This window comes from Cucumis sativus, chromosome 5 (genome assembly GCF_000004075.3).
Source record: "Cucumis sativus cultivar 9930 chromosome 5, Cucumber_9930_V3, whole genome shotgun sequence".
NCBI classification, from domain to species: domain Eukaryota; kingdom Viridiplantae; phylum Streptophyta; class Magnoliopsida; order Cucurbitales; family Cucurbitaceae; genus Cucumis; species Cucumis sativus.
The window spans coordinates 7,932,212-8,076,390 of record NC_026659.2 but is presented as its reverse complement, the minus strand read 5'-3'; the positions used below and the strand labels follow the sequence as shown (position 1 = coordinate 8,076,390).

General features: G+C 33.1%; 10 protein-coding genes across 14 annotated transcripts; 5 read left to right on the top strand and 5 right to left on the bottom strand.

Annotated features, from left to right (window-relative positions):
* The first annotated feature begins 11,079 nt into the window (after positions 1-11,079).
* On the top strand, positions 11,080-15,226 carry LOC101212711 (zinc finger CCCH domain-containing protein 17). Its single transcript, XM_004140399.3, has 3 exons — positions 11,080-11,628; positions 12,647-12,757; positions 12,898-15,226. The coding sequence occupies exons 1-3, from the start codon at positions 11,491-11,493 to the stop codon at positions 14,812-14,814; spliced, it is 2,166 nt and encodes a 721-aa protein (XP_004140447.1). The 5' UTR covers positions 11,080-11,490; the 3' UTR covers positions 14,815-15,226.
* Positions 15,227-30,165: 14,939 nt separating this feature from the next.
* On the bottom strand, positions 30,166-32,741 carry LOC101220905 (SEC1 family transport protein SLY1). Its single transcript, XM_004140356.3, has 2 exons — positions 32,538-32,741; positions 30,166-32,422 (listed from the first exon to the last, which is right to left on the bottom strand). Exons 1-2 carry the CDS (start codon positions 32,566-32,568, stop codon positions 30,579-30,581), a joined length of 1,875 nt encoding a protein of 624 aa, XP_004140404.1. The 5' UTR covers positions 32,569-32,741; the 3' UTR covers positions 30,166-30,578.
* Positions 32,742-32,869: 128 nt separating this feature from the next.
* On the top strand, positions 32,870-35,995 carry LOC101220672. Of its 3 annotated transcripts, none has more exons than XM_011656786.2 (7): positions 33,028-33,044; positions 33,520-33,600; positions 34,440-34,508; positions 34,651-34,779; positions 35,150-35,212; positions 35,393-35,517; positions 35,604-35,995. In XM_011656786.2, the coding sequence occupies exons 3-7, from the start codon at positions 34,458-34,460 to the stop codon at positions 35,797-35,799; spliced, it is 564 nt and encodes a 187-aa protein (XP_011655088.1). In that variant the 5' UTR covers positions 33,028-33,044; positions 33,520-33,600; positions 34,440-34,457; the 3' UTR covers positions 35,800-35,995. The 3 variants fall into 3 exon arrangements, with proteins under 3 accessions (XP_004140403.1, XP_011655088.1, XP_031741635.1); XM_031885775.1 differs by lacking the exon at positions 33,028-33,044 and adding an exon at positions 33,125-33,416; XM_004140355.3 differs by lacking the exon at positions 34,440-34,508 and having other exon boundaries at positions 32,870-33,044.
* Positions 35,996-44,661: 8,666 nt separating this feature from the next.
* On the bottom strand, positions 44,662-61,085 carry LOC105435477. Its single transcript, XM_031885425.1, has 16 exons — positions 60,932-61,085; positions 60,606-60,730; positions 59,335-59,862; positions 57,749-58,966; positions 57,334-57,661; positions 56,785-57,040; positions 56,482-56,698; positions 56,046-56,398; positions 55,379-55,915; positions 51,463-51,547; positions 50,151-51,398; positions 49,633-49,986; positions 48,631-48,868; positions 45,542-48,180; positions 45,308-45,438; positions 44,662-45,197 (listed from the first exon to the last, which is right to left on the bottom strand). Exons 2-16 carry the CDS (start codon positions 60,711-60,713, stop codon positions 44,888-44,890), a joined length of 8,550 nt encoding a protein of 2,849 aa, XP_031741285.1. The 5' UTR covers positions 60,714-60,730; positions 60,932-61,085; the 3' UTR covers positions 44,662-44,887.
* An 8,057-nt stretch (positions 61,086-69,142) lies between these two features.
* Positions 69,143-74,499, top strand: LOC116403970 (eukaryotic translation initiation factor 2 subunit gamma-like). Its single transcript, XM_031885984.1, has 9 exons — positions 69,143-69,466; positions 70,328-70,514; positions 70,657-70,718; positions 71,233-71,345; positions 71,454-71,556; positions 71,784-72,011; positions 72,155-72,373; positions 73,123-73,383; positions 73,920-74,499. Exons 2-9 carry the CDS (start codon positions 70,409-70,411, stop codon positions 74,220-74,222), a joined length of 1,395 nt encoding a protein of 464 aa, XP_031741844.1. The 5' UTR covers positions 69,143-69,466; positions 70,328-70,408; the 3' UTR covers positions 74,223-74,499.
* Positions 74,500-81,149: 6,650 nt separating this feature from the next.
* LOC116404123 (sm-like protein LSM36B) lies at positions 81,150-85,827 on the bottom strand. 3 transcript variants are annotated; one of them, XM_031886361.1, is made up of 5 exons: positions 85,598-85,823; positions 85,443-85,520; positions 83,559-83,712; positions 81,550-81,663; positions 81,150-81,459 (listed from the first exon to the last, which is right to left on the bottom strand). In XM_031886361.1, exons 3-5 carry the CDS (start codon positions 83,671-83,673, stop codon positions 81,410-81,412), a joined length of 279 nt encoding a protein of 92 aa, XP_031742221.1. In that variant the 5' UTR covers positions 83,674-83,712; positions 85,443-85,520; positions 85,598-85,823; the 3' UTR covers positions 81,150-81,409. The 3 variants fall into 3 exon arrangements, with proteins under 3 accessions (XP_031742221.1, XP_031742220.1, XP_031742219.1); XM_031886360.1 differs by having other exon boundaries at positions 85,443-85,507; positions 85,598-85,822; XM_031886359.1 differs by lacking the exon at positions 85,443-85,520 and having other exon boundaries at positions 85,598-85,827.
* Positions 85,828-92,220: 6,393 nt separating this feature from the next.
* On the bottom strand, positions 92,221-105,495 carry LOC101212224. Its single transcript, XM_031885424.1, has 13 exons — positions 105,376-105,495; positions 103,725-104,261; positions 102,485-103,609; positions 102,003-102,381; positions 101,190-101,197; positions 100,628-100,965; positions 100,331-100,547; positions 99,843-100,189; positions 99,201-99,728; positions 97,253-98,468; positions 96,475-96,825; positions 94,510-94,729; positions 92,221-94,270 (listed from the first exon to the last, which is right to left on the bottom strand). The coding sequence occupies exons 1-13, from the start codon at positions 105,493-105,495 to the stop codon at positions 92,487-92,489; spliced, it is 7,170 nt and encodes a 2,389-aa protein (XP_031741284.1). The 3' UTR covers positions 92,221-92,486.
* Positions 105,496-117,276: 11,781 nt separating this feature from the next.
* Positions 117,277-119,127, top strand: LOC116404033 (exopolygalacturonase-like). The gene is made up of 4 exons (XM_031886188.1): positions 117,277-117,426; positions 117,508-117,807; positions 117,915-118,433; positions 118,551-119,127. The coding sequence occupies exons 1-4, from the start codon at positions 117,301-117,303 to the stop codon at positions 118,809-118,811; spliced, it is 1,206 nt and encodes a 401-aa protein (XP_031742048.1). The 5' UTR covers positions 117,277-117,300; the 3' UTR covers positions 118,812-119,127.
* Positions 119,128-121,320: 2,193 nt separating this feature from the next.
* On the bottom strand, positions 121,321-122,318 carry LOC116403751 (MLP-like protein 43). The gene is made up of 2 exons (XM_031885291.1): positions 122,028-122,318; positions 121,321-121,809 (listed from the first exon to the last, which is right to left on the bottom strand). The coding sequence occupies exons 1-2, from the start codon at positions 122,212-122,214 to the stop codon at positions 121,538-121,540; spliced, it is 459 nt and encodes a 152-aa protein (XP_031741151.1). The 5' UTR covers positions 122,215-122,318; the 3' UTR covers positions 121,321-121,537.
* An 8,939-nt stretch (positions 122,319-131,257) lies between these two features.
* On the top strand, positions 131,258-134,259 carry LOC116403814 (disease resistance protein RGA2-like). Its single transcript, XM_031885423.1, has one exon. The coding sequence runs from the start codon at positions 131,467-131,469 to the stop codon at positions 134,257-134,259; it is 2,793 nt and encodes a 930-aa protein (XP_031741283.1). The 5' UTR covers positions 131,258-131,466.
* Positions 134,260-144,179: the final 9,920 nt, after the last annotated feature.

The following is a 144,179-nucleotide window of genomic DNA, read 5'->3' as shown; positions in this document are numbered from 1 at the left end:
CGTTTATAAAAATCAAGAAATAATAGTCATCAAAGTCATGAAACACAGTCCAGTCCAAATACTAATGAAAACAAAACATTTAGTGGAAGCAATTTGAAGGACATTTTCATTATGGCAATTACGTCTCCTTCTTGTCCCTCGTCGGTCTGTCTCTCGTGTTACCTTTGCCTAAAAAGTTAAACATAAAAGGGTGAGTATAAACATACTCAGTAAGAGACCCACTACTGGTCCCGTTAAGGAAAAATAAAACTGTTAGCTTCCTATTGAGGGGTACCCTACACTTTAACAGTCTTGTGATCTCGTAGGATACACGTAATCAGTCTAATGCCTCGAATGATGCATATATCAGTCTAGTGCTCTACAGGAAGCACATGTCAGTCTAGTGCTCCCAAAAGATGCACAAAAAGTGGGACACCTGCAAGGCACACTACCCAATAGACAAAGCTAACAATTTCCCTTCGGTTCGTTCTAAACATTTAATCAGTCCATTCGTAATATAGTCCAACTATCCCAACATATAATCATTCCAGTCCAACACACTTACGGAAAATCTATTGAATTTTATCACAATCTCAGTCGATAGTAACAACACGTCAGACAATCAAGCTATATATACGTAACACCCTTCTCAATTCACAAGTACATTGTTCATACTTTAATATACCAATCGCTCATTCTAGGCGTTAATCATCAAGTTCACATCCACATATTAGACAACCATACTCTACATTATTTGTCATCATATCTACATCTATATATATGTATCACTCAACTATAGTATACCTTTATCATCATGTCTACTTCTATATATATCAGTCAACCATACTCAGTTCAGAGATATCCATACAGTCAACACATTTCAAATCTAATAAAGAGTCCAATAGTAGAAACCCCTTACCTTGATTTTATGCAAGATCCTTGGTCGAACTAATTCCAACAACTAAATCCTAAACATAAATAAATAGAAAGTCAACATCTTTCCAAATAGTTTCATCTATCTAACTCACCTAAAAGTGATTTTGACACTTACCACCTCAATGGAGAGGAATCCAACCCAACCTATTGAAAATCAAGGATTTGCTCACTGACCTCAATTTGTACCTTCAAGATTTAAGTGTTTCTCCAAGTAATTAAATCCAACAGTAGTATTTATTAATAGCCATGAAAACAACCAAACCCTCAATTCATCCTTACCAAACGTAAAACTAGTAGCTCACAGCAAGGTATAAGCAACATCGGCGTACGAACAGAGTCAAAACAACATGCATGACAGATTCAATAGCTAGCTTGGAGAACAAGATCGACGCGCGAATCACAAAGACAACTTACATGGAGGCCAAACAGCGCAGATCTGGTGGGCAGCTCGGTCGGATGGGTAGACGTGACAAAGAAGCTGACGACGGTAGAGGAATGTGGTGTGACAGAGGTGCTTCGTGAATAAACATCGACCTAAGCGAATGCACGTTCAACAACGCACGACTGTCGAAAGCTTGAGGAGTCGGAGATGCTTCGACTTTGACGATGAGTTAAGACAGAACGATCGACGACGTGTAGCTACTGGAGTTGTGATAGCGTGGCTTAACGACAGACATCGAACAAGGTTTGATTATGAGAGGCAGGCGACGATAATAGGGTACAGGGAGAAGAAAAGTGAAGGAGAAAGGAGAGGGGCTGCACGCAAACCAATGGAGATGAAAAGAAATTTTCAATTAAAAAATAATTAATAATAATTATAATATATTATTATAATTATTATTAATTATTATTACGCTCCATTTATCGTTATCTTTCCACCTTCCCTTTTCCAATTTCCTTTTTTTTTTATTCCCTCCAATAAATAAACTCTCTCCCCCATACCAAACTATAACCACAAAACACCCAAGATTATTTTAGATAAGAAAATCGATCGATAAACTGTGAGAAATACCTCAAATTTTGAGTGTTACAAAACAACCCCCTCACTTACTTCTCTTTCCTTCTTTCTACTCAAGGGAAATCCTTTTCTAGTTAACCTTATTTTCTTTGGAGTCTTGGTAGCCTTAGCTTGCTCAAAACCACTTATACAAAACTTTTCATAGTTTGAACGAGCTTTTATCCAAATTTTGAGTCTAAATCAAACAACCTCATCTAGCAACTTGCTCTACATCTTCTTAAACAAAGAAGGAAAAGTTTGCACTTACTTGAATCAAACCTCCAAGCTTTAACTCTGTTCACACGAGATTTCGAATAAATGTAATTCGTGGAATTGAACTTTGATATATTGATTAATATTGTGAATACAATCTCTAGTATTTACTCCTTGGATGCTTTCTCTCGAATACAAGTTAAAAACTTAGAATTTCTTAATCTTTGGTCTTTAGGATGTTGAAGTTGCAAGTCTATTTGAGCTTCAGTCTTTTGGAATTCAAGGAAAGTTTGAAGTCTTCAATCTTTCAGAAGATGATGATCTCGAAGTTGATAAGAACTTGCACGTCTTGAGAGCTTTGTAGAAGTTTGAATCATCAATTTTTCAGAGATTCAGTACTTTAGAGCTTCAATTCTTCCTTCAACCAAAAGACCCTTCAAAATGAATGACAATGATCTCTATTTATAGAGAAATTTCATGGGCTTTAGGTGGGCTTAGGCTCATTTGTTTGTTGGGCTTGGACTTGGGCCAATTTGCTTGTTGGACTTGGATTTGGACTTGAGCCCATTTGCGAGCTGAACTTGGACTTGAGTCCATTTGCTTTTTGAACTTGGACTTGAGTCCATTTGCTTTTTGAACTTGGGCTTGAGCCGAGTTGTTGGTTGGACCCAGATTGAGTTGGGTTGAGTAAACTTAATTATCCAAACTCAAACAAAAGCATAATCATTAACATATTTATTATGATGATGTAGTGTAATTTAATTGGTCAAAATTTCGTGTTCAACAAATGCCCCTTTTCGATATTTGTGCACATGTATGAATGAATGAATCTCGAAAACAATAAACTAAAAAAATACCAGTGAATTTGTTCTTGGATTTGGCTCGAGTTAATATGTCAATTTAATCATACTATGCATTTGGGCAAAAATGTGATTAAAATGTTCTTTGAAATTTGGTAAATTTTAAATTTAATTTACAATTTTTTTTATAAAAAATGATTTAAAATATATCTTTCTTTTTTTAATGAATCTAAGGGAAGAACTAAGACTTAACATTGAGAATGTAAGAGAATATGCTAGAGAATATTCCTTTTGTATTTTATTGATAAATGTTCTGTAATTTACAAGAGTATGAAATGATGCATAAATAGCTAATTTACCCAAATTAAATAAGGAATGTAGTATAATTAGCCTAATGTAATGTAATTAGCCTAATTTACAGAATTTACATTAATACCCTCCCTCAAACTCAATGTGGTAGAGTGGCGATCAACTTGAGTTTGGTAAGTAATTGACAGAATCGATTAGATGGCAAGGCTTTGGTGAAGATATCCGCAGGTTGTTCAATAGTAGAAACAGAACGTAAGAGGAGGGTGTTGCTTAGGAGGTGGTGACGAACAAAGTGACAGTCATTTTCAATGTGTTTTGTACGTTCATGAAACACATCATTGTGAGCAATCTGAATGGCACTACGATTGTCATAATGGAGGAGGGTAGGGCCCTGTTGAGGGACACCCATATCAGCAAGGAGCCACCGAAGCCATATAAGTTCAGCTGTAGCATCAGCCAGAGCACGATATTCAGATTCCGTACTGGAACGGGATATAACACTTTGTTTCTTACTACGCCATGAGATGAGAGAATCACCTAAGTAAAAACAGTATCCTGTGGTGGATCGTCGATCAGTAGGATCCCCCGCCCAATCAGCATCAGAATATCCCGACAACACAAGGGAAGACTGAGATGAGAATTGAAGACCATGTCCCAAGGTGCCTTTGACATAGCGAAGTATGCGTAGAACAGCAGTGAAATGAATTGTTCGAGGAGCAGCCATAAATTGACTGACAATATGAACAGCATATGCAATATCTGGGCGAGTTACTGTTAGGTATATAAGACTGCCAACAAGTTGCCGATACAAGCTTGCATCGTCAAGAGGAACACCATCAAACGGAGTTAGATGGACATGAGGATCTAACGGTGTTGAAGATGTGGTGGAGTCTGTAATTCCTGAGCGCGCTATTAGATCAGATGCATATTTCGCTTGAGATAACAGATAACCATCTGAACGGTGAGAGACTTCAAGACCGAGAAAGTAATTGAGAGATCCAAGGTCTTTCATCTCAAAATGTTGACCAAGATATTGTTGTAGGTCGGATATGGCCTGTTGATCATTACCAGTAATAATCATATCATCAACATAAAGAAGGAGAAGAACAATACCATGAGTTGTCTGTCGTGTAAAAAGGGCATTGTCGTGAGAGCTGGAGGTAAATCCAAGTTGAGTAATGGTGGAGCTAAACGTGGCAAACCAAGCTCGTGGAGCCTGTTTTAGACCGTATAGAGCGCGACGAAGGAGACACACCTTGTTGGGAGGAGGAGAAGTTCCCTGAGGTGGCTTCATATACACTTCTTCAGATAGGTTGCCGTTAAGAAATGCATTTTTGACATCCATCTGAAGAAGAGGCCACTGTTTGGCAGCAGCAACAGCTAACAAGCTGCGAACAGATGTCATCCGGGCAACAGGGGCAAATGTTTCTTCATAGTCAATCCCATATTCTTGTGAGTATCCTTTTGCAACAAGCCGAGCTTTATAACGTTCAATAGTTCCATCAGAGTGAGTTTTGATTTTGTAAATCCATTTGCAACCAATGGGTCTTTTACCGGGAGGTAAATCAACATAGTCCCAAGTGTGCGTCTTTTCAAGAGCCTGTAATTCTTCATCCATTGCTTTCTGCCATACTGGGTTAGTACTGGCCTCTTGATAAGAGGTGGGTTCAACAAGGGAAACAATGGTAGAAAAACAATGGTAATCAGTGAGATGAGTGGGAGGTTCTCTTACCCGGGTAGAGCGACGAAGAGGAGTAGCAGGTGGCGATTCAGGAACATCATCGGAGACAGACGGTGGATCCAGATTTGCAGTAGCAGGTGAAGATTGTGCAAGCTCAGTATCCAAGGTGGGTTCAGAGAGAGGAAAAAGGTCAACAGATGTATTTGTAAAGAAAGATTGAGGACTAGAGAAAGAGGTGTGGAAGGAGGACAAACGAGAGAACATAGTGTGTTCCCAAAAAGTGACATGCCGAGATATCCGGAGTCGGTTGGAAAGAGGGTCCCAACAACGAAATCCTTTGTGTTCGGTGCCATAGCCAAGGAAGCAACAGAGACGGGCACGTGGTTCAAGTTTATTGTGTTCATGAGGATGTAACAGAACGAAGCAGGCACTACCAAAAACTTTGAGTTTAGAATAGTCGGGAGAAATACCATATAGTTTTTCGAACGGAGAGGTGTTTTGAAGGACAGAGGAAGGGAGACGATTGATTGTATATACTGATGTAAGGGCAGCTTCACCCCAGAATTTTTCTGGACAAGAGGCAGAAAGAAGGAGGGCACGTACTGAGTCAAGAATGTGACGATGTTTGCGCTCAGCACGTCCATTTTGTTGAGAGGTATGAGGGCAAGAGCGCTGAACAATAGTGCCCTGTTGGGAAAGAAAAGAAAGAAGGATGGAATCTTTATATTCCAAAGCATTATCAGTGCGAAGAATTTTGATGGGAGAGGAAAATTGAGTGCGAATCATGTTAGCAAACTCAATATATGTGCGAGATAATTCAGAACGATGTTTTAGAAAGTAAATCCATGTAAATCGAGAGTAGTCATCAATGAATAAAACATAGTAGCGATAACCATGAACAGTAGTAATTGGGGCAGGACCCCAAATATCAGAATGCACTAAATCAAAAGGTTTATCACAATTAGAGATGGATTGAGAAAAAGATAAGGCAGGTTGTTTAGCAAGTTTGCAATTCAAACAATTAAAAGGAACAAATTTAGTAAGATTAGTCAAATTGTTAACAGAAATTAAATGACGAAGTTTTTCAGAGGAAGCATGACCAAGACGAAGATGCCACTGATATGTGTCAGAATCAGTGACTGAAGCAGAGATGGAAGAAGGAGATGAAACCCGAAGTGATGTGAGCTCAAACAATCTTCCCACTTTGCGACCCGTTCCAATCGTCCGTCCCGTCTGCGGATCCTGAACCTGACAACCATTGGGAGAAAATGAAACATTTAAGCCAAGATCACATAATTGACCAACAGACACTAGATTAAAGGTCAGGTTAGGAACACAGTAAGTATGGGGAAGATGTACACTGGGAGTATCAATGGTACCAGTATGAGAGATGTTCATACAATTACCATCAGCAGCATAAATAGGAGGTAAAGATTTTGTAGGGCTAGAAGTAGACATAAGAGAAGAGTCAGAGGTCATATGATTACAACAGGCAGAATCAAGAAGCCATCGATTACCTGATGAAACAACAAGAGTAGATGATGATGAAATTAGTTGATTCAATAAGCTCTGAAGATCACTTATCTGAATGAGGGATGAATCATCCGAGGTCGCAGCAACAACAGATGAGGAACCATGTTTGGTAAAAATTTTCTCTTTTGTGGAAGTGCCAGGAGGTCGGGGTGGTCTGGTAGGGCAGTTATCCAGAATGTGGCCATGTTTATGGCAGTACCTGCACTCTATTTTAGGACAGTTACTAAATTTGTGACCAGAGAGCTTACAATTCTTACAAAACATATTTGCTGTTGGAGTGTATGTGCTGGCAAGGACAACATCAGATTGTTTAGTAGAGTTTATGCCAAGACGCTTTTCTTCAAACAAAATTTCTTGAATAGCTGCATCTAATGAGGGTAAGGGATTCCGGTGTAGTAAAGCAGCTCTAACAGATTCATATTCTGGACGTAATCCCATAAGGACTTTAATAAGGTGAAGATGATCTTTGCTGATGTTCGCTTGGTCAAGTTGAGTCCAAATGGGTTGAAGAACTGCCAAATATTCATTAACAGACTGACCAATATCTTGATTTAGATTTACAAGTGTACTGTGCAGTTGGTAATAATGGGCTAAACCAATAGACTTGAAGCGTGTAGACAAAAAATCCCATAATATTTTAGCATCATCAAAGGCATCAAACTGTGCATGTATAGCGGGAATAGAGGTGTTACCAAGCCAGGTGATAATTTGATGATTTTTACTGTCCCAGTCTTCGAGACGTTCAATGAATTTGTTATCCCCTTCCTTTGCAGTTGGTTTGGTGATGTCGCCAGTTACAATGCGCCATAGTTTTCTTCCAATAAGAAAACTTTTCATTTGATTTGCCCATGTGATATAATCTGTACCATCAAGTATTGTAGAAATGGGTCTAAAGATATGGTCTCTCTCCATTTTGATTTGAGGTTAACAATGAGGATTTTCGGCCGAGTTTTGACTGATTCGTGACTGGATTCGTCAGATCTGGGTTTTACTGTATTTTGCGACTGAGATTTGCAAGACTGGGATTCGTGACAGGTGAGCGTCTTCACGGCTGGGTCGCGGCGACTGGATTCAGGGGTTCACGGCTGGGTCGCGGCGACTGGATTACAGAATACGGATAGAGGGTCACGACTGTGAACGGAGACAAACAATTGAAGACAAACGACTGAAAGATTCGTCAGATCTGGTGGGCGGCGTCGGACGGTAGACGTCATCTTGCACTCACGACTGGAAGAGAAGTCGCATGCGGCTTGGAACGACAGAGGAACGTATCTCAGCGGCGTAGACTGGAGACAGATCAGAGCGGCGTAGATTGGCGCTTCGCGGATGGAGACAGATCGGAGCGGAAATGAACAGATCGAAGCGGATGGAATGTATCTCAGCGGCGTAGACTGGAGACAGATCGGAGCGACATAGATTGGCGCTTCGCGGATGGAGACAGATCAGAGCGGAAATGAACAGATCGAAGCGGATGGACACCTGCGATGCCGAGGCTGCGAATAATCGGCGCGACACCGATGCTGTGGTGGAATGGGTGCGAGGCGCGATGAAGATGCGGGATGGAGACGATTCGGGACGCAGCTCTTCCTGGAGTTAACAGAGACTCGACGGTTCACGGGTGGTTGGCGGTGGCGGCGACGGCGACGATTGAGATAGATCTAGGGTTTTCAGTCTCTGATACAATGTAAGAGAATATGCTGGAGAATATTCCTTTTGTATTTTATTGATAAATGTTCTGTAATTTACAAGAGTATGAAATGATGCATAAATAGCTAATTTACCCAAATTAAATAAGGAATGTAGTATAATTAGCCTAATGTAATGTAATTAGCCTAATTTATAGAATTTACATTAATAGAGAAAATTGGCAAATTGACATTTTTTTAATGGATTTATGATTTGGAATAAAATTTAAAAATTTTATAATGTTTTTTTAATCAGGATGATAATTTTTTTATTTTGTGTTTTTCTTTGAGAAAATGAAATATAGTTTCTCATTTATTTATTTGTTTTGGAATGAAGAAAGGGAATACCAAACTCCTCAACCAACTCTTAATTCATTTATTTGTTTGATAAATATGTTGTCTACCATCTTTCAACTAAACTCTCTCTCCTCCAATTTTTTCTTCTTTAAGTAGATCTTGTATTTGTTATACTTTGTCGTTCATTTCTGTCATGTTTTCTAGTGAAATATATTATCTACGATATTTTAACTAAACTATATTTTCATCCGTTTTTTCTTCTTCCCTCAAATCTTTTCGAGTGAGTTCATATTTTTTTCATCTTTTATATTATGTCCAATTATCATCTTATATAACGTTGTTTTTTCTTTTTTTTTTTGTATCAAACACACATTAGAATGTATTTTTAAAATGATTATTAGAATGAATTTTTAGGTATTTCAATTGATTTTTCTTACCTTAGTAAAGATTAATTTTGTTCATTTTGAGAGGAATATGGTTTTAATTTATAACGATTATATTACATCCAAATTTGCAATGTTTTTATCATATATTTAAAGACCATTTTAGATTTTTTTTAAGTATATGAAGTTGGTTTCAGTTTCCATGTTTATTCCTTATATACCGAGGAATATTGTGTATAATACGTTACAAGGACATAATAATATTGTATATAATACGTTACAAAATGTCGTTTCAAGAGTTACACAATAGTTCATAAAAATTCTATTTTCTAAACCAACCATGTATATTGTTCATAATTTTCTTTGAATTGCAGCTGAATATATTACATTCATCGGACAATATTATTTTTATATTTAAAATTTTGTTTCTAAATTGACACATTAGATTTTTCATATTATTCATTTAAGTCAATTTAAAACTACACATTCAATATACTTAGCATACGAAAAACTCGATATATACAATATGTGAAACAAATATATTACAATCATTACAACTAATTTTATTATATAGTATATTATTGGATCAAATTAATTGGAAATTCATAATATATCATGCGTTATATAGAACATTATTACACTTTTATTATATAATAATATAAGTTATACATATACGAAATAATTAAATATACATGAGAAATTACGTAAAATATATATCTTACGATCATGTAACTTACTAAAAATCTATAATTGTTATAATTATATTTGAAGTAAACATGATATACATTTGAAATTAATAACTAAACCAAATAAGTTGACGGATACAACAATTTTACAATATATAATCTTATATATCAAACAATATATGAGATATATTTTTACTTTTCAATATGTTTATCAACACAAAATATAAATCATCGTATATTTTCGAAAAACTAAAGAATTTGTAGAATAAAAAAAATGTACCTAACTCGAGCAACAATAAAAACATATGAATTGAAAAAATGTAAAAATCCATATAACAATGACAAATAAATGAAAATAAATAGAAATTATATGAAAAAGAAAAAAATAAACCAAATACTTATAATAAAAAATAAATATGTAATATCCCACATCAAATCTCATACAACTAAATATTTATATATAGATATATTATCTCACGTTAAATACTCCAAACTAAAATGAATAATAAATATCGAAAGTCAAATTTTAAATTTTGTTTAGGAAATAATTTATTTTATTATTATTATATTAGTTTTTTTTAGTTATAATAACTGTTTGATTATTTATTATCGATTCATTTATATATTATTTTAAAAACAGTTGTTTCTAAAAATAATTCTTGTAATTGTTTTTAATTAGTTTGCTAAATGACTCCATAATCAACTATGCTCATTTTATATCCAAAATAAGGGAAGAGATTAATTATAAAAATATTATGACTATCAAATTGTTAAAAATATACCAAAATTCTAGACTTTTATCAATTTTTATAATTATAAATAATAGTGAATCAGTTTGATATTTTTATTCATTTTACTCTATTTAATAAACTCACTCGACAAGATTATAATATAATAATATTTAATATTAATTTCATTACAAAGTAGAAAATTAATGGCCATAGTTTAGTAGTTTATTAAATCAATTAATTCATACCAAAATAAACTTAAGTGAAGCAACATTTTTTTAATACCTAAAAATAAAAAAGTTGATCTCCATCTCCGTAATGTGTAAATAAAAAATTAATTTATCCTATATATTTTGTAATGGTCATAATTGATTATTTAGTTTATTTAAAAATGTCATGTTACATGAAATATTTATATTAATCTCATTAGAAGAAAATAAAAATATAATTTACAAACGCAAAAATCTAATAACTTCATGCTACAATCTCATTCACAAATATCTGTAACTTTGAATAGGTAATGTTTAGCTTTTAAAAAACTAAAGTGTAGTTTTTAAAGAATGTTTTAGTTTAAATAAAAGTTATTTTATTGTTATATTTTTTGATAATTTTTATTAAATTTAAACCCAAAATTCTAAGCATATGTTAAAATATGATCAAAATTGAAGTGAAAGCTTAAATAAAATGATGTGAAGTGAAGACATAATTAAAACATATTTAAAGAAGAAAGACATTAGGATGATAATTAATTAATTTAGGTTATTAAAAGTGTATTTTTAGAATATAAAAGGAAAGAAAAAAGAATTATTAATAATTTTAAAACGTATAAAAACGGCAGAAACACACACACACACACAGCCCCTTAAATTGCATCTCAACCATTCTCTTTGCCTCTTTGGCCTTTCCTTTCTCAATTAGGGATTTTTCCCCCAAATCCTCTCATCATACTCACTCTTCTCCTTCTCCTTCTCCTTCTCCTTCTCCTTCTCCTTCTCATGAATTTCACCTTCACACCACTCTTTTACACTCTCCTTCCCTTTAATCTTCCATAACAACACTTTCCTCCACTTCCACCTTCGTTTCTTTTTTTTGTCAATCGCCATCGCGGTTGCCTCTATTATTTTCTTAATTTTGTTTTCTGGTCCTTTTTAGATCAGAATCGCTACTGCGATTATTTGATTTTTTGGGATTCTTCGGGTGTTGTTGGATCTGTGAACAAAGCGATCTTCTGGGTTCTTTTTTTTTTTTTTTTTTTGGATCGCTATGGTAGGAGGCGGGCCTCAAGTTCTTGAACAACCACCGCAGTCTTTGCCTCAATCCACATCTGCTGCTGAAGAGGAGGCTATTAAGAGGAATACAGACTGTGTTTACTTTCTTGCTTCTCCTTTGACTTGTAAAAAGGTTTTGTTTTTACTCTAATTTTCCTTGATTCCACCCCCTTTCCCCCCTTAAATTTCGAATTATTTTGATCCCTCTTCTGAATTTTTTCTTATTGAATAAGATCTGTGTACGTTAAGATCCTAGGATTTAGCTACTGGTGAAAAATTAGGATTTAGAAATTTTGCTTTTTTCAATGCACTTGTTGTTTGTTTTTCCCCAAATCACTAGGGATTTAATTAAATTCATCCGTTTTCTTCTCAAGTGTTTTTGTTGTCAATTTCACACTTTCTAGGGTCAAATTGTGCATTGTATGACTTGGGGAAGGATGTTTGTTTTTGATTGATGGTCATGTGTGTGTGAGTGTGTAGATGTGTGAAAATCTGTGGCTGGAGTTCTACTGCTGGTACTCATTTACGATAATAATTGAATGCGTTGCAATGGCATTTAAATGTAAGGTGTGATTGTTGTAGAATATTTCCTCAACGTTTTTCATGTGTTCCTACTTACAAGTTTCCTTATACTCGGGATTTAGTACTGGAACATGATGCGTTAATTGATTTTCTTAATTCTTGTCAGATGTGTTTAGCATGTTTTAAAACCCTTGTAGATGCATATTCCTATACTTCTATCAAACTCATTGGATTTTCTTTCTCTTTTGTCCTCTAAGTATTATTCTGGTAACCCTAAATTGGAAACATCTGATTTATGTAATAGTAATATAGCTATGTTTATGAATAAAGAATTTACAACGGTCTTTGCTTCTCATCCCGATTTAGAGTTTACCTATTATACTTGTTGGCCCTTTTAGTATAAGTTGGCCGTTTCATTAATTCACTTTTCTTTGCATTTAGATAATCGATGTAAGTGTTAGCTAGTTTGATTCCCAAATCCTAAAAATCAAGACAGTTATTTTTCAATTACGATGTTTTATGAGAACATCGGGGAGCCATATGCTTGTTGAAAATACGCCATGGACACAATTAGATGTATCATTGATGTTGAATTTGTAAGTAATATCTTTTTATGTAATTTCCAACAGGGGAGTGAATGTGAGTATCGTCACAGTGAATATGCCCGGGTCAATCCTAGGGATTGCTGGTTCTGGTTAAATGGTAACTGCTTGAATCCAAAATGTTCATTCAGACATCCAGTAAGTTCTGTTCTCTTGCTTTGTAGCAACTGTTTATTTTCTTTAGTATATATATTTTGTATTTAAGCATTTTTGTTTCAAGCGTAAGTTGATTGATTTTCATCTCTCCCTCGTATTCTCTTGTTATTATTCTCTTTTAGCCTTTGGATGGCTTGGTAGGAACTCCTCATTCAACAACTCCGAGTTCTCAGATTCCTTCTCAAACTGCAGCAATTCCCTCTACTCCTGTCAACTCGAGTAAACAAGCAGTCCCCTGCATTTTTTTCCAGAAGGGTCTATGTCTGAAAGGAGATCGATGTGCATTCTTGCATGGACCTCCTTCAGTTCAAACAAACAAAGTGCCTCAGATGGGAGCAAATGCCCAAGCTGGCGAGCCACCAAGTGTCAAGAAAGTTTCTGGTGGTACCCAAAGGAGCAGCCAAGAACAGAAGATTCCTCAAGCTAATTTTTTGAAGTCAATTAGTGGTTCATCTGTTAAAATTGCAACGAAAGATGAAACTGTGCCGTCAAAGATTGGAAAACTCAATGAGAAGAGCATACCACCTGCAGAAATGGCTGATGGTGGTTCAAGGTACAAGACTACAAATGCTCTTCCAACTATAAATGAGTGTTCACTAAGTAGAGCCAATCGACTGCAACAGAGTCATGTAATAGATGATCATGGATTACAGAATGGTAAGGATGCTGATGAGTTTTTGAAGGAGTCGTCTCCAGGTTTTGATGTTCTTGTCGATGATGAGCTTAGAGGCTCTGGTTATTATGGCAGTGAAGAACAGTATGGGAGGTCAAGAGGTCACGAGGGAGGAAATATGACTTCTATGAATGATTATGACATCAATCATTCTGCTGATTATAAAATGATGGGTGATGTTGATCATGATGTTTATAATGATGTAACAGACTATGACTACGAAAGTAGGCAAGGGGGGCAGTATGGTTGGGACCATCGTAGGACCTCGTCTGATAAGCTGTCTTTGAGCTCTGCCCAGATGGAAAGAAGGATCTTCCCGAAATCTAACAGTCCAGAACATGTTCAGAATGTGGATTTACGTCACCGTTTAAACAAGCAGAGAAGGGGAAATGGTTTGAGATCTGTGATCAATAATGAAAATGCTGCTAGTCGCCCTGAAGAAAGGAATTATCGCTCTTCTAGGAGAGATTCTCACTCCTCTCAAGAAAGCACTGTGAGTAACCGTCTCCGAGGTAGGATAAAGCTTCCAAGGATACCATCACCAGTTAGGAGTAGTGATATACGGCCAGAAAGAGATTTGAACCGGGGAAGACCCTGGGGAAGATCGTCACCAGGGAGGTCACAGTCCTTGTCTAATCAGGGAAGCAATAGAGATGAAATAAAAGGCAGACTGGAAGAAGATTATAACAATGAGCGTAGAACCTTTAATGGTTTTAATTCTAGAAGAGAGAGAACGGATGGAACATCTGACTTTGCTGCTCCAAAAAGTCTGGCTGAGCTGAAAGGCGACAAGCACATTGTTAGCAAGGAGCAGCAAACCCTTGGCAAAAGAAAAGGCTTCGATATTGATCAATCAGGAGGCGAACTGTCGTTTGAAGGACCAAAGTCTCTCAGTGAGATTCTAAAAAGGAAGAGACAAGTTAAAGCCGCTGTTGATCTTCCTATAAATAATGCTGAAAGAGACAACAGTGAAAGATCAATGGAACGCTCCACTACTCACCAGTTGAAGCAAAGTGTTCTATCATCAACAGGCAAGGACGAAACAAATAGCCTTGACGGAGTCAAATCTGCTCCAGCTGAAACTTTTGTGCAAGAGGAAGAAAATATTGACGTACCTCATCGCCGTTCTTCTCAGCCTATGCATTCGGCCGATGACCACGGGATTGAAGCTTATGATGAAGGATTGGTGGAAGAGGACCAAGAGTATGAAGGAGATGATCAAAGAGATGATGGCGAATATGAATACGAGCAAGTGGATGACGGGGAATACACATACGAGGAGGGCGATAACATAGATCCTGAAGAAGAGTACATGGATGACGAAGATGGTGATGATTTTGCCAAGAAGATTGGCGTCATGTCATGATCATGATCACGATCACAATGGCAGCACAGATCAGACATGCTCTTGCTATGAACATTTTGTTTCTGAGGACTTGCATGTGGTCAGTTCAAAGATATTGAGCATTGTATGTGGCTGCGATGGATAAAACCTTCTAGACCATCAGCAATTCAGCTTATTGGAAATTCCTCTTGTATTACTTAGAAGAACCCTCCTTTATTTTTAATTTTTAATTATTATTATTATTATTATTATTTTTTTTTTTTATGTTTTGAATTATATTTTAATCCTGATTTGAATGGGGAGATGATGTTGGGTTTGGCTGAGGCATTTTAGTTGTGCTCTCCAAGTTGAAACAAAGTAAAAAGTATGGTTGTAACAGTAGGAAGTTAAAATAAGAAAATTGATGATATTCTCAAGCATCTTTCAACATCAACATCCCATTATCTAACCTCTCTCTCTCTGTTTTTTTTTTGGTGTGTATTTGTATATTTTGCTCATTTCTGTCTTTTCATTATTTACTCTTTCCTTTTTCTTTTCTCTTTTTGTGGGGTTGAGACTTGATAATACAACCCACACTCTTTCTTTTGACCTTTTACTTCTAGTACTAAACCTTTTCTCTTCACTGTTTTTTCTACACTCAATTTGGAAACAGTGATGATAAGAATTTTCCACTTTTCATTGTGTTGGATTCTGTTTTGATCAAATTATTGAATTTGACTATTACAACTGAATTATTTTCAATTGGAATATTTCGTCTTTATTTCAAATTTTTATTGTCATTTTAATGCATAACTATTTTCAATGTATATATATATCTATTAATGGAAATTTTCTGTTTCCTTCAAATCACTTTCCTTTGTTTTTGTTGAGCTACTCTTAATTCTTTTTTACTATTTTCTTGGGGTTTTCTTGAATTTATGCCTACAAAGGTACACTCGAATCTTTTTTACTTCCTTACTCGAATCTACTTCTTTAAGAGTAACCGTTGAAGAATATTTTTGTTCTTGTGTGTTAAATTGTAAATCCTTCCCATATATATACAACGGAAGTTATCTATATATATATATATATATATATATTTTAATCTATTCACATGGACAACTTTTAATTTTTCAAAATTACCCCAAACTATCGTTTTCATTTGAACTCTTTTGAATGGTCATTTCCTTGTCTTTTGCCATTAACCGGACCAATTGCCTCCTAATTTTTTTTATGATTGTATTAGGGGTGAGTATTGGTAGGTTGAAGTCGCTTTTATGATCAAACTTCCACTAAACGACTATGGTGGATTTAGTAAATGTATAAAATCGACTTTAACTGTTGAGGAGTAAAAGTCGATCAATTAATTTTACTCTTTGATTTTTTTAAAAAAATTTGTCGATTTAAAATTTTCTCAAATTGACACTAACTGACCCCCTCCTCCTTCGTCAAAATGACATCTGTTCGATCGATCAATTTGGACTTTTGGTATATTGTGTTGAATTTTATGTCTTAATTTGTAATCATATTTTGTTTTATTTTTCAATGAAGTGGTTATGAAGAATTATTCGTGAAATAGTATACTATTGAATCCAATAAACTAAGGTTTCGAGGTAATCTTGTATAAACTTGAACTTTATGTATAGACACAAACATGAGTCAAGTTCGAATATATAGCTAAAACGCTCTATAGTATGTGAATAAGATTGAGTACCTTGTTTTGAGGACACTATGAATACAAGATGTTTTGTAGTTAGTACAAATGATATGATCCCAAATTTATTCATGTAAAGTTTACATATGATCGAATCGTGAAATAGTCACTTTTACGTTATAACACTGTTTAATGTTTAAAACTGTTTATTTCTTTCTATTTATGACTTAGGTAACTAAATCTTAATCCTAAGCTAACTATGAACTCCTGTTCATACATGATTATCCTTAAGCTTGCATAGATGACGAAAAATCATTAGCACTAGCCCAATAAGCATTATGTTATCTTTTTGACCCTTAACCTCAAATTAATTAATTAATATTTTGATGATAACAAATCTAATTTTTTTATTAACAGATTTATTGTTTTGAATAGTCCATAACATAGAGCTTGGAACAGTGATTTTGACACGTCTCGAATCACCAAAATTGGAGTTCAAATAAGGAAAATATTGTTAAAAGAAGCTTGTTCACATGAGATTTTTGGATAAGTTTGATTCATGGAGTTGAACTTGTGTTGATGTTGTATTTATGTTGATTTGATGCGATGCAGTTTGATCTCTAGTATTTGATCCTCTAAATCTCTCTCGGTTGGATGCTTACGCTTGATTTGAGGAAGCAGAGCACGTGATGTTCTTGAAGTTGGAGTCTTGGAAGAAAGCTCGTATCTTCAAAGGAGCTTCAATATTTGATGATGGTCTTCTAGCTCTTGGGAGAATTCTCTTAAGTCTCTGGACGAGCAAACAGGTGTCCGAGGCCGGGTGTGACAACTTGGTATCAGAGTAATGAAGTTCCTAGGGAACAGAGCACTAAAAGTCAAAGTAAGTTTTCAAATAAAATTGTGTTTTCAATAAAGTTGTCTGGCATGCAACGTATGTAAGCAGCAATCGAGACACAATCTTGCCAAAAATCTATGTAAGTATTTTCTATTGTTATTTCAAGCACTAAAACAAGAAAATGTATGTTATTACTCACTGATTCATGGAAAACAATAACGTAAGAGGACGTCTAGAACTTTATGGAGTAGAAAAGTATGATGGTTCAATATATCCTACCGAGGGAAAAGAGTGGATGCATAGGGTACGAGAGTGCTTTGAAATAATAGGTTGTGATGAGGATATTAAAGTAATAATAGTTGAAACCATGCTCATAGATGATGCAAAAGAATGATGGTTTACACTGAAGGAAGATTTGGCTGAGGAAGCTAAATAGAATTGAGATGTGCTCCAAAGTATGTTTGAAAGGGAATACTTTTCCAAGCACTACTGGAAGGTATGATTGAGAGAAATGAAGGAAGAAAGTAAACAAGAGTCAGTAGGATCTTGTTCTGAAGAAGGAGAAGTTACTTCAAAATTGGAGAGAAAGAGGCAGTGTTATAAGTGTAAGAAGTTTCACAGATGAAAGTGTGTTACCGATGAAATTGAATGTTACTTATGTTGTCAAAGAGGACAACATAAGAATAACTGTTTAGCATTTAGTCTGAATAGACAAGTAGAGATGGAGGTAGTCTTTGCAGCTCCATCTATTAGACGACAATTAGCGGCATCGATTAAGAGAAAAGATAAGCTTTGTTAGGTTATCTTAATGAAAAAGAAGAAAAGTACTAAGTGTAAAGAGATGGTGCTTATGTATGTAAGGAAAACTTATGAAGTTAATAAATAAAAAGTATGTTTGTAAATAATTACTTTTTATTTATTAAATAGTTGGACTAAGATTTGAAAGTTAAGAATACTAAGAATGTTTATGATTGCAGGAAAATAAGAATGTCTCACCATACCAGAAAAAGAAAAGCAAAAGTACGAGCAATACCCATGGAGGAGGATAAAACTTTAGAAAGTGAGTCAAGTACGAGACATGACAAAATTGATGAACAAAGCTATAGGCTGATGTTTCAGAGATTCATGGAGTCAAATGGGAACAATGCAAATTAGGACTAAAAAGAAACATAGCATCGAAAGATTGAAATCTTTAGGTGCTACAATTTTTTAAGGATCCAAAGATCCGGCTGACGCAAAAGCATAGTTGAATATGTTGAAAGAAGTGTTTTAAAGTGATGGACTGTCTCAAAAAGAAGAAGGTCAAGTTAGCAACTTTTCTACTGCAAAAAGAAGCAGAGGGATGGTGGGTTTCAATTAAAACTAGAGAAGAGATACAAATACCATGAGCTCGATAGTATTTTGAGGAATATTTGAAAATAAATATTATCCTAAGGTCTATTGTAAAACAAAGAGGGATGAATTCCTAAGATTAAGATAAAATTCATTGTTAGTGGCTATGTCTGTTTTTGTCCATGTCTTCATTACCAGGTGAGTATTTTCTTGTTCTTCTCTTTCACGACCATTTTACTTTTGTTATGTATTGCAAACATGTAGATTTTAATGCCATCAAAGGAAAGAATTGGAGCAAACAAAAGCTAGAAATTTATAAGTTTTTTATTTTTTTTCCCCTCTGCGACTACAAGAGAGCTTTTAAGAAATCTCCATTTTTTAACTTGCATCTACAGGACATTTATCTTAATTTGATAGTAGTTATTGCTGCTATACTCGCCTTATTGATAGATACAAAACATTTGTCTCTAGAGTCTGGCAGTACTTCCCTTTTGAATAGAAATAAAATTATTTTTCTACTTTAGCAAAAGGATTACTATGTAACCTAACTCAACAAATGGGTATTTGATATTTGAACATGTTGCTCAAACATTTTCTGGAACATATCGCAAGTTCTAGTGGGAATATATGGAGAGTATTTAGAGTAGTAGGAAAACCATAGTGGTGATTACAACCTAAATTATGAAACATGTGATAGAAAGGGAAACTAAAAAATTCGAATCAATCCACTTAAAAACGAAGATAAATATGGATTACTACAAGCTCAAATCCAATTTAAATGTATTCTAAATAGTTTGTGATCCTTTGAGACTTTAACTAGAGGTTAACTTTCAAAATCGAATTAGTCATTTTCACTTAGCTAAAGGTTAACTTTTTTTTTTTTTTTTTTTAATATAGAACTTCATAAAATAATTATCATAATTTGTATTAAAGAAAATTTAATATCAAATGTCATGATAGAAGAGATCTTACTATTTTGAAAATGTTCACCATAAAATAAAATAGACAAATACAAAAATTTACTGAAAGTGTGGAATGAATTAAGACAATACTAATTTTTCATTTTTCTTTCCTCAAATATCATAATAGGTCTCACTTTTTTCTCTTCTTTTGAAATATCACAATAGGTTCCCATTTCTATACATGTTCTTCTTTTGAGACTTAGAAAGAAAAGTCTTTAAGAATTGAATTGGAGGTGATATTTTGTGGCAATTGTAGGCAATTGTTATTTGGCTTTTCATCCATTATTTGTGTGATATTTTGCAATTTGTATAAGATTTTGATTCTAACACTTGGATTTCTAACTTAGGTACTTTATGCATTGTACTCTATTATGGATCGAAGTTGGATAAATTTAAGAGATCAAGCTTGTAGTGAATATTCTGATGGTGTTGCTAATTTTTGCACAATTGCAACAAATCATTTAGACGAAGAGGGAAGAATAAGATGTTCTTGTTCAAATTATGTGAACGTCAATTGGAATAGATTAGACGTCGTAGAATGCCATTTGTATAAATATGGTATGTCCCGACTTATAGACGATGGACATTCCATGGAGATACAATTGGTATTTCTCCATTTTTAAGATCTAATTCAAGGTTTCTAGGTGCAACGTTTTCCAATTTAAGTGAACGTAGAGAAGATAATGTAAATCTTAGAGAAAACATTGGAGTTAGAGATACTATGGATAGTGAGATACTGGAGATGATTAATGATCTACATGGGTCAATGTTTGAAGAAACTACAAGAGAATCAAACGAGCAAGATGAGTCCAATAGAATAAGTGGAATGTTTCCTGTAATAGAAGAGGAGTTATATCCGAGATGTCTAAAGTTCACTTCATTTAATTTTTTAGTGAAACTTAGGCATATTAAGGTGCTTAATCGTTGGAATGACAAATCCTTTGATATGTTGCTCGAATTATTAAATGAAACCTTTACAGATGGTGTGAAGCTACCTGCCTCCTACTATGAACCTAAGAAAAAACTATGTGACCTAGGGATGAGATATGAAGCAATCCATGTGTGCAAATTTGATTGTGCTTTATTTTGGAAAGATTATGCATCACTTGACAAATGTCCACATTGTGGAGAGTCTAGATATAACTTGAATGATAGAAAGGGGAAACAAATTCCACAAAAGGTGCTAAGATATTTTCCACTAAAGGAAAGGTTGCAAAGATTATTTATTTCAAAACATACCATAGAGGATATGAGGTGCCACAAAGATAAGAGGTGTGAAACTGAAGGCATACTTCGGTATCCTGCTGATGCTAAGAGTTGGAAACATTTTAATGAGCTAGTATCCTTGTTTTGCTTTAGACGCTTGAAATGTCAGATTAGCATTTGGAAATATGAGCACATCATACAACATGTGGCCAGTTATAGTCATTCCATACAACTTGCCTCCTTGGAAGTGTATAAAAGCATCATTCACTTTTCTATCTTTACTCATCCTTGGTTCAAGGTCTCTTGGTATAGAACCGGGTTGTGGGACCAGAATGGTAGAGAAAAGAGAGAGAGTGATGGAATTAGGAGGAAGAACTTTTGTTGAGATTATTGAGAATGAAAGAGTATTTGGTTTATTTTGTAATTCCAAATTAAAAACTAAAATTTCCAAAAACAACTAAAAAAAAAGGTTTTTTTTAATCACATTTGTAATTCACCATTTTTAATAAGCAAACTACATGTAAGAATGCATGCAATGAACTTCTCATTCTCAACACTGGGCATACCACCAACTGTGTCTTATATGCATGAAGCCACTTGCAAATCACATGTAATGAGCTTGCCAAATCTCAACAACTTAGTCTAAGAACAATATGGTAATTTAACACTTAAATCAAAGTCAAATTTTGACTTTTTCAAATCAAAAGTCAACATTTTGACATTTTTCCATTTCTCCATCTTGACTAATTTTGAAATCTTGAGCATTAATCCACATTCATTTTTTTATAAAATTCAAATCTCATTTAAATATAAAGTAGTCAAAGTTTGGTTTTTCAAATTTAAAAGTCAATACTTTGACTTTTCACAACTTTAACAATTTTCATCAATTTCAAGCTTCCGAATATGAATCTATATTCATATTTTCAATATTTAAATCACAATTAAACATAAATCTCTATCTTAAATTTATAATCGACGCCTACATATATTCCTTAGTTGTTGTCTCTCTTTACATAATTCAAACAATTCGAATTATTCCAACAAAAACGTTTTAAGTTAATTCCTTATGAGCTAGTTGGTATGATGTGACTTCATAGGACTAAAGGCAGCAGCAGTTTCAGAGGAATAGAATTTTTTCGCCAAAAACTGCCTATAAAAGTACTTCATCCCCCACCACACAAAGGGGGAGGGGGGTTGCATGGGCCAACTAAGCACCTGAATGGGTCGGCATGAACCAAAACCTAGAGGGTCGGTGGTAAGGATTAACCTAACCACCGATTGTACAACACTTCTATATCTTTTTCGATCATATTGTAACATGAAAGCTTAGAGTTTGAGAGGAAAAGAGTCATGTCCCACTCCTCTATCTTGTATTTCACTTTCTTTCTCTTACAATTTTATTATTTCTTTACACTGTATTTAGTTATATTGTCTAATGGTTGAAGGCCTTCATTCTCTAATACAATGTATATTTATACACTTTTCAATCCATCCATGTCTCTACTGTTCATCTGTCTTTATGTCATTAGTAGTTAGGTCTATGATGTACTTTCTTTAAGTAGTATGTATTTATACTGCTTGGTGTATTAGCTGAGCTATATGCCACACTTGGTTAGTGTATATTGCCATCTACTCGAGAGGGTGAGTAGCAAGGACATGGCTAACACACGTAAAGAAGAGTTTTCTTAACCTTGCTAGAGGACTTCCTTCATTTGTATTTTGAAAGGCAAATAAGTGTGGACCAAGACATCGAGAGGTTATTGTTCTTAAATGAGCACTCTAGGTATTACTAGATATAAACCATTTGGCCAATCCTAGTCATTTGGATTATGAGAGAAAATCAAGTGTGACGTTCAACGACTCCAAGAGGAGTGAACATTAAACATAAGATAGCTTGATGAGTTATATCCTAGTGAAGTGGTCATAGAACTTGCTCGCATGATAACATGAAACCTTCCTTCACCACCTTTTTAATGCAAGTTAGTTCGCTCAATCCTCTATTTTACCATAATTTATCACCATGTGCATGAGTCTTTAGGTGATTGTAAATAGTTTAAATTCTTTGTATACATTCTTTTACTGCAACCATCATAATGTCTAACTGATAAGTAGACACTAGAACAAATGTCTTGAAAAAATTCTCCGTGTTCAATCTTGGATCACCCAGGCAAACCTGCTATTTTTACTTGCACTTGGGTAGCAATAGAAAAACTTGTACTCAACGAGGACTTAGGTAAAACGCAATGCAAGAGGTACATAATGAGCATTTTGGATGCTATGATCATGACCCATGACTCATCGTCTAGAATTACATATGCAATACAGAAAGATAAGGTGAGCGCATTCTATGTGGTGAACCTACTTAATGATGTATTGCAATTTCATTGAACAAATGAACTACCATAAATAAGTCTCCAACCCTTTCACACACGTTGGAGGGATCCAACCAAGTTTTTGACACCATTGTCGGGGAATAAAGTCTAGATATTAGAGTAGAGTCTTACTTTGATCTTGGGCAGGACATTTGATCTTGGTGAATCATGCGATTAATTGAAAATCATGCAAAGAGGTTCAAGGTACCAAAGTAATATGTGATTGCTTGAACCAACCCCAATATCAGTGTATCTTTCGGCAGATGACCAAGAGAAATCTCAATGGATGCGATTGGTCACAAATGAAAATGAGAATCTCTAAAAAGTCATCAAGGAGAGTTTCCTCACATCAAGCTAATGAGATTCATGTTTCACTTAGCTAAGTGATAAGGACCAAGAAAGGTCATTTGAGCATTGCGATGAATGATTGAGAGCAAAGAATTATTGTGATGAGCAATCATGATGTAGAGAGTCATAATGCAAATGGTCTATGAAGTTCAGGCATGCAAATGGTCTTGTTACAAGCTTTTGTTGAGTCCATCATAAAATATCTCCATTTGAATGTAGTTAGGAATACCATTATGCAGGCAGTTTTCGACTAAGCGTTTAAATTAATTTTAGATACCACTTAGAGTTTTCTATCCTTCTGCTCGAAATTTGCAATGTCTCTTCTTCTCCTTGCATTCTTAGTTAGAAGAAAATATTTTTCATAAATTTCTCCACCATTTGGTCTTGGGTAGAGACCTCGCTTGTTTCCAATGAGTAAGCATTTTTTGTAAACCTCAAACCCTAAAGAAACTTGAGTCATTTGACAGTTTGAAAGGTTAGGTTTTGATTGGAGGATAAGTTTAAAAAGAGAAAATTGTGGCTAAGTCCATAGGCTAGGCGTTTTGGTTAGACATTTTGATTAAAGTGGGGCAAGAAGGTAAATCAGTTCAAAGGAATCTTAGGGCAGAAGTGTTAAATCATGGTTTTGCTCGATCGAGAGGAAAGGCATAATGCAATTTAGGTAAGGATCTCGAGCAGTCATATGGAATTCGAGCAAGGTTGAAGACAGAAGGGTAATCACGGGGCACTCTCGGTGCTTGTTTGGCTAAGATAAAGGATAAAACGCTTAAGAAGTTGGAAACTCAGGCAATCTCGATGCTTGTTCGATCGAGATTAGATATTGAAAAGCAAGTCTAAGAAAACCTCAAGCAATCTCGGGCATGAGTCCGACATAAATTAAAGATAAAAAGGAAATTTGGAGGATCTCAGGGCTGTCTTGAGGCTTTTCCGGTTGAGATTGGAGACAGAAAATGAATTATTTAAGATCTTAGAAAAACTCGAGCTGTGTTTTGATCGAGAATCCATATGTCATTTGCATGCTTAAGTTAAATTTTGGCAAGCTAGAGGTGTCAAGAAATTTTCATGCAAGACTCACCATAAATAGATCACTTCATAAGGGAATTTCTCTCATTTTACTCCGGTGTTTTGGCTGAAATTACTCCCAAAAGTTTGAAAATTAAGTCTAAATTTTTAGACTGAGGCTACTAATTTAATTTGGGGAGAGGAAAGTTAAGGTTGAACTAAAAGAAGGGAGAAAGGTAATTTTTTAGAGGAATTTGAGCAGTCTTGATTCCAAAAAGGCTACAAAACGCATATCGTGGAGTTTTTGGCAAAAATTTTGAGGTAAGAAAGTTAAGGCAATTTCAAGTGACTTTGTAGAGGGATGTTTTCTCAAAAGACTTATGGATTTTTAGTTATGATTTTCTAAAGTAAAGTTAAGTTTCTAGATGAAAATTAAGTTATGGGCATTGTTGGTGGTTGACCGAGTTTGCAAGACGAGGTGGATTGTTTTGGTGTTTTGGAAATTTTAAGTAAAGTTTTGATTTTTATAATAAAAGGGAATTAAATGGAATTATTTTTCAATTATTTCAAGTCGAAGGGAGATCATGCAAGTTTACCAGCTGAGGTTCTAAACTACTATCTGTGAGTGACAAAAATAATTTAAAGTTGATTTGTTATCAAATGTTTAAGCTTGATTTGATGTTTCCTTGTTTGAGTAAAATGATTTCTAAATAAATTTATAAGCATGCTTTACAAATTGTTAGTTAAAGTATGATTTGAGCTTAACTAATGTTTGTCGAGATTTACAAACAAGGTTACATGTTTTTAATTAGACTATTTTGAATGTGTTTGAGCAAATAAACGATGAGTTATGAGTATGCTTAAAGTTTCTTGAAATAAAGTTGTTTACTATTTTAGAAAGATATTTGCAAAAGCATGAGTTTCATGAAAAAGATTTTAACCAAGAAAATCATGTGGTTCTATATACCTAGATCTCAACAGTCAATGTGCACAGTCAGAGGTATGAGACTTTGCTGACAGTTAGCTAGCTACTACTGAGATTAGGCAGAATAGTATGAACAAAGCTCTGCTATCTTGACTGATGTTATTAGATCAGGCACGATAGGTTGAGTTTGTTACTATCATGACCAAATTTCTAAGGTATAGAATTAACATAAATGGGAAATAGATATTTGTTTTAGAAAGAAAAAGAGTTATTTAAAGATAGAAAGAATTATTTAAAAACAGAAAGAGTTTATCGAGAAAGAGAGATTTAAGAATTCTATGCTTCATGTTATGTTTCATGAATTACTCATGCAAAAGACTAAGTGTAAAGTTAATTTATTTTTAAAGTGTGTTTTAAGTAAACCATGTCATGTACATAAGTTTAAGGTTAAGTTAGTCAAGTTATTTAATTTTCGTTTGGTTTAAGTGTTATCTATACTTTAAGTAAACCAAACGAAACCCTGTCATGTACATAAGTTTAAGGTTTAGTTAGTCTAAGTTATTTAATTTTTGTTTGGTTTAAGCGTTGTCTATATTCAATGACATTTAGCCTTAACTTATTTTGAAAATTTATGGAATGAAGTTTGTTGAATCTATAAATGTTGTCTTGGTCTGTTGCTTAAGTCTTAAATTGTTTAAGTTGTTCAGTAGTTCAAAAGGTTCAGTAATCAGAGTCAGTTGGTGTCGTTCAAAAGGAGAGCGATATTGGTTGACTTCACGTTGCCTCTGGGATTGAGAGTAGGTGATCCAACAGGAGGTGTGATAAATTTCTTTCCTTCCTCCTTTGTGGTGAAGCAATGTCAGTTTGATTTCCTCCTAAGTAACGTAGGGAAGAGAAAGTGTGCTATATCTTCATGAAACTCTTAAGGTGCTCGTGTCGGCCTTCACTTGAGTATAATCCAAATTGAACCGTGTTTTAGATCATTTGAAATACAAAGGTTCATCCCGAATCTTCTGCCAATGAAAACTAGACGGATGACCTCAAGACTGAAATCATATTAGGTTTAGTGAAGCATATTCTCAAATAGGTGTATTGTGATCATGAGATATGAGGATGGGGTGAGTTGGGGCCATCATATTGTTGTTGTTATTGGCCATATTCTAGATATTTCGGTTGTAATTATCCATCAAAGGAGCATTGCAATTGTTGTTTATATTATGCTCGCAAGTCCTATTTCTCCTTTGTCTACGTTCTCTATTTTTGCGCCAAAAGGTTTGCTTAACTTTTGAGTTAAATGCAAGCTCAGGTTGTAATCCTTTGCCCATATATTGCTAGCATACTTTTTAAATAAGTATACGATACTGCTATAGCTGAAGTTCCTGCAAAAGACGAAAAAATGCAAATCATTACACAAATTTCATTGAGCCCCTGACAACCGCCTGAAAAACTTGTTTGGTTGTTAGTATGTGTTATAACTTTAAAGCATAAAGATGTAATAATGCATTATGGGATGACTACATTCTATGGTGAATTCATATGCGATTAAGTTTTTTACTCATAGATTTGTTCATTGACGTTCTACGTATGCGACTAATTGCCGATGAGACAACAAAATGCATTAAAATGTGGCAACAATGCTTACTCACTCTCTAATGGTTTGTCTAATTGCATACAAGTTTTTCTTTATCATATATAAGTGCAAGCATATATAAAGGTTTCCTAAGTAAGCCCTAATCGAACATATGAACTTAGTAGTTTCTCAAAATTAAGCAATGTTATGTCTTTTACAATGAACTATATATACAATAGAAGGGTATGCACAATATGCAACTAAATTAACTAAACCTATAGTGTACATGTATGTGAAATGCTATGAGTGGAACGGAATAACGTTGGTGAGTGCGGACGTAGTTGAACTAATAAGTTACTTAGTACAAACATTAAGAGATGACTAAAGGAATGCTTATACAAGATGGTTATGAACTAAAAAAACTCGAGAATCCTTTAAAATAATAGTAAGCATCATATTTAACTTTTATTTAAGACAAACAACCTCTCGACACCTCTGTCACACATAGTTACATCTCTGGATATATATGTTGAAGTTCAAATACTATATTTTCTCTTAGTAAATATGAATAACGTGTTTATGCTTCAACCCTTAATTAAGTCACGCTACCTTTCGACACTTTAATGTCAAAAACATTCTCGTTTCTAGGATATGGATGCTAAGGTTCATATCAAAGTGTTATTTCTAAAGTCAACTTTTTACTTGTTTAATGTGATTTAAGTTACTTGCTCTCTCGAGTAGTTGACTATCAATACTTAACTCAATCTCTCAATTGAATTAGGCGTTCAATGTAGCATAGATTAAACAAGACGAATGTACTATTCATACATACTCTTTAAAATAAACTGCATCTTTTTACTTCATTTTAGAACCAATATGGAAAATAAAAAGATAAAAGATGAATCATGAAGAGTGTTCATATTCGTATGATAAATTGTTGGTCTTTCGACTGTTGAGTTCAAAATTCAAATATAATAAAATCAAAATACAAGTGGAAAGGAAGGAAGTTAGCGTCAAGCGGCAAGATGCAATCGAGTATATCTTTTGACTCCATTACAATCTATTGTAAGTGATACTACGTGAATGGAATAGATGGGCTCCATCTCCGTTTTCAGAGAAGAATTAAGCTCTCATCAAAAACTTCAATGAAACTAAAGAGAAAAGAGGATGGGGTAGTGGTTTGATAGATTTCAACTTAGAAAGAATTCTCCAATATGAGGTATTTGTGTATAACATCCAGCTCTCGTGGGCTATTTATAGGTGTTGAACTTGAATATTTCAAGCATCCGAAGTCTGATTTCTTCTAACATTTAACATTAAATTTCATGCCCTGTCGCATCGTTTCATCGTATCACAGATCCATATGATCGGGTATAATCTAGACAATTACCAACCATGTTGATTGTCTTGTCGTTTCATCACTTTGTTTGTTTATTGTGTGGTTCTTTGGTTAATCGCTTGACATGTTAGATCAAGTGTAAGTATTGGTCACTACTTTTCTTCGTGTAGCTAATCTCTTCAAATTTTCTTCTTTTTCATCTTAATTTTACGTTCAAAACATTAAAACTCACAATAAACACGCATCTTTTGTAAACTTATGTTCGCATAATAAGTTTTTTCATATAAATTCATCATAGTTCATCGTCTTAAATCTCAATTTGGCTTCACTGTTTTAAATAAAATACTACAATAACTTAACCTTGCCACAAGATATCACATTTCAGCAAACACTTTGAAGTATTGATTTAATTTGGCAATAACATAAACTAAGTGAAGATCAACATGTGATTATTGATCATCAAAAGTCAAAAAAGGATACCACAATTCAACAAGGAGGTCTTCCCGGCTCTGAAAATTTCAACATATTAAAAAATACGAAGGGAATTTTAAAGGTGAAACAAAGAAAATGAAGCTCAATCTTTAACTTGATAACTTTAGACCCAATTTGATGCATCTCAAATGAAAACTTTTACAAATAATTGTTAATTCATATGAAAGTGTGTCCAGACAAGATAAACAGAACGAGGGATTAGTAAATAGTTGTTCGATGTACAGCTCTTGCTCAAGGAACAAAACCTGACAAATAATGGAAAATAATATATACATAACATGCAATACATTTTTGTACAAAGCATCTACTACCTATTTTGTATGATGGAAAGCAACTTTTTAGACCTCTCTTTTACATCCAAATAAAACTATTTGTTGTGTGTTAGAAGAAAGCTTGCGTTTGTACATCATTGAATATTCTTTGTTATAATTTTCACATGAAAGCATACAAAACTTTCCTCAATCCAAGCTAAAATGTAAGATCCTTGAGTACAGAGTAGACCAGTGAGGAAAATGAAAAGTCCAAGATTATCACACATCTACCTATCCCTCTAAAGTCACTCAGATTAGCAAAAAAGGGGGGAGAACGTGAAAAGGTAACAAATCATTTATACACACAAATAGAATAAATAGAACAAATCTCGAAGATTTACCAGATCCATAAGGAAGATAATGTCTACCGACCACCCTTTCCAGCACTGAAGATTTACCGGACTTTTAAGTTCCACAAGAATAGAATGGACCAAGTACAAAAAGAAATGGTTACGAGATTTACACATGAAAAAAAGGATGAGTTAAGGAGATTACTAACCTGTCCTACGGCAGCTATGGGAGGAAGAGCTTCCCAGAGAAGCATTCCCTCGTCTCGCCACCATGATCTCCCGAGACAGTGCAAGCTTACTGGATTCGGTTGACTAAACTGGTCAAGTTCTCCATGGTAGCCATAGAAAGATGGAAATACAGCGAAGATTTGAGGGTTCTTTTTTGGGAAAAGGAGAATGTAATAAGATGTGTTATAGAGTCATAGGGTTTTTTTTCTTTAATTAATCACATCAGTTTCTCTGATTCTCATGAAATATACCTATAATGTCAATCCAAAACTGACACTAAAGATCTACTTTTTTTTCATCTTTGATGTCATTCAAAAATTGACACTAAGGATCCACTTTTTTTCTTCTACCCTCCTGATATTGTACATCTGAACCTTCTTTTTTGGACCAACATCAAAGGTTAAATTTCTTGTAGTGAAAAAAGGAATGGGTATGACATTAAAAAAAAATCGTAACAAGAAATTTATTTAGATAAAAGAAATGAAGCCACTCAAAAATTAAAATGAGAACCACAACCAAATTAAGCAAAGCAAAACTGATTTTAGGAAGTGAATAGCCACAAAGAGAAATGAAAATACCTACAATTACACATATAATAATCTTTGTAGATATCATTTAACAAAGAAATTTAGGACTCAAGCTTTGACAAAAGAATGTTTGGCAAGTGAATTTCCAAATACATAAAACTTCTAAAGAATACAAAAAGTTATTAAAATGGACAAACTAACATCTACAAAGAAGGCATTCTTCCCAGATTATCGAAGGTTGAGGCCAATAAAGAGTCTGATTTTAAGAACATGAAAGTGGCCTTGTAAACAACTGATGTGGGTAGATTTTATAACCCAAGATGTTCTTGTGCAGATTTGCACCAATTTCTTTAATGAATTAGCCAATCCTAGGCACTGCAGTGGATAGAAAAATTTTACAGAAAGGAATTCAGTTAACGACCTGGAGGAGGAGGAGGAGCAGCTACATTGCCAAATCCCATCTTCTGCCCCAAAAGAGAAAGCTGCTCCACAAACTCAACTCCGGTGAGAATTTCGGTGCTACCGTATATTATATGCTTGATTGGTTGCTGATTCATTGACAGTTCTTGCAAGCTCCCGTACTCGACATAGTTACCCCCTCCAATCATGAACACAATGGCTTCCTTAAATGGTCCTTTCAAATGGCTACTACTTGTTCCAGAACTCGACTTTGGAGCACGTGGGTCAAATGTGAGAAAAGTATCAATTTCAGGGTTCGGTCTTCCATCCATCAGCCCCTCAACCGTCCTAGTCAGTGCAAGCTGCCTATCACTAGATAAAAGATTTTTAACACCAGCAGTCACTGCACTTATTGACTGTCCATATAGCTTTTCAGCCCAATCCACAAGGTTGCTTCTGCTAGCTGAATTTGCTGATGAGAATGAGGCATTTAATGACTTGATCTTCTTGACATATTGAAATGCACTGGTATCAACCTCTGATTCCCTCAGAGCAGCTTCCACAGCTTCAACTTCAGATGGATTTAAAGTTTCAGAAGAGATGAGATATATAACAGCAAATCGGAGCTTATCCGTTTTAGTACCCTTCCCTTTGAGTACACTCAGGAGTTCGTTTCTATCGATCCCTCCTCTGGCCATCATGTCATTCTCCTTTTTAGCATATGAATCAAGTGACCTCTCCTTGATCTCACCCAATAATACTGTAGCAATGTTTGTATGCTTATCAATAACTTGCTTCCTTTCAGTCAATTCTGGCAATGAGTTCACTGCATTCATCAAATGCTTTGTGTTCCCAATCAAATCTGTTCCATCGAACTCCGCTCCATCAGTACCACCAGTTCTTCTATTCACCTCATCAACATCCTTTTTATACTTATTCAACTGAGTCTCAATCTCCACTGCAACTTCTGGAAACTCCAAAGATCCGTTTCCCACCCAAAATGGGTCTGAACTATCTAATTCATATGATTTCATCCCACCCTTTTCACCCTGCACATTCAATCTATTCAACTTCAATCCTAGAACATCATGAACTAAAGGTCTGTACCTAAAATCATGCTGTATTCCTACAGATAACTCAAAATTTCGATCAAACAGACACAAAATGGGACGCTGGAAGGAGCTAGCAAATCCTCCACCCTCTGTAAACAAATTGTTCTTCGACAACAAATGATCTCTCAACCTCTGATCCAATGCCGAGGCAACCATTTCCGCGGGTCCTCCTCGTTGGCATCGAATGACAGGCACTACAGCAAGCGTAGCCAAAACACTAAACAACCCACTCACGATTCTCTCTATAATCTCCTCGATTTCACGATCTCCAGCAGAGGGATCGTTCAATTGGAGATATATACTCTTCTGTGCTAATGAAAACAAGTTATCTTCCAATGTAACAAACTCCAGATACTGGTCATGAACCTTCGAGATTCGTTGTACCGAATCCGAATTCAGCGTCCCAGATGCGAGATCCTCAAGAAGAGGACGAGGAATAGAAGAAGAGAAGTTTAAGTAAAAGCTATCGTAGAGAAGACGAGAAGCATCAGCAACAATTCTATCTATGTTGATCTTAGTCGGTTGGACGAAATAGACGGCGGGCACATCGTGAACAGGTTTTCGATCCTTGTCGATGAGAAAGTAAAGAGTGATCCCATGTTTGCGAAGATCCTTGACGTGAATCAAAGGGGATAGTATGTTCTGGCAAAATCTGTCGAAGATCAAGATCTTGTAAACCTCTTCTTCGTTCCCGGCCGAAGTTGAGTTTACCGGCTGGTTCAAATTCAACATTCGAATTATACATTCTGCAATCGCAAGAAGTTTAAATCAAATTCCAGTTTGAAAACACCAATGCAGCATCAAATTTCATTTCCGGCACTGCTCAAAACTGGGATCTAGAGAGAAACAAAGAGAAATCACCTGTTTGCTTCTGGCGAAGGTTCAAAGCCATCGCGATTCGTACAACAGTAAAATTCAGTCCCTTTTGTTGTCCAGATGAGAGAAATCGGAAGCTTCGAGCTTTTGGAGGATTCGTTCTTTCAATTCGCCGAAGCAGAGTTCTCGAAATGCGACGGTGGGTCGAAGGGAGAAGGAGATATCTGAATGTATACTTCTTCTATACGGCCGCTTGTTGTTTATTTTATCTTAACAACCAATACATGTTTGCCACGTCATCATAATGACTTGGTACTTTGACCCCTATGTAAACGTGGAAGTTTTCCATTGGCTAAAATGTACAATAACTTTCCAAATGATGTTAGTGTTGCATCGAATTCATGGAAAGTATTACAAATACCGGAGAGAGAAGCAGAGAGGGGAGTTCAGGTTCAGGGGATGGCAACGGCGTCGTTTCTGCGCAACCGATACTGGATTCTCAGGCATGGCAAGAGCATCCCAAATGAGAAGGGCCTCATTGTGTCCTCTACAGTTTGTGACTATGACCCTTTTTTTTTTACTTTCTATTCACTTGCTTTATTCTCTGTTTGTTGTTTGGATTGTAAGAAATTGGCGTTTTACTGGATTCTTGTCTTAAAAAGTTCTTTTTAAGGGTGTGGGGAATTTGACTTGTCTGATTTTAATTTGGGTGTGGAGAATTTTTCTCCGATTCCGAAGTTTCTTTTATTCTTCTGAAAAATGGGTTTTTGATATGGCTGTGGTTGAGGATTGTTTTGCTGCTTCTCTTATGTTCTTCTTTTCCTTTCAACCGAATTGTGTTTTGGAAATGAATTGGGCTGTGCGTGAATGCTGATTTTAGGCTTCATATCGTGGTGAGTTTGCTTGGATGTCTGTTTGTTAAGGGTATGTGCCTGTGATAAGACATGTTTATGTAGGTTTTGCTTGTCAGTTAGATTGAGAAGAAGAGTGAAGAATAGGTAATTGACTGAGTTTGATTCTGCTGTAGGAAAATGGTATCCTTCCGGAGTATCAACTTGCCCCTGAGGGTGTTGAACAGGCACGGTTGGCTGGAGTACAATTCTTAAAGGTGTTCTATTTTTCTCCTTAATCTGTGTTTCTTCAGGCTGTATTTCTGTACGTAGTAGTCCTTAGATTGTGCAAATGAGCGATTAGACAAAGTTGGTTATGTGTAAACTGTATTTGTAAGGGTAGAAAATGGAACAAAATGACTTTTCGGATGTTAATTGATGGCTTAGCTTAGCTCAAATTAACTTCAAAGTTAATATGTTGTAGAAAGAGTGAAAGTATCCTAGCTTGTCAAAAGCAAATAAAGTAGTTTTTGTTTTCCAGTTCTATTCTACACAATTCTAATTCATGACCCTTGTTTTTTCTTCCCAAAAGTAAAAATGTGATAGCTTTGCTTCTGAAACGCTTGTTGAGTTTGTAAATATCGATTTTAGTATGTCTGGTAATACTACGTTTTAAAGATCATTCAATCACACTTCGTGGAAACAATTTTAAGAACAAAAACAAGAAACTTCTGTCAACAGTGTGGTTTTACTGATTTTTTTCTGCTGAGCTAGACAAGGAGAGTAAGATTGTCTAACCATTTCAAGGAAATAAGGGAAATTTTTATATTTGTATGCTGTAGAATTGCGAGTCGGGACACATTGACATTGGTTTAATTTGTTTATTCTTTATATAACTGCAACAGATAGGTTTAATTTGTTTTTGCTTTCAGTATAACTCATGAAGCCCCTTGTTCTCTTTAGGTAGCAGCCACATTATGTTTAATACTGATTAGTGAATAACATGGGGGTTTTGGCCTTCATGATCATGATAATTAACACAATCCAATCAAAACTTATTTGGCTATTTAATTATGTGACTTGTTTATAATTGTATGCTTTATGAACTATATGGTAGGATCCAAGGTAATATGGGATGATTTCTCTTAAATGGCTTGGCTCTCCCACCCCAATAATTAACTTTTGGGTATGGTTCTTCAAGGTGCTTGAGTACCTAACACTATCATCTCTATCAATGTCGAGTCAATCTCAATTGGTCTTTTTTTATCATTCTTGGTCACTGTTGATAAGGAAAATAATGATGGATCAAAGCAATATTACAAGTGCAGGAATTGAAGGAAAATTCTATATTGCTCGAAAATGTTCGTATTTGCTATTCGCCATTCTCTAGAACAATTCATACGGCTAAAGTTGCTGCATCTGTACTGAATCTTCCATTTGAAGGTCCCCAGTGTAAGGTAAAATAACTGTCATATTTCATTTGTGTTTCTTTAAATAGTATTGGTTGAGTCAAATTTCGGATTCAATGTCTTCTTATTATTACAAGATAAATTGATAAAACCCAGATATATTAAATCTAAAAAATAACAGAAATACACAATAAACCAATTGATTTGAGGTACTTGGACCCTCAAGAACCCTTCTTGAGATCACACTCAAGCCTATCTTAAGATCACTCTCAAGCTAGTTCATGTACCAAATATTGCTTATCTTCTCCATTCCCCAATGCCTGTATAAACCAATAAATATAACTATCTTATTGTTATTATGCCCTTAATACTCTAATAACCCCTAATACCAATCCAATCATAAAACTTTGATTTGCAGATGATAGAGAATCTGAGGGAACGCTACTTTGGTCCTTCATTTGAGCTCTTGTCTCATGACAAAGTAAGATAGCCGTTATTTGTTCCGACTTAAATGTGTTATTAAGTTACATGAAATGAATTTGAAGGTTGAATGAATAGAGAAAGTAAGCAAAAGTTTTTAATGGGTTGTGTTGTGTTGTGTTTGGAGTTGGTGATAAAAGAGTGGTGGTGTTGATTTTGTGTGTGTTGGATCATGTAAAAGTATGAAGAAATCTGGGCACTTGATGAGGAGGATGCATTCAAGCGGCCTGAAGGTGGAGAAAGCGTTGAAGATGTTGCTTCAAGGCTTGCCAAAGCAATTCTTGAAATTGAGTCACTATTTCAAGGGTATTCTTTTACAAGCTTTATTATAGATGAAGTATTGTTGAACGTTGTTTGAAATTCATATCATAACAAGGATAAGGATAATGCAGGTGTGCAATCTTAGTGGTAAGCCATGGGGATCCCCTACAAATTGTTCAGGCAATGATGGGATCGGGCGGCAAGCAAGATGGATCAACTCCTTCTAATGATTTGTCATCAATGTTAGAAGCCCTCATGACCAAACCTATTCTCTCCAACCACCGACAATTTGCACTCCTCACCGGAGAACTTCGACCTCTCCTTTGAATTCCCATAACTTCTCAAAGGATTTATTCAAGAAACATGATAGCTTAAATGCTTTTTCTTTCTTTCTTTCTTTCTTTCTTTCGTTTTATTTATATTAATATAGTCATGGAAATTTGTATATCTTATCTAATTCTCAACTTATTAAAAAATTGATAAGTAATAAAAGTAGGTCAATATGTAAGATTTTACAACTTCACCAAAGATCTTCCAAAATATATTTTTACACCTTTTGAAAAAAGAAAAAGTTGATTTAAAAAGAAAAAAGGAAAGTATTTCTGTTTGCTCACAATGGAATTGATTTGTAATATAATAGGGAGATAAACGTGAAACAGCAAAATTGAAAAAAATGACAAAAGGTGACAATAATAAGAAAAATAGCAAAAGCTAGTGCATCTATTTATTTAATTATATTAATCTTGAATCTACCGATAATTCATCGATTCAAAGGACATATTATTTTACAAACAATCTTACAACAACTTCCTCTTATAATAATGGTAAATATGTCTACGAGAATTAATATAATTTTCGGTTTTTTATATTTTAAACCATTTATTAACATCAGTAATTATAATTAAATAATACATAATATATATTTTTTAATAACATTTTGAAATTATATTTTAGTCTAGATTCTTTAAAATCAGTGTAACTTACATTTACTAATATTTTTTATTCTTTTTATTTTAAAAAATTATTTTTAGGTGACATTTATATATATTTTTAAGGGGTAGTTACAAATTTAGCCATTAAATGTAAAATAATTAAATATATATCAACATTTTAAAAAAATTGTAAATATATCAAAATTTGGTAAATTCTATCAATGATAAATCTTGTTGTAAATATTGGTCTATCATTCATAGATCATACAAATGTTGAGTGATACAAGTCTATTAGCGATGGTTTTGCTATATTTGCAATTTTTTTAAATGTTGTTATATCCTTAATTATTATTCTTAAAATGATCATAAATTATAATTACTCTATTTTTAAAAATAAATAAATAATATATATTAAAATCTAGATGCATTACGTTCATTATTTTAAAATTTAAAATTAAAAAATATATGTTATTTATATCTATTTTTGAAAAATATTTAAAAAATATGTTATGTTTATATTATTTTGAAATATTAGTATTCATGTTATTTGCTTTTAAGATTCTAAATTCTGAAAAATGTGTATTTTTAAAATTTGTAAACTTTATGTTATTTGTTTAACATTTTTTGTCGATTAATTACAATCTTTACAGTACATCCTTTAGTATTAGTTTTCGAAGACAATAGTACAATTACAACAAACAACTTTTTGCTATAGTTTTACAATAAGTAAAGACTATTTTGGATGGTAGATGGATAGAATCTTTTCAGTATCTCGACTATCGCGTTGTTGAGGTATGTGTTCCATTTTCATCTTCGTTTCAAGGATTTGTAGAATATATTCAAGATAGACTTTTCCCGTTTTCAAATCTTTTCATGTCTTATTTGAATTCCATTAAGGGTACTCTGGAGGCCTCATATGCCATGTTGTTAGTATTCTTGAATATACTGATCTGAAACAATCTAGGTATACTTAATCACAAATACACTGTAATTTTCTTTTTTGAAAAAATTACAATTGGTCAGTACATAGAAATACACTATAATTTACGTGTACTGGTTAAATTTTTGTTAGGATTTATGTCCTAAAACTCGTAGATTGTAAATATAATTCATTGACCGTTATTTTATTAATAAAGTGTTATTATTGTAATTTCAATAAATGTTATTGGTTATATTATTAGTTTTGTCTTAATAACCCAAATCCAATAAACTGAAATCGTAAGTTGTTTGATGAGTCTTGAACAATATGTAGAAACATATATGGATCAATGTTCGAGATCAGCTTAAAGGGTCTATAGTATAGGGATAAGGCTGGGTACTTTATTTTGGTAACACTATAGATACAACTCATTTTGTATTTGATACAAATGCAATAATCCAAAGTGTTTGTGTAGATGACATGTGAGTGACTATATCTTATGCAATGAGTTTGCAAAAGATCATACTACAAAATGATAACCACTAGATGTAACTTCATTAACTAGTTAGGTTTTTATTTCATTAGAATGACCTAGGTAACTTAGTCTTAATCCTGAGTGTATTATGAACTTTTGTTCACGAGGGTTTGTCCTTTGATTTGTACGGGTGAGAGTGGTCAGATTGTCGACTCAATATGCTTATCATTTTGGAGACAAGACTGAGTGGGGAGCTGGAAACATAATTACACAAGATGGAATTCACTCATTTCCGACTTTAGGGTAAGTAGATGAGTGTTCCCTTAAATGATGACTTTGGGACTTGAGCAAAGGGTCCTACCCTCTCTATGGTATGAGAGGAGTTTCTATTTATTGGTTTGACCATAAACAAGTTGTTCATTAGAGAAGTGTTAGTATTTAAGGACTAGAGGTAACCCAAGGGTAACATGGTAATTTGACCCAACGGGTATTACGAACACTCCTGAAGGACTAACTTACTGTTATTGGTCTATATTCATGGACACAAAAATATATCTACAGTAAAAAGAGTTCAAATGTGAGTCTTTAGTGATGTGTACAAATAGTTAACGAATATTGATGAATGTAGTTAATGAGTTTAGTCAATTAATCTCATATCGTTGCAGTTTCTGATTTGTAGGTTCATTAGGTCTCCTTCATAGCTCGTAAAGGATAATGAGATTTATTTATATTGGTTGTAATTTGAAATGTTCAAATTTACTTTGGAATTTAATATAATGTATAGTGATACATTATAATATAAAGTTTATATTTTAATCATAAATTTAATTTTGGCTATGATTCAAAATTAATTTAGAAGAGATAAATCATTTCAATGAGTTCAAATGTGAATTGGATTCATTAAAATTAATGGTTACGAGAGAAATTTATATTTGAATATGATTCAAATTTAATTTAAGTTAAATATAAGATATTTAATTTAGCTAATCGAAGAATTAATTAATAGTTTAGTTTTATTTTATTTAATTTAATTAATTTAAAACAATAAGATGTTGAAGAGATATTTATTAAATATGATTTAATTAATTGATTAGTTAATTGATTAGTATATTTAAAATTTCTATAAATTTAAAAAACTCCAAACCCAAGTAAAAGAGTTATAAATGTGTAGAAGAAAAACAGGTTTTCTTAATAATTAAAAAAAGTAAATGTTTTTGCTCTAAGTTCCTAAAATAGTTTCTCTTAAACTTTTTTTTCTTCATCCAAATTGGTTCCCACAAACCAATCTCATCCCCGACGATAGAAAGATTTTTTATGGGTGGTGTCCTAATTTGGAGTTTTTTTATTCATAATCATCAAACTAAGTAAGTTTTACATTCTCTGTATCTTTTAATTTAAAAGCATGCTTAGCCTTTAAGTTATAATAAAAAAATTAGTTTATGTATTATTTTTAAAATGTATTGGTATTTTGGAATTTTCAAATTAAATTGAGGAATAGTTATGTAATATATTTCGCTGCCAATGACTTTTATCCCTTCAATTTTAACAGCATCTTATTTTTTATTTCACTGTTTGAAGGGAATCTTCATCTACATATATATGTACACTGATAAGTTCTATTACGTTTCAAATTTGATAAACTTGTACAAGAAGGAAACACACCATATTGGTAGTGTAGACCAAATTAGGAATATATACCAAGGTAGCAACAATTGATGCTTGTTTCCCAAGTGTATGTATGTTCTATTCTATGTATGAATTGTTATCATGGATTTATCATGTTGGGCTCCAATTAAGTGACTATTAGGCGACCAAAGAGGGTAATGCGTTAAAAGGTGCATTTTTATTCATGTGTTGCTAACCATCTAAACAGATGTGTAGTGTCGTGCAAGTTTTCCTCTCTATCGTCCAAGTGTACGCGAAGAGAGGTTTCCTGGTAAGTTTAGGGTCGAACATGCACAATATTTTCTTTTATCCTAGCTATTTATATATACTATGGTGCTTGGCAGTGCAAGGTGAGCATGGTGACATGATAGGTATGGACATTGAACTCATCCTAGGCATGACAAGGAAGAAACAGTTTAACTATCTAAATGTAATAAATTGTGTTTTAATAATATTCAAGGCGACATAAAGTATGTTTTAACTTTGAATTAGGGCAAGCTACCTCTTGGCGCCATCCCCATACTTGCTCACCTCTCGAAATCCAAATACACAGAGTTAAACTATGAGTTATATCTAATAATTTTATATGCATTTTAAGTAATTTTTCCTTGATTAAGGCGAGCAACCTCTCAGTGCTTTCGCCACACATTGGCATCTCTACAATATATGCGAAAGACAAACTTGGCGATAAGGTTGCATCGGTACAACCTTCTCGTCACTCGCGTAGCTAAATGTGTGTTCTCACTTGACAAATGATCACAGTCAATAAAATTATCCCTCTATTTAATATACAATGCTTTTGACATCCACATTTAACTTAGCAAAACTTAAAGTACACACTGGGATTCTTTAGGTACTAAAATACATTTTATTGCTAAAAATTTAATTAAAAATATTAAAGAGGGAAAGAAATAGGAAGATGAGAGAATGAAAGAAGAAATGCATTGCTTTGAAAAAATAACTTTAGGCCTCTCGGCCATGATATTCATATTACAAAACATTACAATAAAAATTTAAAAAGGAAGACCATAGAAGATGTTACACCTCGAAGTATGATTTTTCACTCTTTTAGCTCTGGTTTTTGCCTACTCCGTGAAGGGAAAGATGAAGGGGATGAACTCTCTCTCTCTCTCTTTTGTTCCAAGCTCTCACCGAAAACTCAAGAGAATGGAGAAGACGAATGATGTTGGAACTTGCTCTCCGGCCAATTTGTGCACACTCAGATCTAAAGTGAGAGGCTTTATTCATAGGCAAGAGTTGATATTGACAAGATGCCACGTGTCACAATGGCACTGTGCATATGTCCTTTCATTCTTTCTAACTTTCACACCAATCAATTTTGTTTACTAGTGACTTATATCACCTAGCTTGTTTCTTTGTCGTCGCGTTGGCTAGACGCAACTTTTTGCATAAGCATTATATCGTTGAGCTTCACTTTATTTGCCTAAAGTCCTGCAATAAGAACACTAAAAAGTGGTAAAACATGGACAAAGTTCTTTTGTATTACACTATTCCCAGAGTAATCAAATCTCTACTTTTTTCCTAGACTACATTATTTTACATACAATGCTACAATAATGTGTATTTCTACAAGTTATCACACCCTCAAATTTAAATAATGTTTGTCCTCAAGCATCATCTTAGGATTCTAAGCATGATTTCTCTTGTGCACATCGCTAAACCTTTCAAAATGCATTTCTAATCTATCTTGCATTCTTGCATTTCCCCTTTTCTTCGCATACTCTAAACTTGAAAATATTTCTAGATTCTAAACATGACAAGCTTAAGTCTTAAAATATCCTTGTTCATTTCTAGAAAATCTTATTTCCCTTTTTTGCGGAATGGTTGTAATTTAAAAAATTCTCAGTTCCTTTCTTTTTCTTGCAACCTTTTATTAGCCAAATTAATTATTTACGTTAGGCGTTGAGTGGAAAATCGTAGGTACTTTATGAGTTCGTTCCTCTCCTCAACTATAACTCTTATCGCCATTTATTTATTTACTCTCAAATTTTGATGAAGTTTTGCCTCTTACTTACTTTTGGTGAGAGGCGGCAACATAGGAGTTATTATTTCAATTGAATTTAGAATAACATAGTTTTTATTTTTTTAATAAAAAAACTTAAAAAGAAAAGGTTCCTTAATTTTTCGAACGCTTTAGCTCGGACCTCGCACACCCCCAAATTTAGAGTCTCGCAAGGTCCTCATTGCAAAAAAGTGAATGATAATATGAACTTAGAAAAATTTACAAAAGAGATTTGAGATAAAGTTTGCTCGTGTAAAGACTACCAGAAATATTTACTAAGTTTATTTCGCTTAGGAAAGTGTCATCGCTAGGTACAAGTTAAAATAAAGTATCGTTCTTTAAAAATTAGATACGTCCAAGTTGTCATAGTTAGAAATTCATGTCATATACTATCATTTAAGGTCAAGATACATTGTGTATAATATGTAATCGTAGTTGCCTTATGTAGTGTTTGTCTGTTTTGTATTTGTGCGTTCAATTATTGTAAATCTAACATATTGGTTATTTCGAACGAGAAGATTATACATCGATACCTAAGCAATGTGTTGGAGTTTAACAATGTTAAAGACATCCTCATTGAAGGAATGAAATTCCAATAGCGGAAGCGTATGAACGTCGTGCAAATGGAATTCAATTTGAAAAACAAAAAGAATACAAAGAAAAGCCTAAAAATGTTTCTAAGGAGGAAAAAGAAAAAGAAACTAACCTTTATAGATTCTCTTTGAATCTCCGAAAGAACACCATAAAGTCTTCCTCGTTATTCTCAAGGTGAAAATCAACATAGAATTGTGGGCTTCTGTGATTTGGTTTAGTGAAAGAAATATTTTTAGAGAGATTTCTTTTTCTTTTTGGAACAGAGAGATCGTCAAATACAATGAGCATGAGGTTATCATATATTTTATATAATCTTAACCGTTTTTAAGAGAGATGGAGGGGAAAGTTATCAAATAACTTTCTCCCTCTCTCTCTCACGTAGAATAACTCTTATTCTAATAATTAAAATAAAAAATATATATATTTAAATCATATTATATCTCATATATATAAACTTTATACTATATCATATATAATATAACTAATGGTTTAGATCTCTCAGATGACTTATAGTTCTAATATGAATCAAATTCATATTAATTTTAACCTATAGTTTATTTAGGAATCTTATAAATATTATTATTATTTGAATCATATTCAAATATTAACTTCTCTCATCAAAACTTTAGATTATATGTATCAAATACATTATATTATAAATTGTATTCTATACAATTTATTTAATTTAATCAATTCGAACAATTTAAATTAAACGAAAATAAATTTGATTCTCATTCATTCTTATTGAGCTAACAAGAGGACTTTATTGACCTACAGATTGAAGCTTCAATGATATGAAATTAATTGATTAAATTAATTATCCATCATTCCACTAAAGACTAAAAGTTGCAATCTTCTTAATGTAGATATATTTTTATGTCTATTAGATATAACCAATCATCAGTTCAATAATCTTTCACAAATTGCTCGTAAGTACAACTAGGTCAAAAATTACCGATTTGCCCTGTAGTTACATCTAACTTCTTAAATACATTGATTCTTAGAATGAATAATAAGTTATAGTCGTCCCACTACAACTAAACTCTTCTCGATCCGAGAAAGGTGTGGCACCACATTGTTTAAGTTTTGGAATCAACCCTTAAGAGAGAAATTTCTCTACTTACTCTATCTATAGAGAATGAGTGGATTCATTCTTGTGTAGTTGTGTTTCCAGCTCTTCAATCAAATGGATCTTGAAAATGGTAGACATATATTAAGTCGGTGACATAGGTCACTCTCACCTACGCAAATCAAAGAACTGCCTTTATAGGTTGGAGTTCACAACTCACTCAGGATTCAAATGAAGTCACCTATGGTTATCCTGATGAAATGTAGTCTCAACTAGTAACGGTGTTAATAAGAGAGACTATTCATTTTCTAGTTTGTTCTTATACAAACTCTTTGTATAGAATACCTTCGCACTGATGTCTCAGCATGAATGATTAGGATCAAATAATTTGTAACACTTTAGAACAATTGTAACAACTACAAAGCAGGTCGTATTCGTAAGTGTTACCTCCAACATTATCCATGTACTATAGACCATTTAGGTTATCACTTAAACATGATCTACTTGTATGTCTCCATATACATGTTTAGGTTACAATAGATAACTTTGAATGTTAGTTTATTGGTTTTGTGGGTTAATGCAACTAAATGTCAAATAAAATAAAAACACTTTATTTTATTAGATAAATAAAATGTTTGTATAAATATACAATTACAAACTACAAGACCACGAGATTTAGGACATCAACTCCAAAACTCATTATTTGGAATAAGATGGGATATGCTTCTTATTATAGTGTAGTTCGTATAGTAAAAAATACAGTGTAATTTCGAGAACAGATTGTCATTTGCATGGTTTAATTATATTAATCCCGACTTTGCCCTTCATTATAAGACAATTGATAGATTCAAAGTATAGTATATTTTAATGGCTCCAACATGAGGCACAATTTCGCAGATTTCACAAAGACAGATTTGGTATACATAATACATTCATTAATATTTTATATTTTTTTATTGTAGAATGTATATTTTAACGATAGTTATATCTATTTTTAAAAAAAAAACATATATTAAAATTGTTAATTTTCATAAATATGACAAAGAGACAAAATATTTAAGCCCATGAAACTAGTCACTTTTTAAAAATACTTCAGGTTTGTCTTTCCTTTTTATCATCTTTCTTATCTTTCTCTTCTACAATTTTTTTTTTTTTCCATCAACTTTTTTTCTTCTTCTTCAGTAGTTTTTCTTTTTTTTTTTTTTCAATCGTGTACCAAAAAATCCTAAAAAAATCATTTAGATTTAGATAACCAAATCTAAACGATAGTTTTCCAAATATATTACACGCTGGATGTCAATTAATCACGAGCATTTTTTGTATTTCTCGTTGTTGGTCTGTAAGCTTTTTTCGTTTTCGAAATTATTCTATAACGTGTAAATATTTTGTCGCTTTGTTGTATTTTTTAAAAGACTCCTATTAAAATGTACATACGGAGAATACTAAAGGATGTAGTACTAAAGGTTGTTTGTTAGAGATGTTATCAAGCATCAGAAACTCAAGCGAACGAAAGAATGACAAAGTTGGAATCGTTTCGAGTTTGAGGAATCTTTTTCAATGAATCTCTTTTTGATGAACATTTAAATGCTTGAAAGTGTAAAAGATTTGAAGGGTTTGATAACATTGAAAATATAAAACGGTTTTAAATTTGGAGCTTTGATGATGGAGGTGAATTTTAACTTTAGGAGAGAAATTAAGATTTTGATTGGTTGTAAGAGTATAGCAGTTGGATTCTCCCTTACTTTCTTCCACTCTTCTTCTTTTTCTTGGGCTTATTTTTTCCTTTCCCTTTCCCTTTCTGGGGCAAAACAGGTTCAACTTTCAGAGCTTTCACAGCCTCCACTTCTCTGCATTCTTCAGGGCTCTCGTCATTGCAATCTGGATTGACATTCTCGTCGCCTTCAGCATTCTTGATACCCGACATCTGGCCTACTTCCATTTCAGGATCATCGCTTAGTAGATTAGAAAAAATAGACCCTAACTCTGTCCTCCTTCCATACAAACTCTTTGAAATCGATATCACTTCTGTTGCATTTTCCTCGGGCTTGCTGATGTAAAATTAATTCAACAGCTGAATGTTAGCATCAACAGGCAATGATAGAAGCAAGCAGATGGAAGTTGAAAGCTTATTATGGAGAGAATGTATAAACTTGGTTACCTCATGCTTAGAGCAGTAGAAAGCAAACATAATTCATTAAGCAAGCCATCCACTTTTTCTAAAGGAACCTCTTTCTCAGCTGCCTTGCTTTTTGCAGCAGTTAAATGCTGAACCCATTTATCCACATCCATCTGCAAGAACAAACCATAGAAAAAGTATACAGTAAATTTCAATTGGATGCTTCCACATAGTTCATACGATGTCAAAACAATCTGACAGGAGTGCTAAAATTACCTTCACTTTTGACGCGTTCCACATTTTGCTCTTTTCATCTACTGATGTCAAAGCTTCAAACATTTCCCAGTATCCAGCAGCCTTCGGTAAATTTCCCTCATTTTCGCAATCAGATTTCATCTCCTGAGTCTCCTTACATTTATCTAAAGCCAAGCTAGAGGATGGAAGCTGGGTAACTTCACCTGGATCACAGCCTTTTGATGACTGCATCTCACTGGTAGTAGTAGTAACATCTTGAAATTTGGGAGTGTCGGCTCGAATTTGCATACTTTTGGCTTCCTTTGGGAACAAAACCTTCATTATGTCATTGATGCAGCGGCTGATCTTCAAGTTGACATGGGTTGCATCTCTACATTTGAATTGCTTACAATCTCCACCTGAACTCACAATTACCATTGGGTTCCCAATTGCCTTGAAGAATCCAGCAAACTTATTCATTTTATCAGTTTCTACACAAAAAAAATTCTTTCTCCCAAGTGCATCACAAAATTCTGAGGGTAAACAGTCGGTAATGTAGTTGCGACCAAGCAAATTGCGGAGTACATCAAAGCAGATGCCAAAGTTGAGATTAAGCAAACATGTGACAGCAACCAATCTCCGCACCAAAATCGGGTAGTACTCCTTCAAGTTTGGATGTGTCTTTCTTGTCCAATCCTTTGTTGTCTTCACGTCAAAAAGAAGATGTTGCAGAATATTAGCCAAAAATTTAACAGTAGCTTGAAAAGAATGTTGTGTTTGAGCTCCTAAAATGTAGGTTAAGTTGGAATTTTCTTCGTGGCAGATGAGCCATTCAATAAAAGAGAATTTTGTAGTGATGAAGTATCCCTTCATGGATGATACCATGATCAAAAGCCTTTCGACAAGGTACATGAAAGAGAAAGGCGAAATATAATCTCGCTCTAGGACCCAATTAGCGTTGTACATGTCCCTTAGAGCTTCATGAAACCTCCACACTAAAGCCATTTCTTTTGCCAGGTTCCCTCTTGGCTCATTTTCTACACTCTTACTGTTGCAAAGTTCTTGAATGAAAGAACTCCAAGGATAATTCTCACGTAACCAGTTAAATATACTTTTACACAATTTCTTATCAAGTTTTCTAGATCCTAAAATCAACATTGCAACCCTTCCAATTTTTCCATAAGTTGGCCTAATTGTTAGCTGAACATTCTCCATGATAGTTTCGGTCATCATATTCTGACAAACATCAGTAAGTCTTAGACATATTAAACTTTCCTTTAAAGAAACTTGACAATCTGGTGGGAAAAAATGACTTTGGATTTCCCCAGTTGCCAATTTATAGAATCTAAGTAGCATCTGTTTATCATGATATCCGTGATTCAAATGTGTGGTCTCTAGAAGAAATTTTGCAACTTCAAACATGCGACTGAGAAGCCTACACAAATGGAACGTGGTGAGCTGACATTTGTTGGAGAATTTATAGAGACAGTCAAGCTTTTCTAAAACCTTCAGCCCAGAAGTTCGTAATTCTGTAGTCCAATAGTTCTTGGAAAATAAATAAAATTGAGCAGCATCAATAGAGACCAATTTTCCATTCCTGTGAAAGAATCTTTCATCCACATTTTTGGCCCAATCAGCATTTGAATTGAGCAATATGTGACTGTTGTTCAGCCGCCAAACACCAAAAAAATCTAAACAGAACTCATTGTAAGGGTAGATATCAACAGCATTCCCACCATGAAACGTAAGGCTCTCAAGGAGGCTTAAAATTCTATCCTTCCAGCAATGCCAAAAGTAAACCAAAGTTTCAAGGGACACTTGGTTTTTCAAAACCACTTCTTTCGAATGTTTGGTTAGATCAGAAACTAGTTCATCTTCCAAAGTGTATTTTGATGTATTCAAATGAACGTCCAACATTTTTCGAAGACATATCATTTCACCTCTAAAACTCTTTTGGTTTTTAGTCGCAGTTAGATAACCAGCCAAAGCTTCCAAGCTAACGTTTTCATTTGATATAACGTCTGCCTCTGTGCATGTGTAGTCGTATAATTTTTTTGAATCATTTTCTGCCAAGAATTTGGCTTTCTTCAAAAGCTCTTCCTTTTGTTTAAACTGCTTCAAAGGCCAACCTTTGCATCCGGGAGACCAGAGAGAGTTGGCAAGTACGTATTGTACAAGAAGCTTGGAGGCCTCACTAAAATTTCCTGCCTTACCTAGAAGATCAACGACATGAAGTAAATCACCTTTTGACTTTGCAATTTTTACTGCCTCCAAGAAGTTACCAAGTTCTTCTTCCAACAAAAGTAGCTCGTCAAGGCAATTCAAGGACTTCAAGAAACCACGCATCAAATCTACAGTTCGAAAACTTTTAACCGACTTCATCATGGATCTACTGTCTTTGCAGTAGTGAAAATGAAGAGCACATTTTTCTAGGAACTCTTGTTCAAGGTTCTCAATTTTCTTACTTTTGAATCCATGGTGATCACATCCAGCATCTTGTTTCCAGGATAAAATGTATCGCAAACCAATGTCAAACAATTTCCCTTCAGAGCAAACATTCAAACACGCAGAAAAGAAATTTCCTCTGGCATAAACATCGGCAGCACGGTCATAGCATTTTGCTAGATGAAAACACTCCCCTGCCCTTTCTAGTTTTCTACAATTGTCCTCAAAAATCACCCCTGCAAAATTAACATTTTACAGCTCTTAATTACTACTTATAACCCTTACAGTAATCATTATGAAAACATGGCAAGAAAGGGAAGTAATTTCATTGTACAATGAGTTCTATCACCAACAATGAACAAACAACATAATAACCTGCCTCCTACATCATAAAGTTTGATTCAATAATGTTTAAAACCAAAATTTGTCACAAACAACACCAACAAGGAGTACTTAGCCACATCTCATTAAAAGTTGATTAAACTGACAGCAAAAGCAATTGAAACTCTGCTTTGCTCTTAGGAGTAGATGAAACTTGGAAGGAGAGCAAACAAACAAGTTGTAAACACATGACAGGGCATGAAGCAGATTCAATTTCTATTTGTTATACATCCATGAACAATGTAATTTTTCTAAAACAAGAATTTGGCACACCAAATTTTATGAGTAGCAAAGATTGTACTTACCTGCCCTTTCAAATTCTCCAATATCAAAAAGGCATTGAGCAGCAGAATCAGCCTTTCCAATTGCTTCGTATATTACAGCTGCTTCCCTGAGGATAGAATTAGCTTCTACAGGATTGGCCTTATGGATATGTTCTGCAAAAGCTCTAAGACCAGAGGCCTTGGATCTTTTTTCCCAATAATCATCTTCAGCTCTTTCAAAACACATTGTTGCCATTTTATAGTTGCCCTCGTGGTATAGCTTTGTAAGAGATAAAGAGATCAGATTTCAGGCAAGTATAGAGTCTAAATGGATCTCTAACAACCTTGTGCAAGGAAAACAACTTATCATACAGCGCAAGCAAAGATATACATGCATGACTTTGAAAGATGATTCTCACAGTGAGTGTTGTATGATTTTTTTAGTTTGATGTTTTTATTCTTATAAGCCCTTTTGGTGAAAGAAAATTAGGGTGTATTCAAAAGCTCTATCGCAATAAGTGCTTTAATGAAACTTTATTCATATAGAGTACTCAATAATAAATCAATTTGATGTTTGGTTTTAAGATTTTAAGAAGTGATTTTCGTCACCTTAATACTTTTCTAATGATCAAGTATATATTTCTAAGTTTCTAAAATATTTTAGAAAACAATATGTGTCGGGAGATTCGAAAGAAAAATTCTGCGTATACAAAAAATATAACAGAGGAGGTGTAAAGAGACAGATTTTGAGGGAGAAAAATGTATTTAAGCACATTTAATGAGTGTTAAATAAGTTAAAATTTATTTAAGCAAAGTCTGAAGTAATTTGACAACCCAAACTAAGAACTTGGTTGTGCAGCACATTTATTATGTTCAATGTATGTTTTCCATATGGAATGTGGAATGAAAACAAGAGAATTAATACTAGATAAATGGATATAAATACTCAGTGACCACCTTAAAAAGCACAATCAAAGAGTTCCATGTAAGTTACATCCCTCATGATATCTTAACATTAATGGAAGAAATAGCAAATATACTGACCTTAAACCCTTGTGACCTCCAATCCTCCCTACTACTCGAAGCTAGCATAGATTGTGCAAGGGAATCATTCAACTGTTGAACTTGCACCACACATTTTCCTTTCCAATAATCAAACAAGGGTTCAGAATGCTCTCTTGTATCCTCGCAAAACCATAGTCTCTGCCTCGTACGAGTCACCGCAACATACAATTGCTTCAGCTCAGAGCACAAAATGTTATGTTTTGACATGCTAAATTGAGGTATAGACTGATCTAAGTTGGAGTCTAGCATGCCTAGCTCCTCCATATAATTGTAAATAACCCTCCACTTGTTTTTCAATGGCGAGGAACCAAAAAAGTTGTATAACAACACATCCTACAAGTAGAAGCATGAAAAAACAAAGAAATTCAGATCAAGGGATATTAGATAATGAGACTTGTACAGTCTAGGTAATTCTTGAAGTATCTTACTGAATGGAATGCGAATTTACTTTAAGAAATCCCATCTGATCCATAGTAAAATATAAAAAATGTTTTTACCTGAAACTCAAGTCCCTTGCACTCCAGAATGGTAAGGACAAGTGCTTTCTTTCCAACAATATTAAGGATCTCTTTTTGGGCAGATTCATCGCGCACCAATATTACCTGCTCGGCCCCAAATCCTTCCATACTCCCAACTTTACTTCTATTTCCAAAGATCATTTTAATTGCATTTTCATTGTTTCCACATTCAAGCAGCACAGGGGATTCACCAGAAATACGACTAGTCTCGGGCTTCAAAATGTCAATCGATTGTGGGAAAAAATGATAGAGAAGATCAATTACACTTTGTGATAGATTAAGAACTCCAGCATGTGTTCTAAAATTTTGACTCAAATGAAATATCTCTGAAATGTGACCTTTGCCTTCTCTTTCACGACCTCCACTCCTTATCTTTGGTAATACAAACTTTTTGTAAAACAACGATCTTATATCCTGGAACCTAAAATCAATTCCCCTGGCAATTGTCTGAGCTGTATCACCTGAAAAGACAAATCCTTCTTCGACGTTTCTGCAGACATAACTGAAAAGAGCAAGCTGACTCATGCTCAAATCCTGCACTTCATCAATGTAAATAAAATCCATCTCATCACCCTCGTATCCTTGAGTTCTAAGGCGATGATGGAGATCAATAACAAAATCACCCAGATCAAACTCTCTATTTTCCATCTTCAGTTTCTCATAACTTTGGAAGATCTCATAAATTGTCTCTCTCTCCTGCCTAGTTAAGCTGGATGTTCGACCCTGGGACAGTAAAAGATAATCCTCTTTACTTAGTTTTCCATCACTTGCATCAATGGCTCGAGGATCCCCTTTTATATGTGAAAGAATCTCAGTGAAAACCCTGGAGCAATCTAGCTTTTTCGTGAGTTGGGTATTGAAATGAGGCCAATAAGAAGAACTAAAACGATCGTAAGTAACTTCATTTTTTCTTATAAAAGATTGCAATGCAATAGATCTTGAACCATAATTTTGACCATATAGAAGTTGTCTTGCATCACAAAACCTCTGAAAATAAGAATTGCATAAAGTTCTATCCAGCATCATCAAGAACTTGTAGAAAGTTATCACAAGTGGATATGACTTCGTTGTAATATTAGCCAAGGAATCTGGGACATCCGTGAATTGTGCTTCTAAGTCATCCATATTTTCCATATCAAATGCAGTTGTTCTCTTAGTATCCCCACCACAAGCATAGCTGTAAATGATAGAGTAAAATACATTAAACTCGAAAGTAAACTGAAGTTTTCAAACCAAATAGAATATCAAATTAAACAGTGCTACATTATACTTTTATCAAATTTCAGAATACCATTGTCTGAAATGATTCAAAAGGAAAATGGCTGTATTTGATATGATCATCCGTATTGATGTCTTGAGCAAACAATAATCTAGTACTACAGAAACAAAAAAAATATCGAAACTCTTAACTTGTTAACACATAATTAATGGGAAATTAACAAAAATAAGCCAAAAATGGAGGAATAAAAGATTTATGAGATTGATTTTTAAAAAGTTGATTTCTAGGACAAATTATGTGTGAATTGTCTAAATTACCCTTAATTCATTTTACCTTCCATTCCTTCTCCTCAACGCAGAAACAAAACGCAAAAAAAAAAAAAAAAACACACACACACACATTCGCTTTCTTCTCCTTCTACTTCGGTGCATATCATCGCTTCTCGGATGTCGTTCGTCGCTCCTCCGGTGTGAACTAAAAGATCTGAACAAAGAGCCAAAGCTACACTTGTTACTTCTCTAAGGAAAAAACTAAACCCCCTAATCTTCTTCCTCCAAACTTTCCTCTGATTTTCGACTCAAATATTCAGCAATTTGGTGGGTAACTATTCTTTGTTTATTTCTGTTTTTCTTCCTTTTTAATACGTGAATTAGGGTTGAATCAAAAGACCGCTTACTGAGTCGAATCTTTGATGATGGCACACAGAGATCACGGTGAATTAGTACATGATAGAAAAACATGTTTAAGATTTTGCCGAAATTTTAAATAGAGACCTAGGTAAGGATGGATTAGCTTAGGTGAAATTTTGTGATCATTTTATGATCGTTATAATGGTTACAATTTTACTTGTTTCCAATTCAGTCTCCTATTTTTTGAACTGAGTAAGAGGGAGTGGATGAATATTCAATGGTAGCATTAGAAATGTATTTGTTTCGAAAGCCCATATGATTTTTTTCCTTTTGGGTAGATTCTGTTTTGCAATCTGAACGGACTTTATATATAGGGTTGGTGCTTCATTGTGATTTCTTTTTTTTTCAGTTGCTGCTAAGATAATTTTGGTGGAAGAAAAGAGACGGATCAATGCCAAAGGGTTTGAAGAGTAAATATCAATCTACTTCTCATTAGGTTTTGAAGGAAAAAGAAAAGAATTGTGTTAATGACCTTGAAGGGATATTCACTAATCTTCAAAATGCAAGGAAGGAGAGTCGTACTACTGACATTGCACGTGTCTCTGTTTTACTTTCGACTTCAACTCCGGCGGACGCTTCTCCACTTCCATCCATTTCGATTTCAGGTTTGTTTTCACCGGACCTCTCCATTTCTTATCCACTCCTCTACGTTGGCAGTGCCGTATCCATCATTTCCTTTGCAATGTACTGTAATAATAGAAAAACCATACCTTGGAGTTTAGAACTTGAATTCGAACATATATTTGGTACCCCATATAAACTCTGCAAAGCTACCAGTACAATAGAATATCATAAGCTGCATTGTTGAAAGACCATTTCCTTTGCAATTTGTTGAAAGACATTATCATAAGCTGCATTGTTGTTCTCTACTTTGTTAATGTTTTTAGTGATGTAGTTCCAATAGAATACAATCTTTAGAATGCATGTTTAGCTAGTCTAGGTAGTCTACTAGGTGTTAAGGCTTTAGGGTTAGCAATTTTATTAGACTTAGCTACTTTGCCTTGAATTTTTCCATCATCTCGTACCTATCAGCACCTATCTCGCACCTTCCAAAATTTTGAGTAGAAGTCCCAAGATGAGAGTGTTAACCTTCCTAAACCGTTTAGAATGCATGTTTAGCTACTCTACTAGGTGTTATGGCTTTAGGGTTAGCAATTTTATTAGACTTAGCAACTTTGCCTTGAAATTTTCCATCATCTCGCACCTATCATCTCTCACCTTCCAAAATTTTGAGTAGAAGTCCTAATATAAGAGTGTTAACTTCCTAAACCGTTTAGAATGCATGTTTAGCTAGCAATTTTATTAGACTTAGCAACTTTGCCTTGAAGTTTTCCATCGTCTCGCACCTATCAGCACCTATCTCGCACCTTCCAAAATTTTGAGTAGAAGTCCCAATATAAGAGTGTAAACTTCCTAAACCGTTTAGAATGCATGTTTAGCTACTCTACTAGGTGTTAAGGCTTTAGGGTTAGCAATTTTATTAGACTTAGCAACTTTGCCTTGAAGTTTTCCAGCATCTCGCACCTATCAGCACCTATCTCTCACCTTCCAAAATTTTGAGTAGAAGTCCCAAGATGAGAGTGTTAACCTTCCTAAACCGTTTAGAATGCATGTTTAGCTACTCTACTAGGTGTTAAGGCTTTAGGGTTAGCAATTTTATTAGACTTAGCAACTTTGCCTTGAAGTTTTCCAGCATCTCGCACCTATCAGCACCTATCTCTCACCTTCCAAAATTTTGAGTAGAAGTCCCAAGATGAGAGTGTTAACCTTCCTAAACCGTTTAGAATGCATGTTTAGCTACTCTACTAGGTGTTAAGGCTTTAGGGTTAGCAATTTTATTAGACTTAGCAACTTTGCCTTGAAGTTTTCCAGCATCTCGCACCTATCTCTCACCTTCCAAAATTTTGAGTAGAAGTCCCAAGATGCTAGTGCATCCATGTTTAGTAAGTCTCTTATGCAATTATATTTAATTAGTTTTTTTTTATGCAGGTTTCAGTATGGCTTCAACATCAACTAACGGTCCCATGTACAAGATTGACCCTGCTCATCATTTTCAGTCTATAGTAAGTAGTTTATCACATTTAGTAAGCAGGTTGACTATGTTGTCGGATCAAAACAAGACTGTCAAGATCCTTGGGTGAATGTTGATTACATTTACTCTCCATTCAATATCCATGGCAATCATTGGATTCTATTATGCTTGGACTTGGTACGTTGTCAAGTTAAGGTATGGGATTCGCTTCCGTCGCTGACGAGTGCCGAAGATATGAGAAGCATATTAGAGCCAATTCAAGAGATGGTGCCAAATTTGCTCGATGCTACTGGATTCTTTGTTAGGAGAGGCGGATCATCAACACACAAGGAACCTTGGCCACTTGTCATTGTCGACTCCATTCCACTTCAACGCAACAATAGTGATTGTGGTGTATTTACAATTAAGTATTTCGAATATGAAGCTTCTGGTTTAGATGTAGCTACATTATGTCAAGAAAACATGTCATATTTTAGAAAACAATTGGCATTTCAATTATGGACCAACAATCCCATGTATTGACTTTTAGTTCCAACTTTTGAAGGAATTGTATATGTTCCAAACTATGTACATAAATAGTTTTATATAATGGAATGAATACCATTTTTGTTTTTTGGTATGCAATTTTTATTTCATTATCTTGGAAAATTGTAAAGTGTGCAGAACTTTTATATAATGTACAACAATGCAGGTGAGAGCAACATTTTCATGCTCTTAGAATTAGGAAGGCCAATTTATCCCACAATGTATGAAAATGGAGAGAGATGAGAGAAAAATGAAATATTCTTTTTGGAAGTGAGAAAATGGAGAAAATGGTTTTCAAAGGCCGGTGGGAGACCATGGGAAGAGCTTCAGAAAGAAATTTCAAGAAAACGAATTAAAGAATGGAAAAGGAAGAAAAAGGAAATTTCGTGAAAATGAGGGAAAATGGAACACCAGAGGGAGGGATGAGAGAAAAATGAAACATTTTTAGAAAGTGAAAAAACGGAGGGAGAAGGAGAAGAGAGGATTCATAAATTGATTTTAGGATATTTTTTAACTTGAGGGTAATATAGACTTTTTCCAACTAATTTGTCCTAAAAGTCATCTTTTTTAAAATTCATCTCAAAACTCTTTACATCCTTCCAAATTATCCTATTTTTGATAATTCCCCATAATTAATCCTACCAAAAGAATTTCATGCAAAGAAGGGAGAATATTAATGTTAGTCAGACAGGGAAGACAAAAGAACTGATAATAGCAACATTTTCTATGTTTCATCAGCTACCTTTTCAAATGAGACACGTGCTGTCTAACAGCATAACAAAGTTTTGGACTAACTGTCAGGAAAAGCTGCCGCAAAACAGCTCCATTTTCCGCTGCTGGAATCTCTGAAATTTCACTTTTTTGACCAGCTTCTGAACTCACACCATCCTCAGTTCCATAGGATCCTGTAACCAAATAATGCAACTTTTCCTTCTGATATAACTTCATGGTCAATACAGTTGTTTTACCAGTTCCAGACCGTCCAAGGATAAAAGTGCTTCTGGGATAAAGAATTATATCTAGTTCTTCTTCTGTTACTTCAAATGGAAGGTCCAACTCAATGCCATCTCTATCCGAAAGCAAATGGCTCACCACACCAAATGATAAGGAGTAAAATTTCATCAGTAACAAGCTGTCTTTGACCTTTGAATTCTCAACATAACTTCTGCCATCATAAGCAGCACCTTGTAAGTTGTCCTCATTTGAATTGTCAACATGACTCTTGTACCTTACAAGCTCTGACATGAATGCCCAAGTTTTGGGAACTTCCAAAAAATCCCTATTCATGAGAGCAAAACCATATGGTTAAGAAACCATTTTGAAGAAAAGCACTGAAACATATTAAACAAAAACTTTTTCTTATTAGCAGTAAAAGAGGCATGAGATGCCACCACAGAAATCCCACATACCCATCATAGCATATTTCTTGACAAAGATTGACGTATTCATCAGTGTATGAGCTGAATATACTGTCAAGATGTTTGACCAATTTTGAAATATCCTCCAATGGTAAGACATCCCAAATCCTCAAAACTTGCATGTACGCCGACTCTTTTACTATATCAATTGAACAAATAACGTAGATGCGCTCAACCTTGATTTTCTTCAAAATTCTCGTTGAACTTCCACATACCAAATTTAAATCTCTGGTTTTTGGCCTCCAACCACTGGAAAGTTTCAGTAGAAGATTCAGAACTTTTTTCTTCATCTCAACTGCTGACAATTTCTTGAATGATTTCAAAAACCTATCGCTGAATAGAACCTATACATGTAAAAATAAGAGAAAGTGATACAGTAAGTAGAACAAATAATGAATACTGATGAGAAATTTGGTTCGTATTGAACCTTCCATCTTGCATTTCTGAAAAGAATACTATCTCCTTTCAATAAATCGTCAAGTTGGTTGAACTCTTTCTTAACATCCACTATTGCTTTGGCTAGGTTCTCATCATCATCAGCGTTGAAGAAACAGCCACGATCCTTAGCATCGCAGACCAAATGAGCCCAAGAAGACTCACTATTTGACAATGTTTTATCATTCCCTAGAATCCACAGGCAATATCTGATGCATATAATGGGCAGTAAGTATTCTCCAAATACAAGATAAAGCAAATATAAACTTGCAAAAAAAATAGTAATCTACATTACCTAGCTCTTGTAAGAGCAACATTTGTCCTTTGATCACAAGATAAGAATCCAACAGAAGAACCTCTATTTGATCTAACGGTTGAGATAATGATTATGTCTTCCTCACCACCTTGAAAGCCATCAACAGATTTCACCTTCACCCAAAAGCCATCAAGCTTATCATACCTGTGTCCAATTTTATCTCGAATAGTTGCTACTTGAGCAGAATACGGGGAGATAATACCAATGCTGAGCTTTCGTCTTGAGTTTTTCCATGCTGTTATGACAGCAATGAAACCAAAAATACATACTAGTCAGAAAATTGATTTCTTCAGATCATTCTATAGTATTTTTCATCTATACTGTTCATATAATAGATTTCTTCTAATCATTGAATTGTATTTTTCGTCTATAATTTTTCATATAATTAATTTCTTCTAATCTACTATGCTGATTTCTAATTTTTCCCAACACCCTCGAAAGGTTGTTTATCGTCTAAATGATCATACAACGGAATTTTCTATTTTTTGAATCTTAAGAGAGTCATTCAATAAGTCAATATAGACATACCCTTGTACAAACTTTGCACAATTTTCAAAGCAACAGCCACCTCGATCATATTCTTTCGACTGTGTCCAATATCATCTTTCTCTTCTTTTCCATACTTTATGTTTATGAAAGAATAGGGTCCAAACATAGATCCCAAAAGATAGTTCTTCTGATAGTTCGAACTTTGAACATTAGGTCCATCCAAGATCTGGCTAAAATAGAATTTCGAATTTGGAAAGAAACTAATGGATGGGTGCATTCTGTACTGCACATTGAGAAGGTGTCTCGGGTGGCCCAAAGAGCAATACCGTGCAAATAAACTTCTTCCAAATCCAGCATTGTCAGCAAGCTTTTAATGAAAGGAGTAAAAAGTTTAGAACTCAAGTTTAGGAAAGAGTAATTGTAACATATAAAATGTTAAGCTCACATATTCTACCTTGCTTTTAACCATTGCAGGTAATTGGCACTCATCACCTATGAGTACAGCATGCTTAAAATCTGGAATTTGAAATGCAATGATTGACTCACACTCTTTCAACTGTGCTGCTTCATCAATTACTAATACTTTGAAAGAAGGCATCGACTTAGAATCTAACCTATACTTATAATGTAACCTATATGAGCTTGAAGCAGTGGAAAAGACCAAGGAAGCATTCTGAAAGCAGAAGTGCTCGATCGATAATCTGTTTATGGCCCTTGGAAGCTTAAGTGCTGTTAAGGAACAATGAAGAGATTTCAAACCGGATAGGCAACCACTTCTTGCCATGTCAAACAAGCAAGCAAAATCGGTGCATGTTGTAGGGAAACCTTCACTTACAACAGAACATTTAAAAAGATCCTCAAGTACATTAGAAACAACAGATTGTTGAAATAGTAAATCCTCAAAACAATCTAATGATTTAGAAAGGGAAACCAAGTCCTTCAAACCAAGCTTCAAAATGCATTTTCTAGGTAAATGAGTACTGAAGATTGCAAGACACATTCGGAGTTGAGATGCAACAGACATAAACCTCTCTCTTGCAAATTCAAGAAAAGATTTACTAGCCACCTTATCATCTTTATCTTTACTTATGCAGCCTTTTTCATCAGTTTCTTTATCATCAAGGCATTTTTGTTTAAGTTCATTTTCCAAGAAAATATTGTACTGAGAAACACAATCTCCAAGAAGATCAGTCATGGATCCAAAGCAATGCCTCCAACCAGTGATGGGATCAAAGCACTCCAGAAGTTTTTGAACTCGATAATCCAAATACATTTCTTCAACATTTGAGCCAAGTTTGAGCCTCTCCTTATTTCCAAATAAAAGAATGTCTCCAAAAGAATAATATAAATAATCTGGTCCATATTCTATTTCATGCAACTCCTTGACCAAATTAAGAACTCGGGTGGCAACTTCCACGATGGCAACATTTGTTGGAGCGACTATGATAGTTTTGCATCTGTTCTGCATTAGATTTAAGAGCAACACACTAACTGTCTTCGTCTTCCCTGTCCCTGGTGGACCCCATACAAGGTCAACATTAGATTCATGCTCAAAATTTGTTTTGTAAAGAGATGACAAAACGGCTCTCTCTTGAGAGGCATTTAATGATGAGAGAAAACTGGCATTCAAATTTTGATACAGATGACTGGACGTGTCAAAATCTTCAGCATCCTGTTTTTCCAAATAAATAAATAAACTCATGAGATCAAACATTTGCTTTATACAGAATTCACAAGTCAAATTGATCAATATTATTTCGGTATTCTTGATTAGGAAAAAAACCAAAAAGAATATTAAAAGATGGCAACTCTTCATAAATTTTGAGATAATACCATTTATGTCTCTCTTGGTCGCTGCGATTTTCAGTCTGTTGAGATAGTTCATTGCAATCTTCTTATAACATGACAGAATACTCTGTTTCTGTATTTCCTTTACAATTTTTTTCCTTATTTTCATTTAAAAAAAACAAAACAAATTTCTTCCATTTCGTACCAGAAAACAAATAAATAACTCAGAAATTTACCAGAAAAGTCACTCACCAATGAATTGGGGCATAGAATTTTCCTGATAATCTCTGAATTCACATTCATGTGTAATGCGTTCCATATTCTTTTGCTCGGGAGTATATTGAACAAAAAAACCACAAACATCGATTTCTCAATCATCTCTGAGTTCTGTACTTTTACTTTAAATGAAGTGGAGGAGAGATCATCTTCTGGCATTTTATGAACAATGGCTAAACTCCAAGATTTTCCCATTCTTTGCAAATCTGAAGGAAGTTCAGGTTTGACATCCGCCAAAATAAATACATCTCCAGGAAAAACTTTGTATGGCTCCTTCCCAATTCGGTCAAATTTGTTCCTCCATCCATCAACCTTGCAGTCATATAACCCGGTATTATATGGCTTACACTCTACCAAATAACTCACTTCAGCACAAGGTGCAGCCAATATAACATCCATGTCCATGCAAGAACAAAGCTGAGCTCTAGTCTCCTCAAGTAAAGGGTTGATATATGACCCAAGATAACTCTCAACAGAGCCAAAAGTATCCGGAATCTTTTCAATCTATTAAAAATATATATATATATATATATATATATATATATATATATATACATATCAATCAACGAAGTATAAAATCAATAAACAGTCTAAAGGTAAAAAATTATTTGTAGTTGTGGGTGCAGCTAGCTCTTCATGAGGTAACTATACGATTTTTCAAGATAAAAGAGCCCCTAACTAATGCAAAACATAAGTAGAAACATAGTTGCAATAAAGGGAACATGGACCATATTCTTCGCCAATCTAAGTTTTGTTCATGTTCCGAATGAATTCAAGGACATATTCAAAGAAATTCTAATCGTCAGTAGGAATGGTTTGTGGATGACTAACGATTCAAACAAGGCAAATCTTCTAATCAATAATTGGGCTAAAGAAATGAATTTAATTTCTTCAGTATATTTTTATATCTATCAAGATGTTTGCTTCTTTTATTTAAAACTTGATCCTATTTCCATGGTAAAACGTTGATTCAACAAAAATGATGAACCAGGAAACACATTCGGAATCACAACTCGCCTTGACTTTTTTGTGCTTACGAAGTAATTTAGTTAAACTACACAACAAACCAAGATAAGTAAGTAAGTTAAACAGCGAAGCTTAACATCAACCAAATAACAAACGAATGTAACAACAAATGATTGTCAACATAAAAAAGAGAACCCACAGTGCATCAAACAAGAAAAGAACAAAATGAGTGGAAAGAAAATAGGTTGAGAGAAAAAACAAGCCAATGAGAGAAAAATAACCTTGTCTTGGTACAAATTTTCATTGAAAATATCTTCAAGTGACCAAGAAAACAAAATATCAGTAAACCCCAAATGGGTCTCCATCTCTTCCTCCTCCTTTTCATGCATGCTCCTTCCTCTTCTTTCTGCAAAAACCAAAATGCTTTTAAGAAACAAAACCTTTCACAGAAGGCAGAAAAACCACTAATAACCAAATAATATCTCCATATATCTATACACCATTTCTTAAAGTGAAAGAAAGGAAGAAAACATAAGTAAAAGGTGATGACTGAGAATGGTACAAGAGAAAGAGGAAAAGGGTATGTGAGAACAATCAAAATCCGTACATATTTTTGACTTAGAAAGACCAAAGTCTTTGTTCTTGTTGGGTCGGTGTTCATAAAAATGTAATAGAACTCGAAGGGTTCTATTGCTTTAGAAGCTCTATTGTTAGAAGCATTTGTTTGACTTTCCCGCCTTCAAGAAGTGGTATGAAGAAGTAAGTAAAATGAAGCAGACGACGATGATCGGCTCGTACAGTGTTTTTATTTGTAGGATCAGTCAGCGGTGTCTTTATTTGTACGATAAGCCAGCGGTTTCTTCGCGAAGAAGAATTTTTCCTACACAGTCTTTGCATGGTGTTTTCAACTCTTTTGGCCTATGTTATTTGTGCTGTATTTTTTAAATCTCCATCTACGTATACACTCAAACATCATAACCCTTCATTTTACAATATATATATATATGTATGTATTGTTTAAATCATGTAATACTGAGATTTTTTTATGTTTAAATCATGTAATACTGAGATTTTTTTAATGGAACAATGAGAATCTTGTTCATATTTTTTTCTTCATTTAGTTTTTATTATTAAAACTGTTTTATTAATAAAATTTTGGAGTGACTTACACTTTGATTTTGTTAAAACAATGTAAATATTGTTGAAATTTATTAAGTACACCTAAGGGTAATAAAATGTGTAAAGCAATAAATATTAAAGTCTTTTCTTTAATTTTCTACCTACAAAATCATTAAAAAAAATTATGATTTCACATTTATAATTTCATAATTTCAAAAGAAATATGATTTTTGTGGATGTTTTACACTTTCATTATAACTTTTTTAGTCTTGTTTCAGTAGTAATTTTGTTAAATTCACATAGCTAGATTGAATGTTTGTGGTCATTTTCACATTCAACAAGATAGAAGTTTTGATTTCATAACTAATATTAGTTAATGTTCTATGTTATTAAGACCATAGTGTAACTTTTCCATCTTCAATAACTAATATTACATAATATATGATATATGTTATTACACAATTAACAACCTTACTATCTTCCATTTTATTTGGTTATATATAGATTAGATTAAAAAAAATGTAGTCTCATGCCTTTGTGTATATATATTTTTTAATAAAAATATAAAAAAAATCATGATAACGTATGATTGGAATTTAAATTAATTATGGACAAATATGACAAACTTATGAGTATTTATCAAATATGATCGAACATTAATTAAGTTGTTCAAGTGCTAATTAATGATTTATCTACTGACATTTTTTAGAAAAAAAATTATGATATTTTATTGAATCCTTTGTTTTTACAGTAATGGTGTATGCGTACAAGATTCAAACTTTCAATTTCGCATTTGCATTAAAAAGAACAAAACCGTTTTATTTCAAATTATAATTAAAATAAAAATTAATTTTTGAGATAGTATATTATAATATTTTTAAATTTACTATTCATTTTTCCTCGATGTGAATATAAAAATGATATAAATATGAAAGTATTGAAACGATTGTATTCAAACTATATAAAGTTAAACTATAATTTTTTATGTGATTTACGTTTACTAGTGTTATTAAAAGCCAAAGACTTTATAGTGTTTTTTAGAAGCTATAATGAATGTTATTATAGAGTACGAAGATATAGCTTGTATACGCGGCTATAAAAATAAATTATATTGGTTTTTATTAAAACAATAATATGTTTATATAGTGTAAATAATGTACTCCGTTTAACATACAATAACATTATTTTCAATGTTATAATATAGTATTTATAGTTGCAATTGTATGTTATAGTAATGCTATTGAAGAGGTTTTTTTTAAAAAATAGAACAAAGTGTGAAAATATTTACACCACATAGAACAATTTTAAAAAAGAAAAAAGTTCACATGTTCATAACGTGAAATAACAAAAATACCCTACGATTAATCAGTCATACACGTGTGAAAAATGATTTTATAACCAGTTTAAACAATCTCTTAGCAACGTTCACTTATTAGCAACAATCACTTAGCAACGACCTCGTAGCAAATCTAAACGATCTTGTACTCTTGTACAAATTGTAAACAATCTTGTACCCTTGTACCAAGTCTAAACAATCATGTACCCTTTTACTAGTCTAAACGATCTTGTACCCTTGTACCTAGTCTAAAAGATCTTATACCTAGTCTATCTGAGATAGACAACTGATCGTTTAGATATTGGTACACGATTGTTTAGATCATGTATACCAATATCATTTAGATATTGTACCAAGAAAAAAAACAAAAGAATATGAGAAATGAAGAAGAAAAAAGAAATTCTGAAAGAATAAATTTTAGTACAACATTCCATGCTTTGATAGATGGTCAGTCTGAGAGAACTCTGCACATACTAGAGGATATGCCATGAGCTTCGATGTTACAATTAAAAGGTAGTTGGGAGGCCCACATGGCTTTAATCGAGTTTGCTTACGATAACAATTACAATTTTAGTATTGAGATGACATCCTATGAAGCTTTGTATGGAAGACTGTGTAGAACTTCAATTTGTTGGAATGAGTCAGTGAAAAAAAAGTTGGTGGGACCAAGGTTCATTTAGATGACTACTTAAAGTATTAAGTTGAATAGAAATAATTTGAAAGTAGCTCAAAATTGACAAAAACATTATGGGGATAAATGACGACGAGACTTACAGTTTGGGGTTGGAGATGGAGTATTTCTCCAGTTATCACCTTAGAAAAGAGTGTTACGTGTTGGCAGTAAAAGGAAATTGAATCCTTGGTATATTAGTCCGTATCAAATTATTGAATGAGATAGTTTAATAACCTATAGATTGAAGTTTCCTTTAAAGGTGTCATGATGTGTTTTGTAATACTTGAATCTCCTATCCCACTTGCTTGCTAATAGTTGAGGAAGAGTTAGATGTTGCCCAAGGAGTTCGAGGCCAAGTTAAGCGTCTTGAGACAACATTTAAGAGTTTAGATGAGCCAAATGAGAGTCTCAGGTAGTCCATCTTGGGATCAAGGCTCAAGGACTCGGTTCTGTTTGGTCGAGAGAAAAGAGAGAGCTTTAGTTAAGGCAATCTCGAGCAGTCTGAGGAGATATCAAGCAAGATTTAAGATAGAAGGTAAGTTCTGAAGCTAAGGCACGATCGTCTTGGTGCTTGCTCGCTAAGATGAAAGATAGAAAGGTTTTGAAAAGTGTTCTCAACCTATTTCATGGCAGTTTGGCCATAACTGGAGAAAAAGAAACAATTTAAAGGAAACTCAAATAGAACTCAAACATGTTCGATCGATAATATTAGAAGATCTCAGAGGATCTCAGATCGTTCTAAGAGGATCTCAGACTGTTCTTGGCTGAGATCACTTAAACACGTAATAGATAGGGTTTTCGAAAATATTTCAATCCAAGAGTTTTATCATAAGTTGAACATGATTGTTACAAGCTCTCCCTCCAAATTGTTTCTCCCATTTTCCATCGTTTTACTTCAAAGAAAGAAGAGAAAGTTAGTTTGAGAGATAGAAGCTTGAGAAGAGATTGAAGTTTCTTGAGGATTTGAGTTCAGTTAGCTAAAACAAAGCGAGAAAGTGGAGCAAACATCCAATTTTCAGTTTACTCCTTGTTGTAACCTAAAAGTTGGGGTTTTTTGGTGAGTTTAAGTTGAAGAAAGGAAGTTAGAATTTGAAGTCTAAGCCAAGTAAGTCCAAGCTTTCTCTTTTATGTTTAAGTAGTTGAAATGGTTGTTTGATTTATATGTCTAATCGGCATAAGAGCTCATTTGAGCTAGGGAAAATTTTGTGGAAGTGGTTTTGGGCAAGCCAAGGCTACGAAGACTCTGAAGAAAACGAGGTTAGCTAGAAAAGGGTTTCCCTTGAGTATAAAGAGCGAAAGAGAAGAAATTGAGGGTGTTTTAAGTGTGTCTAAGGATGTTGAGTACTATGTTTGCATGCAACATGTTTTTATAAAATTTGAAGTTGTCAAACCCCCTCCCAGATCACCTACACTCGACCCGAGAGATGGCATGAAGTCAACTGATGTCGCTCCTCTTCTAAACAACACTATCTAACCCTTAGCTTTAAACCTTTAAATAAAATGCAAGCGGAAGCTGACGCACATAACTTAAACACAAACTACACTGCAACCCTTTTTACTTAAAAAACTTTATTAAGTTTTATACATATATATAATAACCCATATTTACATGAAAACAAACTCCAACTTCAACCAAGCTCAAAATAAACTTGACACAATTAAAAGACCAACTACACCTAGATTCAAAATAACAAGATGATACGATAGAAAGACAAAACCCTTCAGCAAGCAGACAATGACGACGAATCAGGCTTCGAGAACACGATTTCCACCTAAATAGTGGAAAATATTTGGAGAGTATGAGACAAACGAGCCCAGTGAGTGATTGGTTTTTTTAAACAACATTTCACAAACTTTATAAGCAGTAACCATAAACAATAAAATGAATACTTTAACTTAATAAACATTTAGAAAACAGTAAATCAAATCCTTGTTTTTCCTGATCATAAACCAAGAATCTACTCTTGGAAGGTGGTAGAGCAAACTCAATACCAAATCTAATCCTCAGATATGGGCATCCCCAATCCCTATTCTTGAGAGGTAGACATCCCTAACTCTAATCCTAGAGATAAATGTACTTATCTCAATTTCTTAATGCCCCTTAACCTACCCTAAAGGGTTATTTGAGATCTCTTGGATCAGATAAAATACGAATAAAATCATTATGCTTTGAAACAGTGCTCCAAGTCTTTAACGATTTCTTTTGTCCAAAGAAAATCTTAGACATACTCATGCCTTGATAAACTTATTTTCTTACTAGTCTAAACATTTTTCAGCAATCATGCTTGAATAAAAACTTTAATCAAATCACATGCTTTGAAAATTATTCATAAATTAGATAACTCAAACATTTAACTTAAAACAATAGATTTAGAAACATAATTCAAAATCACTAAGTAAATTTATTTTTCACTTACAGATACAAGCTTTAGGTCCTTAGTCTATAAATTTCTCCAATCTTTAGGTCCTTAGTCTATAAAGTCTATCATTGATAGGTCTTGTTATATTACCCACTAATTAAGTAAATAAACATTAAAACACAAAGACTTACTGTGAAACTTCTTGAGTTTTGATGTTGTATTTGTAATTCTCTCTCAACCAAACTAGTTAAAACAGTTCTCATACAACATGCAACTTTTCTCCGATCATAAAACCAATTTTGAAGTATTTGCCTGATAGAATCGAGTAATGTTGCAACATACAAATCTCTAGATTCTTTTAGAACTGCATTTAAGCTTTCTGAAATATTTGTAGTTATCATTTGATATCTTTTCTTTGTACAGTATGCTCGAGCCCACTTTTCGAAACCAATCTTACTAAGATAGTCTCGTATACTATGATACATAGACTCCATCCATCTCATATTAGTCTCAAAATCAACAATTGTATATGCTTTTCCACATCTAAAAAACAGTTTATCAATTATAGGGTCCTTATACATCATCTTCAAACTTTTTAGAAGGTGTTGCAAACAAACGCAATATTCAGCATTTGAAAAAACGTTATGAACACTTTTCGAAATACTTAAATGTCGATCATATATTACAACTAAACCTTCCTGATCCCCTAAAATTTTATTTATATTCTCAAAAAACCATATTCAGGATTCATCATTTTCAGAATCTACAATACTGAAGACCAATGGAAAATTTTGATTATTACCTTCAATTTTAGAAGTCATCAAAAGAGTTCCACCATATTTAGATTTCAAAAATGTGCCGTCAACGTATATGTTGGGCCTACAATATTTCCATCCTTCAATGGATGCTCCAATAGCCATAAAACATGACTTAAAATGTCCCTCTGTATCAGTTTCATAAGTAGTGAATGGACCTGAAATAAAAAAAAATACATATATACATTATATCAAAGACAAAGAACATGTTCTTTTACTATAGATTTGTCACTGATATAGTCTATCATTGATACCTTATAGTAATTAGCACATCACTAGAACTATGTAACTAATATGGTCTATCATTGATAAGGACTATCACTGATACGTGCTATCACTGACACGTGCTATCACTGATAGACCCTAGTAAACCACCATATCGTCAGTTTGATGATATGCTCATTCACTATCACTGATACGGTCTATCATTGATAGATCTATAGTAAACCACCCTGTCATCAGTCTCATGATATGCTCATTACTATCACTAATACGACATCTATCACTGATAGATCCTATAGTAAACCACCATGTCATGTCTGATGAGATGCTAATTTACTATAGGACCTACCACCGATAGACCTTATCAGTGATAGACCATATCATTAAAAGCTTGATTGATGATATAAATTATAAGAATAAAAACATGCATGGGTTAATTTCTTTTAGTTTTGTAAAAAAGTTGGGAATCAAGGCATAAGATTCTTTTGCTTCACCATTCAAAGAATTCATAACAAGTTCCTTTGCCCTCCACGCTTTATAGTAGCTAACATTTACATCAAGTTTAGTGCACATGTGAATCATAATATCATTTGGAGTCAAACGATTAAAAGAACTAAAGTCTTTTATCATACAATCACTAATCAATTATGAAGATGCTTGTCTATGAGTAGTTTGAATAACATTCATGGAGCAATCATGATTAGCAATATACTTTATTAGTCTCCATAATTCCACATCCTTGTAACGAGATGCACGGACATACCATGAACAATTATCTTGGGAGCACTTAAACTCAATAGATTTAATTAGAATTTGATCTCACAGTCTTGAACTCAAAATTGTTCTTTATAGCAATGTAGTAAAATGACTTTGATAGTAGTTCCTTGCTAGCAAACATATCATTTTCTTTCAAATCGAATGTAGACGATAACCTACTAACATGAATGTTCGTAAGAATTTGAAAATCATCATCAATTGAAGAAGAAGGCAACAGAGAAGGCAAATTATTCGTCCCATTGTTAACAACACTAGATGACCATTCTAAATCCATAGAGACACAAACAACATGGACAACTAATGATTGTCGTGTAATTTGCCCTTTAACTAAACTTAGAAACCAATCAACATCTTTATCTTCATGAATTTCAACCACAATTTAAATATCAGTGATGCCATAATCCAATAAGATTGACAATTGTATTGAAAAAGGACATGGATCCAATCGAACTTTCTTTAATATCAAGCTCAGTAAATTTTTCAATACAAATTGTCTCATCAACCAATACACCTGCAGTCTTGTAATTCAAGTATTTATTTGTATCATCTCACTGTCCACTATGAAACACTACTATTGGAAGCTTAATCATAATTCCAAATTATTGCAAAATAAAATAAAACAATTATCATCCTAGTATTACACTGGAGTATTGATAGAAGTCAAACTCTATCAGTGATATCAAATGTAAAATCTTTAAAGAAAACAAAGATCAAATGTAAAATCTTTAAAGAAAACAAAGATCAAATGTAAAATTTTTAAAGAAAATAAATTTAATTACATACCAGATGATCTAACGAAAGATCGTTGTAAAGTTGTTGGACGTTGAGAGCGATTGGTTGGAGGACGACCGATTGGAGGCACACGATGAAGAAGGTGATCTTTAGGAGAAAATCACGAATAAGATGAAGAAACGATGGTGAAGATGGAGAATGGAGAAAATAGCTAAGAATATGGAGAAGAGAGAAAATCGTGGAGTAATGACGGTGAAAATGGAAAAGGAAAAAATCGCGCCAATTTCCTTTTAAATCGAGTGTAATTTTGGAATATTTTAAAGAATAATTAAAAATTTGCTATATATGCAAATTGTTTAAAAAATTGCTATATACTTAATATTTTATGCCAAATAGGTTACCCATTATAAATTCTCTTGAATTTTTGTGCACGTTGTTGAAAAGAAATGAATTGATGATGAGTCGTGGGTTATTTAGGTTTTTTGAGATTTTGGGTAGGCTTTTTTAGTATTTCACATGGACTTTTGGGCTTTTACATAATGACCATAATTTTTTTTACTAGTGTAAATAGTTTGTCAGATTATTCTATTTTTAAAAATTTTTCCAAATATTTTGTTTTCAAGTATGTATCAAGTATATATCAAAGGTATATTATATATATTATATATGTATCAAATATATATTAGTAATGTATCAAGACGTATGGAACGGTTTTTTGTTTTTAATTATTGTAAAAGTAGATAAATATATGGTATTAGTGTAATATTTTGAAGTTATTTTGGGAGAGATGGAGGAAGACTTAAAAAAATTATTATTTCTTTCCACAAATTTTGAGAAGAGTTTTTGTTGTTCCTCTTATTGCTTCCCATTGCTGTGAGGGCAGCCCTAACCTTTGTACAACGCAAGCTTCCTCTAATATCTCTATCTCCCTCTTTCTCTCTCCCTCTCTCGACGGTGATCTCTTTCTCTCTCACATTCATCACTCGCCGCCGCCGGTAGCTTCTCTTTCTCTGACGCCACCGCCGCCGGTAATCTCTCTCCTTTTCTCTCACTCGTCGCTCTCAATCGCTCTCTCAACACACAGAAATTTCTGATTGAGCATCACCAGGTCCGACAACTAAAATTTCCTTGCTCCTGCATCTCTTTTTCTTCAATTTCTTGTATAGTTTTGATGGATGGATTGTGTGTATCCAATCATTTATCGTGTTTTGATGGATGAACCATGTTTATTATTCTTTTTTATGACTTCAAGTAATTGCAACTGGGTACTTTTATTTTCAACTTCTGGGCTGAAGTCATTTTTAGTTAAGTGCAAACGGACGGGCTGGGAACGAACCAATCTAACGCTTATCTTATCGAATTTTGAGGAGTTGGTTTTGTTTGGGTTTATAGCTTAGGAAGGGTTTTCGGTTTCGGAGAATCTACCATTTGAAGGGCTGGGTCTAAAATATCGTTTAATTCAACCCAATACGATCCTGAATGTTCAATATTCAATCTACCATTTGAAGTGTTAGGTCTAAAATATCCCTAAGCTGTCTGCCAATTTCGTGCGAAAAAGCCTAATAGCCAGTTTTTTCTCGGCGGCAGTACATTCGCCTTCCCCTTCCAAGCGCTACGGACTGTCGCTCAATCTCCAGAATCTCAGTTTGTTTTTTGGTGTATAACTTGTTTGATGGTGTATGGATTATGATTCAGTATCATTTACTTATTTTGTATCAGCAACAAATTTGGATTTGAAATCATTTTTCTATACCTTTTGATGTTAAGGGTTTAGGCTTATTATTATGATTCAGTATCATTTCCTACGTGTTAAATTAGTTTAGTTTCCAAGTATGCAGTTATGTTCAAGTAGTTTGTATTCTGATGTGGGAGATAGTGCTGTTTTCGGTAAATATTTTCTATTTAAACCATTGTGCGCTTGGTTGGTGGCAGTGCAGATAATTGCATTTCTTTTTTTGGATTGGGGCAGGTTGGTTACTCTCTGGTTTAACTTTCACAAAGAACCAAGACACACATCCGTAACTTGTTTGCATAAAGATATTTAGCCAAGATGTCGCGGAAGGGTTTAATGGAACAAGACTTAAAGAAATTGGATGTAACAAAGCTCCATCCGCTTTCTCCAGAAGTTATATCTCGTCAAGCTACTATCAATATTGGTAACTTTTCTTTTGTGTGATCTTTTTATTGCACATTTTTAACCCTTTGTTACGCCATATGTGTATACTGCAGCATTATGTACTTGGGGATCTTATCTTACTATCAGAGTTGACAGTCCATTAATAAATTCATCTTTTCCAGGTACTATTGGTCATGTGGCACATGGTAAGTCTACAGTTGTAAAGGCAATTTCAGGAGTCCAGGTGATTATTTTCCCCATCACTGATGGCTAATCTCGGTGCTATTCTCTATTGCATTATTCTGTCTTTCTTCTTTGGCTTGATTGTTGGTTGGATTTTATGTTCCATAGAGGTTCCTTGGTTATCTTATGGTGCAAAACTTTTCTTCCCTTCTATTTTTTTTCCTTTTCTACATAATGATAACAGAAAATCAAACAAGGTATTACATAAACTTTCTGTTTCTTATTGACTAAACTTTCTGTTTCTTATTGACTAAACTTTCTGTTTCTTATTGACCAGCACGGAAAAAATTGCTATTAGTAGTTTGTCTAAAACCCAGGCTTTTACATATTTCACAATGGTGTCAATAACATGTGTTTGCATGGATGCTTTATTGCATTGAATTTCACTTGGAGCAAGTAGCACATATTTAAAGTGGTTTTCCTTAAAAATTTAGGTCGTATGAGTAGAGTTTCCCAGAAAACCATTATAAATTCTGCTTTCTGATGGATCTATTAATGGAATGTCTAATCTGCAGACTGTACGTTTTAAGAATGAACTGGAGCGTAACATTACCATTAAGTTGGGGTATGCTAATGCGAAGATATACAAATGTGAAGATGACAAGTGCCCTCGGCCTGCATGCTACAAGTGGGTGTTTCTTTTATTTTTATATATTGCTAAGCTTACACTCCTATTTGTACCTAAAAGGTCAATGACTTCCAGTATTTGATTAATGTAGTCAACATGCTTTTGTAGGGCATATGGAAGTGGAAAGGAAGACAGTCCTTTGTGTGATGTGCTTGGGTTTGAAAATTGCAGGATGAAACTACTGCGACATGTATCCTTTGTCGACTGCCCGGTAAGGCTTTGAATTGTTGCATCTGTGCAGCTAAGAATCGTATGAAACATGATAGAAGACAACAAAAATATATTATTCCTTACACATTTTATGGATAATATCTTCTTACGAGTTTCTTGGATTTGCAATCTTTGATTTTGTTATATGGCGGGTCATCACATATTCACATGCCACAAAAGCTTATTTTTCTGCTGCTACCATAACCCAGCTCAATTATTTTTTTCTAGGGTCACGATATTCTTATGGCTACCATGCTTAATGGAGCAGCCATTATGGATGGAGCACTACTTCTGATAGCTGCCAATGAAAGCTGCCCTCAACCTCAAACTTCTGAGCACCTTGCTGCTGTTGAAATTATGCGCCTTCAGCATATTATAATCCTCCAGAATAAAGTTGATCTTATTCAGGAAAATGTTGCAATCAATCAGCACGAAGCTATTCAAAAGTTCATTCAGGTTAGCTCTGTTTATTTTATTGCCTCTTGGTTATTTATATTTTTGTACGAACAATATTGTGTATTTACTTTTAGAAAAGAACATGCAATTTTCATAGTGAAGGATTTTAACTGTATTCAATGTCTTTTTAAAATCTTTGATAGGGAACAGTTGCTGATGGTGCACCAGTGGTACCAATTTCTGCTCAGCTGAAGTATAACATTGATGTCGTTTGCGAATATATAGTAAAAAAGATTCCAATTCCAGAAAGGAATTTCGTCTCACCTCCTAATATGATTGTGATTCGTTCATTTGATGTTAACAAACCCGGATTTGAAGTTGATGAGATCAAAGGAGGTGTAGCTGGTGGTAGCATATTACGGGTATATACGTAATACTATTTTCTTAAAGAAGTGATCATCAATTTATGTTGAAATTGTCATGCTATGAAGTACTTAAATCAGCTTTCGGATGGTCTATAAAGCTGTAATGGTACCTTATGGTTGAAATTATCATGCTATGAAGTACTTAAAGCCAGCTTTCAGATGGTCTGTAAAGCTGTAGTTGTGCCTTATAGTTTATTTTTAGTACCTTATATCCCTAGACCACCTGCTTTGATACCATATTGAACCACCAGTTCACCAAAAAGCTTAAGCTGGTGGTTGAAGACAAATCTGATTATATATTACTAGCAAAGACAATCGTTGGAATTTGGCTTGAATTGACAAATGTGATTTATCCTTTTCAATTATTGGTGTTAAAGTTAAAAACGAGGCTTTTGACGTTGCATATAGATGATCCTGTTCAATAAGTTGAGTTATACGGTTAAGAACTTTGTCCATGTTTTTGGATTGGTTTGAGTTATTATTGTACTAGTTCAAGCAATCATGTAAGTAGTAAAGAAATCAAAATGTTTTGTTAATTCTTTTAATTACTTTTTGGTGGTTGGATTGGATGTTTTGATTTCAACCAACCTGAATTTTGCAGTTGAACCTGTTTTGGATAATGTCTACTTAAGGAATTCATGTCACCGTTTACATTTTTTAATTCATTTTGCCTTTTGGAAAAACTGTCCATTGTTTTGCCGGTGCCTTATGTGTGGCTAACGAATTTGAAAATGTATTATTTGCAGGGTGTTTTAAAGGTGAATCAATTTATTGAAGTTCGTCCTGGGATTGTTGTTAAGGATGAAAGTGGTAACATAAAGTGCACCCCAATATACTCGAGGATTGTTTCTTTGTATGCTGAGCAAAATGAGCTGCAATTTGCAGTCCCTGGAGGTCTTATTGGGGTTGGTACAACCATGGACCCCACTTTGACTCGTGCTGACAGATTGGTAGGTCAGGTTCTTGGGGAAGTTGGATCACTTCCTGATGTTTATGTCGAGCTAGAGGTAAAGTTCTTATAATTTGAGTGTACTCTTATTTAATGGATGTCGAAATCTTTTAGGTTGCTATCCGAGACTACTCTAAGATACTTTAGGCTCGTCCCCTGCATCTTCCAGATTGCTGTTTATTTCTTTAAAGCAAGAATTTCCGTGCTCTTTTGGAAACAATTAGTGGGCCTACTCGTTTTTAGTTGTTTGTTGCTTTGGGTTGTTTCTGCTTAATAGTGCATCTCTAAACCCAAGCCCTCCTGCATTCACCCTTCTGGTCAAGGCCGAATGTTACAGAACATTGGCTTTTCTACAGTTCTCTGTATGATTTGTAGAGGTCTTGAGAGACCTTGCGAGGAGGTTTGGTTCAAATATAATGCTTCACTTTAGGCAATGGCCTCTAATCATTCTTCTAATTGATTGTTAGGTTAGGTCTTATCTTCTTGGATCTTTTTTTTCTTTTTTACATGCAAGTTTATGAATGATTTGATATGAAAAAGGTTGGAGGCAATTGTCCAGAATATCTGTTTTGAGACTTGTCCTTATCTTTTCAGGTAAACTTTTTCCTTTTACGGCGGCTCCTAGGTGTGAGGACAAAAGGATCAGAAAGACAGGGAAAAGTATCAAAACTAGCCAAGGGGGAGATTCTAATGTTGAACATAGGATCCATGTCTACGGGAGCTAGAGTAGTTGCAGTGAAGAACGATTTAGCAAAGTTGCAGCTTACATCTCCTGTTTGCACCAGCAAGGGGGAGAAGATCGCTCTAAGTCGTCGTGTTGAGAAGCACTGGCGTCTTATTGGCTGGGGTCAAATTCAAGCTGGATCTACTCTGGATGTCCCTCCCTGCCCCATTTGAGTAGTAAAGGTAAGAATCAAGAAGAAAAAGAAGTGCGAAGAGTAAGGAAAATGTGCAAAGTTAGACAGTTTGTTGGAACCATTTTTGTTAGGTGGAGGAGAAAACACCATCTGGTTTCTCATTGTTTATTAGGTTGTCTTTTTCACAATTTCATCCCCCGAAGTCTATTTCTGATTTTTATTATTTTAAGTTCCGAATCATGGATACATGACATGTGAGCCATTCCATTTGGTTTATGAACTAAAAATGCGATAATATTATTTCACCTTTGTCAGTTTGGTTCAGACTTTCAAATGAAACAACCCATAAAGCTTTGCGTTTAAGCCCACAGCAAAGCCATGTTTACAGGGACAAATGAAATAAGTTTAACATCTGTACATATTGTGTGTATAACAAACAAATCTTTTAAGAGACTGCCCCATTTTTAAGATATCTTATAATGAAGGTTGTTTCATAATTAAAAAAAGGAAACAAAGGTTGCTTATTAAAAAAGGTGGGCTTTGTTAGTGTTACCCAGTGTCAACTATTTCTTTTTGTTGTACAAACTTGAGTTCATCCCTCCATCTTATAATGAAGACCATGCCATCCTCAACCTGTCCCCTCCAATACCACTAGATAGGGTTATGAATGAAGCAACATGCCAACTTATTCCTCTATTAATAATATTTCTTGTGTAATCTGAGTGCTTAATGTTAAGAGATGCTAATGATCTCCTCTCTAAGATGATGCTAGAAATCCCTCGTACCACTATATTGAGGCTAATCAATGTCGCTAGTACATATCTTCGAACATAGATAGATAGTTCTGTTTGAAAAGAAAATATCATTGTCACGATAATCATATAAATGTTTCTTTTATGTTTTCTTTTTTATATTTATGAGTGTCCGAACCAGTTTACACACACCTCAACTAATCTTATGAGACAATCTGTCTATCCTAACGAATATAAATTTTTTCATAACTATTCCATCGCTTGCAATTGGTGCATAAGTTTGTGATTGGCTCTGGTTTTTACGTCAGTACCTAATGAATTTGCAATAGTACATTGAGCACAAAATTGAAATGTCTCAAAACTATTTTACAAAAACTTGTTTGTGAATCACTCAACGACATGGCTGAGAAAATACTCTCAGTTACTATTGTACTTTGTGTTATACCGTGAGTTAATAACTTGAATAACTATAGAAACATATAAATAACATAGAAGACACGTCAAACTTTGGTAATCTAGTATGATGTTATGATAATACTCATTTTGATCATTTGTATAACAAAATTGGAAGAGTGATAACCGAATAATAATTAGTAGCATTGAGATATAACCCAAAATGGTACACAAGAGAGAGAGTGTTCTAACTTAGAAACATTTTTTTTCATGATCACCCCTTCTTTTTTTGTCTCATTGTTGACAACCAAATTCACCCTCCATTAACCAAAGGGAAAACATAAATTTCAAATCAATTGGAAATAATCCCATCAAGTTTACCATTCCATAGTTGCTGATCTAGGAATTAACGTTACAAGCCACAAATTTGTACATAAACTTTTACATTTATGTCTATATATATATACATATAATTCTTATAATAAGTCTTTGAATCCTTCATTTTTTGTCCAATGGATTCTCATAATATCATTTTCGCATTTAGCATGTAATATATATTCAAAATAATTTTAAAACCTAACTCTTATAATAAATGTCAGTCCATTTTTTAAAAATGAATATAAATGTTTGTGCAGGAAGATTTAAGTATTTTGGTAATTTTGAACATATTCTTTATTTTGAATTTTAAAAACAAAACATTATATCTCGGGGTTAATTCCGGTCGAAATTATCCTAGAAAAACAATACTGTAAGTTTATTAAAAGTGTTCTACTTTTAAAATATAAAACCTAATATGCGTCGCTTTTGTCATTTTTTCAAATATTGTTTTAGATAATACTTTTCAAATAAATTTGTCGTAGATGTTGCCATTTTCTTCATATAGGTCGTTATCTTCATATAATATCATCCTTGCCTACCATTTTCTTCACGTACTTTTTTCACATAGAGTAAATAAAGCATCATAGGAATGTTCAATGATGTACTTATATGTATAAAATGATCAAACCTATATGCTTTAACCTTTCATCTCAATTTCTTTCCTAAGAAACTCTATTTACCTTCAAAAGTCCTTTGGGAATTTCCATTACACATTTAAATCATCAATATATACATAAATTTGTCTATGATTTCTTTATATATATGAACAAATGATGTTACTTTTATACTTTCATTTCAACAAATATTGAATGAGATGATTGTACCATATTCATCATGAATGTTTTATAATTGCTATATATATATTCTTTTAATATTTGAATTATATGATTACGAAACTTCAAGATTTTTCATATATAAAACAATCATTATGAAGAGTTTCTGTTAATCTTTTTTTCTTCCTTTTTTTGAAAATCATGTATATTAACATATTCATATACACTCTAAATTAATACCAATCCATTTCAGAAATTATAGAATATGATTTGCAACATTGCTCTATTTGTTTTTCTTTTAAACACTTAACTTTGATTCCACACGTTTGTCTCACCTACACATTTTCACGATTTGAAAAATAAGTTTATTTCCATTACATTGTTTTTTTTTTCTACATAAATCAATCATTTTTATATTGCAGTACTTTTTTTTTCTGTCACACCCCCTCTCGAAGCCCTATCTCTCTCCCTTGCCTTGAACGAGGATGTGAGGGTTCGCAAGCATTGCCATACTTTGACAACACTCACCAACCAACCTAACCTAACTTAAATCGACAACTACAAACGAACATTGCAAACGAAAAGAACAACACAAGCTAAAAGCACACTAAACAACTTACTGACTGCAACCTATTGCAAATACTTAGCGGAAACACATAAACTTAACAAATAACTTTACTAACTAGGCCTGTAACTTCTAACTCGGGTTAAATGCATAAATAAGCCAACTTTAAGAAGAATAACCCAAGCTTTTGCAAGTATCTTTATTTCTAAAACAATAAACAACTTTATTTTAGAAACTGCAAACATATTCCTAAATCATCGTTTACTAGCTCAAACACAAATGAAAACATGCAATTTTACTGTCTGTTTAGATTAGATTAAGAAATAAATATTTTTCAAGAAACTCATTTTTGTTTAGACTCATTTTTCTGAAAAATGTTTAAAATATACTTAAAAATCTATTTTGGGTGACTTTCAAGCAATTTAGCTTTTTTCAAAATAACTTATTTTCTAAATTAAACACTTGAAAATGTAATCCAAACACCTCATTATAAATGTCAGCAAACATTAGTAAAGCATAAATCATACTTTTAATATACTTTATAAATTAATAAAGCTCAATGTTTATCTCAAGCATAATTTAGATAATAACTTGTAAAACATATATAGAAACTTCTTTAGAAATTGTTTTATCACTCACGGATGATATAGCTTAGACTCTAAGTTTGTAAACTTGTCTGATATTCTCTTGTCCTAAAATAATGAGAAATAAATCCATTTAATTTCCTTTGATTACATAAAGATAAAATATTAACTTAAAATTAAAAAAAAAAATCACCAAAATAGCCCATCTCACCTTACAAACTCGGCCAACCACCAATACGGTCCAGAACTCGAATTTTGTCCAGAAACTTAACTCTACTTTAGAAACTCATAACTCTTGAGAAAAAGTTCTTTTACAAAGTCGCTTGAAATTGTTTTAAATTTCTTAACTCAAAAGCTTAGCCAAGAACTCCATGATATGCGTTATGTAGCTTTCTTGGAATCAAGACTGCTCAGATTCTGCTTGAAAATGACTTTTCTCCATTTTTTAAACTCAAACTCAACTTTCCTCTCCTCAAATTAAATTAGCAACCTCAGTCTAAAAACTAGACTCAATTTGAGAACTTTTTGGAGTAATTTCAACCAAAATGCCCGAGTAAAATGAGAGAAATTTCCTTATGAAGTAACCTATTTATAGTGATCCTTGAATGAAAATTTCTTGACACTTTCCAGCTTGCCGAAATTTAACTTAAGCATGCAAAGGACATGTGAAAACATAGCCCAAGTTATACCCGAGATCTCAAATAATTCCTTTTTTGTCTCCAGCCTTGATCGACAAAGCCTCGAGTTCCTTCCAATTTTCTCTTTTACCTTCAATCTCGACCGAACTTGTGTCCGAGATTGTTTGAGATTTCTCTTATTTCCTCTCTTCTTCTAATCTAGGTTGAATCAGCATCAAGATTGCCAAGAGATTACACTTTTTTCATCAATCTTGCTCAAGATTTCACATGACTGCTCGTGATCCTTTCATGAAAAGCATTCTATATTTTCTCTTAGTCAATCAATATAGAGTTTTGTCGTGAGAATCTACTTAATTGACTTACCATCTCACCCAACTTCAATCAAAACGTCTAAAGACTTTAAATGCCTTTCTAACCTCTATGAACATGCCTTCAATGCCTAGCCACACATACACCCAAACTTGACCGCCTACACTTGTCCAAAATGTCCAAAACACTTCACCTATGGACTTAGCCACCATTTTTATTTCTTCAACTTAACCTCCAATCAAAACATAACCTTCCAAACTTTCAAAGGACTCAAATTTCTTTAGGGGTTCAAGGTTTACGCACCATACTGCCTAGTCACTTGACTAACAACCCATCTTGCATAGCCCTAGCCTAAGCCATGTCGCCTACCCTCAATGCATACATCGTGCTATGTAGAGCTTCTTAGCACAACTTAGCTGCACACCTCATGTTGCGTAGAGGATATGGACACCACCCTTGCCCGCATAGACTTGTCTTAGTAGCGTGACATCATAACTCAACACCCTTGCTACCTAGCAAACATTTCCTCGCCCAAAGGTGTGCCTTTGCAACCCAACCCCTTGTCCTCAAAGGATTTTGTTGTCATGGTTGGCCATCCAACCATGCTCAAAATCTAACACCATGGCTGCCTAAAGCTTGTTACTAGAGGTTATTAACACCTTTTGGCCACCTTAGCAACATGTCCAAAATGTGTAGCAAACACTTGGTCAATTTTTGAACTTTCTTTTCCTCTTTCATTTTCCTTTGGCCGCCATCTTCAATGGATTCTCATGTTCCAATACTTAAATAAATTTCCTCCCACCTCTTTGAAACTTTAAACTCAACTTAGCCAACATATTAAACCACACCTCTCTTGGGTATTCTAGAGTTTACATTTTTTATATATCTAAATATGTAATACTCGTATTTAATTATAAATATTGTGAACAATATTGTATGTAAAAGTACCGTTAACTTTTATAAATATGATTCTATCCTTTTCAATCATGACATTAGTTTATTAATATCTCATTATAATGCTCATTTTCTTCAATATTTTTTTCGAGTACTCCTAACAATTGTTAATAAAAAAAAAAAAGAAATATAAAAAGTTTTGTACATCCATCCATACATCCATGCATGCATGTATGGATACATGTGTACATGTGTGTATGTATATAATATACTTTGACAATGGATGGAGTGAGTTCAAATCTCAAATATTAGGGTTGATAATATAAGTTCATCTTAGCTGATCTAGCTAATATTTGACATTTTACATTCATTCAAAAAGATTAAAAATGTCTAAAAACTTAAATTCTCACTTTTTATGCCACGAAAGAAATAATTATTTATACTATATATAAAAGCTTTAACGTGGATAAACTTTGTTCTCTCCATTATACCTTTGAGTTTAGTTCTATGTTCTAAATCACTTTAATTAAAATTTAAATATTTTATTAATTCTAATTAACAATACAAACTTAAAGATTTGAAAGTTGACAGTTGTTGTAACATTTTTTCCTGTATAAAAAGCTTCCTTGATTTTTTTTCTACCAACATTCTTATTGAGAAATTTGGATCCAATCAATGGATTGTGTAATGAGACAAGATTGATATGTCGATCATTTAGCAAAAATATTAAACATGTTGAAATAGCAATGGATGATCATGAGAAAACAATTCTTCGTTCGTTTATGCTTTGCAATGACAATTAGCAAAGCACAAGGACAATTAATTCCTAATGTTGGAATCTATCTTCTTGAAAATGTGTTTTCTCGTAGACAAATTTATGTTGCACTATCTAGAGGAATTTAAATGAAGACATAGCTGACAATTAAGTTACCTTCAAATCTGAAATTTTGTTATATGTTACAAATATTTTGTCGAATTTGCTATTTTGTATGATTTCTCCTTAAAAAAGTTATGACTAATATTATTTTTCTTATAAAAAACTAATCACTAACCAAACTCAACTCAATATTAATTGATGTTTAATACTACTTGCTCTACATTTCGTCTCTTGAAATTGAAGATTCATCTCAGATTCGTCTATTGAGATTGAAGATTGATATACATTTCATCTCATCATGAGATTGAAGATTCAATTTAAGATCTCTGTAATTGTTAAACTTATTGATAATATAAACACATTTCGTTTCTTGAAATAGAAGATTCAATTTATCGTCTCTGTAATTGTTATACTTATTGATAATATAAACTGGGAGTCTAAATTATAGACAAAAGTAGCATTTGAATTTTTCAATAAAAAAATAATATCATATTGCAAACTTGAAGAAATGAACGTAATTTGATTTCACACCTATTTTTTTAAAGACTCGTGGAGGGTGACCAGTGACCACCACACATCCCTATAACTACATACATAGAAGATTAGATAGAATCACCTAAAGATAAGAGACTACACCATCGAGCATTTTCACACCTATACATTTGCCTTGCAAAACATCAAATTCATGGTTTAGCCAATTACAGATTTATAATTTATAGTTATTCTGAAAGGTAAATTTTCAGAATCTTTAGCTCGAACAGGAAAAAACAGGAATTTTAAATGATCAAGAGCCATACATGAGGATTTTAAAAAGGAGGGATTTGTTAATTGGGTCTCAGGCAGATCAAAATAGTAATTCCAATAAAAGAAAGGTCCAAAGGTCTCATAGTTTGCATTTCATTTCTTTCCTACCAAACAAGAGTTTTGGTCGAAGTTGTTCACAACCACAACATAACATCTTGGCGCGATGATTGGACTCACTACTTCATTGTACACAACACAATTTCATGATCAATTTCCAATTCCGACCCATCTCTCATTTCCTGTCAGAATTCTTAGCGTCGCTAAGATGACCCTTCTGCTAATGTCCTCTTTGATGTACTGATGTACAGAACTGCATTAACAAATTGTAGCTTAATATTATTATCAAGAGTTGAGTCAAGATGATAAGATTGTCAAAGAAGATGTTCTTTTCAATATCTACCGTTATTTCCACGAATGAAAGCATCGCCATATTTGTTCTTCAACTGTCCATTTACATATTCTTCGGTTTGCTCCATTGCTATATTCATGTATCCATCGAGACAGGCAAGAATACCTTTGCAATGAAACATATAATGGGATCTTCACATTAGAATTCAACATAAATTTTATCTATTTTTCAACTGTTAATAGGTAATACTGCACAAGAAAAGATAAAGGTCCTAAACAAAGGACGACAAATGGTTATGTTTAAAATCAAGACAACATTTGTGAAACAAATGTTCATGTTCCTTATGTTATGTATTGACGAGAGGAACAGTTCACATTTAGTTAGGAGAGGGTTATGATACCTATTGAGTTTGGAGGGTTTTGTATTGGCAATTTGAGGATTTGTGAATGAGGCTTTATGGCTAAATGGTCGTGGTATTTTCCTTCGGAGCTGGTAAGATTGCTTGGTGTTGAAAAAACCAGCATGCTATAACAATTTGAAACTTTTTTTTTTTTGAGACTTTTGGTGAGTGCATAGCCATAACAGATTGTGATAGAACCAAAATAATAGCTAAAATAGCGTTAAAAGATAAAGATGGAGGAACACAATTAATTTGAGGTACTTGAACACTCCACTCAAACTTGAGAGGCTCTCAACTAAATCAATCCATACCTTTACCATTTCCCACCGACTCTAGTTATAACAAATCACAACTTCTCTACAATACCTACATAAGTTTCATTCTTTCCTTCGGCTTTCAATTTCAAAGATCATGTGTAACATATAAGCAAGCATTATTTTACTTAGTTGAAGCCCCTTCTGGTAGTTGGCTCCCTTTTTTTGTGAGCTTGATTTTTTTGAAAGCCTTGTAACATTTAACTATTCTCCCAAGTAAGATTGATCTAATCAATATATAAAAATAGGAACATACTCTTAATCCCACAATAAGATTCCTAATAACAACCCTACCTTATTCTTTTTTAAATAAATTTGAAGGAATAAAAAACTAACAATGAACTACAATTTCGTTCAGAAGAAAATGTCACGTCCAAGAAATCCCAAAGCCACGGGAATCTAGTAAATCAAAAAACAAGACCATAAGGATAATTAAAAAAAAAAAATAGATAACATCATTAGAAAGAAACATAGAACCTAACAAGGACCCAAAACATCTCTACTGTCTTGTTCCAAACCTCTAAAACTATTGATCCTATCCCATAGCCCCCCACACCAAAGCATACATGTAGCTCGCCATAAAAATTGTCCCTTAATATTTTCATCAGATTGTTGCCTTGTGATGGAAGAGGCCTTCTTCCATTTGTCTTTTCAATATAAGGGTTGTATGCTTTTGCAAACTCGCTTATTTGCTATGTAATAGAGCATTGGTTGGAGATCAATGAGAGAATTATCAGAGGTTTGAGAGGTCTTAGGAATGTATGCGCTCTTTCCAAGTTTAAGGCCTCTTTCTGACATCTGTTTCAAAATACTTCCATGATTATTCTCTTGGTCTAATCATTTTGGATTGGAGGCCTTTTTATCTTGTTAGGTTATTGTTGTATCTCTGGCTCAGCTTTTTGGGTATCTTTTTCATGCTTCTTTTGTATTATTTTGTTTCTTCTCCATGAAAGCTTGGTTTATGTTAAAAATATTACAAACAAATCAGGTTTAAATGACAAGAAATTGATAAAGAGATTAGATGGAATAAAAAGTGTTTACTAAAGACGCCATTTGTCAACAAAAAAGGATAGTATCTCAACATTTGCAAGTGTCGGTTTCCCTCAACGTCTACAGATTCTTATAAGGAAAGAAAACAAAAAGATTGACTATTAACGCCATTTATCAACAAGTAAGATTCATTAACAAAAAATAGGATAGTGCCTCAACATTTGCAAGTGTTGTTTTCCATGAACTTCTACAGATTCTTAAAACTAATGATACAGCCCTGAGAATTAAAATCAAAATTGAACATGTACAGACTTATCCCAAAACCAAGGGTGAATGAAGAGTAGAGGCAACCATACCTCTGTAGTCAACACCAGAGTTGAGTTTCACAACTACGGGACGACCCCGAATTGACTTGAGAAAGTCCGCTGGTGTCTTTGTTGATGCAGAACCTTTTTCACCACCAATACTCATCTCTAGTTTTCTTCTATTTGCACAACCAACTTTTTATACCTGAATATTAGTAATCAAATTTATTCAACACTATCAAACAACGTAAAAGAATTAATGAGCAATTATCATTTATTGCTTTAATAAACAGACACTACGTATTCAAAAAAATTATGATATGCTTCAATAGTTACGGGAGTAAAAAATAAGACAAAACTCTACAGGACACATAATTTTTTTTTTTTTGAAAAGGAGACAGACTGGATATTAATAAAGATAAAATGAGACAACTGCTCATAGTACAAGAGAGATATAGAGAGAGCAATAAAATAGGAACATCAAACAAAACCAAGCATCTCAACTAGGATGATACCCCAAGGCGCAAAAACAACACTAAAAACTAAAAAAGAACAAAAAGGCTAGGCAAAACCAACGCAGATACAAATAAAAGAACAAATTGCGTAAGAAACAGAGCTAGGGCAGGAAAAATGAAAGCTCCCCAGTACAAATTGACTTCCTGAAGACTAGCTAACAAAACACTTAATAAGGATGAACATTGAGGCAATGAACTCAGAAATGTAGTCTTGTTAGTTATTTGGTTTGATAGTCATGAAGATTTTGGTTTAACGGAACACAGGACTGAGAAATGAAAAGGAGAAACCATTGTGGCAATGAACACCTAAGGCCCCATTTGATAGTCATTAGGTTTTTTGTTTTTTTTTAAAAAACTTACATACACTACTTCCACCAATAAGTTTCTTTGTTGTTATCCACTTTTCATCAGCGTCCTCAGACACCAAGTCAAAATTTGAAAACTAAAAAAACTATTTTCTTTATACATGTTTTTCTTTCTAGAATTTCACTAAGAATTCAAGCGTTCCTTTAAGAAATGTGAAAATCATAACATGAAAGCATAAATTTCAAAGAACAGAAGACTAAAAACAATATCGTTACTGAACAGGGTTTGAACAATAAAAGGGAACAAAGAAGAAACAACTATGAAAAAGCTAAAAAATAAAGAAGATTCAAATACACGTTGGCTTTCTTAAATCTGAAGCATGCATAATTATCTTGGGTACGTCTAAATGAATTCCAATTAATCTACTTTATTAACTTTCAGTTTATTCAACTAAAATTCCTTGACGAGAATTAAGTTAATGAGAATTCTCTCTTTTGAAAATTCATTGATATTTAAGAACGATGAGTTCACTTAAAATATTACAAAAAAAAGGACGGGTAAAAACAAGAGCCCAAAAATGGAGTTACAAAAAGCAATTACTGGACATGCAAATGGAAATTAAGGAATCTAGAGCATCTAGACCATTAGAGGTGCCACTGTTAGATTAATTACAGTGTTTTCCAACACTATGAACCCAATCCAGATTGTTCAGTTTGGAATATGCTTACACTGGGTTTTTGTCCACGAACTTGTTTCAAACTAATGCTAATATACGTACTACTGCACTTCATTCATGCAACCAATTAGTTAGGCCCAAGTTTTAGTTTTCTGACTTTCTTTCAAGATTTCTGTCATTTAACGACAATTGTAGTTTCCATAGCCACCATTTCAATCCAGAAACAATATGGAAACCTGAATATAAAATGCTTTCTGAATAAATAAAAGTAAAAACGAGAAACCCTCTAGTAGATAAAATTCCTCCAAAAATATCTTGAAAAATCAGAAAATTAGTACAAACTTCAAATGACAAAAATCTTAAATTCACCAAAAATCGATGTAGTTCCCCTTCGCCAAATATAAGAAAGAAGTTCACTCATAAAAACAAATAACCTACCAAAATGAAATACAAGCCTAAACGAAACTCGGGGATTCAAACAAATTAACAGGGTGGTAAGTTTCCTGAAAATGAAAACTTGAAACAAATTAGAAGAATTTAGAAAGTATCCAAAGAATCACGCATAAGGCGAAGAAAAAGAAACGATAAAATACCGTGGAGTGAAGACGAGAAAACTTAAGATCTGGTGTCGCTGTTACTGTAAGAAATGCGAAAGTGGATGAGAGAGGATGAAGCAGAGAGAGTGTGAGAGAAGAAGGGATAGTCGGAGAAACTCAAAGGTAGAGTACGGTGAGAGAGAAGAAGATGAAGCAGAAGACGATTGTTAGGGCAAAATCTTATTTGCTCTCTCTTTTAACAAAAATCATGAATTGAGTCGGTAGACATTTTTCAATTCAATCCATATTTTTTTATATTTTTATATGCCTTCCACAATCCCAACAATCTAAATTAATTTTTTCAACCCAGTCAGTAAAATATGGTTCGATTATTTCAGATTGAATAATATTTTAGATAACTAAGATGACCTAAATTGTCATGTGATATTACATAAAGAGTCTTAATTTCTAATAAATTTCAAAATATGTTCTAAATGGGTATGTATATTACACAAATATTCGATCCAAATTACTTTAATACTAATTTCTATCATTTAATTGATTTAAAACAAAAATATAAATGAAAAAGAACGTGCGATACAATTTTGGAAAGAAGTCGAAAACACTCAATACTTTCCTAAAGAGTATTTTAGATAACTAAGATGACCTAAATTGTCATGTGATATTACATAAAGAGTCTTAATTTCTAATAAATTTCAAAATATGTTCTAAATGGGTATGTATATTACACAAATATTCGATCCAAATTACTTTAATACTAATTTCTATCATTTAATTGATTTAAAACAAAAATATAAATGAAAAAGAACGTGCGATACAATTTTGGAAAGAAGTCGAAAACACTCAATACTTTCCTTCTACGAAAATCGTAGTCTACTCCTTCCATTATACTCACGGAAGACAACATGGGTTACGGTTTGTACTGAGAAATTTGAGAGATTCCGACGGTGAAGAAGAAGACTTTTGACGGTCGGCAAATACATAATTTTTCCAACAGAATTTAGGTCTAAATTTCGAGGTTAGTACTATATATATTCAAAACATATGAAATAATAGGTATATCTTAAATATTCTATTAAATAGACAAACAAAAGATAACGTAGTTTTGAATGTGATACTTGATAGGGTTAATTGAGTTTCAAAGTTAAAAAAATTCATGCATTGTGATACATTTTAAGGCATAACAAAAACGTACTTTGTGTTGATTTAACTTACATTATGATTTAAATATGTAACAAAATCTTACTGTTTGTTGATTTACCATGCATTATGGTTTACATATTTTAAATGTAGTTAATTTTATAAAATTTTCTTATTTTAATTATTAGGTTTAAGTAATTATAGGTATATTTAAAATGTATATTTGACATGAAAATGTACCAATAATTAAAATGAGATTGTATAGAGAAATGAAAAAAGAAAAAAGAAAAATAGATAAACCTCAAACGAACAAGAGAAAGTAAAAAAGTTATCCGTTGAAGATAGTATGGCTTGCTATCTAGCAAAATTTTGTTCTGAAACTCGATCTTTTATACATCATTTTCTAACACGAATTTTGAGGCTCTTGAATCGATTTTGATAACAAATTTTTTATTGATAAATTCTCATTGAAATTTTTTAACATAGAGAATTATTGCAAGTAATTCTTTTTTCACCATTGAGTAATTTCTTTTTCATTCCAAATTTCTGAGTGGAATCATATTATTGATTTGATCTTATCTAGACAGTGTTTGAGGATTCCTCCATATTCTAAACCAGAGGCATCTGTTTTAATGATAAGGTTTACTTTTGGGTTGATGATATTAAGACACGAGATTGATTTGACGAAAGACTTAATTTTTTGAACAATTCAAGTGTGTTTGTCGGACCATGATTTTGGATTTATCTTTAATCTTTGGTATAGTGGTTTGCAAATGGGTCTAAGGTTATGAATGAAGTCAGACGCATCATGTAGGCAGCCGAGAAATCTTTGAAGTTGTGTTTTATCTAGAATTTGACTAGGAAAGTACGACGCAAACTTAATTGACCTTTGAATGGGCTTGATTGTTTTCCTAAGTATATTTCAAACCCTAAAAATCTTATTTTTGTTTCAAATAATTTGATTTTTGGTAAAGAGATTACCATACCATTTCTTTTTATGACATCTATGAAAATATTGATATGTTTAAAATGTTTTTCTAAACTTAGAGAAAAGATTAAAACATCATCAATATAAACAATCGTAAAATCTTTAAAATCATTGAAAATACCATTCATGATTTTTTTAAATTCTGATGGGGCATTTTTTAGCCCAAAAGGCATTACATTTCATTATTATTGTCCAAACGAAACATTGAAAATATTTTGGTAATTTATCTTTTCCAGAAATTTGAATTTGTCAAAGTCTAGATTTTATCAAATTTTAAAAATATTTTTACATTTGAAATTCTTTTGCGTAAACCTTGTTTATGGGGAATTGAATATCTAATATTCCATTCCAAAACTTTGTTTAACGGTTTATAGTTTATTACTAATCTTGGAACTTCGCGCTATTTTTCGACGACTTTATTGACATAAAAGGCGGTTCACGACCATGGACTCTTTGAGGATCTTATTAGATTTTTATCTAATAAGACTTGTATTTTTTTCCTGTAATGTGTGAATTCATTTGAATCGGTCTAGCTTTTGTTAGGATATCCAATTCTTTGAATTATTTGGAATATGGAAGATCAATTATGTGTTTTTTCATATCCCAAAATACATTTGGTAAATTAGAACAAATTTCATTTCAATTTATCCTATTTTGAATTGAAAATTCTTTTAAATTTTCCTCAATCCTTTTGTAGTCAATTTCCCTTTTTTAGAAAACTAATTTGCTTTTGTTTTCTTTTTATTTGTTTTATTTTCAAAACATTCATTTATAAAAGTTGATGAGATAAATTCCAAAATCAATTTTTCTCCGAATTTCTTTTTACTAAAAGGAGTTCGAAGAATTAATTCTTGGCAAAGATCTTTGACTAAAAGAATAGATGTTTTGAAACAATATTCTTTATTACAAACATGTACTTTTGAAAGTTTAAATTTGATATATAATCTCTTACCGTTTGCTCCAATGATAATAACCTCTATGGTTTTCTCAAAATATTTTGTAGGAATTAAAATACAATTTTGATAACCTCTATGGTTTTCTCAAAATATTTTGTAGGAATTAAAATACAATTTTGATCCGCACTTGAGTTTATGAGTGATTTTAAAGTAATTTTGAAATCTTCTATTTTTAAAGTGAATAAACTAAAACTTATTCTTGAAATTAAATTAATTTCACGATTTAGATTACTTAAAAAATATTTTCCTAAGTCTAAATCATCTTAATTATTATTTTGTTTCATATGAGAAATTTCTACTTTCATTTCTAAAATTTCATATTTATGTTGGAAAATTTCCCTGTTAAGGCAATTGATTTCAAATTTTAAATCATCAATAGAAACCGGTGTTTGGAGTTTGTAATACTTTTGAAAAACCTTTTCAAAAAATTGTTTTCCTTTTTTAAAATTGTTTTGAGGAAGATTCTCGTGTGAAAGAATCTCTAAGTGTTTCTAAAATATTTCATTTTAACTCCTCATTTCAAACACGGTTAATAGTTTGAAATAATAAATCTTGTTTGAAAGTTAAAACATTTGTTTTGTTTAAAACACATTTACTTGCGTCTTTAATTTCTTTAAAGACATTTTTAAAGAAATACCTTTTTAAGATTTGCTATACTTTGAAGATCTTCTATAAAATGTAGGTTTCATATTATAGTGTTTTGGACAAATTTTCTTTGAAGAAGAACCCGATTCTTTGACTTTCTCAAATCCATATTAAGAACAAAAAGTCTTTGTTTCTCTCTTATGAAGATTTGAATGCTTTTGAACTTTGCTTTGAATTTTTATCTCATTGCAGAAGACCATACTCTATGATTTTAGAGGTTAATCGAGCATATGTAAGGTCTTCCGAAGGTATTTGCTCAGAGTGTGTTTCGTTGAGAGAGTTGTAGACTCGTTCTGCCATGAAGCTCGAAAGTCCATCAATGAACATTTCTTTCCAATGTCTGGTATTGCAATCCTGAATAAGAACATACTTTTGTACCATCTAAAGTTTTCCATAGAGGAAGATTTTAGATTTTTATTATTTTCCTCTGGTTTTCTATATCAGTGTCACTTCCTGGGCCAAAGTGCATGTTGATTGTGTAGAGAAGAACTTTTATAGCGTCCACTCGCTCTTCTTCTACTTCTTGAGTTGTTGAAGTTCCATCTTTAGTTTTAATCATCATTCTAATTCTTGTCCTATGATTTTTAATTGCTTCCCTTTGTTCATTGGTTAGGGCATGATCCCACCACATTTTGAGGCTTCCACTGAATCCATTGATTAGAAGCATAACAACTTTTCCATTTGTATGACCATTGGATTCATAGACTATGGAATAAGTTAACATATTATTCAATATGTCATAAATTTGATATTATGAAGTTCCATCAATATTCCAAACATATATAGATTCTCCATTGAATTCTGTATTGATTGCATATCTTTATCTTTGGTCTAGATCTTTTTCTGGAAATGAAGATCGTTTATAGAAATTAATTTGATCTCTTCTGTTAACAAATCTTTCAAAATTGATTTTGTTGATTTGTTTTTCTTCTACGTTGAGTGAAAGATTTTCAAAATCTCCAATGAATTGAGCTGCATCTTCTTCATTAAGAACATTTATAGAACTCTCACCTTTTAGTTTCTTCAAGAAGTTTTTGTTTTTAGTTTTTATTCTAACTTTTTCTAAAGGTCGGAAAATGTTATGAATTTCTTTAGGGGTAGGAGGGTTAAAAGTTCTCTCTAACTTGAAGACTTTCATTTTTGTTAGAATTGAAGAGAGCATTTTGTTTGAATATTTGTTTTGCACCTACATACTTTTTATTTCCTTATTTGTTGGAGTCTTATATTCTTCTGATTCTTTGATAATTTGAAAAGGTTTTGCTATATCGTTCTCGTTATAAAAACTTTTGAACTCAACATCTTCCATTGGAGGATAATCAACTTTAATTTCTCCTCTTTGAGTTTTCCAAGATTCTTATTATGCAAAGTGATGGTCAAACTCTTTCCTTTGGCTATTATTGATATAATTTGAAAATTTTGCCATATGTTAGTAAATATTTTGTCAAATTTGTTATTTTTGATAATTCTCCAATAATTAATAGTGTAAATATGTAAGTTTTAATATAAATAATAAGAAAAATGGTCCAAAATAGAAAATTTGACAAAATAGTTACAATAATAATAGTGATATGCTTCTATTAGTAACATTAATAGAAAGTGATAAAAGTCTATCAATTTTTGTCGTGGATAGAATCAGAAATTTTACTATAGCTTATAAATATTATGCTATTTTTAAAATTATCTTAATAATAAATATAGTTCAAAATATTTCATTACGGTAAAAAAATATCTCAAATTTTGTTTATATGTATTATTTAAAAGGTCAAATTTGTTCATAAAATTAACTAAATCTTATTAATGAAATTAATTGAAAATTTAAGGCATTGGTGTAAAATTGTGGCCAAACGAGGTCTTTTCTCTAAAATTGTGTATTATAAAATTCTTTCTACCAACGTCTATAATTGTTAAACTAAGAAATTTGGTTGTAATTTGTAAAAAATTGGATTCATTTTCGTATATTTGAAAACTAAGTACGTGCATAAAATAAATTATGTTTATTCTACAATTCATATACTAATACTACTAAATATTTTATAAAGGCAAATTATGGACAAATTTAGATCACAAATTAATAATTATTTTGATTTAAGTCTCAAACTAATAATTGTCAATTTAAATCGTGTAAGTTTTTTTTAAAGGTCTTTTTAAGTAAACTTGGTGTGGGATGTCATGACGAATAAGATGTTAGATAAACTAATCTCGTGTTGGCAAATCCTAAACTTTCACAAATATATCAAATTAAACTTCAAATCTACATAATTATATCAATTTAAACTCTCAACTCTCGTAAGTGTATCCAAATAAAACATAAAAGAGGGTTCAAATTGATATAATAATGTGAACTCAAGTTTAAATTGACACACTTATAAAAGTTCAAAGTTTAAATTAATATAATTATTAATTAGTTTAAAATTTAAATGGATACAAAGCCTCAAAGTTTAGAATTTAAATTGATATAATTATTAGTTAAGGGTCTAAATTAGTACAACTACGTTGAATGTGTAGGTTAATATTTTCTCCATTTTCTATATCAACTATAATTGATATACTTTAAATCTGATAACTGAGCTATCAAACTAATATACAAAGCTATTGAGTATATCAGCTTTAATCTATTTTGTTGACTATTTCACAAATAAACCATTATTTCCAAAAATGGTTTAAATTTATTACGGTTTGTTTTTATAATTTTTCCAAAAATATCCACCGTCATCAACATTTTATCAATATTTGCATCGATATTTTCAACAATCAAAACCTCCATATTTTTTAAATCTTAAACCTTGATTATGAAACATAAGTGAGTTAAAACAAAACAATAACTAAGAGAAAGGGCAGATGAAATAAAACCTCCTCGATCAACAGCTTTGTGGTTTTATAGGAATCTAAGGGAGAGTGCACGATGAACAGACTGATTGAGAGAGACTAGATAGATTAAGGAGGATTGATATCCAAATTTCAGAGGCCAAGCCAAAGATAACAAGGAAAAGGCCATATTAGTATGTTGGATATGCCAACAACCCAAAAATAGTCAAGTCTGAAGTGTTTATTAAGCCACCAATATCACAAACTCAAAACTATAGGCCCTATATGCATTATATTACAGAATGAAAGTTCACATGTGTACATGCATATGTACAAAAACAAGCTAACAGAATCGTAGAGCGTAAAACTGCTCATATTCATGCACATTATATCATTTTTGAAAATTGAATTTCATACCATTTTCGGTTACCTTTCTCCAGTACTGCTTGGCTATGAACTTGTGATCTGTCACTTTCTGTTTACCCTTCTCACCATCCACATTCTTGTTTTTTAGCTTCTTCTGTTCAATTTGCAGCTGTTGCAGTTGTTGTGATGAATCTCCAAATTCTGACAAGTTGACAGAGTTTTTCATCTTATCCTTCTTCGCTTTTGAATCAATCGAGCTTGTTGTTTCCTTATGTGCATTTCTGACCTTCTGATTACATTGCTGCTGCAGCCTTTGTGAAGCTTCTGCCTTGTTTACAATATTCACTTCGTCTTTCTCCATCTTCAGATCATTTTGTGCTGCAATTACCTCTTTGGCATACACAGACTTTGGCTTAAATTGCAACTTGTATGATGTGTCTTTAGGGGATGAGATGAAAGGGGCAACTGTCAGATTATCCTCAATCTTCGAATCATTTTGAGATGTTTTCTCCATGCACAGTGACTCCTGATTTGATTGAAACTGCAATCCATGTGAAGACCATTCACTTGTTGACATGATTTCAGCAACTTGGATCTTATCCTTTTTCTCCGTATCATTTTTAGATACTGTTTTCGTCTTGAGCTTGGATTTAAACTGCAATCCTTGTGAAGACTCATTTGCTATAGACATGCTAATGCTATTAGCCAGTTTCATCTTATCCGTTGTCTTTGTACCATTTCGGGATTGTGTTTCCTTCCATATTGACTTGAGCTTAGGTTGAAACTTCAACTCTTTTGAAGACCCATTTACTATTGACATGTCCTCAGAAACTTCCATACTATCCCTTGTCGTCGTATCATTTTGTGATATTGTTTCAAACTCAAGCTTACATTGAAACTGCAATCCTTGCAAAGGCTCTTCAGCTGTAGACAAGTTATCAGCCAGTTCCACCTCCTTTGTCATTGTATTATATTGGGATGTTGTTTCCTTCCATACTGACTTTATCTTAGATTGAAACTTCAATCCTTGGGAAGACCCTTTAGTTGTTGACATGTTTTCAGCAACTTTCATCTTACCCCTTATCGTGGTATCAATCTGTGCTACTGTTTTGAACTCAAGCTTAGATTGAAACTGCAATCCTAGTGAAAACATGTCATCAGCCACTTTCATCCTTTCCTTTGACTTGGTATCATTTTGGAATGTCGTTTCCTTCCATACTGACTTGAGTTTAGGTTGAAACTTTGAACCACGCGAAGACCCTTTAGCTGTTGATATGTTATTAGCAACTTTCATCTTACCCTTAGTCTTTGTATCATTTTGAGATGTTTCCTTGTGTACTGAGACTGATACAAGCTTTGGTTGAAGATGCAACCCTGGTGAATGAAACCCTTCATTTTCGGATATGGTTAGTTCTTCCTCTTGCAACATTTTATTCTCAGAGAGACCCAAAGTCCCGAGGAATAAATATTTTTCATCAATGGAGTCGAAGGATTCGACAAATCTCATCATGGAACCAAAATTTTGAAGCTGGTGATAGTGAAGGGCACCTTTCCACAGAAACAAATGCCACGCCTCTTTGATATGTTTGCATTTCTTAATGAGATCAACATTATCATATTTCCTCCAGCTGCAGATCCCTTGCAACCCCGTGTCGAAAAGATTTGCCGCAGTGCAGACATCAAAGAATTTCAAGAAACATCTGCCCATTGAATATGCCACGGCTGCTAATTTGTAGCATTTAGCCAACATATAACAATCACCAGCATCCTCTAACCTTGCTTCCCCACATTTTGTTAAATATGTATAAGCTACAACAATAACGGAGACATTAATAAGACGATTTAAGATGGGCCTTCCACTTTAAAAGCCACACATCATATCACCAAAATGTCCTTTTAAACTATCCTACCAAATTACCAATTGTAATATTATCTCTTCCTTACCCATCTAGGCCTATTGGACTTCTCATTATGATACTTGAACAGTCCTAGACTTAAAACAAGCTCAGATTCATGTATGAAACTTTAAAATTATCGAAGTTGTGCACCTGCTGTTTTATATTCTTTTAACTCAATGTAGCACTTGGCAGCAATCTCAGCACGATCCAAAGAAATATAAATTTCAGCAGCTTCTCGAAGGGCATTACGAGATATTTGAGGATTTGCAGTTGCACAAAAAGAAGCAGCCCTGGCCCATTCACTTCTACGTCTGTCTTCAGCCCTTTCAAAACACAAAGATGCTGCCCCATAAACACCCTCTGAAAAGAACTGCCATCATAATGTATAAAATGATAAGCAGAAAATATGAAAAGAAAATAACTGGCAACAGACATAAGGATAGAATCTATCTGGCAGTTAATGTACTAACAATCTGTAAGGTATCTCCTTACTAACTTTAGTATTACTTAGAAAAAGGGTGCCCGAGGGCTACAAAATACCTCGAGTACAAAGAGCTTAACCTCTCTTTCTCCAAACTTGATGTATTTAGTTTGTGCTCAGTGTTTAGTTACTGTTAGTTAGTCACTGTTTAGTTACTGTTACTATATCAAATGTGTGCTGATATTTTAGAAGCTTTATGATTAGGCTGATGTAATTTGTTGACTTTTGGGGTTTAGTATAAAAACCCTTAGTTTGTCATTGTGTCTATTAATAATAAAAAGTTCCAGAAGAAGATTTTTAGTCTATTTTAAGTGTTTTCTGTCCAAGAACACAGACACACACCCAAACACATCAACTTGGTATCAGAGCTTCACTGATGAAGGGAGCTGTGACTGGCAAGAATACCTCGACAAAGGAAAGGAGGTAGTGCCCAATTAAGAAGAGATCCCATCTCCACTCACTTCGACTGCCCGATTGATGGCCGTTGAAGAAAGTGTGGTAGAACTCATCAACCGAGTGAGAAATCTTGAAACCAACACGGAACGTCTTGCTCACCGGCTGGAAGTAGTGTTGATGGCACTTCCCCAGCAGCAGGAAATCGGCGACGGTAATCACCAAGAACTCCGGCACATTGCCGGCCGAAATCCCGGCAAGTCGGGCCGCGACAATCACTGGAGTTCATCAGAAACGTCAGACGAAGGTGGAGACCACCTCAGAGACGGCCGACTATAGGAGCCCAATATGGATCTTCAAGATTCGGAGGCTTCTGAAGAGGAAGTGCTTTTTCGGCCACGCCAAAGAGAAAGAAGAGATTTCAGAGATGGCCAGCGACAGAGAGAGTTCAGATTTCAAAACCCAGTTTTCAGAAGAGGCCGAAATGGGGGAGAAGACTATCTTGAAGACCATTTGCAACCTGCCAGATATAGAGAAATAAGGAGAAGAGAAAATTTGCAGCAAGATTTTAAGATGGAGGTCGATTTGCCAAATTTCAGCGGCAAATTGGATGCAGAAGCACTTCTTGATTGGGTTAAAAAATGTGGAGAGCTTCTTTGAGTATATGGAGACAGCCAAAGACAAGAAAGTCAAGATGCGCTTAAGCTTAAATCGGGTGCGGTGTATGGGCTTGATGTTTTGATGAATTGATGAATTGTAGTGGGTAGTTACATTCAGTTTGTTACAGTTAGGTAGTTTGGGGGGGAGAACTAATCAGTTTTACAGCTGATTAGTTTCAACTAATAAACAGACTAACTATCTAATCGGTTATATTTACAATTAGCTCCTTCAACCACTTATTCTTCCCCCTTTTACTGTATTGATGAACTATTATTGGTGGTCTATCAAGTTTCTTATAAAGGAGAAAAACCTATGACAAATATGAAACAGAATTATGACAATCAAGAACAAATATTTGACAACTAGCATTTACACATAAACGTTCCTAAATTGTTGAACTTCCAACATTTTCAAATTCATTTCAAGAGTTTTGTTTTGTTAGTAAGACAGTTAAATCCATTCCTCGAGGGTTTTATAACAAGTACTTAAGTTCCAAAGGAAGAGTGTTAATAATCAAGAGCAGTACTTGTTATCCTTAATTTAGCAGGATATGCTCATGCATGCTGGAAAATTAGTCATACCTCAAGCCCCAGTGAGCTCCACTCCTCTTTCGTGCTTGGGACCTTCATTGTTTGTACGATTGAGTAATCCAGTGTCTTTACTTGAACATAACACAGTTTTTTCCAATAGTCAACGATCGGATTGGAAAACTCCTGGTTGTCTTCATAAATCCATAATCTTCTCCTTGAACGTGTAAGTGCTATATGGAGTAGCTTTAATTCCCAACATAAGTCCAGTTGTACTGGCTGATTGAAGCTTGGAGAACCACCGGGAGCAATTTCAAGCATGTCTTGCTCAATCATATATTGATATATGACTCTCCACTGATTTCCCAGAGGCGATGAGTTGAAAAATTTGTACAACAGAACATCCTAAAATGCAAATATATAAGTATATATATATTTCAGCATATAATTGTGGCAGAAGGTTAAACTTTAAATTTTGCAGAACATACATTCTATGGAGAAAAGAAGGTATGAATGGTCATGCTAAATTATCAAAACTAAAAACTTAACTGTCTCAATAATTAATAAGTTCCTCTGATCTTATATCCCATTTATAGTGTGATTCATTCACCATAGTGAAAACAAGGCTTTACTATGAAGTATGACATTTATATGGAGTAGATTATATAACTCAAGTTTTCAGGTTCTGAAATCCCTGAGGTGATTTATCCCACAAACCTGAGACAACTCTTCGAAGCATAATATCTTCCCATCCAAAAATCAAAAGAATGGCTATCAATGATAGCGACTTCATGCAAATTTATTGTAATTCAAAATAAGGACTAGTATTCACCTGAAATTCCATGCATTGACACTCCATAATTGTAACGATAATGGCTTGATTTCCCACAAGACTAGAGATCTCATCCCTGGCACACTCATCTCGAACCAAAATGACCTGTTTTGCTCCATATCCACGAGCGTCTGCAGGTATATTTCTCCCCTCTTCAAATAAAACCATCATCATATTTTGGCCTTTCCTACTTTCAAGAAGAACTGGGGTTTCAAAATCAGTTGAACTCATTTCACTTGTTTCAGGGCACACTATATCAATACATCGTGGAAAGAAGCGGAAAAGAAGATCTGTAACGCTATTAGCTAATTGGAGAATTTTGGGTTGTGTACGACAATTCTGATTTATGTGAAGAATGTCCGGGATTTTTATTAACCCTGCATCAATGCCTTTTTCATCAGTTTTAACTCCTGATATGAATTCCTTGTAGAACAAAAATCTTATGTCCTGGAACCTGAAGTCAATACCCTTGGCAATAGTTTGAGTTGTATTACTTGAAAAAACAAAGCCTGAATTGACATTTTTACACAGGTATTTTAAAAGAGTAATTTGCATCATAGTAAGAGCTTGTACTTCATCCACATAAACAAAATCCATGTGATCGCCTGTATACCGAAAAACTTTCAATCGACGATGAAGGTCAATGACTAGATCAGCCAAATCATATTCCCCTTTTGCGTTTTTCATCTTTTCATAATCTAAAAATATATCATAAATTCTTTCTCTTTGCTTTCTGCTTAATGTGGACTGACCCTTTGAAAGTCGAGTATAATCTAGCTTACTAAGTTTACCATCAAGAGCATCCTTTGCTCCTAATCCACCTTTTATCTGGGAAATGATTTCATTGAAAACCACAACAGCATCAAGCTTGTAGGTTAGACAGCTATCGAAGTAGGACCAGTACGATGAAGCAAAGTTTTTAACAGTTACTTCCTTTGATACTATAAAATTATAGGCAGCTCTTGATAATGAATCTTTGGGCTTGCCACCACTAAGTCTCCATTGTTTCTGAAATCTAATAAAGTATGAATCTCCCACAGTTCTATCAAGCATTATCAAAAACTTTCTAAATGTTATCACTAGAGGAAATGAGTTGGCTGGAATACCATCAAAGCTATTTGGAACATCCAAGAGATCTTGAACATCATTCATATCGAGCACATCAGCTTTACACAAATTTTGGGTCTCTTTAAAAACGTTCCCACCATTGGAAATTCTGCATATTAAAGAAACCTTCAATTATGGCCTAAACATATAAAATATGATTCAGTAATGGTGAAATTAGAATATTTCAGAAACATAATTAGATTAAGCTCAAGAAACAATATGAGATCATTCTTTGAGGTGAAATAACTGAGAAGAAGGGGAAGATAAAATCTCATTCCCAACCAATATAAAATTTATTATTTCAAAACACGAGAAGATTTCATAATGATCTTAAGAATGCTCTTAATACCATGAAGCTATTAATCATCATTCTAGTGCATATTTTTATTTACAAAAAAAGGAATAATAAATAAGAATAGTTGGCTCTTCTTTGACTGAACAATCCAAACTCCTGATGAGAGGGTAAGTGTAGACAAATAACTATATGCTTTGTAACTGCGCTGATTTCATTATGCTCTCTGAGCTTGATTTTCAATGTTTGGCCAGCTCATTCAATTGAAATCCAGAAAGTCAATTGCCAAACTTTACTTAAAGAAATGATGAATTCTTATCTCTTTCGACCAAAAAGCACTCTGCGATGGGAGTTTCATATGTGTTTGTTTAAGTCTATGTTTAAGTCTACCGTTTTTGTAAGCCTCTACCGTTTTTGTAAGCCTTACTGGTGGTAATTCAATCAAATATATACTGGAAATGAAGGACATTTAATTTACCGAACAAACTCTAATGTCTTTTCTGTGAAAGGTACGACTCTTAAAACAAGTACCAGAAAATTTTCACAAACCTTTTCAAGTATGCAAGGCGCTCTTTTACATAGAGGCACTGTTTAAGAGTGACTGTGATGAACAGCTGTCGCAGGACAGTTCTCTCTGTCTTTTTGCATTCCTCACCACCCTCATTTCTATAACATACTTCTGCATTCTCTCGTGTAACCAGACTACATCCCGTAGGATGGATATACTGCTGCTGTTCTCTCATAAAAAGCTTTACTGTCATAGCTGCAGTTTTCCCAGAACCGGGCCTTCCCATTATGAAAGCATTGGTAGGAACCAAAATTATCTCTAATTCAACATCTTCGACTTGACATGGGAGATCCAATTCTTTACTGTCACGGCCCGAGAGCAAGTGCTTTGCTTTTTGATAGGATAAAGATTGAAACCTCATCTGCAGCAATTTTTTTTTCAAAGTTATATCCTGGGTGTCATCACTGTCACCTTGCAAACTTAATATGGCATTTAGCTCAGCTTTCATGTAATCTTTATAAACAACAATATCAGGAGAAGCACTCCATGTGATTGGAAGCTCAAGATCCCTATAGTCACATAACAGAAAATTGTGTGAGGCCAACATTATCCAATTAGTAAATATATGAAAGGGCAACAATTTTCTTACTGGTCACATTTAAAATGAGAAGATATGGGTGTACCCTTTATGAGACTTTGCTTTACATAGATTCAGGAAGTCATCAGTATACAGCTCATGTATGTCGGAAAGACACTCAACAAGTACTTTTACATCCGTCAAAGGTTTGATATCCCATATCTTAAGAATTTGTTTGTACTTTAAATCCTTCTCAATATACAATGAGTATATGATGAACAGACCTTCAGCTTTAAAGCATTTTATAATGTTAGAACATTTGAGATTGGGGACATAGTCTGTCCCTGGACGCCAGCCACATGAGAGCCTCAGCAAAAGGACAATAATTAATTTCTTTTGGTTGATTGAAACCACATTCTGAAAGGATGCCCTAAAAGAATCACTTAGAAGAACCTGAGATTACAAGAAGATAAGTTTGTTTGAGCACACAAAAATCAATATAAATTTTCAAAAGTAAAAAATATATATATCAATATTCAGTAACTAAGTGCTCTTACACAATGACAAAGTATTAGTGTATCACAAGATACATACCTTCCACTGAGCCATTGTAAACAGTACGCTATCCTTGTTGAGTAAATCATCAAGCTCAAGAAGCACTTTCTTGACCTCTATTATAGCATCTGCGAAGTCTTTGTCTTCCGCAGCATTAAAATAACACTGACGATCCTTGGCATCAGAAACTACAGCTTCCCATTCAGAATTACTATTGCCTAATGTTGTTGCATCTCCAACAATCCAAAGACAGTGCCTGCAAAGAACAAAAATTCTAAAATGTAACAAGTAAAAAGAAATTAAATATTACCGAAACATACATGGAAGATAACGTACCTAGCTCTTGTCAAAGCAACATTGATTCTCTGTGAACTAGAGATGAACCCAATATTTTTTCTCCTGTTGGATCTGACAGTGGTTAATATGATCACATCCTCCTCACCACCTTGAAAACCATCCACAGACTTCACTTTTACAGTGAAATTATGACTCTTCTCATATTTATGTGCAAGTCTGCTCTGAATTTCTGAAACTTGTGCAGCATAGAAAGATATTACACCAACGTTGAGTCTTGTCTTGGCACCCCTCCAGGCTGCATATACATTTTTCCGTATGAAAGAAAGCCACATCATTAATGAGTGAAAGCAAGAGAAATTGTATAAAATAAAATCCAACTACAAAAAAGGACATACTGAAAATTGAAAACCTATCCAAAAAGATCTTCGAGAGGATTTATAACTAGTTAATGCAAGCAAAACAATAAGAAATATATCTTAACTGCCAATTTTCTTCTCTTTTCCTTTTTCTTTATATTAATGTTATTTCTTTGTTATTATTATTGATGTTGTTGCTGCTGCTATTATTTATTGACAGCAATAAACATGAAACCTAGGCTTACCTGTAAACCTGAGTACTAGGAGAAAAACCACGATGTTGTTGTTTTATTATTTTATGATGATTCACAAAGGTACAATGAGGAAGATTAAATAGAATACAGAAGGAAATAAGAAAAAAAGGAAAAGAAAGATTTACGGTAAGCTTTCCATAAACACCCTAAGGGCCAATCCCACAAATTCTAACAGTATTTCAAATATTTTTATATTGATATTCATTATCTTATTTAGTTAATTATATAACTTAAATTGCAAGTTACTTTGTTTAATCTAAATTATTTATTCAAAGTGTAGGAAAAAAACAACTTTATAAGAAAATAGAATCGGAGCACATGGGAGGGTAGATCCAAATTTCCAAATTTTTGTTAGAGTACATGAATTTTTTAGGAAAGTGATAGACCCCCTATCATTCACCAATACAGTAGAAGAGGGAAGAAGAAAGAGAGTGTCAGTGCGGGCACGTCTGAGTCTGTTAAATGAGTTAGTTACAATATGAATTATAAATAGAACTGTAATCTTGGAGGGAAAGTGAGTTAAGTTTTGAGATTAGTAAGGAATTTTGTGCACCTTTGAGAGATAAGACAACAGAGAGGGATTTTGTAACTGAATTGAGATATTCTCAATTCGATTTGTTCTTGTAATCGAACGAAGAATCTACTATCAATGAAGTTCTATTGATTGAACACAACTTGGTGTTTCATCAGAAAGCTAATTTCAAAAGCTATGACCTAGGTGGTGATTTTGCACACTAGAGTAAATTAAAAGAGTGTCAGTAGATAGATTAATAGATAATGAATTCTCACATAATTAGTTTTGACCCTTAAAAAGCAATCCCAAATGCACTTTATCTCTCATTTGCATCAACATACCTTTGTATAGCTTTTCAATTATTTTAATCACTACAGCTACCTCAACCGTATTCTTCTTGCTATATCCATCATCATCCCCTTCTTCTTTCCCAACAGAAACATTTATGAAAGAATACGGACCAAACATTGGACTTGGAATATAACACTTCTTGTGTACTTCAGCCATCACAAGAGGAGCATCTAGAATTTGGTTGCTGTAAAATTTGGAATTTGGAAAGCAACTTATTGATGGATGCATTCTGTATTGTGTGTTGAGCAAGTGCTTTGAATGTCCTAATAAACTCAGTCGTTCGAAAAGACTCCTACCATATCCAACTGCATCACAAACCTAATATAAAAGGGATTAGACATTATGTGTGAGTTCCAAGGATAATTGGAAGACAAACTATATCTGAATGTTGATATCAAAGTAGATAGTCCATTGAACTTACCTGGCTACTAACTATTGCCGGCAATTGGCACTCATCACCAATGAGAATAGCATGCTTTATACCAGGAAGTTGTAACGGTACTATTGATTCACATTCCTTTAGCTGTGCAGCTTCATCAATAACTAACAAGTTCACTGGGTCCATTTTCATGAAGTTCAGTTGAAATGAACTGGAAGCAGTGCAAAGAATCAGAGAAGCCCTCTGGAAACAGAACTTCTTCACGGATTCTCTATTCGCTGTACTTGGAAACTGAAGTTGATTCAGGGAAGCCTGAAGAGTTCTTAAACTTGAGAGGCACTGGCTCCTGAAATATAAAATGGTTTCTGCCACAGAAGAATTTGGAAAATCAATAAATACTTCTGGACTTGACAAAAGCATCTTCATTTGCTCAGAGGTTACATTGTCCTGGGATAAAAGCATTCCAAATGAATCAATCAAGTTTAGAAGGATCTCTATATTCTGAATATTATGCTCCAGAATGAATTGTTTGGGAATGTGTGTTATCAAGGTTTTGAGGCATCCACGGAGTGCTGAAGAAGTAGATTTGAACTTTTCTCTTATGAATCCGAGGAATGAAGGGCTTGTTTGTACATTAGACTTCAACAATATGAGATACTCAGAATTGCTACTTTCAAAAAGATTTATGAAACAAGTTGTATGATATTTCCAACCAGCTTGTCCAAAACACTCTACAAGCCTGTCAACACGGTAATCTAAATATATTTCTTCAAGTTCAGAACCAACTTTCAGCCGATCCTTATTCCCAAACAAGAGCATGTCGCCTAAAGAGCATAACACACCTTTTGCTTTGGATGATTCTCTTAGCAACTGTACAACTCTAGCTGCCAATTCTGTAATAGCAACATTTGTTGGGGCACAGGCAAGAACCCTTTGATTCATTTCCAGAATTTTACACAACAAGAAACTAATAGTTTTAGTTTTTCCTGTACCAGGCGGACCCCATATAAGCTCCACGGAAGGCATATGGTCACAAAGTGTCTTGCAGATAGAACACAGCACTGCTGCACTTTGAGAATCATTCAACACAGAAGATAAGCTTGTTCCCAATTTTTCAGCACAGACAGCATTATTATACAAAGAGCATCTATCACAGATTTCGTCACCCTGACATCCAAAAGATCAAATTATTTTCATGTTAAAAAGTATCATGCTCTGTAGGGCCCAGGCTGATAAACAAAAACCAGCAAGGTGAATGTCTTCATTCAAGATAAATGTTTACCATTAATTTTTTGCTAAGTACGTGCTCGATAATCTTTGCATCTTCAGAAGAGTGTAATGAGTTCCATATTCTCAAGTTGGTTGTGATACTCATCAGAAAAACAATAAAGAATTCTTTCTGCATGTCATGTTCACCACTGATGTTTTTGGAGAAATTTAGTTTCAGATGAGCAGAGTATCCATTTTCAGGGTTCTGTTTAGCCCAAGCAAAAGCCCAGGTTCTTGTTGAGCATTGCAAACTCATAACAGTTTCCGCATTCGGCTTTTCATCCAGTATGAGAAAGATATCGCCAGGCAATGTTCTGTAAGACTCCTTCCCACCATTTTTTGTTGTATTTCTCCAAGAATCAACACTGACATCTAGTAACAATTTGCCACCAGATTTTGGCTCCTCAATAGAGACCAGTCGAGCAAAAGGTGCTTTATGAATTGCCTTCAAACTTAAAGACAGTTCTGCTCTAGTTTCTTCTAACAAAGGAAAGAGATAAGTTCCAAGATATTGATGCACTGATTCAAACGAATCTGGAATATGTTGCACCTGAAATTTCGAACTCAAAATAAGAACAAGCACCTATCAGGATGGGCTACTTGACTTGTTTCAGCAGAAGGAAATAAAAAACTATACAGGAAAGAAAAATCTACTTCTAGATCATATAGCATCGTATGAATCATACAAGTAAAGTGAAGTAGAGAAAATTAAGTGTTCATGCCAACTTGTTAATACTTTAATTCATCCCATAAAACCACTATTCAAATCTACAACACTTGAAGTCAAGAAACTCATAAAATAGTAGTATTTTAGTTATGTAACCATAAACTTAGTTTTATGATCTCAAATAAACTAATTTTAAGGCCATATCCCATAATCTAATTTTTATCGCCACCCAAGTTTTTACAATATTACAGCGAAACTTCTAGTCAATTAATTGTATATAGTACGGAAAATAGAGATGGATAGTAATTAGTAAACATTTAAAAAAAAAAAAAAGATGCAACATTTTGATGTAGCCTAGGTAACCTCAAGAAGTAATCCTCCAAAAAAGCAAGCTTTTGAATCTTTTATTTGAATTATAATGTGCTTCCTAGAAGAGGGAAACATCTATTTTTAGAGTTCGATAACAAAAAGATAATTAACAACATTCTTCCTGCATGACTTTTTATAGATATAATACAAAATTAGTTTAGATTTTCAGTTGGTCTAGGTCCAGTATCAACTATAAGATTATAAGAACAGTATAAAGAAATTGCAAGGAAGTCAAGAGAAAAACCCAGAAAATAAAGTATGATGAGTATTCATCAAAAAATCAGAAGATAAAAAAGAAAAACAGAACCTTGTTTTTATAGAAACCATCATACAATATATCTTCTAAAGTCCAAGAAAACAAATGATGAATAAGGCCATTGGAACATATGTTCTTAGTTTTAACCGTCTTTGAAGAGCTATCTGCGTCCATTTTTTCAATCTCCAACCACAAACTCCCTCCACATCAAAATTCCTCAAGAACTCTTCAGCAGAATGAGACACAAACATTCACAACTTCGCATTCCGCTACCTAATCAGAAGAAAAGGGAACAAACCCAATGATGAGAAAAAGAAGAGTAGACTAAAAATAGACATGGAAGTCCATGAATGCTTTTGAAAAAACAATGACCTCCATTATAACCAATGAGTCAACATGGAGTTTCTTCTTTGCTCCTTTCCCGTATAACCCATTTTTATTACCACTGTTTGAGTTGCTTTGAAACTTCGCAATTTGGAAAAAGAACGCCATGCTATGCATGCGCATTGCCCCATAACACATTTCTTTTTGGTTAAATTACAAGTTTACTCCTAACCTTCCAAATGTATATCATCACTATTTTTTCCTTTTATATAATTCACTTTTAAAAGGAAATGATTAAAAAAAATTTCAAATATTTATTTTAAAAAGGTTTTTTTTTTTTTTTAAATATGACAAATCACTCAAATATTTACACGGTATAAAATAATTCTGAAAACATAAAAAATCAACGACTTATAATGAGAAATGCCAAAAATGTCCCAATCAATACACGATTAATCGGTTACACGTGTGCACGACCGTGTAGAGTCTAAACGAATTATCTACTATCATTTAGGTTATGATACACTATTGTGTAGTTTTTTTCAATGATGGAAAAAATGTTTCAAATTTAAACGATCGTGTTGATTATGGTAAGCAATTGTATAGTCCAATGTAAATAATAGTTAAAAACTTCAAATCAAATGATTGTGTTGACCATGCTAAACGATTGTGTTAACTATGGTAAGCGATCGCTTAAATAATGCAAACACGATCGTATAGTTCGTTTTAAATGATGGAAAATAGGCTTTAAATTTAAACAATCGTGTTGACCATGGTAAACAATTGTTTAAATCATGTTAAAATGATATTTAAACGATCTTGATATTCTCGAATATGAGGAAAATGAAGTAGCTTCCTAGAATCAGTCCATTACATCGTATTTTACCTAGAACGTGTTAATTTTTCATTCCATTATATTGTTTACACATATATACAATAACACATATATAATGATATATAGTAAGATGTCCAAATTTTTTCCTTCAATGATTTTTTTTGTTACTTTGTTTATCATATAGTAATTTTAAGTTATTAGTCATATAAATATTTATATTTCAAGTATACTGTACACTACACTATTTCGACAAAATTTGAGTTTAAAATATATGTTTATATAGTAAATATTACTAAAAGATTAGTAAACTACACATTCTGAATGTATCTATAATATACGATCAAAATATCATATATACATATTATCACTTTATATATTTTTTAAATTAACAATATATAATTTAATATATCCGTAAAATATAATAGTTTTGTTGTGTGATTTAGTATATATATATATATATCTCATCTTACTTACAACGTCAATATTTAGTGACATATAGTTCTAATATTTTTTGGTAGGACGGCCAGAATTGCAGTCTATTTCGATGGACTTTTTCAATGAATCTAACAATTACGTTAGTTTATGTGTCCAAAATAATAGTTGATGAACAATATGTGCTATAAAGAATTGTACAATGTCCTTAAATCCAAGTTAGGTAGCTTTATTGATATGAACAATATTGATATATATCTTTGCGTCCTATAGAATGTCTTAAGAAGGATTTGACTATAAAGAATGGTAACGATTTAAATGGGTTTACCATATAATAACATCAAACATTGAACAACATATTGCCCTTATTGTTCATTTTGTTAGCCTTTTAGCGATTTATTTAAGTTCATCGTCATCAAGTTCATTTCAAACTGAAATCCATTCAAATGTGAGTCGTTTTTTTTTAAAATATAGATGTGTTTAAGATAGATTCAAACTTTGCACTAAAAAACCACGACATGTTTTCAACCAAATCTTTGTTGAAATAGTTCATTTAAGTCATTGCTATTAGAGACAATTTTCAATACGTTACAGTGAAATCAAACAAAGTAGTGTTAGTTTTGCAGTCTGTAATTGAAGATTGAGTTCTTACTAGGTTCGATTCTGAACATACATGTTCACTAGATGTTCCACTAACAGATCATATATATATAGGCTATCTTTACTGTTATCAAGGACTGAATCAAGAACAAAATAAGTTTAGCTGGTTCTGAATTATCCACACCCAAAGATATAGTTCATTACGTTCATGTTGAACATGGTTTAAACATATCTTACCAAAAATCATGACGTGCACGTGAGGCTACGTTGGAAGGTCCAGTCAACAATGACCTTTTTGGGGTCATCCTATTTTAATATGACCGAAAATATCTTTATCTTCAAAGTATTGGTGATGTCTCATTCTATCTCGAAAATATTGGGCATGACGTTGTTTCTCCATCTCCAAAATTAACGCCCTTGACTTTTACTTGAATGACAAGAAAGTTGGTATGAGCTCTTGTACATAGTTATTAAAAACTAGGAAGAAACTATTAAAAAAAAGTGTAAAAAAAGGTTAATTAATTAAGAAAAAAGAAACTCAACAAAAAGATAAGAAAAATTAATTAAAAAACATAAACTTTAAGATTAAAATCCCAATTCTTAAAAAGATAGTTAAATACAAAGTATTTATTTCCCGAGAAATTGAGGTTATAAGAGTAGATTTAGAAACTTATAGACCACCTTGAAACAAAATTATAAAATGATTACATTCATTCAAAACATATAGACTAAATTTATATAAATCAAATTCAAAACTTAGTAAAATATATATATATATATATATTCGTTTTACAAAAAGGAAAATGGAAATTACAAAAAACAAAAAGCATATAATGTATATGGTAGTAGAATATAATAGGAAAATTGACAAAACCTACCACCTTTTTTGTTTTATATTTTTAAAGTAATACATCTTTAGAAAATTTATAATTTTATTTTTTGACCGAAAGATTCTTTCCAAATTTTAAAAACTCTTTGAAGCTGATTTATCTCGGTCTCTCTCGATTGAGTGCATCACTGAGATTGAACTTTAATTTAAACTATCTAGTCTAAAACTGACTAACCCATAGATCATACTACATAATAATGCTTATGTTTTTTAGCTCGGGGCCATCACAGGACAACTTTGGCTAAGAATCATGGACATAATTGAAAAAATTGACAATATCATTGACATAATACTTAGTATGATCTTGGGGCCATCTTAGGGACACAATAGCTCGAGAATAGTTAATCTAAATGGTTCAAGAAGAGTATGATTTAAAGTAGTACCTTGTTGGGATTTATGAAAAATCCTACAAGGACTCTCGTGGAAAATTTGGCCCAAGAAGAATTAACCTCAATTTCAAAATTTTAATGAAAACACATTCTATTAGTGATGCACTTGGTCGAGAGAAACCAAGATAAATCCTTTAAAGAGTTTTTTAAATTTGGAAAGAATCTCCGGTCGATCCCAGCCAAGATTAACTCCAAGAAAAACAAAATTACGAATTTTCTAAAGTTGTAATAATTTTTAAAATATAAAACATAAGTCAATTTTCCAAAATAATAGCTAACTCTTTAATTATCTTCCCCTATATTTATTTATAACCATACACAAATAATAGTGTTTGTGAGTTATGAGAGTAGAGGAAACGAGGAGTTCCCTTAGAGGCCAATCTCTTGCAGTTCTCGATAAAATAATAACTCTACTCTTTTAACTTCTTTTAATAATTCTAAATTTCTCTATATATATCCTCCATTCCCTCCTCTATTCTCTTATGTTTTCTTTTCCATTTCTTGGCAGATCATAATATTCATAACAAAAATTATGGAAGAGACACTTGAGGTAAGTGGAAGAAGAAATAACATTAATATAAATAACATTCATATGTTCTTAGTTTTCTTTTCCATTCCATGTCTTGGCCAGTCTGTGTTCGTGCTTTTTAAAAATTCTCTTTTCTTCCCATTAAGGTTTCAGGTAATCCTGGATTTGGAAGAAGCTTGTTTGCGAGGCTAAGCTCATTAGTGCATCCAAAACATCTTCTCAATGTGCAATACATAATGCATCCATCCATAAGCCTTTTCCCAAACTCAAAGTTCTACTCAAGTCAGATCTCAGATGGTCCTAATGTCAAAGCTAAAGCCTATCAAATGATGTTTCTTCCCGGACTGATGTTTGGTTCGTATTCTTTCATGAACATAAATGGTGCACGAGAAGAAAAGGATGAAATTGGACACATTTTGAAAAAGATGGTAGAGGTTGATGTTGTGCTCAAAATTGTTCATTCTTTGTTTGAAGGTATACTATTTTCTCTATTTGATCTTTGTTTTGGGTTTGGTTACTTCTGTGTCTGAGATGAAATTTTAAATGTCTTAAGTCGATTAAATTATTACTTAATTTTTTTAATGTTAATTAAGTCAGTTAAATTATTGATGTTCATGTACGTTGTGAATTAATTTGAATGGATGATAAAGAACATAATTACTATGGAGTTTTGTAGGGCTGTTAGAAGGATTTACCTCATTTTCAATTTTAAGTTCGTTATATCAATACTCATCTAATTTGATTTTTAAGCCAACTTGACATATCACCTCATGTATAACATACAATAAATCACAAATAATAACTTGATCAAAGCGGTAATCATAAAATCCTCGAGTAATTATGTTCTTACCATCTAACCAACAAGATCTTTTAATGTCAAACAAATAATTACATGTTCATGTTTTTAATTTTAATAGAAGCATAGACAAACTTTGAAACTAGGTCTTTATAGTTCGTAGTTTGCAAGTTTGATGTAATAAATAAATCTTGTTGGTAGTATTCCTTATGTTAGCAAACAACTCGAGATAAATCCACCTAACACCCCACAAATTCTCTGAAAACGAAAGTCCATTTATTAAATTTGAAAAGTTCATTCTTTAAATTTTTTCTTATCCTCTTAACTAGCTCACCTTAAAATATGAACTTAAAATTCAATCCAGAGCTTCGGTTGTAATGAAAACTGCAAGTACTGCTTGGATAATTGAACTAAAATCTAGACAATGTGTGTTTTCTTCAAATTCTCAGTAATTAACCTCTCCAACTTACCTCTTTTCAGCACCCCACACACATAAACTACACTAAAATATCTTTCATTTGACACAAATAACATGAAGTTTGAACAAAGGAATTGAAAGAACTCTTATGCTGAAGTTAGCCTTTTTATAGGCTTCTCTGCATGGTTTTGCACGATCGACCACCTCCTACTTGGTTAAGCTTAGCCTTTTTATAGGCTTCTCTGCATGGTTTTGCACGATCGACCACCTCCTACTTGGTTAAGCTGATGTTTAACCATAATGAACCATCTACTTAAACAACTTAATCTCTTCACCTGGCTTATCCCACCAACTCACTTGTGGCCACCTAACACTTAACTTACGCCATAGGTCTTCGCCACCTTGCATAACATCTTTTGCTGCCTAGCACCACAACAATCGTCGTTCTGCCTAGTGTCAGCCTACAACTAATGGTTAGGACGCACACTACCATCTTGCCTTCAACTCCATCACCCAAGATGTCTAGGAAACACTTGGATGAGCTAATCTTTCAGTTTATAGGTCACTTGGCTCACATAGTTTTTCCGCCTAGCTCACCTTCTTTAGGTCGCCTTAGGAACATTTAGTTTCAAATACAACATTCATTGTTTGGCCGTTTAACTCCAAATGCCTAGTGTCTTCTTGGTTGCTCTTTGGCCGTCCACTTGAGTGTCATCAACTAACATCTTGCTGCATACTTAGCCAATAACGCAGGGTTGCTTACCTAGTAAGCGTTGGCCACCCAAAATTTAGTTTAATTCTCTCTCTTGACTCTTAATACACATTACTTAGCAGTAAGACCTTCAAAACAATAATAACAATAATAACAACTCTTGCACAATTAAACAAGTATGCTTAAAGAAAATACAAGTTATGGGGTTATACAAACTAAAATCAATAATATCTTGTTGAAAAAATAACTCTAAACTAAAAATGTATGAATTTATTTGTAGTTGTTTGGTTTTTTGAGATTTACCATACTTACACAACTTCAGATATCATAAATAATATTGTCTTGCTTTTGTTTTGAAAAAGGATGATACCATAAATACTTATTCTATAAAATCATTATGAGAAATGGGGGATCTCCGGATGCACAAACACGTCTCAGTAGATACACGAAAATGAGTCGGAAAAGGATCTTCTGACGTATAAAGGTCTGTCAAGATCGAGGTCGAAAAACCTTGTCAGGAAAGAATCTCCCGATGCACAACATGATGCGTCAATAGATAATGCGGAACTTCCGATGCCGTTTGTACGACGTCAGAATATCACCACTCATTTTTTTTTTAAAAAAATACATTCCATCAATAAATGGATGGTATATATACGTTGGGGTAGAATTTTAACCTTTTATGATCTTTTACCTTCCCAAATCATTTTTTTGTTCTATAGGTTTCTCTATCCCTTACATCCATGTACTTTCAAACATTCCATCTTAAGAAAAAAAAAGCCTTGTTAACCAATTTGATCCTCATAACTAGATATACACATAGCAACCGTTTGAAAAAAATCATAACAATAATTGAGTGACATAAGATTTCATAGTAAGAGAAGAAGAAATTGCAGAAAGAAAATATAAGAAAAAGCATTCAAAAGACACAATGTATGTCAAGTTTATATTCATAAATTCATCCATAGTCTGGAGTTTTGACAAACGAAAGAAAGACAAACCAATGTATGAGTAACAGATTTCAAAAAAGAAAATTGTTTAAAACATAAAGCATAGATTCATATATAAAAGCCTTGCACATAATCTACATTAGTTCATCAAAATCTAGTTAATATGAAATAAGCAAAATCATACCTCTTCTTAATGTTTTCAATGGAAAGGTTTTGCTTCAATTTCAAGATGTCGTATGGATCACTATCTCCCACAACATCCATAATTCTTAAAAACTGAAATGAAAATAATATTGGTTAAAGTGTAACATTTTTCATAAAATGCTGGTACATCAACCCATACGTTAACATAATTGTTACTTTGATTCCTTTTGAAAAGAGATTTTAACTTCATATGAGATCGTTTTGTATAATAATTCTCTTTCCAATTTATTCTTCTTTTTCTTTTATTGTAAGAAATCGTTGAATTTTCCTTGAGAAAATTAAAGAATTAACAACCGAATACAAGAAAATTAAAAACAAGTCCAAGAACTACTTATAGAAATTTAAGTCCTTATGTTTTTCATTAGAGAGCATCTTGGGAAACTTTGCCTCAAGTTTCAAAATCTAAATCCTTCTGCTTTTCATCTCGAAACATCTCACACCAACTTTGCCTCAAGTATTAAAATCTAATTTCCAATTCCTTCAATCCAAACAATCCCTTAAATGTTCAAAACTAATTTTAATGAACATTTCAACCACTAAGCTATACTCAGTTGACATTCTATTATTTTTCATCCATGACTTATTCATAATGGTACAATATGCGACTTAATCTAAAAAATGGAGAAAGAATCACAGAAACTAGTCAATCTTTACAACCTAGCTAACTTTACGGAGTTTTGCAACACACACTTTCAATCTTTAGGTTCACATGTTGCAATATTACCCCTCCTCGCTCCCCACCCCACAAAGCATACGTACTTCAATCTTTACAAGTTAGCTAACACTTCCAACAAATAAAACTACTACTGAATTAAAAACTACATTCCAATACAATTTCAAACCATTGACACATGAAGAATGATTCAAGTTGTGATTTAAAGAATAACATACATACTTTAGTCTTTAGTGTGACACTGTAAGCGCTTTCAAAAACACCGATTTCAGACCTAAATACTATACCAAAACCAATAACTACAACCAAGGATTAATTTAGTTAACCAAGTCTTTCACTAAATTATCAATAACACAAAGGGCAAGTGATCACGAACTCATTGTTCATGTCAGAAAACATAAGTTTACAACAAGAACACATAAACTCACTGTTCACATCAATCTTTAAATTACATAACATAATTCTTCATTTTGAAAGTGGAACACTAAAAGCTAAGCTCATCAAAATTGATTCCATCCTCAATGATATTTAATTTTTTTCTTTAGCACTAATCATAAAAACTTATTCTAACCTCAACTCCCATAAAATCAACCTAAGTAAAATAAATTAGCGAGATTCTCCAACTTTAACAAAGGGGTTTTCAGGACAACTTCTATAATCAACAGTTTATCAAACAAAATAATTTTAGAGTTTGAGGGCAAAATTAAAAATCTACCTAAATATGTCAAGCATCAAACACATACATCATCAACCAAATAACAAGAAGCAGATCGAATATTATTTATTAATTGAGTAAACCAAAATAAAGAGGAAAAAAACAAAAGAAAACTATAGTTACTGAAGAAGAAGGCGGCGACTGCAAGGGAGGATGGAGGCGGAGGTGTAACGGACAACTGTGGCACAAGCTGTTGATGAGCGACGAAAGTGGCACAGGCGACAGGCAACGATGTTTTGATATGTTCTCTCTCGCAGTCTCTTTTTCTTCTCCTCTTTGCCCTTTATCTTTCTCTTCTAGATCTGTAATTTACAGATGTAAAAGAGGGTTTCTAAAGGAAAACTCCTGACCCACCATGATAACCTTCAGGAGTTCGCACAAAACTCCTGACGGATACATGCATGGCATTGGGATACGCACAATCATTATTTTAATGATTTTTTTGGCTGATGATTTACTGACGCATCAGGAATTGTGTAGGAACTCCCAACACATTACTAATGACATTCGAAGTAGCCTGCTATTTTCCGACGATTTTGCTAATGCGTCGATAATTAGCCTCTTTTCTACTGATGCATTACGTTAGGCGTCGGGAGATATCCAATCTTTTGACTCACCTGCGTCAGGAGATACACTACCTCCTGTCCTTTTTTCTCGATGGACTAAAGTAGCGTCTGGATGTCCAGAATTTCTTGTAGTTATCAAAAGGAAAATTGTTTTTTCGGTAAATATAAAATGAAAATCGAGCAAGTTTAATAGTGTTTATTATTAAAGTTGATTTGTTTGCACTAGTTTAAGAAGTTGGTAAATCAAATGTAAAAGTTGAGCTATTTGAAGTTCCAACTTCAACTAAATGAACTATCACTATGCTATTATACCACATACTATGTTTGAGACTCAAATTATAATTGTCCGTATATTTCTAACTAGTATAGCCAACCATAGTTTAATTCAATATTACTATTTCTACTTATCATCTCATGGTGATTTACCATTACTAAAATAAGTCTAAACACGAAAAAAAAGCTCCACTAAAATAATTATTAAAAAATCAATTTCACGAAATGACTCCAAAATCTTTAGTTACTGGTGAAAACGAAGTTAATTTTATGTCATTTAACAATTGTATAAACAAATTCAGTATTTCAATAAGTTAATGGATGATTTTTCATGAATTCAACTATTGAAAAGTAATTTTTAGCATGGCAAAATTGATTACACTAAAGAACAAAGTGAAAAGGGACTGTGTGAGACCATGCTCCTGGATAGGAAGGGTCATCTTGAAGTAAAATTTTGATTAAAAGAATTTTGAAGAAGGCATTTTGCGTTGAAGTGAGGTGACACGATTAGAAGAAGTATGTGTTCAAGTCCTGTAACGCGAGAAAGGGTAAACATTTTGGTGAAACGCAATAGAAAGTCGGTGCTGAAGATTTAGCATTTCAAGGAAATGTCAAATCTTGATTTGACAACTGTTCACGTGTTAAACATAAAATTAAGCATGACTTTATAAGTTATAAGTTGACACGTATAAAATTGTAAGTAGAAGAAGTTGGCGAGCTATGAGAAGCTAAAGGATGATCATTAACCTGATTTAAGATTAATATAAACAGAATTGAAGGATATGACGAAGAAAGGTTTGTTATTCCTGAGAATTTCCTAAGAGTTGTGTTGCTTGCTAAGAAAACACTAGGCGAGGAGCAAAAACTGAAGTTAGGTATTAGGAAACTAAGACTAAGTATTTTGTGAATGATTTTCTAGGAGAAAAAAACGTTTTGAAAGCATTCTTTATGAGTCTTGTGTTGTATATGTTTAACGCGTACTGTATTGTTGATGTTGATATTGTTATTTGAAAAGAAAACTAAAGTCTCTATGTGATGATTGTAATCCTTATATGTAAGTAAACCTAATTAGCCTTATTCCTATCAATAAGCTAGGCTATATTATGTGCAAGTAATGAGTAAATGTGTATGAGTCAACCTAAGCAACGAGAAATGACCAGAGAAATTTCTTAAAGGATGTTGGTGAAATGAATCCCAGGTCTAAGTGTTGGATGCTGGTGAAATAATCTGGGGTCTATGCGGCTTGATGTGGGTGAAATGAATCTGAGATCTATACGTGAGAATGGTTCGTGTTTTTAGTGGAAATGAATAAGTAAAAGCTAATGGAATAAGTAAAAGCTAATGTGTGATATATATGTTTTACTGAAAATGAGGTATTGAGAATCTGCTTCTGAAAATGAAAATGAATTCATTTGATTGCATTGTATAACCTAAAATGAACTTCTAAAATCTCACTCTACTGAGTATTTGACTTATGGTTTAAGTTTTCCTTCCCCAAGTTATATATCAAGGCATTGAGGCCAAGTTAATAAAGGTAGGCGAGTTGCTACACGTTGAGGCATTAGTCCGAGCGCAAGGCATTAGAAGCTTTAATTTATAGTTTTGTATCTAAGAAAGCATGAATTGTATTGTATTTAGAACGCATGTTGTTAAGTTAATAAAGAGAAGTTTGTTTATTTCGCTGCGTTGTGTTATTCTTATCGCTTAATAGGCTAAAAGAGTTAAGTTGAACTAGGCGATAAAGCTAAGGTTCAAGTTGCGTGGGGATCGGTTGTTGAAGTAATTCGGCTTACTAGGCGTTCAACGTGCAATATCTTGTGGGAAGATATGCATTAAGTGTCTAAGCGGTCATGTTTCCACATTGTTCGCAAACGGTGACATTTGGAGTCGGATGTGACATTATATACCTGTATGATCCAAGTTTTGAAAATGCCACTCTAGAAGTAAAAGCCAGCTGTGGTTCAACCTCTCTCAAACTTATGTATATATCTATTAATTGGTTATTCCAAAGCATACAACAAAGACTTTTTTGGTATGCATAAGCAGTACACACGGACAATTCTTCCTGTACTCTCTTTTGCAATCCTGTACTGAATTAGATGAATTAGAACAGTGAGCAAAATAAGGGACTTGAACCATTTCCAACATAGCAAAACCATCTTCTTCTTCTTAACTAATGTTCCAGCTTTGACATTTTAATGGTATCTTTCGAACACATCTACCACTCCAGTTCCCTTGCTTCCATTCCTCTTCCTCATTAGCCTTAAACCCACCTAAACAACTACAAATAGGAGAAGCTTTTGCATTACAAATCCCAAATGCCCCACAAGTTCCATAGTAATCACAAGCCGTGCGAAAAGCCGAACAAGTAACCAACCACTCCGGTTTTTCAACATCCAATGTTTCTTCAAGATTCCCTAGTGAATTATTTAGAATTACATACGCAAATCACATGATATCTATAGTTTGCAATATATAAATAGTAAGTATTGTAGTCGATATCAAGGTTATATCCAGACAGATAATTAGTATACATTTCGGGTACTCCCATAAAAGATAGAACAATCCATGGACCAGATCGCCAATAGATATCACCACCATTACCCTTCCAAATCACAAATTCAAGAATGAAACTAACTTCAAGAGATGCAAGAAAGTTTCCTTTTGATGGATCAACAAGGCTATTCCATGAGTTTAGCATATTATTTATTTTTTTATTTTCAACAATTGTCACAGATTGTGAGGTGTGGCCATGCGTGTAGATCTGAAAAGAAACTTATGGAATGAATTTGATTGTAGTGAAAGAAGTAGTCGTTCCAATGTTCAAGGAAGGAGCTAATGATACGCACATGATGCATTAACCTCAACCTCTTATTCATCTTTAGACATATTTAGCAAATAATTTTTTTTCTCTCCTATATTAAAGCCAAGTTGGATATGAATATTTTAAGCAATCCTTCCAATTAAAACATAGTAGAAAGACATAGAAACAATGGGTTTGAGATGGAACTTTGTGGCATTTCTATCTTTATTGTTCTTGTTGGCATCTACTACTAAAGGTCAATCTGTTTTTGATGTCACTCGGTATGGCGCAAAACCTAATACTGATATTACTCACGTAAGTATATATTCGTTATTTTGCTATACCATTTTAATTTGTAATCTAAAATCTTTTCTAATAAAACAAATTCATATATAGGCTTTACTAAATGCTTGGAAAGGAGCATGTGCATCAACAAGCAGAAGTAAAGTGTTGATTCCAAAAGGAATTTACTTGTTAAGTCAATCCAACCTTAAAGGTCCTTGCAAGAGTTCTATTGAAATTCAAGTTCAAGGGACATTGCAAGCTCCTCCCGATCCTAAAGGTGATGGGTTGGTCATTTTGGAATATATCGATCAACTGACATTGTCAGGCACTGGAGTTTTTGATGGGCAAGGAAAAGCGGGTTGGGAAAAGAATGATTGTCACAAGAAGAAAATATGTACCAAACTCCCAATGGTAAACCCTCTGGTTTATAATAGTCTTTTGTTTTTGGCTTAATAACATACACAACTTAAATACATTAGAAATATCTCTTAATTGTGTGTGTATGTTTTTTTGTGCAGACTTTGAAGTTCAATTTTGTCACCAATTCAATTGTGAAGGACATAACTTCGTTGGATAGTAAGAATTTCCATATCAACCTCTTGGGTTGCAAGAATATTACGTTTGAACATGTGACAATATCTGCACCAGAAAATAGCCCGAACACCGATGGAATTCATATTAGTAGTTCAGAACAAATTCGCATTCTCAATACAAAAATATCAACAGGAGATGATTGCGTGTCTGTAGGAGATAGTAACAAAGATATAACTATTAGAGATGTGACTTGCGGACCAGGACATGGAATCAGTATAGGAAGTTTAGGCAAGTACACTAAGGAAAAGGCTGTGGAAGGCGTTTGGGTGACAAAATGCAAATTAATCAAGACTACAAACGGTGTTAGGATAAAAACGTGGCCAGATTCTGCAGTAAAATATTCCGCCTCTGACATGCATTTTGAAGATATTGAAATGATTGATGTCAGCAATCCTATCCTCATAGACCAAGAATATTGTCCATGGAATCAATGCAACCGAAAAGTATGTATTCTAGTTATATACCTTTTCATTTTCAATTAAACAAGTATATTAATTTAGAAAATGGAAAAGTTGAGTTATATATTTATGCTAACAATATTTTTTGTTTACAACATTTAGATTCCATCGAGTATTAAAATCAGCAAAGTTAGCTTCAAAAATATTAGAGGCACTACTGTTACTCCAGTGGCGGTCAAACTTGTTTGCAGCAAAAGCATACCATGTGAAGCGGTGGAAGTTGCTGACATTGATCTAAAATACAATGGAAACAAAGGATCAATTACGTCTCAATGTGCAAATGTGAAGCCGATCATTTCTGGAAAGCAAAACCCTCGGATATGTGCCGAAGCTGCCCCTGTTGATGCTCCATCAATCGACTAGTTGAATATTTTCACTAGGGTCAAAGTTAATTACAAGACCAATTAATCTATTTGAATTTTTTCGATTTGAGACTTCAAAAGTTTTCATATATACTCCATTGTTGGAAAATTTTGTTTCTATTATTTAGAGCGGAACCATATCTCTCGACGGATATGATCAAAGATCTCATCTTATTGGTAGTTAAACTACAAAATAAAAGATAGAAAGCAATTTCTAAATGAAATTGAAAATGTAGGTTCATTTTTATTAAATGAGACAGTAGGAGCTCGTTTAATAACATTTTCGTTTCTTATTTTCTGTTTCTTGTTCTATGTTTCTCTTTCCTTGTTTTTTTTTTCTAGAATAAGAAATAAAACTATGCTTGATCTTATTTTTGTTTCCCGCTTCTTGAAAAAAATAAACAAAAACAAAAATTTGTTTCCTAATCATTTCTTGTTTCTTCTTTATTTAGAACAAGAAACGTGTTGTGTTTGATAACTATTTTCGTTTTCTGTTTCTCAAAAAAAAAAAAAAAAAACAGAAACTTAAATTTGTTTGATAATCATTTCTTGCTTCTCGTTTCTTATGTTATTTTTCCTAACATTTCACTTTTTTTAGTTTAAATATTATTTAATCATGTAAAAAATAGAAAGTACAAAGAATTCATAAGAATATATTTTAAAAAAACAATTACACTATGGTGTACTCCTCTTTTTCATAATTATTATTGTATTTTAAAAGGTGTAATGTCCCAAGCCGAGGATTCAAAATTCAGATCTCCAACATTCCCCTGCATCCCCTGTGACCCCTAGTCATCCCTACAAACCAACATGAGTCCTTTTAGCATGCTTTGTCCTCACTCACATGCCATCCTAGGAAAATTCTCAGGAGGCCACACAACATAGAATTTGTTTCGAACTAAGTACGCTTAACTATGAAGTTCCTATGATCAATGTACACCTTGTTCATATAGGTAGTAACTTTTAATTCTTTTAAGTCTTTATCTTAACCTTGCATGTCCTTAGGATCCCTATCATTCAAATGTAATATCAGTTCATTCATGTTTGGTTCGTCTTCTGAACCACATCTTCCTGGGAGGAGATCACCTAACATAGAATTGTTTCGAGCTAAGCACGTTTAACTTTGAAGTTCTTATATGATCGAGCCATCGAAAAAGGAAGGTAACCCTTATTGGTATCACTTGGTTTGATCTTACTGGGAGACGTTTCACTTTGATTCCATCTATAACGCCCTAGGCCAAGATTCGGAAAATTTTCAAGAGGTCATTTGAACCACATCTTACTGGAAGGAGATCACCCAACATAGAACTGTTCCAAGGTAAGCACGCTTAACTTTGAAGTTCCTATGATCAAGCCACCAAAAAAGAAGGTGCACCTTGTTAGTATATGTAGTAACTTCTAATTCTTTTAAGTCTTTCTTAACCTTAATTTGATGTTCTTAGGATCTTTCTCATTTATATGTGATACCGGTTCATTTATGTCCCCCTCCTAAACTCAGGACGTTACAAAATGTGTCATTTGTACTAAGAATAGAGAAATTTAAGTTCTATTTGTAACCATTTATTATTTCATTTTTTCGTTTTTACTATTTTTATAATTAAAATAATTTTTTTTAATTGTACAAAGTAAACTTCAATTTTTGCTATTTTTCTAGTTGCCCCTTGTATTATTCGAGGAAAATTGCAATGGATGACTATTTTAGCAATAATAATTAAGGATATAACAACATTTTAAAAAAATTGCAAATATTGCAAAACTATCCCTGATAGACTTCATATGGTATATCAGTGATAGAACAATATTTGCAACATGGTCTATCAGTGATAGACTTATATCATTGATAGAATTTGACAAATTTTGTTATATTTACAGATTTTTTAAAATTGTGCTATATACTTAATTAATTTGAGTTTAATTGCTAAATTTGCAACTATTCCATTATTCGATTCTTTAATTGTCCCAATGCATTTCAAGTCACAAGCTTGAATTGCTTAATCTTTGGGCCTTGCTAACTACATTTTACAATTTTAGGTAAAATAGAACTATTATCCAAATAACGTGAGTAATTATAACATAAAAATAAAAATAAAGTGTATAACAACATTTTAAAAAATTACATAAGTCTGTCCATGACAGAATATTTGCAATATGATCTATCAGTTGTAGACTTTTATCCTTGATAGACTTTTTGATAGGTTTTACCATATTTGAAATTTCTTAAAATTGTTTTTATACATATTATTAATTTAAATCTATTTACAATATTTACATCTGTTTCAATAATCAATATATTGCGTCTTTAGGCTTAATATTCATGGTTGGATGTGAATGCTTGAGCTATCATTTGTTTGTCTCCCAATCTCAAATTAACTAATTGATGAACTTTTTTCTTTCTTTTTTTGAGGAAAACTTAATGGTGCAGATAAATTCTTTATTCACTTCCAATTTAATAAATTAGACTATCACAGTATTATGACGTAACAAAATTAGTGGATGGATATAACATAATAGTAAACATAATGCAAATAGTAGTTTTATTGTCCAACCAATATATATGAGTATATGGTTACATTTTAAAATATTTCAAAGGATTATTAAATATTTTCTCATACATGAAGATAACATACACATGCTTACTACAAGCAATATTATTTGTAAAAACATAGAGTATAGTGCTTAATAATTAATACATAGCATAGAATAAAAATCCATTGAGTTGAGTTCTCATTAGTTGCCTTCCATGAGGTGAGCATCAAGATCTTTGCAAACTTCTTCACATAACTTAAGCATGGAATGTGAATCAGGAACCTTTCCATGCAATTTCTCATATTCTAATGTACAATGAGCTATACTTCCTTCTCCTTTTGGAGTAAATTGCATTATAAACCTGAAGTCTTTATAATTCTTTAGAAGGTCTGCTTCTAGCACTTTGTAAACGACCATGTTCTTCTCCTCATCAACTGCTTCGATTACATGCTTTCCCACCTTTGCCTCTCCATCTATAGTCAACAGTATTATTTTTGGATTTCAAATCAGACAAGGCTTTAATTTTCTTTTTGAGATCTTCAACAGAGAATCGATTAATCCAAGAATATTTGAAACAAGTATTTGTTAATATTTGAACATCTCTTAAAAAGATATTGATATGAACTGGACAGGTGATGTGTAGAGCAATGAGAATTAAGAAAAGTAAAGTAGTTGAGAGAAAAATACGAACCATGAAAGTAATCCCAATAGACAATAGAACCAACTTTTCCCCATTCACCTTGGTGCAAACGGCAGCCTTGTATTTTGTCTCCAGAAGCATTGGATATATGGTGTGGTCTCTTTACAATCATTTCATGAAGTTTCGAAGCTGCAGCTTTCATTTCAATGTGAGCCTCAACTTTCCCAGTAATAGACATTTTTCTTTTCTTTTTTCTTCTTCAATGTATATAATCTTCTCTACAGACTTTATTATAACTGATCAAGAAAAGTTCATTGATATTGTTCTACTAAAAGCATATGGAGTTTTTACATTTATTTATACATGTAGTGATCTGTACCCTTCCCATCAAGATGTTAATATCATTTTTCTACATTATTAATAATAATTCTATGAGCATTTAATTCAACACATTCTTTATTTCATTGATGACCAAATATGGTGTATCAAATTAAATGTGGAAGTTGATTTTGCTTCCTTCCCTAAATAGAATTATTGGGGATTATTATTTGGGACGTATATTATAAATATGCTAAATACATGCTTTTATTTTCTTTTAGGTTAGACTATAAAAAATATCCTTCAACTATGCGTGCGTGGTTTGTGTCATAAATACTCTTAAACTTTTAAAAGTTTTAAAATTTCTCTTAAACGACGTTCGAAAAATGCGAACAGAATACTCTTATCCGTTATATTTGGATGGAAACCATTAATGGTTTAAAAAATAACACGAACTATTGAAAAGTTTCATAATATCTTTAAGCTTTTTTTTTTTTTAAAAAAAAATACTCATATTTATCCAATTTTTACACTAAGTTTCTTAGCATCCAAAATAAAAACCAAAATTTTAAGTTAAAACCTTAGTTTTAAATTTCCATTCATACGTCGATATGACATTTTCACATTTTCATGAGTTGATAACGATAAAAGGATGAATTGATATTTTTATTAGATGGTAGAAAAGTCCACCGTACACAAAAAATAAACATAAAAGTGATACTAATATAAATATAATATAATACAATACAATATAATATAATAAACATGTTTAATTATTTGAAAATAATAATAAAATATTTATTTACTAATTTAATTTTTTTAATTTTTTTCGTTTTTATAATTTTCGAGAAATATTCCTCGAAATAGAAATTTCTGTAAAATTAACCCTTTGAGATATCCATCAACGTCGCTATTTTAAACCTTAGTCAAAACATAAATTCTCCTTAAAACATGACTAAAGCAATAACTAGTCAAATAAAAAAAATATATCACACTGATAAATCTATTAGACTATCACTATGTGTTAATAGTCAAATACATTTTTTTATTTGACAATTAACTATATGGTAATCACAACAATAACTATTGTGTTCTTGATCTATCGTTGTATGTGTTAATAGTCAAATAAATTTAAAACTATGATTTTAACTTAATTTTTATTTATTTTCGTTGGTGAGAAAATTGGTATAAAATTTAGATTAATGAGTGTATTTATTAACTTTTTTTTTAGATCAATGAGTGTAATTATGAAACTTTTCAATAGTGTAAGACTATTTTTGAAATAAAACTATAACGATTTTCATCCGAAACTAATGGTGAGGGTAATTTTTTAACCATTTTTTAGAGTTTTAAGGACATTTTTTTAACGTTGGAAGGTTTATGGGTAAATTTTGACACAAACTACAAAGTTCATGAGCATTTTTTATAAGGGATAGTTGCAAATTTAGTAATTAAATTCAAAATAATTAAGTATATAACAACATTTTTTTTAAATTGCAAATATAGAAAAATTTGTCAAATTCTATCGATGATAGAGTCTATCACTAATAGACCATATTATAAAAATTGGTCTATCACCGATAAATCATACGAGCCTATCAGTGATACAAGTCTATCAGCGATAGTTTTGCTATATTTGCATTTTTTTAAAAAATGTTGCTATATCCTTAATTATTATTTCTCAAATGGTCATCCATTACAATTACCCAATTTTATAATTTAGTCTTTCTTTTACACATAAGGTATATACACACATAATTATTTTGATAAAGTATACTCTCAAGTTATATATAATATGACAGATATGAATATAAGTTTTCCTCTATACCTTTTTAGAGTGATAGATCTATGTATCAATTAGCTTTGTTTTCAAAGAATAAAATAGGTGAAAATGTTGTAGGAAGGCGTTCAATTCTTATTGATCAGAAATGGACAATAAATAGCCATCAAATGAAGTACAAGTGGTTAAACCAAAATTGTAACGAACTAGTAAGACACTAATACACTTTTGTACACCTTAGAACTCCCACTCATGATGGGACAATAAGATTAAGAACACCCATCTTGGATAATAGATCGAGCTTGAAAGGATGAAGTGCTTCAGTACAAATGTCATCGAACCGATATTGAGTGTGAAAAGGGAATAACAACTTTACAGTACTCTTTGACAATTTGATCTCGAACAAAATGACAGTCTAAGCATGATATGCTTGGTACACTCATGAAAACGTGTCTATAACTATCAGCTCATCCCTAGATATATATTCATAGATGTCTATTGATAAGGGATTCAAAGAAATTAAAAGATTTGAAAAAATGGGAAGAAATTAAACTTGATTATTGAGTCTAACAACAGATTTCAAACGAGGTGTGAGAGATCTGATATCTGTTATAGTAAGCCCTAAAACTCAATTGAAACAGTTAGCTGATCATCTAAAAGTTACCTTAGCCACTTAAAATTTTACCTAATGAACTTTGATGAAAATATTTTTGGAGGTTGAAACATTTTAAAATTTTGTAGTTTGAACATGTAGCTTAAGCAATTAGCTGATCATCTAATAATGCATGGTCTTTCCAAATTAAAAATGTAGATTGAACAGACAGATAAAACTATATTCTAATCTTAATTTTTGTATTAGTTGTACCTCCTCAAATAATAAATTTATCTTCAATATGTCTTCGGTTTAGGTGTAAAATTATTCATATAATAGCTGTTTTAGAAATAAATTATGCTGTTCTTTATTGTGTTGAAGAATAGTTTGACATCTCCAGTAGCTTCAATAATATATTATTCTTTACTACCATTATTAATGTCAATTCGTTTATTTTCTTTTAATAATAGATTATGCTATATGTGTAGAAGGATCCGTTTGGTCCATGAAATTTGAGTTATGTTGCATTTAGTTTCTTGAGTTTCCAAACTCAACAACACATGCATTTACCCAATGTTTTGGTTCATCCATTTAATCACAGAAGTTGATATGACATTGGTTTTTTTATGTTTTAAATAAATATCATTTTTATAATCTTCTGAAATAAAAATAATATAGGATCTAAAATCTTCATTATTGTTGTTGTTATTATTATTTTGCAAATAAGAGATCAAAAACATATACTTCCACAGATTGAACCTACAAACTACTAAGAAGAAATGTTATCTCACCACTAAAGTTACAGATGATATTGGGTTTATTATGAATTTGTGATCACCACGTTCTAATTTGAATCCCTACCTCTTATTAGACAAAATTAGAATATGATAAATTCGTTTTAAAGAACCAAATATGAGATATGGCTACCTTTTTAATTACAACTAAATTTTATAACTTTTTATGGAAGTGACGCTATGAAATCTCATCCTTAGGTATATATGTGTTGAGACTCTATCTTAATCTATTTTTTTCTCTTTTCATTGCATTTTGACATTTTTTTATGACTTGCCTTTCTTTGCACTCAGGTTGTTGTTCTTATTATTGACTCTCATTATTCAATTAAATTTTTATTTTATTGGTTAATTTTCATAAATATAACAAAACATTAAAATATTTACGGCTCATGTAACAAAATCAAAAAGTCCATGAAGTCGGTTAGTTTTTTTAAAAAATATTTTAAGTTTGCTATTCCATTCCATCTTCTTTCTTCTCCTCTTTTTCAATTTATTTTGTTTCTTTTTCCATCGTCTTTCTTTAATGGCATATGGAGCTAGGCAAGATAAGCATGGGCTAGGCTGCCAAATGAGCTAATTAAATTACCTCTAAATGGAAGTTTGGTAAGTGGGAAGTGTCGCTGAGAACAAGGAAAGTTAACAGTAATTGGGTGATAGGTGGCCCAGAAAGGCAAGGTAACCTCTAAAAGATTCACTCTAGGTGCCCAAAGATTGTTGGAGAACCTCTAAGGTTAGGCAAGAAGACAAGGTTGGGAGACCACATATTGAGGAATAACCTTAAAGAGAAATCGTGGGCTTTTAATGAAGCTATGCGAGCAAGTGTTGCTAGGCAAGATGATGAGCTAAGAGGTTAGTAGGTGAGATGGCTAGGTGAGGAATGCTATGTATGTGACGAACGCTTGAGACCGGCCATAAAGGTTAGCAAGACATTTAAGTAAGTAAGATGGCCAACTGAGGCTAGTCAGCTTAGTAGAATTCTAGGTGTCTTCAACATATTTTAGGCATTTTTTGACAAGCAGAAAGTGGATTAAGGAAATGTGATGTGGATTAAGAAAGTTGGAGGTGTCAATCAAGTCTCATGCAAGGATCACTATAAATAGGCAACTTCAGACAAGAGTTTCTCACAATCCACTTATGCTATTTACCTCCAAAATTTTAGAGGTTGAGTCTATATAGTTTCTAGACTAGGGTTGTCAATCAAATTGGAGGTGAGAAGGATTGCGTTCAAGCAAAGGAAAGGCAAGAAGGTCATTTTTTGAGAGAAACTGAGCAGTGTGCACTTCTTGGGGTCCTCATAATGCATCTTTTAAAGTTTTGAGTTGAACGCATTTGAGGTAGAAAGGTAAGAAAATTCTAAGCAAGTTTGTAAAAGAAAGTTTTCCATTTTGAGGTTTGGTTCAAAAGTTATAGGTGTTGAAAGTTGATTGTTGAATTCTTGAAATTTCACAATTTACCATCAAGGGTTGAGTGGCCAAGCATCACTGCGTGGAAGGATTGGTCATACGCGTGCAAGATAGGATGGAGGTTACTTGATGTTTTGAAGGGCACACGCCACGACCATGGCATAACCAAACGATAAGGACACGCTCAGGTTGAGCGTAGAGGTTAGCACACGTAGGACAACGCACACAAGGCATGAAGCCATGATGCTTGCAAGAAACGCGGCCATGATGCGCATGACATCCCATTATGAGGTTAGCACACGACAAGGCTCACCTAGGCCATGCGCGAGTGCCAAGCCTCTGTCGAAATGCCACTACGTGCCATCATGCCTAAATGGGCTATTTTGGGCTGTTTTCGAGCTGTTTTGCTATTTTGGCAATTACGATCAACTTGTGGATATGTTTCCTTAATCAAGGGATTAATTAGGACTTAAGTATGAATTTTTCTTGTCAAGAAAATTTTAGAGGAAGTTCTAAACCAAGATGTAAAACCAAGTATTGTGGGTGATAAAATGATTTCTATAATGTTTCATAAAACATGATTTATAACCTATTGCTTAAAGCACGTTTAAAAAAAAAGTTTAAGTTACTACTTTCTATTGAGTTTGCAAATGCTTAAATGTTTTATAAGTTGGTTTTCCAAGACTGTCATGTTCAATTGAATGTTATGACTACGGATTATGAAAGAAAAAGAATGTTTAAAGGTTTTCAAATATGTTTTATCCTAGCCTAAATATTACATGGAACCTATTGTGCATATATATGTGGTTAACTCTGTACTAATGGTAGGATTGACGAACCTATTTTACTAAGCGCCATCAAGAAGGGTACATTTTATTGTGCCTTAAAGGAGGTAGGTAATAGTGAATGTTGTATCCCATTTACTGTTTCGTCTTAGGACGAAGAGGTTTAGTACTCCTTGAGGCTATGGATCATGTCTTACAAAATTTCCATGGAATGTTATTGCTTGTTAGATTTAAACTTAGGGGATAATGTTGGTGTGTGTGTTCTAATGTTATATGTATCTGTATCTGATTCTACATGGTGAGTCATTGAACATGGTCACTTTATACCATATGCTCACTGTGTATCTCTTCATCATGTAATTACTAAGTCTTCATTGGGTACAAGTTTTTCTATTGTTTGTCCAAGTGTAAGCAAAACAATAGGTTTCCTAGATTAATCTAGAGTCGAACACATATAATTGATATCAAAGTCTTAGTTCTAAGGTTTACTCTTCATTAAGGCAATATAAAAGAAACATCCATACAGTGTAGTGAAGTGTAAGTTTATATTATATCTACTTAAATACACTAGAGAATCTGTAAAGGGGAATTAGGATGGAAGTGAGATAAAAATGTGAACTAACTTGTATTAAAGAAAAGGTGAAGGAAGCTGGTTCATGCACTATTAAGCAATTAAGCTATGAAATAGCCATGATGTAATATAGCTCATTTAACTAGCTTATGATTAAGGCTAGCACCTTTCGGTGTCTTTAAATGTCACACTTGCTCGTCTCTTGGGACATAAATGACTAAGTTGGGTTAAGTAAGATATATCTTGAAGAATTTACTTACAAAACTTATAGAGCTTCTCTTTTAAGGGCGACAACCTCTCGGCACCAAACACCCACACTTGTTCTCCTTTCGGAACACAAATGATGGAATTTATCTCACTAAGGTGGAATTTGTCTCCAAACTCCTCATTGCGCGCTTAGTCATATCTTGCTACTTGTCCTCTCGGGTAGTTGACGATAAACACTGACCAAGTGATGACTATAGCTCAACTAATGCGATAAGACTTATAAGCTAAGCTTCTTATCAAGAACTTATCACAAACCTAAACTACAAATAATACATTGACGAATGAATAGTAAAGATGTGGTGGATTGAAAATGTATAAACATGAAATGTATTAAAGAATAAAGGCCTTAGGCCACTGTACAATATGAGCAAATACATTACAAAAAAGAAGAAAATAGAAGATATAGAAATGAATATTACAAATTAGGAGAAAATGGGAGATGACTTCTTTTCTACTCAAACTTTAGCTTTCACATACAAACTAACCAGAGAAGTGGAAGAAAGACTTTACAGCCCTTTCCACCATTCTCTTTGGGTTTGGTCCATTCAAGCACTTTGGTCTGTCCATTCAGACGTCTGGCCTCCCTCGACTTGGTGGAGATGGAGTATTTTTATAGACAACTTTTGGTGAAAAACTTCTATTCTTCTTAGCATGTTAGCGTCGAAAGCAACCTTTGTCATGTCACATTAACTCCATCTATCCTTTTTGTTTTCTAGTGAACATTTCTCACATGTTGATGTGGTTCTCGCCTAGAAATTATACTTGTCAAACAAGGTCTTCTCGAGTAGTTTTTGCCCGAGTTCCTTTGCAATTCACTAGACTCTTCTTTCATCAATATCTTGCGTTAAGACACTAAAAACATGGTAAAACAGGCATGAAGAATCATATAAAGTGCATTTTTGAATATTTATGAAATTTCAAAGTAATGAAAATCACAAATAGCAATACATATTTAAATTCCAATAATCATAAAACAATTAGATGATAATCAACTAGCAATCTAATAACAATTTGACGGTAATAAAGATAACAATCATATGGTAATCAAATAGTGATCACAAACTAATTAAGTTATGTAGTTAATTTTCAACTAAAATATGAATTGAACTAAGAAAAATCATATCATACCCATACTGATGAATCTACACTCCTCGATCTCTTCAAAACTTAGCAAAATCAACAATTTTAATATACTCGTAAAATAATGTTTGTGATCTCAATGACCTCAAAGAAAATAAGGTATGAAATGTGAATATAACAATTTTTCAAATAAATACAATTTAAGCAAGAGAATAAGAACTTATGGGTAAATTAAATAATTAAAATGGATTGAAATTTGATTGTTACATGATTGCTACTATTTGATATTGAATATTTTTTTCATTACACTATGATATACTAATTTTCAATTATAATGATTATTGTCTAGTTAATGTCTTAATTTGCATTTGATATGGATTGTTATTTTATATTAAATTTGTTATTTGATAGTTGTTTGATGGGACATTTTCAAATATAGTAAGATAAATTAAAATATTTACAAACTATAGTAATACTGTGGATTCAATTAATGATAGAAATTGATAAACTTATATCACTGTCTATCAATATGCCACTGTTAGAAACATATCAGTGTCTATCAATGTTTATTATTGATATAATTTAAAATATTGTTATATTTTATAAATGTTCGTCAAATTTGTCATTTCTGGCAATTCCGCTGGTTTGATTGCTATTTAATATTATTAATTGATATAATAATATCAATTGTTATCTAATTGTTTGTTTGATTACAATCTAAAAATGGTTGTCAACTATACAAATTGTTATATGATAATTATTAAAAATTTGTTGATGATATTAGTTGTTGTTTGACCACAACAATTAAATTAATATACTGATTATTGTTATTTGATTGATCTCAAATTACTATCTAACACCCTAAACTAATATTGGTTGATGTTAAAAAAAATGCACAACAACAAGAACCAAACCCAAAAACTATCTCAATTTCAATAAAATAAAAAACAACGATTTAAATACAAAAGGGAAAAATTAACCACAGTGTTATTTAAGCAATTTAATGACAAAAAAAATAAAAAGTAATTTATTAATTATACTTAAAAATTAAAAAATAAAAAACAAATCTAAAAATAAAAACTAAATCAACACTGTTATGGGTAATTATAATTTGATGGTCATTTAGGAATAATAATCAAGGATATAACAACCTTTTAAAAAAATTACAAATATAGTAAAACTATAGTTTTGTATCGATGATAGATTCACATGGTGTATGACCAATATTTACAACATGGTCTATCGGTGATAGACTTCTATCATTGATAGAATTTGATAAATTTTGCTATATTTACAAATTTTTTAAAATGTTGCTATATATTAAATTGATTTAGTTTTTTTTGTTTAAGCTCAAGAGAGTTGGAATGAGAGGACTTTACTTCAAATTTTAAATCCAAAAAATAGAGTGACAAACAAACCATGAGTTCCCTATACAATACTTTATTTTGTTTTTTTATTATTTATCTACTAATTTGGTCTCTTCACTTTTGCATTTCCTCTTCAACATTGAAGTGTTTTGGAAATCAGAGGGCACAAAAACCAAAGAAACATGGCTGAATTTTTATGGACTTTTGCTGTTCAGGAAGTTTTGAAGAAGATTGTGAACTTTGGAGCAGAGCAAATTAGTTTGGCATGGGGTTTGGAGAAGGAGTTGTCCCACTTGAAAAAGTGGTTACTCAAAGCGCAAACAATCTTAGCAGACATTAACACAAAGAAATCACACCATCATTCTGTTGGGTTATGGGTGGAAGAACTTCATGATATTATCTATGAAGCTGATGATTTGTTAGATGAGATTGTTTATGAACAAATTCGACAAACTGTGGAGCAAACTGGTAAACTTAGAAAGGTACGTGATTCTATCTCACCATCCAAAAATTCCTTTTTGTTTGGTCTCAAGATGGCCAAGAAAATGAAGAAGATTACCAAAACTTTATACGAACATTACTGTGAGGCAAGTCCTTTAGGACTAGTTGGTGATGAATCCACCACAGAATCAGAGGCTGCACTTAATCAGATTCGGGAGACAACCTCAATTCTTGACTTTGAAGTTGAAGGAAGGGAAGCTGAAGTCTTGGAGATACTAAAATTGGTGATTGACTCTACCGATGAAGATCATATCTCTGTGATATCCATTGTTGGAATGGGTGGTCTTGGAAAAACAACTTTGGCCAAGATGGTTTTCAATCATGATGCCATTAAAGGACATTTTGATAAAACTGTATGGGTTTGTGTGTCTAAACCATTTATTGTGATGAAAATTTTGGAAGCAATCTTTCAAGGTTTAACGAATACTAGTAGTGGTTTGAACTCCAGGGAGGCCTTGCTTAATCGACTCCGAGAGGAGATGCAAGGAAAAAAGTATTTTCTTGTGCTTGACGATGTTTGGGATAAAGAGAATTGCTTGTGGGACGAGCTTATTGGCAATTTGAAATATATTGCTGGAAAATCTGGAAATAGTATTATGGTGACCACAAGGAGTGTAGAAGTAGCGACCATGGTGAAGACAGTTCCCATTTATCATCTAAAAAAATTATCGGATGATCATTGTTGGGCGTTGTTAAAAAAAAGTGCAAATGCAAATCAGCTGCAGATGAATTCAAAGTTGGAGAATACGAAAAATATTTTGGTTAGAAAAATTGGTGGTGTACCACTCATTGCAAAAGTTTTAGGTGGGGCAGTAAAGTTTGAAGAAGGTGGGTCTGAGAGTTGGATGGCAAAAATTGAAAGCTTTGCGAGAAATATTTCAATAGAGGACAAAGATTTTGTTTTGTCCATATTAAAATTAAGTGTAGAGTCTCTCCCTCATTCTGCATTGAAGCAATGTTTTGCTTACTGCTCAAATTTTCCTCAAGATTATGAATTTGATAAAGATGAAGCAATCCAAATGTGGATAGCCGAAGGATTTATTCAACCCGAACAAGAAAGAGAAAACTTGACAATGGAGAACATAGGAGAAGAGTATCTTAACTTTTTATTGTCTCGCTCCTTATTTGAAGATGCCATTAAATATGATGGAAGAATTGTCACCTTTAAGATTCATGATCTAATGCATGATATTGCTTGTGCAATTTCAAATCATCATAAGATGGACTCAAATCCTATTAGTTGGAATGGAAAAAGTACAAGAAAGTTGCGCACATTAATTTGCGAGAATGAAGAAGCTTTTCATAAAATTCAGACTGACATTATTTGTTTGCGTGTGTTAGTCTTAAAATGGTTTGACACTAATACCTTGTCGACTATTATGGACAAATTGATACATTTGAGATATCTTGATATTTCAAACTGTAATATAAACAAGCTTCTTCGAGATTCTATTTGTGCACTTTATAATTTACAAACGCTAAAACTTGGATATATTGAATGTGATCTGCCGAAGAATTTGAGGAACTTGGTTAATTTGAGACATTTAGAATTTAAGAAATTTTTTGATATGGGACAAATGCCTTCACATATGGGCAACATGATTCATCTTCAAACACTATCTGAGTTTGTAGTTGGACTTGAGAAGGGTTGTAAAATTGATGAGCTTGGACCGTTAAAAGACCTCAAAGGTACACTAACTCTTAAAAATCTACAAAATGTGCAAAATAAAGACGAGGCTATGGCTGCAAAATTGGTGGAAAAGAAGTATTTACGTCATCTAATCTTTCAATGGTTTCTAAATCTTTATGATAGAGGAGAATATGATGAAGATGATAACAAACAAGTGTTGGAAGGACTTCAGCCACACAAAAACGTACAGTCATTGGACATTAGAGGCTTCCAAGGAAGAGTTTTGAATAATAATATTTTTGTTGAAAATTTAGTTGAGATACGTTTGGTTGATTGTGGAAGATGTGAAGTGCTTCCTATGCTTGGACAGTTGCCCAACTTGAAGAAACTTGAGATTATTTCAATGAACAGTGTGAGAAGTATAGGCAGTGAGTTCTATGGAGTTGACTGTAACGACAGAAATTCTTCTGCTTTTCCTCAGCTGAACAAATTTCATATTTGTGGGTTGAAGAAGCTACAACAATGGGATGAAGCAACGGTTTTTGCATCAAATCGCTTTGGATGTCTAAAAGAACTTATTCTTTCTGGATGTCATCAATTGGCAAAATTGCCAAGTGGGTTAGAAGGGTGCTACTCCATTGAATATTTGGCCATCGATGGGTGTCCTAATTTAATGCTAAATGTGCAAAATTTGTACAACTTGTATCATTTAGACATTCGTGGGTTGAAAAGATTGCCAGATGAATTTGGTAAGCTCACTAACTTGAAAAAATTGAGAATTGGTGGATGTATGCAAAACTATGAATTTAGTCCCTTCATACATTTATCTTCTCAGCTTGTTGAACTTGAGTTGACTGATGATGGGTCAAGTGGTAGTGAAACAACCCAACTTCCCCAACAACTTCAGCATCTGACCAACTTGAAGGTTTTGAAGATTGCAGATTTTGATGACATTGAAGTTCTACCAGAATGGTTGGGAAACCTTACATGTTTGGCAACATTGGTTTTCCTCGAATGCAAAAATTTGAAAGAGTTACCTTCGAGAGAGGCCATACAACGATTAACCAAATTAGATGATTTGGTGATCGATGGATGTCCCAAACTACTACTAGGGGAAGGCGATCAGGAGAGGGCTAAACTTTCTCATCTCCCATCAAAATGTGTTCGTTACAATAATTTTGGTTTTAGATGTTAGTTACGTTGTTATGAATTGACATTATTGTAGACGTAGGATTGAATGTTATAAACCGTCGTTGTATCGTGTGTCATCATATATAGAATACGATGATGGATTATTTTTATGGCATTTCTGAAAGTCACCACTCTCTCGGCATCGAATGAGTATTATGTGACAGTCATCTCTCAGGTGATCCTTCCTGTACTGTGACATTAAATCAAGGGTTTGGGATTGAAGAGTGTTATGATAAACTTGTTGCCAAAAAAATCATTTTAAGCCAGGCCTATGATCACACTTCCAGCTTACTAAAATGACATCAATGTGGGCTTTTAAATAAAATTTTCTCATGGATGATGGTTAAATTAAAAACAATCATATATCGCTTTCTACATGTGGTTTAAAATGTTTTCCATAAATCTAAAACTGTTCATTTAAGCTCATAGATATCTGATCTATAAATGGGCAATCTTCTATTGACCTGAATGATGTTAGTTCCTAAGATTTTACATTTAAATGTTCTGCTCTTTTTTGATAACTATCAAGTTTTCATTTAAATGTGCTTTGTTGAGATGATCAAGTTTGAGAAGCTTTTGGGACATGTTTGGTGAGTTTCAATTGGAGCTCGAATAGAGCACTTAGAGTCAAATAAGCAGCCAAGGAAAAGAAGATAGCAAAAATGAACAGAACACCCCATGAAGATAGCAAATTGACCAAAAACCCTACACAGTAACGCTATCTAATAGAAAAAATAATTTGGTACGAACGCTACATGGCAAGCTAAAGTAATAAATACTATTTCAATGACTGTGCTTAAATAATATAGGGAAAGGTAGTAAATACTGTTTCGATTTTTAAGAAGTTATCTATTTCAAATAAAGCAAATCAGTATGAATTTTTTTAGAAATTTCCATTCTTCTATTAGCAAATCAGTAGGAGAGGGAAGACGGATAGAAAACGAGCGAGTGGGGGAGTGAGCACTAAGGGTGGGGGATCACAGTTAGAGAAAAATGAGTGAAATAGAGAAGTTAGGGGAAGGGGGAGGGTGGATGATTTTGTGAAGGATTTCTGCAGAACTTCGTCCTTGAGAGAGAGGAAAGGTCTCAAGGCAGAGAGTAGTTTCTTTGCAATTATCAATCGCAAATTGAGATTATATATTTCTTCTTGTAATCCCAAAGTTTATGCAACTTTGGTGTTCTATCATATTGGTATCAGCTTAATTACCTCCAAAACGAATCGCAAAGGCACAGAAACGGATTGAAGAAAAACTTGAAGCATTCGATCAGAACATTTATGGAATAAGAGGGGAGCTGCACAAACTTCCGGCGATCCAAGAGAATTTATCATCCATGACTAAGAGCATCCAAAGGTTGGGCATCATGCCTCTGGTACTTGCCATACGATATCGGGTTTTATATTTTAATATTAATTTTCGACCGTTAAATTACAATATATATTAAATTTAGCTTCATTTTGCTTAAATTTTATTTATGTGTCCCGTGCACAATTCTTTGCTTGTAAGTTCAAATTTTGTTTACTGCAATTATTTTTACGAAATAGTTTTTATTTCAAATATCACCAATTTTCTTTTCTCAAATATCAAATTTTTTACAAAATTATCATAAAATAAATTTTATTCAAAACATCAATATTTTCTTTTCTCAAATTTCAATAATCTTCTTTCTTCGAATATCAATAATATTTTTCTTCAAATATCAAATTTCTTCCTAAGTTTCAATGATTTCCTAAAATAAAAATAATTTAATTTTTCTTTCTAAATTTTGATTTTCTAGGAGGAAGATAATTAGATTTCCTAAAAAGAAGATAATTTTTTTAAAAAGAAAAAAAGAAAAAACTCATCTAAGATAAAAATCTAACTTATTTTCTAGCCCTCATTTTTTATCTAACAATTTTTTTTAAAAAAATGCAACAAAGTCGGTGATCCAAACTTCCACTTTCTCAACAATATTTCATGAAAATGTATTATTCTTTATTTTTTTATGCAAATTTTAAATTCACATATTTACATTACAAAAAATCATGTGGAAATTGTCGGTTTTTCTTTATTGCTACAAATGTAGTGAATGTTATTGGAGCATTAGTGAAACATTAAGATATTTTTTAAGCATTTTTTAGTGTGTTTATTATATAGTGTCTGGTGCCCCCATGTATAAAATTTATGGATTTGCCACTATTAGGCATCCGGGCGAAAAAATAACAATGACAACAACAACAATTATTGTTGAGTACATCGAAGGAATGGTGAAGGAGAAATCAATGATGACCTAGGGGATGGAAGGATCGTCAAGTAAGGGATGTCCAATTGAAATTATTCTTGAAGGATGTGATATGTAAATGAAAGAGACCAAGCCAGCAGTGAGAATTAACAAAACTAAAGGAGAGGAACATTTAAATGGTCGAAGCAAGTTCAAGATGGTTGAGATGTCGGTCTTTAGTGACAACAATCCAGACTCTTGGTTATTTAGAGCCGATCAGTACTTCTAAATCCACAAATTGACTGACTCGAAGAAAATGACAGTGGCTGTAGTTAGCGTTGATGAAGTGACATTGAATTGGTATAGATCAAAGGACGAGCGTAAACTTTTGCAAGGATGGGCGGACTTAAAACGACGATTTTTAATTTGATTCTAATTAACTTTAGTTTTATTTTATGTATATTCGTTTACCTTAAACATCATAATACTTAACGTTTGAGTAACACCTTAGAAATAATATCTCCAAACAATTTTTCGTGTTCGACCCTGGATCACCCAAGTAAACCTTCTGCTTCGCTTACACTTGGACAATTAGTAGGAAAAATTGGATTCAATGATGATTTAGGCTTCACGCGATAAAAAGGTGCATAGTGGGCACTTTATGCTATGATCATGACCCATGACGTATTGCTTAGAATGAACCATGCAATATAGAAAGACATGGTGAGCACAATACGTTATCTATTTTAGGGTTCTTCCTTATTCCCTTACTTGATGGAATGAGTCACTTCTAGAGAGAATGAGACCTAGTTTACGAGTAAGTTGCCTGCCTGATCATCGGCTTTCCAGAGGCAGTTCGTACTCAGCCAGATCTTCAGTGAACCTACTTAGTGATGTATTGCAGTTACGTTACCAAGATGTTAGATTACCATGACTAAGTCCCAAGTAACATTTATATGTTGTTCCAACAAGAGAACACACCAACCAATGAGATATTACGGAAAGAGTGATTATGCAAAATATACCTAGTAAGGGACCCACTACTAGTCCCTCCAGTTGTCTGTTAAACTTCCCTTTAGAGCCTCTTAAGGTGGTACCCAAAACTATCGTGCTCCCGAACACATGCAATCTAGTGAGCCCTTAGGAGCACTCTCATTTGTTGGTGAATCCAAAGAAACACCTATGATGTCAGGCTATAAGTGATCTTGTCAAACCACTCATAATTCTATTCATGACAGATTGGTGGTCTCGTCGAACGCACACAATCATAAATCTATGAAAGGCGATGATCTTGAAAGACTCCTATGTAGGTAAAACCCTAATAGACAAAGTTAACAGAATACCATAATCCATAACATGTAGCCAAGGACAGATTAATTAATGGGCCAGTGGAAGCATGTGCCCCCTTTCACATAGAGTAACAGGGGTACATGGTTGTATTCACCATGCACGCCATCTACCATTGAGTTCAAGCAAAATTGTATTGATTTGACTCTGTTACCTTGATCGAGTTCAGGCATTATAATATCATGACCAAGTTTATCAAACAAGCTAATATTGAGTTATCAAGCTTATAATGTGACTGAGTTTCAAGATATATAACGAATAAAGAATCATTTCATGAAACAAAGAATTATTTATTGAAGAGAATTATTACAGAGTTCAAATGTTTTAGAAGCTTATATGTTATTTATAAGATGATTTGCATATACTGAAAAGCTAAACTTTGAGCACAACGGTTTGAAAATGCATGTTTTAGAAAATCAAATTAAATAGTTCAGTTAATTAATCTTGAACCATTAATAGAGCTTTTAATTCGTAGGTCCATTGAACCTCCTTACTAGCTCACACACAAGATTTTATATAAATCAATGTTTTCTAATAAAATTGAATTATTCAAATTATAAAAGAAATTTACATTAATTGTATATAGTGTGTATATATTTAGATTAAAAAACAAAGTTGAATTTAGTAGGAGATACGAAATTTATTGAAATTAGAATAAGATAAAAAGAAATAACTTACCGAGATTATAAAATTCAAATAATATAAAGCTTAATTTTCACAAATATAACAAATCGATAAAATATTTATGGTCCATATAACAAAATGAAAAAGCTCGTAAACGGGTCATTTTTTTAAATGTTCAAGGCTTGTGCTTCCTTTTCTTCCTCTTCTGCGAATTTTTTTCTTTCCACCATCTTTTTCTCTTATTCTTATGTAGTTTTCTTTTATTTTTTTTTCAAACTGTTATTTGGTTCAAGATCGTGTATCAAATATAAAAGATCTAGTTTTTTTCACAATGTTCGTTGGTTGTTCCAAATATAAAAGATCATGAAAAAAATCGTTGGGATATTGGATAGCCAAATCTAAATGATCGTGTACCAAAATAGTCAAATCTAAACGATCATGTACAAAAAAATCTTTAAAAAAACTAATTAGATGTAGGTAGCAGAATTCAAACGATCATGTTTCAAATATAAACGATTGTGTACCAAATCTAAACGATCATTTTTCACATATAAACAAGTGTGTTCCAAATATAAACGATCATGTACCAAAAAATCATGAAAAAAATCGTTGAGATTTGACTATCCAAATTTAAACGATCAAACCTAAACGGTCGTATACCAAAAAATTATGAAAATTTTAGTTTAAATTTGGCTCGAAATCTAAATGATCAAATCTAAACCATCGTGTAGGAAATAATAGCCAAATCTAAACGATTATTATGTAGATGAAAATTAAAAATTTGTCATTTTTAGTATTTTTCATTGTGAGTCTGTGTGTTTTTTCCAATTTTAAAATTGTTTTTGTTTTTTCCAATTTTAAAATTGTTTTATACCTTGTACGTATTTTGCCATTTTATTATATTTTAAAAAGATCTCTAATATAAATACAAAAATGGAAGGAATAGAGATGAATAATACAAGTTACAGGGGAATGGAAGATGTGATCTTCTTCACTAAGAGCTCAACCTTCCACTCAATGGCTGATCGAAGAAGAGGAAGAATGACTTTATAAACGGTGGAAAGGCTAGTCCTTTCCACCACTCTCTAGGATTTGGGCTAGTTGGTACGAGCATTTGACTTTTCTCTCAACCAACCTTCTATCTTTTGGCCCATCTAGACATCACACTCTATTTGATGGTGATGAAGTCCTTAATTTTTATAGGCAAATTCGGGTGGAAAACTTAATTCTATTCTCCTAAATGTGTCAGCGCCGAAAGCAGTTTGTGTCAAGTCACATCAACTTCATCTATCACTTTTGTCTTCTAGCGAATCTCTTCTTGCATTCTGAAAAGATCTTCTCACATAGACTTTATGTGAGTTCTTCTATGATTCACCAGTCTTTTTTTATTCAAATTATGCATTAAGACACTAAAAACAAGGTGAAACAAACATGAGTGTTTATGTAAAGTACATTTCTCAATTTTTATGAATTTACATAATAAGCTACGCATTTTAGTCTCATTATTCTATCAAGAGAAAGTTATAGCAATTTGTACTTCTACAAGTTATCACGCATCTACACCTCAATTTCAAGAATATATAAAAGACATGAATTAGGTATATGGTCGTGAGAGAGGGCCTACAAATTTATTATATGTTAAACGATGAGTATAAAATAAAATAAAATAAAATAAAGGTGGAAATAAATAATAACTAAAATGGTTGACATTAACCCACAATAGACTCAATTCAAAAGAAGAGGCGAGTCAATATGGTATAAATTTATTGATCCTTCTTCTCCTTTTTTTGGATGCAAAAAGTTAAATGCTTTATTTTAGTTTATTTTAAACAAAAGCTTATACTAAATTAATTTTAGTTGATGTAAACAACAAAATAACAATAATAACAAAAAACCACAAACCCAAATCTTCTGTTATTTTATTCACTTCCCTTTTCTTTACCAAATCCATATACAAAAGAAATCCTTATCGTTTTTGTTTCTTTTCTATTTTCTTGCCCCTTTAATTTGTTTACATAAAGTTATTTTTGCGTGCAATTGCACGATGGATCTTTCCACGCTATTGTTATCCATTTTACTTTGGTGGGAAAAGTTGGTGAAAAGACTCGCTTTCGCTGATTCCACACCTTTGCCTTCTCCATTTTACCTTTCATTCAAATTAGTCTTTCCTAAATGATACAGTGTTTAAGAGTATTAATATAAACTTTTAAAATCTAAAGTTCTTCTGCAATGTATATTAATATTTGGTGCTCTTTGTTCAAGATAACTAAGGATAAATAGTAGAAAACACATCAACTAATTAAACTTAGAAATTATGCAATCTTGTGATCTAAGACAGTGCTCAAAATCCTAGAAACTACAACATTTTTTTGTTGTTCATTGCATGATTCAAAGAAAAAGAGAAATTAATTGTCTAAAGTGTAACTTTCAAACACTTCAGCACATAGGCAAAGTGAAGCTTTGTCATCAAGCATGGAGTCAATGCGGCAAACTCGGTGAGAAATGAATGCATGATGGTTATCCATCACGTAGAAGAGTAAGGTGCTGAGAACCAAAAATGGCGAGTCTTCCTAATGGTGGGTGGATCACACAAAGCGTACGTGCAAATAGCCGTTGCAAAACGGACGATATTTATGATGCACACACTCAACAATCGAACCTTTACTATTTCTCAAATCACCATCTTCTTCTCTATTTGTGCACCTATCAGTCATTGAAGCCTTATATAGCAGCCATCAAGCAACCAAGGAACGCAAGAAATTGTGATCCACGACTTAATCTTTACCATTTTTTGTATCTCATTTCACTTCCATTTAATGATTGTATTAGAGATTTTGATATTGTTGAAAAATTCTTATTATTAGTATGATCACTTCAGTTTAATTCTATTACAACTTCATCTTTTTTCGTTCTACTTATATGAAAAGAGAAATTTGTTAATGAGTTAGGAAGTTGGATTCACTCCTGCAAAATAAGCATGGATAACTTTCATTTTGTTTAACCTATGTAAAAGTTAATTGCTTGAGTTCATTGAATGAACAATTCAAGTAAAGGGTAGCTAACTTTGAAGGAGTAACGGGTTGACATCAAGTTAAACAAACATAGAACTAATGTAGAAATAAGCTTATTGTTGTTGTGAACTGATATATCATTTATATCTCTAAATAGAATATTTGTGGCATTAAGGCGCCAAAAAAATAGCTTGCCTTAGTTAGTAATTGGACGTGTGACTGTTATCTATATTTTGTTTGAGGGATTGACGCAAAACATTTTAACCATATTTAATCATATACGTTTCCTACAATCCAATGCTTGTTGAGTTAAAAGTGATTGATTGACTATTTATCTTACACATCCACCACGTCTCATCAGGGCAGTAGTTAATTTAATTTATAACACAACCTGTTTCTAAATAATTGTAGTTGAATCACAAAACGCCGACTCAAATACATTACAAAAGGAAACAACTTTTTTTGTCTTCGACCTTGGAATCACTAGGAACCTAATCAAAGTTTACACTTGAATTTGAATTAAAAAACTTGTAACACATCATCATGTTGGTATTTATGTCATAAAACTCGTAGTATGCAATTTAAAATCATATTTTAACCAATAAAGTTGTTACTGAGAAATTATCAGTCAAATTGAATATTACAATCTTGAATTCAATAAAATAAGGTCCCGAAGCTATCTTGAGTATACTTGAACTTTTTGTAGAAATATAAACATGGATCAAGTTCGAGTATATAACCTTAAACAATATATAGTATATGAATTGGTTGGGCATCTTATTTTGAGGACATTGTGGATGCAACCTGCTTTGTAGTTAGTACTAACGATGTGATCTTTAATTGTTCACGTAGAGACATGAAAGTGGCAGTATTCCATGTAAAGAGTTTACATATAAAACTGAACAATATGAAATATTCACCTTTATGTTATAACACCGTTTATTATATAAAACTTACAATTTCAATTATAGATGACATGAGTAACTTAATCTAAGCCAATTATGAACTTCCGTTCTCATGAGACTATCTTTAGATCTACATAGGTGATGACAACTCATCAACGCTAACACAATAAACCTTCCATTTTAAGGGTAAGACCAGATGGATAGCTAGAGACATATGGTGCAAGATGAAATCACTCCTACCCATTATAGAGTGAGTAGATAGATTTTTCCCTTAAGGACTGGCCTCAAGGCTGTCTTGATCAGTAAACTTAAACTTTATGTAGAGACATAAACATGGATCAAGTTAGAGTCTATAACCTAAGCTGTATACAATATATGAATTGATTGGGCACCTTATTTTGGAGACACTATGGATGTGGCCCACTTTGTAGTTAGTACTAATGATGTGATCCTGAATTGTTAATGTAGAGACATGAAAGTGGGAGTATCCCATGTAAAGAGTTTACATAAGCCTGAACCATGAAATATTCACTTTTACGTTATAATACCATTTATTGTATAATGTTGACTATTTTGATTATAGATGATCTAGGTAGCTTAATCTTAATCCTAAGCTAACTACGAAGATGGTCAAGGGGTTACGAACAACCTTTATCTGTTTTAGGTGAGAGTTTGAAAAGGAGAGAGATTCCCTCAACCTTTTTTTCCTTAGTGTAAAGGAAAAAATCAGAGCCAAAAAATATGAACACTCGTACTCTGTGACTTATATCTTTTTCTGTGTTTCATTTTTGTATTTTGTTAACATTAAATTGTAATATTGACTCAATGGTTGAGAGACCTAAAGTTTTATTTATGAGGTTGATGTTTTCCTTCAATCATTCTCTTATATTTCTTTCTCTGTCCATTCATTGCATGCTTTGTTAATTGTTTGCATAATATAGCATGTTTTAACATTATAGACCTTGGTTGAATGCCTTCCATGCTATACTTAACTAAATACAACCATCAATATAACCTTTTCCCTTTCGAGAAAAGATAAAGCATTGACTGTTATCGCTTGACGCGTGATGACCCATGTTTTGCTAACCATACGGCAAGAAGATTGTAGCAATACAATGGTGTCGCCAAAGATCCTAGCGGTATTTCACAGATATGTAAGATATGTGTGGCGAAAGCACCGAGAAGTTGCTTTTCTTAATAAGCACTGAGTTCATATTTCATCCCATGTCACCCTATATCCACCTTGCTGTTCTTATTCGCATCGTAGTGTAAATAGTTAAGAAAATCATACTTTGCATAAATTTATACCATATACTTAACTACATAAGATAATTAAGACGCGAGATAGATTATTTAGAAAACTAATTTCGTATTCGACCCTAGACTTACTAGGAAACCTCTTTCGTCTCTTGCACTTGGGCGAAAAAGAGGAAAATTCGTCATAAACGTTCATCATCATGTATTTAGCAATGCATAAGTAGGACATGCACCTTTTATCGCATAATCCTAACCTAGACACCATCTTAGTCACATTATTAGAGCCTCACATGACATATCGACAAATGATTTTTGCACATAGCGTATATTGCATAATAAACAACAAGTAGCAAATAGAACTACGAGACACTGATCCAAAAGGGAGTCTTGTTAAAGGCGAATTCCGTCTAGGAAGGTAATTTTGACTATGTGTAAGAAAGAGGTGTTCTACAAGGAATAATGCAATTGGACAAAAGATGATGTGAAGAGAAGCATGTGAGCCAAAGTACCACCACGTTAAAGTAAGTGATGCAAAAAGGTTTAGCTAGTGAGGAAGAAGCATAGGATAAATGCTAACAACT

Bases quoted from the DNA above. Each gene is read 5' to 3' on its own strand.
- LOC101212711 (XM_004140399.3), top strand. From the start codon at position 11,491: ATGGTAGGAGGCGGGCCTCAAGTTCTTGAACAACCACCGCAGTCTTTG. The intron at 11,629-12,646 runs GTTTTGTTTTTA...AATTTCCAACAG, and splicing joins CTCCTTTGACTTGTAAAAAG to GGGAGTGAATGTGAGTATCG. The intron at 12,758-12,897 runs GTAAGTTCTGTT...ATTCTCTTTTAG, and splicing joins AATGTTCATTCAGACATCCA to CCTTTGGATGGCTTGGTAGG.
- LOC101220905 (XM_004140356.3), bottom strand. From the start codon at position 32,568: ATGGCTTTGAACCTTCGCCAGAAGCAAACAG. The intron at 32,423-32,537 runs GTGATTTCTCTT...TTGCGATTGCAG, and splicing joins CCTTCGCCAGAAGCAAACAG to AATGTATAATTCGAATGTTG.
- LOC101220672 (XM_004140355.3), top strand. From the start codon at position 32,952: ATGGCAACGGCGTCGTTTCTGCGCAACCGATACTGGATTCTCAGGCAT. The intron at 33,601-34,650 runs GTGTTCTATTTT...TTACAAGTGCAG, and splicing joins CTGGAGTACAATTCTTAAAG to GAATTGAAGGAAAATTCTAT. The intron at 35,213-35,392 runs GTAAGATAGCCG...ATCATGTAAAAG, and splicing joins AGCTCTTGTCTCATGACAAA to TATGAAGAAATCTGGGCACT.
- LOC105435477 (XM_031885425.1), bottom strand. From the start codon at position 60,713: ATGCATGAAAAGGAGGAGGAAGAGATGGAGACCCATTTGGGGTTTACT. The intron at 57,041-57,333 runs GTATGTCTATAT...CTGTCATAACAG, and splicing joins TGTGCAAAGTTTGTACAAGG to CATGGAAAAACTCAAGACGA. The intron at 45,198-45,307 runs GTAACCAAGTTT...ATTTTACATCAG, and splicing joins TCTACTGCTCTAAGCATGAG to CAAGCCCGAGGAAAATGCAA.
- LOC116403970 (XM_031885984.1), top strand. From the start codon at position 70,409: ATGTCGCGGAAGGGTTTAATGGAACAAGACTTAAAGAAATTGGATGTA. The intron at 71,557-71,783 runs GTAAGGCTTTGA...ATTTTTTTCTAG, and splicing joins TATCCTTTGTCGACTGCCCG to GGTCACGATATTCTTATGGC. The intron at 72,374-73,122 runs GTATATACGTAA...TATTATTTGCAG, and splicing joins CTGGTGGTAGCATATTACGG to GGTGTTTTAAAGGTGAATCA.
- LOC116404123 (XM_031886359.1), bottom strand. From the start codon at position 83,673: ATGAGTATTGGTGGTGAAAAAGGTTCTGCATCAACAAAGACACCAGCG. The intron at 81,664-83,558 runs GTATGGTTGCCT...TTCATTGCAAAG, and splicing joins CTCTGGTGTTGACTACAGAG to GTATTCTTGCCTGTCTCGAT. The intron at 81,460-81,549 runs GTAGATATTGAA...TTGTTAATGCAG, and splicing joins TTTCATTCGTGGAAATAACG to TTCTGTACATCAGTACATCA.
- LOC101212224 (XM_031885424.1), bottom strand. From the start codon at position 105,495: ATGGCGTTCTTTTTCCAAATTGCGAAGTTTCAAAGCAACTCAAACAGT. The intron at 99,729-99,842 runs GTACACCCATAT...ATGTGACTATAG, and splicing joins AAAGCAAAGTCTCATAAAGG to GGATCTTGAGCTTCCAATCA. The intron at 94,730-96,474 runs GTATGACTAATT...TTATGATGGCAG, and splicing joins GGAGCTCACTGGGGCTTGAG to TTCTTTTCAGAGGGTGTTTA.
- LOC116404033 (XM_031886188.1), top strand. From the start codon at position 117,301: ATGGGTTTGAGATGGAACTTTGTGGCATTTCTATCTTTATTGTTCTTG. The intron at 117,808-117,914 runs GTAAACCCTCTG...TTTTTTGTGCAG, and splicing joins TATGTACCAAACTCCCAATG to ACTTTGAAGTTCAATTTTGT. The intron at 118,434-118,550 runs GTATGTATTCTA...TACAACATTTAG, and splicing joins GGAATCAATGCAACCGAAAA to ATTCCATCGAGTATTAAAAT.
- LOC116403751 (XM_031885291.1), bottom strand. From the start codon at position 122,214: ATGTCTATTACTGGGAAAGTTGAGGCTCACATTGAAATGAAAGCTGCA. The intron at 121,810-122,027 runs GTTCGTATTTTT...TGTTGACTATAG, and splicing joins CTATTGGGATTACTTTCATG to ATGGAGAGGCAAAGGTGGGA.
- LOC116403814 (XM_031885423.1), top strand. From the start codon at position 131,467: ATGGCCAAGAAAATGAAGAAGATTACCAAAACTTTATACGAACATTAC.